This window comes from Haliotis asinina, chromosome 5, assembly GCF_037392515.1.
Source record: "Haliotis asinina isolate JCU_RB_2024 chromosome 5, JCU_Hal_asi_v2, whole genome shotgun sequence".
Taxonomy (NCBI): Eukaryota; Metazoa; Mollusca; class Gastropoda; order Lepetellida; family Haliotidae; genus Haliotis; species Haliotis asinina.
The window spans coordinates 8,244,789-8,355,137 of NC_090284.1; the positions used below are offsets into that span (position 1 = coordinate 8,244,789).

The 110,349-nt window shown below is 40.7% G+C and overlaps 1 protein-coding gene and 1 pseudogene across 1 annotated transcript; one reads left to right on the top strand and one right to left on the bottom strand.

The window, feature by feature from the left end:
• The first annotated feature begins 22,881 nt into the window (after nucleotides 1–22,881).
• On the top strand, nucleotides 22,882–27,084 carry LOC137283343 (L-amino-acid oxidase-like; annotated as a pseudogene).
• A 23,418-nt stretch (nucleotides 27,085–50,502) lies between these two features.
• Nucleotides 50,503–78,216, bottom strand: LOC137283490 (transmembrane protein 178B-like). The gene is made up of 4 exons (XM_067815015.1): nucleotides 77,869–78,216; nucleotides 56,162–56,260; nucleotides 55,413–55,568; nucleotides 50,503–53,182 (listed from the first exon to the last, which is right to left on the bottom strand). The coding sequence occupies exons 1-4, from the start codon at nucleotides 78,062–78,064 to the stop codon at nucleotides 52,947–52,949; spliced, it is 687 nt and encodes a 228-aa protein (XP_067671116.1). The 5' UTR covers nucleotides 78,065–78,216; the 3' UTR covers nucleotides 50,503–52,946.
• Between the last annotated feature and the right edge of the window lie 32,133 nt (nucleotides 78,217–110,349).

Below are 110,349 nucleotides of genomic sequence, written 5' to 3' on the forward strand. Positions count from 1 at the left end.
GTAGAAATCACTCACAAGTTTCACATACATTCCCAAATGGGATTCGAACCAGTTTTCAAACGGGCCCTGTACCCACGAGACACCAAACAATCACACAACTGGTCAACCAGATTCGATTCCCTACATGGGTACAGTGTGTGAAGCCCATTTCTGGTGTCCACCGCTATGATATTGCTGAAATAATGCTAAAAGCAGGGTATTTCTACAAAATATTTCCAACGTATCATATATATATTGTCCCTGCTGGTTCGTGAAGGATTCAGACAACATCTGACAGTGATAAGTCTAATGATGAACACACTGATTATAATGGTAAACCTACCGGAAGGTTTCTGAAGGACCCCCAGTGAAGTTTGTGCCGATCTCCTTTCACTAACTATATTTGCTTCCAGTCAGCATTTGGACAGGATTAGCTGTCTAGACGCTTTGCCATAAAACCTATCGAGTGTAAACAATTGTTCTCCCTAAGAGTTAGATTCTCTTAATAGGACCATGCTTTAAGTTGAGGTCGTGAGTCTTGAGGGATAGGACACAGAGTTTGGATCGCTTCCTTTGGGAAACCTGATGCGGAACGCTGCCCTAAGACTCGATACATTACATGTGAGAGGGCTCGCTTTTATAGCAAACACCGCTGTAAGACACGCAACCCTTCACATGTGTTTGTTGTGTTTCTGTGTTCCATTAGCGAATAAGCAAGGCGTGCTGTAGCATGGCAGACAAAGCATTGTTTCATTGTTGAAGTGGAAGTCACCACTGTTTTAGTCTTTGTGTTTATATGTTCTGGAAAGGTGTCAAATGATCTTTAAACTCCAGATTCAACGCGATATGTCTCTTTGAAACATGGTTCAACTGCTTTTGCATTACAGACAGCTCATTCTGATAACACAGTGTGCGGCAGTTTGTAGACTAGCATCTAGTCTCTGAACAGTTTGTAGACTAGCATCTAGTATATGAAGAATTTGTAGACTAGCATCTAGTCTCTGAACAGTTTGTAGACTAGCATCTAGTCTCTGAACAGTTTGCAGATTAGCATCTATAGTCTCTGAACAGTTTGTAGACTAGCATCTGGTCTCTGAACAGTTTGAAGACTAGAATCTAGTCTCTGAACAGTTTGTACATTAGGATCTGGTCTCTGAACAGTTTGCAGACTAGCATCTAGTATATGAAGAATTTGTAGATTAGCATCTAGTCTCTGAACAATTTGTAGACTAGCATCTAGTCTCTGAACAGTTTGTAGACTAGCATCTAGTTTCTAAACAGTTTGCAGATTAGCATCTAGTCTCTGAACAGTTTGCAGATTAGCATCTAGTCTCTGAACATTTTATAGACAAGCATGCAGTCTCGGAAATGAACATTTTGCAAGAGAAAGACTGTTTCGAAATAACATTAATAAATATAATAAAAAAGAGTCTCTCTACATTGTCACAAATTGTAGTAGTCTAGACTTGCAATATGGTAAAGGCTTGCACGGGCTGCATTGGGTATATTTGCTTCAGGGTCTGTATGGCTACACCGTTAGTTACTACAGTAGTACTTGTTGTGAACAGTTGTAAACAAATTAAATGTTCATTCCTGACGAGAACTGATAATCTGACGCCCAAGGTACACCACATATGCTGACAATGCATATTCTACCAAACTGAAATTATTCCAATGCGATTAGTCAGAGGCTTCAAATTACACTATCCACCTGTGACTGATAGTCAACTGGATGGTAGCGTCACTGCAAAGCATATATTTGGAAAATGTAGGTTTTAGCCATTTTTGCATTGTATCATTCCAAATAATATTTCGTACGTTCATAAATTAGTTAAATACGTTCTTTGTTTCCACGTTTGTGGCGACACATGACCTGATTTTCCTTTGATTCAACAACTGAAACTTCGAATTCACGCTTTAATTCAAAATTCATTTGGTTAGTGGTTAGACCTGCACGCAACTCGGCCCACACTGGAAACCATACTAGATGTACCTCTTTAAATGCACCTCTTTAAACACCGGACAATGGGAGCTATACTTCTTTGGTACAGAGTAGTGAACAATGCTCTAATACTCAACACTTTCCAACGCTCAATGCCGCATCACACCGCACCACACCTCATGGCACCGCACTCCGCACCGCATCGCGCTCCTACCGCACCGCACCATTTATAAGAAGGTCATCACTCTTCTATACTGCTAACACACACCATCACGAATTGTCCTCATTGTTCATTAAAATTCAACGCGGACGTTGGAGCATGAAGTCCTACTTCAAAGGGCATCAGTGAAATAACTTAACGAAAGGTCACTTTCATCGTCGAACTTCACATTTACGTACATGAATAAGTGGCCTATCCTGATACCTCGTGTCAAGAACCACCAACGTGCAAAACACCTTTATGAAAAACCACTCGCAACATGTGCGACACTAATCACAGAACCATTACATCAAGTGAGACAAATCGAAGCAGTTTCAAAAGCATAATGAATTCATGCTAACTTTCAAGTGTTGACAGCCAAACAAATGCCAGGTGCTTCACGGTACCATCAAGAAGCTATAAATTACCCATAACACTCACCTGACGTGTTGGGGACGTTCGACGGACATACGTAACTAACAACATAAATACTCCCTTCAGGTTCCCTATCGTTAAACAGACATGATGCGAGGTGTTATCCGTCACTGACGCGTGTATTTCAACACAAGTCTCTCATTCAAAGATCTGTGAATCTCTGAGATTAACCAGAGTGTTATTTGAGTGTCCTGCAAGATTTGAAGTATCAGAACTCCCTTCTATCTGTACATTATCTGTGGCAAGAACTGGGCGAGGTCACACCAACTGATGCCCTCTCGCGGGGTAATTACGTAAATCTGGTTCCTGTGTGTACGAAGATCTAACACTGCCACTTTGGTGCCATACTTTTGAGTATTTTCACCTTATTTTGAATGCTTAAACATAAGTACCACAAATTCGATTTGTTTTTGCAATGGTAATTACTTTCTCTTTATTGCAGTTGGTTAATCACTTTCCCGAAATTCGTGTTGCTTCCTCGTTATGCATGCATATTGTTTTTAAAAGAAATATATTTCTCTTATGGTGATTTTTTCTTGTAATAATTACATTTGTATTATAATTTTATTTGTTTTCCATAATTTAATCATAAATTACGGGAAAATGCGACAATAAAAATGTTAGAGGTTTCAGTTATTGGAAAATATCCTACCGATGTGGATGTTTTGCATTCTTAAATCAGATATTTTGGCTGTATGATTTTCCTAACTTAGAAGGCTTTTATTTGTTACCAAGTCATTTATCACTGTCTGTGATTGGATCACTTGTTGATGAAGGTTGTGACATTATGGCTGTGTTGCTGATCATGAGAGTGCTGATATTTTAGAAAATGCGAATTCCGCGGAGAACAAATGTTTCCGGCTGATAAAAGTTTTGTTTATTATTTCCAAGAAAATTTAGCATTTTTTAGATGTGATACCACGTTATCAGGAATGAGATAATAGACAACATTCCGGGCACCGCGTGGGAGATATGATAGGTAACGACGAGTTATTGAAAACTGCACTACGGGCAGGAATGTTAATAGTTATGTGGTTAAAAATACATTTCAAATACAAACCCTTGTTTTTTATGCTGTGTTTGATTCTTTTAATATCCATCAAATGTAGAATCTGTAATTTACGCTGCCGCTAAACATATGGCAAGAACGATAGAAAACACTACCTGACTCTACCGAGAACTTGAGACGCGCTCGTAATGGAAATATGCGCACCTCATAACGACGGCTATCAGTAACCCCAAAATACATTCCCCTTTTTTGAGCTGTGTTTTATTTCAATTTGTATTTCATTTGGTTCATTTTATTCGGGTCGCACCCCTTGAAGCTACATGGATGAACTGCAAGACCTCTGTCTTCATTGGAACTGTGATGGGTCTGGATCTATAGACTCATTTGCATTGTACTTGAAACCTCTATTGAGAAACTTTGTATCTTGCCTTTGTTTATGCTCAATACAAAAATAATTGAAAATTGTAGACTTATCAGTGCTATATGTTGCTGGTTTTGAGGGGATTTCTTACCCTTTTTGTCACGGCAAATTATCAACCGTAACAATTTTAGAAAACAAATCGCTATAGTTTATTTAGCATTTCTACTATCTATATTCCTATTTAATTTTGAAGCAACATCACCTGCTGCCCCCACTCTTTCACTGTGTCTCTAAGAGAGGACTAACGGGATCAGATGGTCAGGCTCACTGACATGGTTGACACATGTCATCCCATCCCAATTAGGCAGATCGATGGTCATGCTGTTGGTCAGTATTGTGTGGTCCAGATTCCATTATTTACAGACCGACGCCATATAGCATGGGTATTGCTGACTGCGGCCTAAAACTAAACTCGCTCACTATTTCCGTCATTTGTTCTCTCACTCGTCCATTTAGAACCATTCATTCACTGAGTCATTAATCACTAATTCAGTCACTGCCTCACTTACTATCTCACTCACCCACACATGTTGCACTCAAGCATATAGTACGTCATTCACGTCTCCATTCATTCAATGCGTCACTCACTAACTCAGGCATAACTTCACTCACTCACTGCAAAACTCACTCATTCATTCATTGCAACCTTCTTTGCATCCATCACTCAAATATTATTGTCATAGTTCGTTGCGTACAGGTCCTGAACCCACTAGGACATTGGAACTACGCATATATTTCCGTTAGCTTGTCACATTATTTCCGTTAAGGTGTCAGTTTCTTTAAGACACGAGTCTTTCTTTGAATCTTCACTCAAAATGAAATAGATAACAGAAATGACGCATACTAGAGCCATAATTCTCCTCTGATAAAAGCCAGGCCACACATGGCAACTAAATACAGACCCGTCTTGTCTCTATCGTAGTTAATTTCACTAATGATCTCTGGAACTCGTTACTTCAACTCGACCAGTCCCGCAGGACTATATCCGACAAGTACACATAGATGGCTCAGTGTATGTGGGTCACTAAGACTATGGTCAGTTCAAGGGATGGGTGTAACTAAGTCAACATTTTATTACCACAAAACTTGTTATATAAATACATCAAACGATTATGTTTAGAGTAAAAAATCGTTGACTAAAAGGATAAAAGTTCTTACCTTAATTACACATAATGTTATCAACTTGATACAGACACTGGTGAGTCACTGGTAATGGATTATGTTATCAGATCATCCTAAACTGATAAGGTCGGTGAACTCTTAATAAACTGTTATCTTCTGTCTGAAGGAAAATACTGCCTCTGTTTTCCTTCATTGTCACTTACGTTTTCACTGTTATTGATGTTATTAAAAATAATATTCTGACGAAGTAAAGAAATCGGATTTGAGCAACACATTCCCAAAGTCATCCTGGCGGTTTATTGGGGCAGAGACCACCAACATGAAACACAACCATAGTACACATGTTCATACATCATATCGATTTGCCTTGTTTTCTTTGTTTCCTTTTCCGCCTCCGTCAAACTTTAGAGCTTACTGTCTGATTAGACTAACACCTAGTCTCTGAAATGAACATATTTTACAGATGAAACAGTTCAGAATAAGAAAAATAAAATGCAATGAAAAAGAGCCCGGAGAGTGATTAATTTTCACAAGAGTGGAAATCTCGACTTGCACATAATCTAGGCTGGATGTGTTTTTTTCACGGTCTGTTAGACAGACTATTGTCTGTTGTGAAGCCGTCTTTCATATTTAGTGGTTGTCCTTGATAGATATGTCTGTGAAGTGCAATACGTTATATTTCTTTTTTCTGAAAGTTAAGGGAATTGTAGGTCAAACGAAATCAAAACCAGTCTTCTTGAAACCCAGTCTTCTTGTAAGTTAAGGGAATTGTAGGTCAAACGAAATCAAAACCAGTCTTCTTGAAAACAGCCCAAATAGACAGGTTATTTTATAAGAAACAATTCTATTTAAAAAAACGAGTTTTCATACACCATGTATGAGTATAACTCTTTCCATAGCCATAACAAATATCTGGTAAAACATTGTTTAAATAGCGGACTGTAGCAATAACATGTGGCCATGAATCATCATCAGATAGTGGTGATACCATGAAACATCATCAGATAGTGGTGATACCATGAATCATCATCAGATAGTGGTGATACCATGAATCATCATTAGATAGCGGTGATACCATGGAGTGAAAAGCTCAGATTGTCCTCGTCACAAATACATGCAGATGCTTTTAAATTATTATCGGTCGTTGAATGTGGTTGGTGGTTGTGGACGATGACGTGCGCGAGAGGATATTGCAGACACATGCTCTCCTATTGGAGGTACTCAGTAACAGCTGGTCACAGTTGTCCGACCTGTCAAAAAAAGCATGTCACCTAAGTCAATCTCTCAGTAGTTTATCCATGTTAGGAGGTTTTGTCCACAGGTCTTCATTAGGGTTTCTTGTCCTCGTGTTGTTGTTTTTGGTGAAAGAGTAAGATTTTAGCAATATTCCAGCAACATCACGGCAGGGGGCACCAGAAATGGGCTTCACACGCTGTGACTTGTATTGTGATTTGTATTGAGTAAAATACTGAACTCTGACCAACTCTTTGAAAATATATGTATTGACATTTGATGGAAATGCACATTTCCCCCATATGTGAACCTACAAATCGCGGCAATGATTGTGCATCGTCACTTGGGAGCATTTCCTAGGACATGTCACTTGTCACAATGGTGTGTGTTATTAAACCATACTAACCGTGCTATGACATTCACTGGCAGCTTTCACACGTTCGTTATCAGCTCTGTGAAGGATGGTTTGTCAGTAGTGGGTACGACCAATAAAGTAGGACACGTTTACCCATCTTGCGAACTGATGGTGTCATCATATTTGCCATTTAATTATCCATTTATATCGTTTTCATCACAGTTTTTACCTTTACGATCCGCTTAATGTAGAAATCTAAAATTTTAGGTCAGTCAAGAGACAACAGAGGTGAGTTTTACGCCACACTCAGTGATCAACAGCATGAGGATCGATCTGCGCAACTGGGAACCGATGACACGTGTCAACCAAGTCAGCGAGCTTGACCACTCGACCCCTTAGTCGCCTCTTACGACAAGTATAGTCGCCTTTTATGACAAGCATGGGTTGCTGAAGACCTACTCTACCCCGCAATCTTCATGGATCGCAACAGACAAGTGTTCAACTGAGCTGAATGAATGGTGATCCCAATGATGTTAATCAGAAAATGGGACATTAATGCGCTGTACATGTCCTTGTCTACGTGACATTGAGCCAAAGCTCAAGCTCTTAATTAGTCACGAGAATGCTTTACATTTAGTCAGCGCTGCTGACATCTTTATAGATAACAATCTATATGACACATCATAACATAGACTGTCTAACTGTAAAATCCTGGCAGTGCGATTGGCGATGGATACAGGATAGATCGAGACGCCATCTACAGTTTGGTTATTGTTATATCAGTACAAACAATGTGTACTGAAGTGTGTGCTTTCATTTACATCCACAAACACGAAGTATGCTAAGGTGGCCAATTTCATTCAATATTCACAGACTATCCACAGACACACCTTGTATGTCGGGGTGGGCTGTTGTTATATATGTGTTTATCTTACCTCATACATAAATATTCGTTTCTCATTGACTGAACGCTGTTCTATATTTTTCATGTACCCCGCTTACTAGCGAGTAAGATTTCTATGGACACCTCTGGGAATGCCGAACTTATTTGGTACTTTCGTGGTAGTAATTCTCTGTCTCGAATAACATTGAATTGCGTATGATATACAGAGGTTACCGATATTTTGCGAATGAAAATTGAAGGGAGATAACTCTAAAACTCGTGTACGTGTCCGCTGAGTATAGCAATGGCTACAAAAGCATTTGTACCTGTGCTTCAAACAATTCAAAATTAACATTGAAAAGTTCGGTAAGAAACATACGCTGTTCACAGGTCCCTCAGGGTCCATGCATTGATGTACCCTCTATGTTTGCGCATGCCCCGCGCGAACAACGTATAGTGTAAGTTGGGTGACAAGCTGATATGCACATCGACATACAATATTAGTTTCCTGTGTTCGTTACACAGGGTAGTGACATGACTGTATCATCATCCCTTCCCCGCTGTGCCTGGCAGAGTAACGGACGGGGTCTGGCTTCCTGCAGAACGCCTCGTATCGCTTCCAGGTGGAGAGTATTTTCAGCGCACGACACCTGTTTGTCTAGAGAGACGTAGCACGTGGTGAGGAAAGAAACGAGCTCATATTTAACTCCAGAGACGGTTTAGAAATGGGTGAAATTCTAACGTTGATGTTTTTATGCGAACACTTTGTCAGAGCGGAAAGTGCCGCGAGTACTTTTTCAGGGTTTTTTTTCTCTCTGTGTATAACTTCCGATGGGTTCAAGGCTTTCAGCTTTGATTTAATTTAAAGGTACAGCGGAAGCATTTGTTGGTGGATTATCGTAGTTCCCGCTGTCATTGCAAAAACACCTTCCAACCAAATGTAAATCGTTGTCTCTCTCCTCGTCCCTTTCCCATTTTTTATTTCTCGTCATTTCTCCATCGTTCCAAGTTCTTTATCCTGGACTCCCCATTGTTAGAGAAGGAAATATATGGAAGATCTGAATAGGTGCTCATTATATCGATCACTGCTTCTTCCGTCCAGACTCGGTTGTATGTCAGAGCTAGCGATGAGTAACATATACACAAAACATCTCCTTCTCCCAGCACCCTTCCACTTCTCCATCTTCCTCTGATATCAACAAAGTGCCGTCACAATATGTAACGTTATTGAACACCCGGTATGATCACTATCTGGCAATGATTCACGAAAAAACTTCTATCGACCCTGCTTTTAGCACGAACCTTTTGCGATTTTGATTCAGAGAGTTTGTCGCTTCTATTTGACCAATTTTCTTGAAAAGAATTCAGCCCGTCATCTGCCCATTTTACTCAACAATTTTAATCCTTTTTCACAAACTTGGTTTACGTTTGTTTTTACACTTCTTGAGCAATATCCCAGGAAACAATAAGAAAGACAGAAGCAGTGTATCACATAGTACACCCATGTCAGTAATAAACACAGCGCCAGACTTCCCAACCGCTCTGTACAATTCAACTGTACGATCGATCGGATTGTTAAACTCTGTACAAACCGTATATAGCAAGTGGTTGTTATGTGAGATCGGAATACAACTTGAGCAGTGCCCAGTATTAAAGGCTTTGACACCCGGATAGGCTTGCGTCCATGTTAATAAAAGTTTGAATAAAGTATTCCAACCTTAGTGGAAGTATTACTCTGGAAAACCCATAATTCGGGCGTTGCTGAATAATATCTAATTAATCCAAATGTCCCGAATACGTTTAACTCAATAAAAAGGGCAAAATAAACACATAAACAAATACGAAGTATATCAGCATTCTTTGGGGATTTACACTTCCAACCCTCTCCGTTAAGTAAATATATACAAGGCTCGTTCTTTCGCGCAAACAAGATGCTCTTATCTTCCACTGTCTGCGGATTGTTTTTATAAACCAAAGAAGCCAATTGTTTATTTGAGTAGGTGTCAAGACAAAAAGAATTTTGACAAATTTTCAACAAGTCCATTTAGTTCTACGCTAGAAGCGTGTTGTATTGTGATACATTCCCCGACTGACGTTTTCATTTAAATGTGTCCGACTGTGTGTGTCGCCGGATTACGAGTGTTTAGGAATAGTAAACATGTGGTGTTGTCAAGTTGATAAGTGCGAACCAGTTCTCTGAGTGTGGTCGAGGTTGGCTGTTCCAGATCTGCTGTCTTTCCCAACATGACAGGACAGTTGTAGGGTTCGTGTTGCAGAAACATTCTTTCGCTATTTTAGTGGAATCCATTGTTTACAAACCTTTGAAATGCTGAGATTACGCATTCCTATTTTGCGATTTCAGAGTTTTTAGAAATATTCTGTTGACTCGTAGATACATCGGCCTTTGTCGGAAATTTCCGGAAACAGACGAGAGCTAGATGTGTTCAGGACATTTAAACGAGGGATGAAATTACAAGTTGGAGCCGAAAGGTTATGTCACTTGGTACAACTCGTAAATAAGTACATGTATTTATTTATGTTTTTCTGGTTGGATTGGCTGAATCTGTTAGAGATATTAGTGTTTATTTCTAAGGTTAGAGAGATTGAAAATTGGGTAAATTGGGGCTAACATTACGGTCGCTGTACTAATACAACGACGTGTTGGCACGTGTGGCATGTATTCCACTGAAATACCACGTAGATCATGAGATATCCCACACAAACAAGCTATACTGGCTCAGAGACTGACAGTCCGTAGTTTCGCTCTTAATGTCGAGCTCCAGGTAGAGAAACAAGGCGAACAGTCTTTTAACTTCTTTGATGTGACAAGATCCAACCGCAGACCTCCTCATCCGTGACGATCCGGGTTAGACTAGGCACCCCGGAAGAGGCGATTAACAGGATCGGGTGGTCAAGCACGCTGATTTGGTTGAAAATGACGTAGATCGATCCTCACGCTTTCCATCACTGGATTGTCTGAACCAGACTCGATTATTTACAGACCACCGCCAAATAGGTGGAATGTTGCTGAGTGCGGCGTCCAACAACAAACCAACCAGCCAGTTGCTTAGCTGACTGAAGCGATCCAGTCCTTTATAGTAATCTCTATACTTTACAACTTTTTTCACAAGTATTCCACCATAATACGTATGTGTCAAACGTATTTGATTGAAAATTCAGATTGTATAAGGTGTAACAAGAGATGTGATTAAACGTTTCCTCATCGACCGCACAAAAAACCGAATAAATTATAAACATGGCTGCCTGTTCCTGAAGAAGGACTGACTCTACGATGTGATGAAGATTTATCACTTACATATGCGAGACCTGGCGATAAACTTTGTGTTTATCTGCACCACTCACAATCAAGTGTGCTGCTCAACTGCAGTCATGCAGCTGTTCAAATGTCTACACTATGCACATTTATCCACGCTAAAAACACGTTAAGTTTAGGTCTGTGTCACTGTGTAAATTTACTGACCTATTTAAAACCATTTATCTTCAGAATTGTTTAGAGACATGAAGCATTATGGTTGATGCAAACTGAACTTATCAGTTCATAATTAAATACATATAGTTTATGTGTCCAGTAGTGCCACAAGGCACCAAGGGCAATTCCGAGGAGGTAAACTGTTCCATGATTTATCGTTTTTCTTTATCAAAAGGTATGTCTGTGTTGTCTCGCGGCCTTGGGGGTAGGAAAGTAGGGTATGAGTGTTACTCTTCCAGCTGTGAGGGTGGGGATATAGAGGTAATAACGTTGGGTTGGTCGTCGGAGGTAGTGATTAAACGTATAAATACGCAAGCTGGAAGTACAGATAGGACGAAATCAGTGATTTAGGTGAAAAAGTCTGGATAGACTTCAGATCGTTTTTTTTTCATGAATCTCTGCTTTCTATAGAGGTTAATACGACATGTTAGTCAACTCTGAACTGAGTCCGGATTAGAATCTTCTTTAACATACAGTGTATATGTGTGTCGAATGAGATAATAGTACGGCTCCGTGGATTGCGTGACGTCGCATCGCGTTGAAGTGGCACGATGCTCTTAATATCAATCACTGGTTTTGCAGAACTGATTACTGATTGACCTTCGACACACAGATATAGATGTTTAAAATGAAAAAAAGACGCAAACAAATAACAAACAACAATTGCATCCAACTAAGTTACTATTGCAGTTGATGGTCGGAATGCCACACCTACGAACTTTGTCGTTGTAGTACCACCGCAATCCGATGTAGGGAAGTATTGTTGGCGCCTTCAGTGGTTATTCCGAATCCATTATCTGCAGCAAGGTGAGGGTTGCAGACACGGAAGCCAGGTAACACTCACTCACTCACTCACTCACTCACTCCCAAACGTAACGGAAAACGCAGGTGAGGAATTGGCTCAGTAGTTTCGTTCTCGTTTAAAGATCACAACACGTCTTGAAAAGTTATGGATAACCTGCGGAAATGTCCTCGGGATGCTTAAAATGTCATATATGATCAACTTTTATTGTTTTCAAAAATATTTGTTGTTGTCATTTCAAAAATGACCTACAATATACAACCCTCGATCATCATCACACGTGCCTGGAATTGAATTAAATCGGAAGACATCTCCACTGTGCCATCAGACTCGTCTGTTTTTGTCAAATAATGAAGCAATTCTTCTATTTAATATCACTTCCGAGAAGACATGTTTAAAACGTTATCCATGAGGGAATACGTTCGTCGTGGCTTTAATTAACAAGCGTACCGTGCACGTTTTGATCATGCTTAACGTCCATAAGCGAATAGGCTAGGTCTAGAAACAACCACTTATCTTAATAAATCAACACTAGCACAATACAATGCCGAAATACGCAATAACTAAGTTTGTTTGAAACATGAAATCATTAAGCATAAACTGTAGGCTGATGTCCCTCAGCGTCTAATGGAAATGTCCGTTATCATAAAACGTGATATAACTGAGAAAAGTTATTTCAATGTACTCTTGAAATCAACAAACTTCAGTCTGGTTTTATTCAGATACACTGTATAATTAGCGTGTTATATATCCACGCTGATCGAGGCATATTTCGACTACCTATGTTGATACGTTCCACATTCCTCCTGACAATTACGTGTATATTTCATGTATGTTTCACAGACACAACGTATCACGTCTTATCACACTGACCTACCTACTTTCAGAACACATAACTCCTAATTTCGTGTATCTAAGACGATACTTCGGTTTCACTTCTTCAATAATGTTTATGCTATCTCGTCGAGGGAGGAGGGTGTTAGTCCTTAATAGCAAGCCTTATCGACCTTTCTATGAGGATATACAGCGAATGTCATCCCATATCACTTTACATGATAGAGGTCATAATGCACCTTCAGGTGCACTTCTCTTGTTAACTTAGGCGTGTAAGATATGGCCTTTGCCTCGTGATTATAATAAAGTGTGTCGAAATGTATGTATTTAAGCTACACTTTCAAGCTTAACACATGATATTTATTTTAGAAATCAGTAGTGAGTGAAAGAATGAATATGGGTATGGCTTAACGACTTTTGTTAGTAATATTCGAGATATACCTCCCCTGAGGACACTAGAGATTGGCTTCATACAGTGTAACCATCTGAGGAATCGAACCGCGTTACGAGCGGGCACTCAGGAACCATTAGGATATCCAAACGCACCTGAAATTAAATAAATAAGACAAACGGTTTCACCTACTATTGAAGATCACTTATACAATGGACATCATGTACCACTTTGGGTCCAGTGCACCCTCGCCGCTCTGCTCATGAAACGAACGTTCTTTGTTCTATCCGATTAATGTCTGTTTAAATTGTTGCTTGCCTCCGCACTCTCATTACATCTATGAGACGGCGGTCTGTAATTATTAGCGTCGGAACCAAACAATCCAGCGTTCAAAACATCAGTAGCGATCTACACAACTGGGATATGATGACTTGTGTCAACCAAGTTAGCGAGCCTGACCACCCGATCCCGTTAGTCGTCTCATGCGAGTCTGACCCTGATCTTCACTGATACTTTCTCTCCGAAGACCATGTTACCGAGGACCATAACCTCCTGTACTCTCCCCCAATGAGGTGGGGTAGCACAGTGGTTTAAGCACATGCTCATCACGCAGAAGGGCCGGGTTCGGATCCCCACGCGGGTCTAATAACTGGTGTCCCAAGCCGTGATATTGCTGGAAGGTTGCTAACGGCTTACTCACTCACTCACACACTCATTCACTCAATCACTCAAACACGCGTGCACGCACTCGCTTACTCATTCACTCACTCTCACTCTCACACTCAGGGAGAGACCCAGAATACAGCACTGTTACCGTTTTGAACACAGGCCTTGCTTGCATTGTTCCAGTAAAAGTTCGTTACATTAAGAGGACAACATTTGAAATCCAGAACAAAAAGGTCCATGAAACAAGCAGTTTAAAATTTACAGGAGCCTAGATAAACATAGATAAGAATAAAACTTAAACTCACATTAAAAAACTGAGAATTGGGGAGATGAAAAAAATACTGAATAGTTATAAAATCCGTCGGAACTCGTAGCCCTTTACGTGTGCGCAGGGCTGCAAGAAAAGAAGTTAAATTATCAAAGAACAGATCTGTTTGGATTAAAACATGTGAGACAGGGTTACGAGCGCGTCATCAGACTGGCAATACACACACTGTCGGGTTGATAAAGAGGAGGATGAACACATTCTACCAAACTTCATGCTTACTGAAGTCGTTACCATGGCGATTTAAATTTACCCCGAGAGTACTTGAAATAATTCAAATGTGTAGTGGCTATTTAGTTACCAGTCTTCTGCCAACTATCAGGTAGCCCACGCCTATTCCAAGAACACGCCAAAACGTTAAGATCACGTCTCAAGCTTGGCAATGAGTAGTTTTTGGTCTTTGTTCAAGGAGAAAGAGTGTCCCTTTAATCAGGTTTAACTGTTACCCCATACCTTAAATTCAACATTGAAAGAGTTCCTGAAAATGGAACCTGTATAAATAACAGTTTCCATTACCTTAAACCGTTCGCGGTTCCATTTCTAAAACATTACGCAAATTCGAGGTATGTATCATTGACTTCGAATGTTCCGATTGCATAAACGTAATGTGGAACAACTTTAAAAGTAATCATCGACGTATCATTTTTTTCTGATCGTGTGTGGGAATAGATTAGGCTTCGTTGCCACAAAACATCAAAAGGCAAGTGGGGATAGGGTCTACCTAACTTCAAGCTTATCGATTTCAAGAACTGATCTTTAACAGCCTGCCCGGTAGAGACACCAATCGTTCGATATTTTTGGCAGCACATGTATGATAGACTTGAAGGAATTGAATAAATATACACGTTGGACGTCTCTGAATTGTTTGGTACATTTTCCCATGTCAATCCGTCCACTTGAACATTTGAGGAGAAAGGGCTTGGAGGTTGTGCCTGGAGCAAAGTGTGATGGTTTCCCAACATGGCGCTCTGTAGGAATAGAGCGCAATGTGTTCTGCAAATGATGGAACAAAAACTGAAGTGGATAATCCCCTACAAGTAATTATATGGTTGAGGAATTCTGAAACTTGGGTAAAAAGGTCTTTGAAGATTCTGCCAACAAGTTTTGAAAAGCCATCACGGCACTTGGAATATAGATCGTACTTGAGTTTTACTTCTGATTAGAAAATCACACAACAGATTGTAACAGGCATCATTCAAAAGCTACACTCCAAACGTTGATAGTTGAATTCAAGAAGACAGAAGTGAACGCAGGCGTGTTGAATGGAACAAAAAAGATGCAATCAGACAGATTAATTATAACATAAATGTCATTAAAATAATGTGATGATGATTTTTTGTCTTGAATTTACTTTATGATATATGTGATGGAGTTGGGTTTAGCTCCTCTTTCGACAGCAGTATTTCAATATATGTTAATGTTTATATGATACATTTCGTGTGTGTGTGAGGTGCTGGATGAGGAAAAGAAAGGTCTGGTACAAACATTGACGTTTACTCTATCGAAACCAACAAGGTGTAATGATGATAACCTGACGGTTATAACTATAATCAGTTCGGTCCTTGAAACACTTGGTCACGCGGATTCTTAAGCAACTAAGGGAGGCAACTATGTATGGTGAATTTGCAACTTAAACAGTGAGGCTAAAGGGACAGCCGCGTCTCTTGTTGCAAATCTGTGTTCGAATTCTTAGTTCGCCCTGATCTTAAAGTTCTTTTGTTTGGCCTTGATCAAAGTGATTTCATCAAAGTGGCAGATGCTAGGAGTCTGCATAATATCTGACCTCTCGGCTACATATTTAAGCTGAGAAGCCGCGATTTACGCCAGATGTTATATTTGGGGTTGTATTTTATCAGTAGAGCACAGATTCTAGTATGTATACTAAAGACCGTGCATATATATACTAAATATTCATGCTGTCATTCCCCCAACATAGATGTCAAAGAGTATCCAAGTTTCTCCAGAAAGACGTGTCCTTAAAACCAAACTACCCAGAAAAACTGTTTCGCATGCGCAAACACCTACACGATTTGGTACTTCAATGTATAGAAAATATGTCACACTGGTAAACTGATTCTTATCCTAGATTTAATCTTCTGATATACGAATTCAATATTACTCAAAATATATCGTATGATAATTATTGAGCTGGTTAGATCAGTGAGTTTCCATCTTAGACACAGAATCATTCGAAGTCTTTATCACCAGACAAGCACATCGAGTTAACCACAGCTTTCCCACAGCTGTTTAAATAGTCACATGTTTTAAGTGAATACGCCATTTCTTTTCTGCTGTATTACATGCCTGAAAAGAAATACATGTTTCATGTTGCCACAAAACATTAACAACATAAGCAACTTTGCCATATTTTGTGGTAACATGAAAAAGTGCAATTCACGATTTGTGTGGATATCTAATCGGAGTTACGAACATTTACGCTTACTTATTTACAGAAAGAACATGTTTGAAATAAACAGGGTTCGTTTACCGACAAATGTGTCAAAATGAAGTAACCACAAAGGAAATAATTATCATGCAGACCAAACAACGACTTTTTAAGGAAGAACGGTTTTATGGTTTAGTGCGTTGAAGCTCCGCGCAGCTTTCATGATATTTCATGACCGGATGTGGTGAGAGCATTTATGCATGAAGATTCCAATAAGAGTTTTTGGCTACTGAAGTAAAACTTACATGAATGTACACTGTAAATTGGAGATCACCGAGCGTTCCCAAAAGGAATAAACAAGCCATGTCGGAAAATCCAACAAACAGAGGTTACATTATATCACCAACTTTGTGAAAATGATCAGATAGGTGGTATTGAGAGACCCAAAAGGATCGTGGATTCAAACCCGCACTCAGTGGATCCTAACGCTAACAGAGGACTCTTCAAGTAAAACCGCAAAAGACTTTAGCACAACTGACGTGCAATGTATGTTTTGTACCAAGCGAAGTACCCACATGTTATACATATGCATTGAAATAAGATAACAAAAATAAGTCAGATAGCAAATAAATTTAATTTCGTAATCTCAAGTTTGAGTACCTGTGATAAGAAAAGCTTGTAAAGGCTATTCATTTCTTTGAGGAATTTTGCTTTCATAATATTCTACAATATGTTTTTGTGGATGTTTATTATCGTAGCTGAGCTTTGCTTACTTCACGTAAATATGTTTATCTTTGTATAATGCATATGTAATACTGATAAACCACATTTGACGGGCTCTATCAGTATACACCAAGTCTAAAGTGGAACATTATTTCATAAGCTTGAAAATATTTCATTCTGTTTATCTTATCAGTGGGAAGATTGGTGTTGTTGTACTACGAATTGTGACGTTTCTTGTGTTAAAGCTTCCTTGCTGAGATGTGTAACACCGAACCGTAGTTCCTCGCAAGGATTGAAAACGATAATCGCAAATCATTACTTTGAATCGTATTTGTGTATCATATATCGTATAATTCATCGCATACCTTAAAACATCGGAATGTATATCATGTAAATCATATACCATGTACCCTTTCAGAACCATTTTGGGGCGGTGAGAAAAACATTTTGTATCAAGTATTTGAACCAAGATATATACAGTGCAAGAACGTTCATGTTGGAAAAAGCAACAAACACCCAGTATGTTGCTCGTATCGTACGTGGTAGAACAAGACACGACCGTAAGATTCTCTTTGTGAGTATGATATCTCTAAAATTATCAATTGTATTGATTCTGATATCATAGCATACTTGTTGTGATTTCCTTGGTGTCATTTAGAATTTTAAGTATGAACTGACATGGCAGTGGGTCGGGAGTGCTCTGGTTATTGTTATGCTGGAATATGGCCTACGTGCGGTGGCCAATACCTTCAAAGTTCCATAGTTGTTTTGTCAGACAGTGGAATACGTACCGACAAAACTGAGAATGGTTAAGCTTGATCCCAAAGAGAGCGTGTTAAGTCAACGATAAGTGTAAAATATCCATTGATCCAAACCTAAGCTTTACTACATATACCTAACACACGAATCAATACGTTACTGGTTCACATCTTCATGCACATCATTGCCATGTTCGACGAGGACGTTTTTGGCTGCCCTTGAGAATGGTTTTTGTGTCAAGAGACGACGATACTCTACACACGGTCACAAAAAGGATACAGAGTACTCGGTACCAGTCATCACTGCTGGTAACACGTTACTTAATTGATAGACGATGTCGTGTCTGGCGACGTCACGATGAACATTCCGTCAATAACATGTGACAAATTTGGCTGAGGACATGCTGTGGCGCATATTGACATGATTATCACTGAACAGATACCAGTTCTCCACTGTAATTGCCAGGGTTCCTGGGAAGTTCTTTCCGAAAGACTTACTGACTACCTTTGATTGTATTCAGTTTGCAAAGCGTGCGGGTTGACGTTTTAACTTCAGAACGACAACGTCCGTGGTCAACGTGTTCACGCACCAACAGATCACAGTATACCGTGGCCATTAATGAGAGCTTACCTTTTCCACATTGGACAGATCTAGAACGAGACAAACAAACAGTTTCAAATTCAGCATTTATATCCTGTCACCACGCGTAAAACATTATATATCACCTGATAAAGTGAAGTTGGTGCAGTAAAAAGCTTACAAAGAAAATATAATATCCTAATTTTATAAACCATTTGTGAAAACATTTCTGGAAATCAACTCCAACAACCCAATTCAATTCTTTATTGGCTTTACTTTTTACAAATTGTCGAGGGTATATCAAATTTTAAACTGATACAGGTGGACGGGTTTGACAATATTGGTTGTAAATCTTCATAATTACACATATTGTAAAATTCTATACGCATAACCAAACCTACTTGTCATAATTCTATATACATAACCAAACCTACATGTCATAATTCTGTATGCATAACCAAACCTACATGTCATAATTCTATAAGCATAACCAAACCTACATGTCATAATTCTATATGCATAACCAAACCTACATGTCATAATTCTATATGCATAACCAAACCTACATGTGCCCACCCAAGATCCCCATTTCTCTACCAGTCCTTGGTCACTGCCGCATGTAGAGCATCCCACACACTATATCTCGGTAAACATAAACTAGGTATCCTCATGTTCCTAAAATAGGCAAATCAAAGTCTCACAGTTAATAGTCGGAGATGCCACTCAACCATTTGAACGGAATGAATCCTGAAGGAGCTTCATTTGGACTTCTATGAGAGCGGACACTGACGCAACGTGTAATATTCAGTGTCCAGCACGTGACCTGTATAAACCCAGGGATAATTTCACAGACAGAATAAAACATAAATCAGGGACGGCATGCCATGATCCTTAAAGTCACTTCAGGAAAACATCTGTCGCACAGAGGGATGCGTCATGAGACCCAGAATAATTTTTTCAAGATGTTATTCACCTCGTGTGAGGCTGAATATTAATGTTGTAGCTGGTAAAAGGTCAAAATTCAAATCAAACCTTGTGTTAAGTTAATTATGTCCATTGTGGGTATTGTTTAACATATTCCCGAATGGTTAACCATGTACTAACCATCATCTAGCAGCCGAATAATTATATACCTGTATACAGCTGAATATGTTGCAATAAGATACGACGTATACTCACATGAATATATAACGCTAAGACCTATGGATTCGTATTTGCTAGTGTAAAGTAATTATCAGTGTTAGGTTTTAGGACATCTTCTAGTGAATTATATCCGGTACAACATTCCAAGCATACTTGTCTAGTGTAAACAATAACAATCCCAGCGGTGAGGGTTGTTTAGTGTGAACAACAACACTACGGTAATTACAACCGGCACCCTTAGAATCACCGACACAATGAACAATATCTTGATTCACTTTGTATTTCATCATTTGTTTGCGGCGATATAAAGCTGGATTGCATTTTGTTACATACAGAGGAACACTGTCCACTAATAGCTTTTATGTGTAGATGCAGTCCAAGGGTGGTGGTGGGGGGTGGGGGGAGGGGGGTTCTAGTTCGTGTCCGTGATAGCAAATAGACAGACAAGTTAAAGTCAAAGCTCGGCTTCCTACTGCACGGACGGAAACATACCGACGACAGTTATTTTTGTCAAGGCGCTTAACAACGGACATTAAACTGCTTCTCATTGTTTTATTAACACCTTGAAAATGACACAGTGAGTGAATTATTAACCATGGAACACGAAGGTCGAGGCTGCAATACAGTGTCGTGTCTCTCCCCATAGTAATTAGTTTGCTGGGAGGCAGCACATATCTGTCATCCTATACCCGCCCATTGTCTGTCGGCATTGTTATTGTTTAGTTCTTTTGTTTTGACGTAACCCAGATATTTATAATTTAATGAAGTTTGACCTTCAGGTCCATGTTATACATTGCGTTACGTCGTTGGTACGCCAGGTGCCAGAGACATTGCATTACTGTATTTGTTTGTGAATTACTGAATTCAGATCTTGAACATTATAGCAAGAGGCCATGACGTTATCCGACGTTAGTATCGTCGCTGAAGATAAAGTCAATAAATAACTTTTCAAGGATCGACACCGGGCGAGAAAAGCATACGTAATGTTTATAAGTCAAGATTACTTACTTGAACTTAATGGATAATGTTGGTAATACATAGAGATGCTGCTTGAGAGGCGAGATAGAGATGCTCTTTGATACCGATATGCTGGACCTGTTGTAGTATACAATTTGCACTTGGAATTATACCAGTTCAGGACCTCATGAACTATAGGAAGTATACTGGAGACATCATCCTTAACCAACCACCCCCACTACCCACCATCTAACACCCACCATCCACCATCTAACGCCCACAACCCATCCAAAGCCATCATCTTCCATCCCCCTCGTCCATCTTCAATTTACACCATCCAACATTATCCATCTTCCATCCAAACCAAACACCCCATCCCACCATGCAGTCCTCCCTTCAAAACTGTTACTGAACAGTAACAGAAACAGTTGGCAGATATCTGCTACATCGTATTTGTTCAACATTCCAAATTCAACGACCAGGCTCTGTGACAGAAGGGTCTGGGCACTGAAAACATGCTGTGCTTGCAAGAATCTCTGCACCGTTGACTCATTGAACGGTGCAGTTGGAATGGTTTCTATACCAAGGACAAAACACGAGGTGCAATTGCAGACATATTTTGAAACCAAATATGTTCGTTTTGCCAAAATGCTCTTTTTAATTCCACGATTGCGTTTTAATGACATTCATGCAGTTTGAAAAAGACGACGTTTCTTACTAATACATCTACACTGTTTATTTCCCGACAAGAAACTTCTGTCAATAATGTATGCAATATGGTCTTTACTGTTTCACACACACACTTAAATATGTTAACGATGCAGCTTTGACATGATTCAGTCGCATAATCATTGATGGTGACGTTGCTGGGAATATCTGTAACATTGCCCACTCACTCTTTCACCCACTCACTCACTCATTCACTCATCCACTCATCCACTCACTCACTCACTATTGACAGGTAAACAAGCGTTTGGTTTTCAGGCGTTAATCAATGTATAAACAGAAACTCTAAGTTACCAATACCAAGTGATATGTAATATAGCAGAGTTAGCAATACAACCTTGTTGGCGAATGTCATTCAGGAAATCCAATTTACTGTATTCCGTTTGACTGAGCAGTTTAAGAGAATTTCCAATAACCCTGGTTTGGTGTGAAAAAGCACATACATATGTGCAAGACTTGAATTATTATACCAAAGATAGATTGGTATCGTTTGGTATCCAAACATTCACAATGTTATCATCACTGGTTTTAACAATGTCCATGGAGTATCTCATATCGACAATGAACCTAATATAGTCAGTTTGTTTTCATATAGCTCGATGATGGAAACGACGTCCCATTTATGGTTGTTGATATGTAACCGAGTTATTGTACCTGCGATGTTGGTATTGTGTGCGATGCAATAAAGGATCAGTTCCATTCTAATAGTACGCATAATCACATTGGACACCTCTCATTACTCTTCGATGTGACACGCTGCTGAGCCTTCCTGTTGATAGTACAGGTGAAAAAGGATGGGTACCCTTCCCTATCAATGTATCTATACCTCCTGTTGGTGCAATACTATATCCCCCACCAAAGTTCCTTCTTTTTCTGTTGACGTACGATGTGCATCATAAAGGGCCGACCTCTTCTGTCATGGTACATTCGTTTTCTGTTACCTACGATGTGCATCAGAATGCTACGACCTTTCCCGTCAGGGTACATTCGTGTTCCCTTGACGTACGATGTGCATCATAAAGGGCCGACCTCTTCTGTCATGGTACATTCGTGTTCACTGGACGTACGATGTGCATCATAAAGGGTCGACCTCCTCTGTCATGGTACATTCGTGTTCACTGGACGTACGATGTGCATCATAAAGGGTCGACTTCCTCTGTCATGGTACATTCGTGTTCACTGGACGTACGATGTGCATCATAAAGGGTCGACTTCCTCCGTCATGGTACATTCGTGTTCACTGGACGTACGATGTGCATCATAAAGGGTCGACCTCCTCTGTCATGGTACATTCGTGTTCACTGGACGTACGATGTGCATCATAAAGGGTCGACCTCCTCTGTCATGGCACATTGGTGTTCACTGGATGTACGATGTGCATCGGAAAGGACCAACCTCCTTTGACAGTAGTTACACAGGGGTAGTGGTGTTGATGGTTATGAAATTCATAATATGCTCAAATAAAATCTTTGACAACACATGTGTCACTGGATTTAAAATCATCTTTTGGCTTGCAGATATCATGGCGACAACAAACTCTACAAAGACAGAAAACGGTAGGCGCCACGGAGGCTTTTTAACAGTATTGTGATGCTAATTGAAATCAATATCCTCATAAAATTATTTCAGACAGAGTTTGAGTGAATTTGCAGCATGTTTGGATCCGGCCATGTCATTAAATTTTTCTATTGAGAACAATGAACCAAGAAGATCAATATATTGATCAATGTAAGAATTGTGTATTTTCAGAGACCACCGACTGCATTGACGTTGCCGTCATCGGTGGCGGTATCGGGGGTGCCTACACGGGGTGGAGGATGAGGGACCGAGGGCTCTCCATCTCCGTGTTCGAGTACTCGGACCGAGTAGGGGGGAGACTCTTCACTGCCGAGCTGCCTGTCGCACCGGGGACGTATCTTGATTTCGGGGGGATGAGGTTTCTGGAGAAGCATAGCATTCTTTTAGATACAGCAAGTGAGATAGGATTAAAGGTCGCCCCATTTGATGTACACGGTCAGAAGGACCATACTCACTGGTATCTGCGTGAGAGACACTTGGACCAGACTGATCTGGGAGGAAGCAAAACACCTTACAACTTAAACCCTGATGAAAGAAAACCTCCAGAAGCCCTCATACGGTAAGATGAAGGAGAATGCGTTTGCACATGTGGTTCTGATCTGTTTTCAAACGTACAACCATTAAATTGGACCACTTGCAGGAAAAAACATTAGCCAGGAGACTATGACATTGCTTTTTTCAAAAACAATTTGGCGCACCTCAGACAAATTTATATGCCATCGGTATCTTCCATTCACTTGCTGTTCTAGTCAATGCTGTTTTAGTAACTCTTGTATGTTGGCGTTTTGTTTCACCGTTACTTATTGACGAGTGCAGCAACCCGCGTGAACATCCGTCTTAGGACTGGTCTTGTCAGTAGCAGGATCGGGATGTCAGGGTCGGTGAGTTGGTTGACAGTTGTCATGCTGGCCCAGTTGCGCAGAACCATGCTCAAGGTGTTGATCACGGGATTGTGTCAACCATATAGCTGGAATTTTGCTGACTGGAGTGTTAAACAACCAACCAGCTAACGATCCATCCTGTGTGGTCATGACATTACCTGGTCAGTGAATACTTGATAAATTATGTCTTGGTGTTCTTGTCATACCTGTCATACTTGGTCATAAGATTATTTCAGGCTGCATTGTGCAACGGCGCCCTGGTCCCCACCAGTGGAGAGCACGGTAAACTAACTGTACAAAAGACGTATGACATAAAATTCGGTATCCTACTTGTGTTTGTACTTCTACAAAAATAGTGGAAACGATCTGGTATTCAACTAGTGTTGTCGTACACGTACAGGGACATCTTCACAAACAACACCAACATAACCTGCATCAAGTACCCAGACGAGAGGTACTCGTTGACGACTAATGACGGCGTTCCTGTGTACAAGATGAGGTCTGTAGTGAAAAATGTTAAATATACGTTTTGAATTATTGAACATGTTCAAGACACGCTCAGAATAAACAGTTCCCATGAGTATGAACTGTGTTTGTCGCGTGTGCTTGAGCATTTGTTGGGTAGGTTACAATTATTACTTTTTGCAATTCCTATGAACAGGCAACAAGACTGTTTACATAGCGACAAGACGTTTTGTTCACAGCAGGACGGACTATCATAAGCCAGCTTTCGTGTATCACTATCTCACAGGATTAAGCAGGTATCGATTACGTGAGAATATCCTGCACCAGGGGTTGCTCTCCTAACAAACACACGCAAAGGCAGGCAAATATATCGAGGAACATATGGTTCATACACGTCAAATAGCATCACACATCATTTTCGTCATTCAAAATAAACAAAGTGTTACTAACAATTGCTGGCGCCTTGAATGGTGCAGCCTGGATTCTGAGCAAGAGTCGCAAGACCCTCTTTGGCATATCGAAAGAACGATGACGTTCATTTGTACCCCGATCAGCCGCTCCTGACGTCCCCGTTCAGCCCGATGAGTCTCAGTCTCATTCTCCAGCTCAACACGCATGTCCTCCAACTCTGCTTGGGAGAAACGACTTGATACCGTCGATCGTCATTAATTACTGACCTCTGTCTGTCTGTGTGTGTGTGTGTGTGTGTGTCTGTGTGTGTGTCTGTGTGTCTGTGTGTCTGTGTGTCTGTGTGTGTCTGTGTGTGTGTGTGTAGCAAACAACCATATCCATATATTTTGCTGTTTTCAGTAAGCTGGACTTTTATAGCCATTACGCCACCATGGAAGCATTCCGTTATTTACGAGCTTCCATGGGCTTTTGCGTTGACGAAGAACGGACGCCGTTATTTGGACTCAGCTTCGCTAACGATCCCCCGTCATCTGTGAAAACAATACAGGGTGGAATGGGAAGACTACCCACCACACTCATGGAGAGATTCTTACAAACAAGTGAAAGCTGAAATGTATCAAAATAGAAAATTGATAATACGCTAATGGTAAGATGTATTACCAGGTTTTCATTATAAACACATTTTACGCCTGCTATATGGCATTATATTTCTTTCATTCAAAGTGAAGCACTGTTGTTTCCCAAATGGCCCCGTGTTCAATAGTGGCTAGTGGCAAGATATATTAACCTATATTAACATTTAAACTATTTATTAAAACACATTGACAGCGAATTTCACGCCTGTTTGTGATATTATATTTCTTTCATTCCAAGTTAGGCACATTTGTTCCCTAATATTCAATAACTTAACTGTAGTATCCATGACACTCTAGTCACAAGATCCGCCTGAACCACCAGCTGATGAGGATGGAGAGGAGACAGGGTGGAGGCTACACCCTCATGTTCAGGAAGACCCAGACAGTCGATGGTGTCACGACTCCTGTTACGGTATTTTTGTAGTTGTCGGTTATTATAGAACTCAAAAGCTAGATACTATCGACAACAAGATATAAAACAGGCTATAAGGTTATAACAAAGCATTACAATGACAGGAAATCTTTACAGATTGATTGCAAAGTGAGACAGAAGTTGACTCCTTAGCTCAAGAGTGAGTGAATGTAGTTTTAGGTCGTGTTAGCAATATACCAGCAATATACCAGCAATATACCAGCAATATCACATCGGCGGACACAAGAAATGCGCTTCACACATCGGCGTGACGAGTGAAGGCTTAATCACTAGACTAGCCAATCGTCCCTTTGGATTAAAAATAAAACACATGTCAAAAAAACATTAATCAGTCTCAATTAACCACAGAAATATATGCCGTTGGGAGTACAGACAAAGTATCTGCCAAAATTATTCGAAATGATCACCGAGAATCAGTCATAACGCCAGGTGTCTGTCAGGGGCTCACGCATGCGCTGTCATGTTTGTTCATATTATTTGAACCGTCCTCTTGATGGAGGGTCAGATCTTTGCGCAAAGAGGCACTTTTTCTGGGTGCAAGATATGTGTGTTAATGAAATCGTGAATAATATATTTCAAATAATCTTTTAATACCGGAAAATAGTTTAGAACGTTTAACATGGGACAATTTATTTTTTCAGGCGGAAGGCGATGAGGTGACGATTGGCGCCAGGAAGGTCATTCTGGCAATTCCGAAAAATTGCTTGGTGAAAGTGGATTTCCCCACGTTCAGAAGCAATCCTGTTATTATGGATAATATCAACTCTGTTTGTGACTACCCAGCTGGAAAGATATTCCTAGCGTACCCCTACAAGTGGTGGAAGACCGTTTATCCTGACTCTGGCAAAGCCAACACTGACCTCCCATCCAGACACACAATAGACTGGTTTACCGGAGACAACGGTGTAGCTGTCATACTTGCCTCTTACCACATTGGAGAAACGACTCGATACTGGCGAGAACTGAGTCAGTTCGGGACACCCATCCCAGGAAGTCTTCCTGGTGCCTACGCTGTTACCGACGTCGTCAAGAAAAGAGTTGAGAAGTATCTGAGCCTCATATACGACGTCAGTCAGTCTGATATTCCAGAAGCTCTTGGTGGTGGTATGATGCTGTGGGACAGCTATCCATTTGAGGCTGCTTTCCACTGCTTCAAGCCCGGCTTCAGAGATGATGAAGTTGCTGAAATGATGATGAAGCCATCGCCTTCAGATGACGTGTATGTGGTCAGCAACTCATGGGTAGAGGGGGAGCTGTGTTACTGGTCAGAAGGAACGTTACACACTGTCGATAAGGTACTGGCTAAATATTTTAGTGTATAGCACTATCGCCACATTCAGTTCCTTTTTCAAGATGGTCAGTTATTAGGTATTTGTACACTTGATAGTTTGGTAACACTTTCTCTTTGTAAGAACAGAGTCTTTTTATCCACTGAAACTCTTTCCCGGTGATGGATTTCGTCCTCTTCGTGAATTGTGTATAGTGTACTGTCGAAATAACAGCAGATATTGTGCGATGATGCTCAAACGTTGACCTTTAGGTTCTGATTCATCAACAACTGGTTGGTGTGTGAAGAAGCTAAAAATATAACTTTGATTAATGTGTCCATATACGGTACTGTCCACTGTGATTTAAACACGGCAACATTATCAATCTTTAAGCACCAAATTAACCTTTATAGAGTCTGAAGTTTCATGTTTTCCCGTGCATGGCGTATTACTGAGAGCGGTTTCTTTTGTAGAATGTTTTCATTGAGAATTGAGGCCAGATAGTGAGGACGTATATATATATATATTGTCATGTTTTTCCGACTATGTATTGTGTTTATGAGTTGAGCCCTCAAGTGGAAAAGGGCCACCATGCTTAGAATATGAACATATTACTCTTTTTATTTTGGTTCTCTATTTTACTCTTTTTTCAATTTTTCTTAGCGAGTTTTTCAGTCGAAAAACACAAAAATCTCCTTGTCTTGACTCCTGTAAAATATGTTAACAGATGAATTGAAACAAATAAAAGTATCTGAAGGCAAGTAGAGGTAATGTGTTGAAGAGCTCAGCTGTGCAGTTCTCACGACAACCATAATTCGAGTGAATGCGTACTGTTTTACGCCGTCTTTAGCAATATTCGTGCAATGTTACGGTAGGTGACACAATGCGTTTCAAAGATCGTACATATATGGAGAATCGATCATAAGGATTCGGAGAGTCGAGCGTACGGGGTGACGGCACGTGACGGAGTTACAAGTTACAAGCACTACCCAACAGTCCACCACTGACTATACAATACCACTCACCATGTGCATCTTTAAGTCCGTGATGTTTTGTTATGATCCAGGTGATCATCACCTGACTGTGATATCGACCAGTTTGAACAGTCAATCGTCATGTCACGGTGAAATACAATTTACGTACTCTCATATATCAGGATATTCTGTCTTTATTGATTGACTGTTTATTGTTAACGCCGCAGTCAGCAATATTCCAGTTGAATGGAGCGGGGTGTAAATAATCGAGTTTGGGCCACACAATCCAGTGATCAATAACATAAACATCGATCTACGCAACTGGGATGCGATATCATGTGTCAGACAGGTCAGCAAGTCTGACCACCCAATTCCGACCACCTCTTACGCAAGCATGTTTTCTGGAGACCATTGCTAACCCGACTGAAAGAGTAAACACTGTTCGGTTTACGATCGTCCATCTCTCAACGCCGTGCCAGTACGCCTGGATTTCACCAAAATGGCAATGATAAAAGAATTGCATGCCTTCGGGCGTTCCATGCCGAAACACCTTGGTTTAGCGTAATGTCCAAAACGTTTACCAAACTCAAACAGTCGCTAACTGTTCGGGGTGCCATTCCGCTGGTTTTGCTGACCTTCTGTGGCCAGTTCAGTTAAGTGGATATCGTCAGAGTACGGTGTGGATAAACGAGGCTTCCTTGTAAATATCTTTCAGTCCAATATTTGCACGTGTCAACACGTTCACACGGTCGTCACAGGTCAAGTGTCACCATACCCTCCAACGAATAATGTGAAGGACTTCATGTGACGGGTTTATCGATGTGTGCAACATTGGTGAGTTAGCCGACCTTGAAATCTAAACTTACACATGTTAGTAATGATATCGGCAAATCAAGGCCTATATCAAAACCAAAAGTGAGCTTGAAACCCATCACCAATGCACCAAAGGGTTCTATTCCCAGAACGGAATGATGATGTTTGAAGGACGCTAAGCAGATTTCTATCGTCGTGTTCCCCATGTGTACTAAGTAAATAGATTCTATTAAATGAATAGATTCAGAGCAAACTTCATCGGTATCTCCGTTTCTGACAACTTACCGCTTCTCCTTTGTTTCCTGAATCTATTTATGTCTGTTTGCAGTGTCTGTTGTCCGTAGAATTATTTATTATTACTTATAATTAAAGTAGTTTTGTTAAGCGGTACAAAAAGGGCATGATAATCTGCTTGACATCCGGCAACAAGTGACTCAAGGAATATCAAGTGTTAGGAATGGTTTCGAATGTAAAACGGCATCTTTTGATGTAAACACTCGTCAGTAAACCACCAAGTCTCGCTGAAACACTGTGAGTTTTAAGTCTTCATTTTTACTCGAGCTGATATCATATTATCAGAAATACACTCGACTAATTTATTTACAGAAAAAAGAACTAACTTTGATCCTTATCAAATTTGATGAGATTAAAACGATTACAAACACCAAGCTTGATATAAAACGTTTAATTAAAAAGTATTGACAACTAACCTTAAAAATAAGTTCATTTCATGATCATTACAGATTAGATTTAATGTATATAAAAAAAATTTCAATTTAAATTCAGTACGAGACTATACGTGATCTAAATGAGTCCTAATGAATCCCATTGGAAGTTTGATAACATGCTTATAATGAATCTTCTGGCGCCACTCTGGCGAGTTTTCAAGTTTGTATGCCTAAGTACTAAACGCTGAATCATTACAGATGAATTACAAAATCAGGCTTGAGATTACGCTACTGATTTCTCATTACGTGTACACCTTCTCGTTATGTAGTTTACATTCCGTGAGATAACCTGGGTAGAAAAAGGTGGTTTAGTAAAGAAAATACATATCTGGTCGTAGAATATTTCCTCCTCGTGTCTAGTATATTCCTGCAGTGAGTTGCAAGAGGAAGTGATAAGTAATAACATGTATAATAGACATAATGACACAAAATGATTAAAAGCACCGGAGCATGGGTCCATCGTTAAGCATGGCAGTCAGAGTTATCCCCCTTTGTTTGACTTGATTACGCGAAAAACGTCTCTATCCGTCATCGAACTACACATACTGTATATCATTTCATTTTCACCTTGGCATTTTAAAAAATGAAAAAATATAAACAGACAAGGCGCCTCTATGGTCACCTACAAGTGTGTTTATAAGATTGAGATCGCTGTTTACGGTACAACTTGGCAAGTTAGTCTGTTTACTGTTATCTGTACCTGTAATACGCTAGATGATGGAAAAGGGATACACCATCGCGGGAGGTTTAATCAAGGGAAATGTGTTTTGGTGAAATATTCACCGTGTATACGTGCGTCCTTAAACATGGATTTGTGTTTAGTTATGGTGTAGATGATCTTTCCTTTTAGACACAACCATGAGAGGCGAACTGAATTCAAACAGAAACGCAATGCTGCAGTTTTGGGGCCGGAGGTTATCACCAATGCATATCCGGACAGTCAGTGATGTGCTGATGGATCTGAATTAATGTTCTATAAACCTGTAATTGCTAATGTAATTATGATACGGCGTCAGAAAGTTTTTCAGATGTTCTCATTGGCATCTCCCTGAATCATATGACCAACGTGCATTACAGCACTGAAGATCATCTTGGTCCAGAGGATAATGTGTTTGCCAGGAGAGAGGAAGGTTGACGGTTGATTCAAACCTAAAGATCAAAAACTGTATTCGTTTCCCTACCTCACATTCGGCATTAAGTGGATGTGTGAGTTTAGTTTTACGCCACCTTTAGCGATGTTCCAGCAATACCAGGGCACCCATTTTCATAAATGCAAGTCAGAATAATCACGTCAAATGTTCATTGCCGAACGAGATTTCTGTTAAAGCAATTGTTTATGTAAGATAAAACGCTTTAAATAGATCGACGAAACGAAAATATGCAAATGTAAGTGCTTAACAACGCTTCTTGTAATGTCATGTCATTGAGGAACTTACTAAGTGGAGGTGATTGTGATATTTATCTCCAACAAATTAAAACGCTCGTAAAATCAACCACACACACCAGAAAACACACTCGTTTTTCACAACTTTAATGGGTTTGGGTTTAGCAGCCTATTCCACTCATTTCAGCTTCGGCTAGAAACACAAGAATACATTTTACATACTGAGAAACATAACATTCACGAACTGGGATTCGAATACACGATTGTAATACGCCCACTTGCTTGCTCGTGCAAGGGACGCAACTCTTCACATCAAAATGCACCCCCTAAGACGATTGTGTCCTGTTCTCACAACTACCGGTAAACGTATGTCTGTTCTGTACATATACCACGTACTAAATAAGATGTATTGTCGACCAGGATCGCTGTTTTAACGACTAATTCACATCTAGACCAGTGTAAGGTCTGAGATGCAGGGTTACAGTTCCCTTGCGACATATTCTGATCGTAAGAAACAACGACTGGATCGAATTCTCTTTATCCCAGTTGAGTAGATCGATGTTCATGCTGTTGATCTCTGGATTTTCAGGTCCAGACTCGACTAAATACAACTGGCTGCTATATAGGTAGATTAGTGTTGTGTGCGACGTGTATCATAGTGTATGTATCAGTCAGCTGGTTTGTCTCGTTCCAGAAATGACATGCGCATGTGCGCTTCCGCACGCACACACGCACGCCAACTATATAAGATGCAACGCCTGTCCTTTGTTATATAAAGATTCTTACCCGTTCTGGATATTCATTGAGCTTCCCCTTTTTTACATCAACGTATTCTTGAAACCAAGAATAAAGTTGAGAAATGATAAACTTAACACTACTGAGCAAAATTAATGCAATTTGAATTTTGGATGGATTTATTGTCCAAATGTATTTCATTTTCTTATCAAAGTCGCCCTCCATTCGCTGTGTTTATCATAATCTCAACGGCATAACTAAAGTCAAAATAATATTCATGTTTACCAAGAACGTACCAGACAATTCCCTGTGCTGCTAGAGATGTTCAGAGGTCTTCCCGTGGTCGTTTATTTTCTACTTTGTAAACACTATTCGTAAGTGTGGATATTTTTTACGTAATTACAGCGGTTAGTCGTGTTTGGGTTGCTAAAACGAGAAGAACCAGTATTTTCTGATTGAATCACGAGTATTGATTCAACTGTCGTCAGTGGGAAATCACACAACTGCCACATAATTTACAACATTTATTGCAATGATTCTAGATTACAGGCCAACAGACAGTCAATATTTGCTTGGATCACCTGACCCGGTATCCAAACATTGTCCATGGGTTATGGCATCAAATGAAGAAATCGTCCATGGTTATATTAAAATAAGTGTCGAATAAATCGCCTGCATGTGTTTACAAGCAAGCCTCGAAACAAGCAATGTAATGTGAGGGTGAACTGAGCTCATTGCTTAGACCGTGGTATTTGAAGTGATTATATGTGTACGTAACATTGTGATTGCCGCCTCAGAAGTTGGTGATTAATGAGGAAAACATACAACTTGATGAACAGCACAGTTTGGTCTGATCAACATTCTTTGCATCTTTCTTAAGCTAGGATTCCTTAAGATTCAGAGTCTGTCGCATATATAGTCATATTGCATCCACTGTCCTTCAGGGCGGTGAGGTAGCCTAGCGGTTAAGCGTTTGCTCATCGTTTGATGAACCCGATGGTTCGATTCCCACATGGGTAAAATGTCTAAAGCCTATTTCTGGTGTCCTCCGCCATGATATTGCTGGAATATTGCTGAACGTTTAAAACGGCCTAAAACCATAATCGTTCAATCCACTGCCCTCCGTGAGATTGACCATTCTGTTGTCTGGTCGGACGTGGGTGGAAATAGTTTCTTAGTACTTTCAAAGCTTGTCTTTCACCATTTCATTGAACCATATGTTTCTTATTAGGTGTAAATATCGATGACTGAACCCGACGCCGATGCGATGGATATAATGACGTCGGCATCGACAACGTTCGTCGTACAAGCATACTCTTTTTAAGACAACCATCTCAAACTTGCAAAGCTACAACAAAGATTTCTCATCCCTTAATTATTACATTTCTAGATAGGCGGGACTCATGTCATGCTACCGAGTTTCTCGCCAGACTTTGTAATTAAGTCTGCGCGTGGTATTGTGAATTAAACACTCGGTGCCTTAGGTATATTCGTACTTATATTTCCGTCAGTGGAAGAAGCTCAGACTAGGAGACATAGAACACGTGGAGCCACAATGGTTAAGCGCCCCTATGGCTATCTGATTAGTTAATATTAGATTGAACTATGTCCATAAGTTTGAGTGAGTGGACGATGTATGTACTGTCTGAATGGCACGAATACACATAAGACTTTATCAGATTCAGTGCATCTATGTCACGCCTCTAAAGCAGACACGTTTGTATCATGATGGTCCATGAGACAGAACTGTACAAATATCTAGATATGTACACTGGCCCAAAAAAGAAACGCATAGGTGAAAATCCAATGTTATGAGAGATGATTTATTAACTTAAATTGCACAAAAAGTAATGGAACTTGAGCAATGATAATTCACACGGGTGATTTCCCTTCTAGCGTCAATTGTAGGAACAACATGACGGTTCAGAATTTCATCCCGGTAGCGTACAGCATTGAGATTCCCTTGCACATGCACCAACTGTGTCCTGCCGTTCATAGATATGCCTCCCCACATCATTACACCTCCACCACGGTGTCTGTTGACCTCATGAACGCACTGTCGAGCATATCTCTCATTTCGACGTCTGTAAACACGCATCCTTCCATCATGTCTGTACAGCAGAAAACGTGACTCATCGCTGAACCAGATCCTCCTCCAATTCAAGAGGTTCCATGCCCGAACGTTCCTGCACCACTGAAGACGTGCACGACGGTGATGGGGATGCAGAACAGGTCCTGCATGAGGTCGCATAGGTCGAATTCCATGCTCTCTTACGCGATTCCTGATGGTTTGTGGAGAGACTCTACGCAGCCCAGGAACGTGATCAGCGGTATACGTAGCAGTGACGGCCCGATTACGCAGATGAAGCACCCGGATGTAGCGGTCTTGTGCTGGAGTTGTCACCCTTGGTCTCCCACTCCTTGGACGGTCTCTGGTCGAGTTGTGTTGCGTGTATCGTTGCCAGAGACGGGAAATCGTGCTCTGCCTCACATTCAGACGTCTGGCAACTGACTGACTGACTGACTTTCCCCAGCTTCCAGACGTCCAATGGCTCTATTTCTGTTTTCTTCATTTAACCTTGGCATTTTTCGCGTCGCATAGAAAGAAATTCGAAGAATGAATCGCAACAGGACCTGTCCCCTTTTATAGCCATCATAATCAAGATTGAGATCCTGCATTTGCACGTGCATAATGCTTTCAGATTTTCCCACGTGCAGATTATACAAAGCGTTTTCAAGGTGCTGTGGTGTGGCGAATAATCACCAGAGGTTGTGTTTGTTTGTCTGTTTTGGTTGTATTGACTATAAAAACACTTAATATTTACATTAAATGTCATTCCATTCCATATTTTCCGAAAAAATCTACTTTAAAAATGAGATTTCAGCTATACGTTTCTTTTTTGGGTCAGTGTATATATCTGAATATGGGTCTTGTAGTAGCTTTAATAGCTTTTATAGACAAATACATTGTCTGGTTGGAAATGAGTGAATGGCTGAGTATTCTTTTACGCCACTTTTCGCAATGTTCCAGCAATATGACAGCGCGAGATACCTTAAAAGGGCTTCACACATTTTACCGGTGTGGGGAATCGAACCATGGTCTTCGGTGTGACGAGCGAACGCTTTAACCCCTTGGCTGCCCATCGCCCCTGGCTGCAGATAACGACCTCATATTCAGGAAGACCCAGACAATCGATGGTGGCACGACGCCTGTTGCTGTATTATTTAGTTATGAAATTCAGTTGTGACAGACCTCAAACATCATCGACGGCAATGATGTAAAACTGTCTAGTATAGATTTATATCAGATCAAAGGTAATTATGATCACAGTGCAACTTTGCAGATTGATTCCAAAGTGAGGTAGAGGTTGCCCCGTTGGATCAAGAGTGAGTAAGTGAGTTAAATGTTAAAGCCTTTTTTAGCGATTTTTCAGCAAAATCGCAACTAGCGACACCTAAAATGGGGGTTCACCCAATGTACCCGTGTGGGGAATTCCAGTCTTATACTCTAGACTGGAAATGAAGGTTATCATGTTGGGACTTGAGGTTTTCGGATGGGTAAATTGTCAGATGTGGATGTTATCATATGTGACGTTATCAGGTGAGCAGGCCATCTTTTTGGGAATCGAAGTTGTTAGAGTAAGTGAGGTTGGTTTTACTCCACACTAGGCGATATTCAGGTAAGATGTCAGATGAGGAAGTTATCACACGAAGGCTGAAGTTATCAGATGGGGTTATTATTGCATGAAGATTGATGTTATCAGATGAGGAGGTTATCACACGAAGGCTGAAGTTATCAGATGGAGTTATTATTGCATGAAGATTTATGTTATCAGATGAGGAGGTTATCAGATGGGAATGATATCACAAGAGGAATTGAAGTTATTAGATGGGGAATTGATTACATGGGATTTCGAAGTAAGCAGTTGAAGTTGTCACATGTTGAGTAATCTGCAATAGCTTTTTCGCAACAATAACATTCTTCACTGTCAGTGTCGAGTTGATTGTTCACAACATCCGAGAATACGTCTGACCAGTTATGAGCGACAGAGAGTGAGTGAGAGGATTCAGTTTTACGCCACACTCAGTAATATTCCAACTTACTTAATGGCGGCGGTCTGGAAGTGATCGAGTTTGGATTAGAGCTCCAATGATCAACAGCATGAGCATCGATCTACGCAAATTGGACACGATGACACGGGCCAACCAAGTCAGCGAGCCTGACACCCCGAACCTGTTAGTCAATTCTTACGACAAGCATGGGTTACTGAGGACCAGTTCTAACCCGGATCTTCATGGGTCAATTCGGGCTTTGTGATCTGTGATCAACAACACGTTTATATGTTTATGTAGTTTCTTTGTTTACTTGTTGACGTGTTATAATGCGACTTGTCAACTGCATACGTTATTAATTCTTTAATAGATGTGTGAAATGTGAAGACTGCAGTTTCACAGTGTCTGTTAATGCTTTGATAACATGTAATTTCTGCAATAAATACATTTTATAAGAAAAAGTGGGTAAATCGTCTTCATAAAATATACAGAAAATGAGTAGGGGGAAACATATTGTTATAAGGTGAAAATTGCATTAGTATACAAGATTTGCGGTTAGTTCGGCATAGCACCGATGCTATTACTACTGGGTAATAGATTAAGGGATGGAAAAGGGAATAAATGTCAGGCAACAGAACAGAAGAGATTCCGTCGTCAAACAGCAATTAAAGCTGAGTCACTGATTAGAATTAAGGGAGATTTCCAATCACGAGGTACGACATGAGACCAGGGAATGATGTAACGTCTAACGAATCAGACAGATTGTAGAGGGCCATGTGACAAGGGTAGAGCAGGCTCGAACACCTTAAACAGATACCGTCAGCATTAAAACGTGCGATGCGGGTTGAAGAGTCAACAGAACGTTCACATCCCGATTGATCAGTAAAGAGCTTGCCCTACCCTGTCCAGACCAAGTCCGATTGTTATGAAGAGAGGGATCGAGTAAACCGATGTGAGTATACAAACTTGTGTTGAGTTATTCATTGTATGCCAGAGTGCCAGTACATGAATGCTATGTGTTAGTTAGGAATCCCGGTCGTCAGACCCCTTATTCTTAGATGCAGCAGCCCGGACGGACCATGCGAGTATGCCACCATAGCTGGCAGCACCCCCAATAAGGCAGAACGGCCATCGTAACAGGTAACTGGTAAGAGGGTTTACTAACACCCAAATCCCAGTTACGACAATATTGCGAGAACTGGTACGTGCGGCAATCATGACATACTACCTAACTGCTTTTGACCGGCATGCAGAACGGGATATTTCGTTCAGAATCTGTTAGCTGCCTAATCGTAAATACAGTTTCTGATTTGGGTTAAAACTTTAAGTGTTTCCCGTACGGAAATACACATGTGTTTGTAGTTTCACACGTCCCCAAACCATAATCTACCTTTCGCATGCAAAGTATCGTGATGTCATGGGTTGTTTCTCAGTGAGTTGATGTTTTGTATGTGATACCAAATCTCCAACCGCCTTGCCTAGCGTGTCTTTGAAACCCCCCTCTAATCTTCTGTAGAATTCTCGGCCAACCCTGCGTGACTGTAATTGTGTGAGCATGGAGAGTTAAATTTTCTTAGAGTCATCACGAACAACAATTTGTATGCAATGCCTTTGCAGACGGTGTTGAGGAAATGACATTTTAGGCTTCGTTACGTCGTTTGAATCCGCACAGTACCCGCGTCTAATTCTACTTACAACTAGATGAGTAGGGATCACCCTTAGCGAGTAAAATACTCAGGCCATGGCGCGGTTTTTGATCAGGACACGAGCTTTACATGTTCACCCCATCACAGGGCACAAAATAGACACCGTTCAATACAGCTGCGTTAGAAGAACTGTAATCTAATTTGGAGCGTTTAATCATTCAATCTGGTCAGAAGCCAATCTAATATTAGAAGCAATGTCTATTTATGGTCGTCTGACAGCCGTTCATCTATTCAGTATGACGTCAGCGCAGTCTTTTCAAGGTCATTGATCGATCAACTTCCGGTGCGCGGCACCTTGGGATCGGAGGAGAGATTCAGCGGTCTAGTAATTAGAGCCCAGTTTGGGTCAATCTCTGACCGCACAAATGACGAGACGGTTTCAAGTGACATAGTTGTTCTGGAGTCGCGTCTGTGCTTGGTACCGGCGGAGATCTAGGTTAGTCTATACTGTAAGCAGAACAAGCAGGTGGTCAGTGTCGATGAAATGGATCGGTGCTCAGACTGGTGACTTAGATGAATGTCATCGTTGCCTGATGGAAGGTGTTCATAACATCAATCACTGGTTTGTTTAGTCGAGATTCGATTAAGTATTATTTCCGTAAAAGTGTTGGATAATATAAAACAAAACAAAAACAAAAACAAAACAAAACAAACCAACGTATTCAACATACATACATGTTCCAACTAAATAATTAAACTGGAGCATATTTCAAAATGAATACACGCATCTTTTAAGTTTAGGAAACACGAAACATGAAAACACATGAGAAAACATCTGATTTTGTGACATAAGAAAATTCCGTAGTCAGATCGATTGCTTAATTATAATTAGTTAGATATAGCAGAATTTCCTGTGTGTGGTTAGCTGAATGTGATTTAACGTGATACAGGTAACTGGATGGCGGTTGGGTAGCCTCGTACTAAAGGCATTCTGTCGTCACACCAAGGGTCCTGTTCGATAGCCCACGTGAATGCGATGAGTGAAGCCCATTTCTGGAGGAAGGGGTGAGTGAGGGGTGTGTTTTTTTAATGTCGCTGCCAAAATAAATTTATTGCGAAGGGTGTGCTTTATATAAATATACTAAAGTATATATACTGTTGTAATGTTTTAAAAATGGAGGTAAAAACCAACCACGTCACGACGAATCACTATTGTTTTTTTCACCATTACACATAATCTTTAAAGGCGTTTGACATATGACAATATTGGAAATTGATCGTATTCTTCAGTGATCTAGCGACCTGAATTTTTGGGTCAGAAGTCTGTAAACCCCTGCCGTGGGACATATTCAGTGGCCTTTAGGACTATGGAGGAATCGGGAGCATCTTTGCAGATGTACAGTCTTGACAGGTGTTCGTTCTTGACAGGTGCGCTCTCGTCCAGCTATGTACATCTTATAACAAATGCGGCTGGCCTTGCCTATCTTTCTGCATGGGCGGAATAGTAATAATGATTGTACGGACGCTTCTTTCACATTAAATGTCGATTCGTTTATGTTCCGAAATCAAGTGTATGCAATGAACTACGCATTATATCATGTAGGATGCATCCCAGCGTTAATATAGTACATTAAGGGAATGGAGTATTACGTCACGGGTTGTTTTCCTAGCAACTCTTGTCTTAATACGCTTTCATGTATATTCCCCGGGAAGTTGAGAATGCACGATTTCTTGATAGGGATAATAATGTTCAACGTGTAGTATAAATGATCCTCCGCACTGGCTCTCATTAATGAAATATTTCCAAAGTTATCAAAGAAAGCCCATTGCACTTGATCATAAGATCGCCATAATTAAGTTATTAGTGTGTTGGACACTCGCAGTTTCCTAGGATAATCTCAGGGTTTTTTTTAAGCTTTGAAGAAATCAAAAGGCAACAATGTGTTTCAAAGTAACCGAAATCAGATATTATGCAGATAAATGACAGATTATGGCGGCGTGTGGTTCTGTGCATAGAGCCTAGATCAATAATCAGTTGAAGATGGTGGGTGGAGAACCCTTGGATGCGTGACCGTGACCGTGACCGTGACCGTGACCGTGTTTGGCGACTTTTTCCTATGAAAAAATGAAATCAACAGATCGAGTTGTAAGGTCAGTTGAACAGAGATTTAATGTGAAGGGGAGGTCTGAAACTTTGCAGATTGGAAGAGCGGTAAACACCGTCACAGCAAGTGCTGGATCCGAACCCGTGATTAGCGGACCTTGGAGCATAAGCTACATTTATGTAAGGAGGACAACCAAAGGAAGGATTGCATCGCAAGTGTATTCTCTGTTACGAGATATCGCTCACTTGAAGGTTATATCCCTTCAGACAGATACGTCCGCCTCGTACACAGATTCTATACACATCTAACTGACCATTCTGTATCAGACAAGGAGATGACATGATTGTTTCTAGATAGCCACCATGTAGCTTGGATATTGCTGAGTGCAATGTTAACTAAATTTACTCACTCACTCTGTACCATACTAGAGGCCGACAGTATGAGCATTCATACACACACTCGAGGTCAGTTATACTTAAACAGGTCTTAATTCTCAACGTCCAAGACCCCATATGTCTGACTATAGCATGAGGCAGTATAGGACCTTTTCTTACCCTACATGCTGGTGTTCAGCTGGTGGACTAGAACACCTCAAGAAGGGCAATACGCTCTGGGTGAGAAGAACGGCCCATTACGGGCATCGCACACTGTATTTGCCAACCCATTATTGTGAAGCCGCCACGAGGTGCTGAAGGTAATGACTATATTCATATTTCATGTTTTTATCACACCATGAAGTAGGGTGATAACTACAGGGAGGTAACTCCTGTGTGGCTAAGAGCAGTTAAACACCTGCGCGGACCATGACGAGTAAATGTTAATCCAGTTTCAGGAACGCAAAAGGAACAGGTTTCAGGAACAATTTGTTACAGTAAAAACGATAGCCCATGATAACTAATTGGAAGACATTTTCCCTGTAAATTAGAAATTTAACAGATCGATAACTGATAAATGATGATTTGGGAATTCGTTGATTGAAAGTAAATTACATTGTCACATTGTCAAACCCGTGAAAAATAGTTATGCTCCATTGGTGTATGGCGTTTACATTAAAACACTAGGTTTGGTTTTGCAGCTGTGGCGGAAAGTATCTTACCATATAATAACGGCACCTTTGAACTGCAGCTGTAGCAGGTGAACAATGTAAGTTCGTGAACTGAGTTACACCTGTTTAACGTAAGTGGCAGTGTTGATTGACTATATTGGTAGAGCTTACCGTTCATACTGGTGCTTGTAGTTTTTAGCTTTAGTGGTAGTGTTTAGGTTTGGTGGTAGTGTTTACCTTTAGTGGTAGTGTTTGACTTCGTGTTGTTGAGGTAAATTAATGTGTATGTATAAGATTGCTGATAGAAAGCTATCCGTGAGTTAATTTTGTTGTGGTGGTAGATAGCGTTCAACGTGGATAGTGAAAAAAATCACACTGTGGTCAACTTTGTTGTTGAGTGAATAGAGCTATAGTTTATGAGAAAGTGAATAGATTTTGATATCTGGATTAGATTATGATACAGTAGGGGAATAGCAGTGTATGCTGGTCTCGAGTATCACCGATTCTACCATGACTTCAAAAAATACTGGAATAGGATTAGTTAACGATATCCAGAGGTATATGGTCACGTTTTTTATCTACGATTGTCCAGTACAGTGTGTTTAAACCTTAATAACACGATTATGGTACAGTAGATCTAACCACACTGTGGTGGAAAATAGGACGTATGTCACGAAGTAATAACAGCTCGAATTGTCTTTATCTAAAACCTCAACCTTTTATAATATCGTTACATTCTACTGACCTTCAAACACAGTGTTTTATCTCCTAATTTACTCATCTTCAGCCAGTGTCGTTGTAGCGCCATTGTAATGGTTGTAGCCGTCAAACAGAGCTAAAATCATGATCTCAAGTATGTCTTGAGTTGTGGCGGATGTCGTCCTGATGAACAGAACTGCATAAATTGGAGTGGGGAGAAAGTTGGAAGTAGACATATTAGTAGTGGAGGGAGGAGGATAATGAACTCGAGTCATCGGCTACATATACCTCATCATATATAACCCAACCCAAATGTCTCCCTGTCAGATGAATGTATAACACTAATAAACGCAAGTTTCGAAAAAATGAAATCTCATACAGTAAACGTTCATATTTATATCCTGTATTTTAAAAACTTGACAAAGCTGCGTTTCTTTTTCTCTTCAGTATACATTGGTGCTTGTCAAAAGCTATGGATTCCCTACACGTGTCAGTATGAAAGCTGAGATTCTCTGTGATAAGGTGGCATAAACATTTTAAATAACTTACTCAGTGATCTCATTTTTAACCTATTTTAATTGGACTTTTTCATTAAACGATGTAAAATGTACTGTCATAAATGTATATACTAGTTGTATGTGACAAGATTAGATCTTTTCATTTTTGATGTATTGCAGTACGTGTTGGGCATACACAGAGTCTATAAATCAAATGAGTGTAGATTTCTACTACAGCTAGAACTACAACACACACAAAAGCGCTCGTTTATTTAAGTAAATCAATATTTGATCAGACGACGATGATTATGGCGATGATCAGTGCTGTTTACAGATTAAACAAGATAGATGCAACACCGAAATTTCGGTGATCCTCGCACAGGCACACTTGTTAGGGCAATGTGGGAATCGAACCTGGGTCTTCCACGTGACTAACCAACGCTTTGACCACTAGGCTGTCCTCCATGTTTGGTTCACGTAGAGCGAAACGTAAGATGCAGATAGTTAGTAAAAGGAAAGGAGAGAATTAGATTCATTACCGTAAATGGCGAGGCTATTGATAATTGGAATAGTTTGTTGGTATGGGTAATGGCGGCCGATGTTGTCGCTTTATGCTTCATTCAAAAAGAATGCAAAGGCTAAACATCTTGAATGAAATATCTATAATTAGGAATAACTGATTTTGTCATCTTATATATTTAGAGCAATTTGAGTGAGTGAGTTTAACACCACATGGAACAATATGTCAGTCAATATTATACCACGATGTGTCACAAAAGCAATGACTGATGGCAAGTTAATGGTCTGTGTTCCGAGTTGGTGGCCTTGTCGAGTAGACAGTACACTTGCTTCTGCATACATTTGTCGGAAGTTGCCGAAAGAGCAGGATACGCTTATCTTCTCACCAACTCCTATTACCATGACTAGACAATCGACCTTTTTCCTTCAAGCAAAGACTTCCCATGAATGCGGAGGTGTTGTCCCTCTTGTAGTTATTGCTCTGGTGAAACCAACAAGAATGCGTAGAAGTCTGAAAAACATGGACACATGATCAAGGCGTATAGGCAATTCGAATTGTGATCACTGGTTTCTGGCACGCCCAAGGGGCGCAACTCCAGAGACCGCTCCTCAAACAGACAGAAGCACGTACAAATTTAGCTCTACACGATATGTATTGACAATGTCTGTGCCAACAGACGCTAGCCAGGCTGTAATCAACGTTATGCAAAACTAGTATATTTGTCTTATCTTATCGCGTATGCTTACCAGGCGGTTCATATCCGTTCCTTAGATCACCTCGGACACAAACATTCAAGTACGTCAGTACTTTCGGTCACGTGACTACCGTATGACATGACGCAGTACAGTAGTGATCATGTATCCTACAGGAACATTCAATGTGCTCAGTTTAGCTTTAACAAATGATGTTTTTTGCCTGTTAATGTTCAGAGGAATTGGACCGTCTTCAAGACCAATCGTCCCCGACCGTTCTGTTGCTTGAATATGGCTCAAAACGGTGTTAAACCAAACTCACTGTTATTACACGCCAGTGTCTGTTACAAACAATAGGGTACATGACTTAATTGGTTCTGTTAAGATTCAGGGAGGGTTGGTTACTGTATCGGGAGTCAAGGTTCTGAAGCTTCTGAAACGGCCAATGTATATCGGTGCAGTCTGACCCAGCCGGGTGCTTATGAAAGACTCACGTTTGTTTCTATCATCTCACATTATGTCTGGTGCAGATAGATGAATATCAGTGTTATTATTTTTATTGTTATAATTTCTGACTTTGTATCATCTTTCCACAATGAATGTGCTGTCACAGCTCTATTTTGCGCTACAGTACTAGTTGTTACTCCCTGAAAGAAATTTGTATTGATTTGTAAACTTCCTTGATGTTTTGATACAACTGTATAATATTTCTTTGTTGTATTGTTGCTTTTACATCGAATTCTTTTGCGGGCAGATTAATTCTGATTAACTAATTGTGGAAATCTACACAAACACGATCAGTCTCAGTAACACAGTCTGACAGTGCACGGACCACAGTCATGCACAATCACAACGTCGGTACCACCACTATGCTGTATCGTCTACGTGTTTGTAATAACACAAGCTGAATGAATGAGAATTATATACTGAAGAGTATCATATTTCGAAATTTACTGTAAAAAGCAAGATTGGACTGAAAAAAAATATAAATTTACATTTTGTATAAAATCTAAAGCCCAACTTGGAATTCGTAGAGCAGTGTCACAAAGGGAGAAAGCTCATACAAGCAATAATATCCAACAACTAATTTTTAGAAGGAACTTCCGGGTGTCAAATAGAAAGCAGTTTTAGTCGCGTTAATAAATAAATTAAATAAGTAAGACATAAGGAGCATAAAAAGCACACACGGAAAAAATGTCCATTTTTCAGAACGAGAAATAAAATGTGAACAACCCCTTCCCCCAGCCCCCCCCCCCCCCCCCCCCCCCCCCCAACAAACAAAAAAAAACCTGCAAACCTTCAGTCGATTTGAGGGGAGGAGTGGGAAGGAGAGGTGGGTTTCGAAACCCTGAATCCCTTGAACCCCCTCTGGATCCACCCATGAGACTATACGCATAGGTATAAGCAACTATAATATATATACTGGGTCCAAAAAAAGGAAGAAACTGCACAGAATGTATTAGAAATAATGAATAATTTGTCTCTGGTGCATCTATGTATCCGAAATGGAATCCCTATCTTTCGACTCGAGAAAAACGTTAGCAAAAGCCGATCAAATCCATCCTTCCATTCGTCATGCAAATGACGTTAGTGCCAAATCAGGTTTTGCACGTGCCATCGTTCGCGTGATCTTCGCATCGAAGTTTTCTTCGCATCGAAGTGTGTGCACTGGCATCAAGAATTGAAAAACACTTTTAAACCACAGTTCTAACGGTACTTTAAATGCCACGATTGTCAAATGTGCAACGTGAACGTGCCGTTGACATTATGCAAGCGGGAAGATCAGTTATTGACATCGCAAGAGCAATGGGATGCAGCCGTCGTACTGTGTATGATTTGCGAGGTCGTCTACAACAAACTGGCACCACGTCTGATCGCCCAAGGTGGGGGTCTTCCACGTGTGACGTCACGAGCAGAAGACCGTCAAATCGTCCTACGTCATCTACGTGACAGATTTCTGTCGGCTACACGAACCAGGGCTGAGATGTTTAGAGGTCGACTGTCCTCGTACACCAGTCGACAGATACGGTCGCGGAAGTTGCTTGATGTGGGGTGCTTTCTGTGGGAACAATCGTTCCTGACTTCTGGTCATCCGTGAAAACCTCACAGCTGCTGCTTACCGCCACCAGGTGCTCACCTCTGAACTCGTTCCTTTCATGGCGGCTCACGGTCCAGGTCTACCGTTCCAGCATGATAATGCTCGGCCGCATACCGCGATGTTGACACGAAATTTCCTTCAAAACGCTGGAATCAACGTCATGGACTGGCCATCGAGGTCCCCTGACCTAAATCCAGTAGAGCACGTTTGGGATGCACTTGAGAGAATGCTTCGTGGTCTTCAGAACCAACCTCAGAATTTGCAGGAACTTGGCGCTGCCTTGCAATAGCAATGGCGCAGAATCCCCAACCACCAGTTCACAAGCTTCAGACAGTCGATGAGAAGACGGTGTTTGGCAGTGGTGAATGCGCGGGGTGACCATACTGAATATTGAAGTTTAATTTTATTCTTGTGACTTGACATTCTGTATACCCATTCTGTATACTCATACACGGTGTAGCCTACTGGAACTGATTGTGGCACTGCCAGGGTATCGAGTACATCACACAGATAAAATATATTATAACAATTTCACCATCTTACCATCCCTTGTTCTGTTATAATGCCCTGAAGAAGGAATGTGAAGTTTGTTTTTTCGACTCAGTATGTTATTCATATCTGAGATATGGTTAATGAAGACATGGCCGAGAGATCACCTTAAATCTTTACTGAAAAGAAGATATTGTCTTACAAATTTGTATGTTTTAGTCAATCGAGGGAAAGATTTATACATTATGCAAACTCGAAACTAAGTTTAAATTTGAACGAGTAACTGTGATGAAAATACAGACTGGGTTTCTAGAGGTAATAGTATGTATGTATTGTTTATAATCAAATGTGTCCGTCGCATACCGGGATATGATCTCCTGGCGTTGTCGAACGCCTGGTGTCGGCACAGTTCGTTAGTGGTTCTTTAACACCTGGCATAGTCGGGAGTCCTACAATGGTGTCCGCCTCATGTGCAGATATCTCTTGTTAGGGAAAGGATTTTGAAGCTCCCTAACATAACATTGTTCGACAACTGTCGACCATCGATCACTGGTCCACATAAATCTTAGATATTGATGTCACATATTCAGCACGTAAAACGCCAGAAAAGAATATTCATTGCCCCTCCATCTGCTCTTTTGTTCCTTCTTTGTTTTTTGGTTTTGTTTATTGTTTGTTTGTTTGTTTGTTTGTTTTTGGAGGGGGGTGGGGTGTTGTCGTGGTTGCTTTCTTTCACATAGAAACCTAGAAACCTAGAAACCTTAAAGCAGTGAAGAAAATGTAACCGAGAAGAAATATTCTATTCAAAAAGGAAACGCATAGGGGTGTTGTTTTATTGCCAAATGAAAGTTTTATCATTTGTATGGTAATATAGACAACATATCCATCAATATTTGTAACTGGTACAGCTAGTGCACTCTTGACATCCATAAACAGAACTAATGTTGAAGATGTTGACTTTGATGCACTGTTGTCGAAATGAGGAAAGCATCGCCACAACGCAACATGTACGTTTTTGCATGTGTATGTTGAGCATGGAAATCATGCACTAAACCGCTATAAAACGACAATGAGCTTTTGGAAATTGGTATTCGTTAACTTTGGACGAGTTTTCAACATGCCTCGTCTTGATGCTCCCTCCAGAAACATCGCCATCGGAAGGCTGCAGGCTGAAAAGACACAATCCTCTGTTGCTAGACGTCTGAACGCTAGTCAGAGCACCATTTCCAAGCTTGTCACCTGCTTTCGCCAGAGTGGTACAACCAATGGCCGTCAACGATCAGGATCGCTACACACGGGTCCTTCATTTACACGATCTTACAACTACAGGTGAGGGCACAGGAGCCAGGATACCAGGACTGGGGAGGATGTCGGGACAAATTGTGCGGAACAGGTTGAGGGAGCATGGAGCCAGAAGACCCTACGTCGGCAACGTCCTACGCGGTGTTCACCACGCCAGTCGGCTCCGTTGGTGTAACAACTATGGGAATTACGCAACCGAATTTAGTTCAGGTTCCTCCCGCAGAGACGTGACGGGAGGAACAGGGTATACAGGCGTGTCAACCGATGTTATGCGCCAAACTGCGTACGTCCAGTGGACAGATTTTTTAGGAGACAGTGTCATGATGTGGGCAAAGATATGCTTCACTGAAGGTACGCACCTGGTCCATATTCAGGGGAATTTACGGCAGTACACTACTGAGACGCCATCCTGCAGCGGCACCCCCTGCCCGCCATTGACGTCCAACGTGAAATGTTTCAGCAGGATAACGCCCACCCGCACACAGCACGTGTTACTGGGGATTTTCTGGCTGCTAGCAACGTGAATGTGCACCCCTGGCCGTCTCGTTCCCCGTATCTCAACCCTATAGAATACCTATGAAACGAATTGGAGCGACGTCTCCGTCAGCGTCAACGTCAACACCAAACGCTGCAAGCACTGGCAGCATGTCTGCAGGAGGAGTGGCAGAGGATCCCCCAGGCATTTATCGAAAGATTCATCCAATTCACGACTCGGCATGTGAGAGCTGTCAATCGTGTACACGGTGACCATAACAGATACTGACATTCCATTTAAGGCTGATGAAAAATGTAAGGGCCTAAACTCATGTTCTTGATTTCATTGTGCAGACATTAAACTCACATAAGCCAGTGTAAAATTCATTTTTGAAAGATCAGTTCTGGCTATGTTTTTTATGGTTGTATACACAACATTTTATCATAAAATAAACTGGCTTCGTTTTTTTTTAATAGTATGTTTCCTAGGCCATAGTCAACGTAATCATATTCTCTTTACAAGGTGATAGTTTATCGAGGACGATAAACACTGCTTTTAAACATGGCGTTCTATCACATCTTGTCAGTTTGTAAAACCCGGTCTCGACCAACCACCAGGTGACTGATGTCATGAGCATCGATCTACGCAATATGTACACGATGACATAGAGTGGAGAAGCATGGCTTGCTAACTATTCTAGCCCGGATCGTCCCGAGCGTTATTATTACTATTTATCCCCTAGTTCAAGCATCCTTTAGTTTGTTTAGCTGGAAAGTGAGTAGGTCAATTTAAGCTTACTTTTAGCATGTTTGAATATTAACAAAACCTGTATTAAACGATAAGAAAACAATGCATAAGTCGATCACAGCATTAATCTTGATGAGGAGTAACAACAAACAAAATGACCACCTATCAACTGCATACCACTACGATTTACTAAAAGACAAACTTGGTGTAATATTTTCAATCACATCAACAGAGAAAACGTGATGACTTTAATAAGCCCATAACGATTTGCGAAACGTTTGCAACACTTCAAATCAAATCGGACTTTTCCATAGATAGAGGTTACATTTCCAGCCATGATTATCAGCGTACAGCTGATTGCGGGGACATGGTGAGAAGTTCGATAACCTGAGGTATCCGGCCTGTATAAATGATGACTTCACAATTTCTGTGCATCGTTATCTTAATTTGGTTATAATTCTAACGTTTGTTATTCTGTCTGTGCCGATCCCGTTACCTTAGCAATGGGTCAGAATACACTGCATTCGAAAAATTGCTGTGTTTATTATTGATGAACAAAATAAGATCCATCACACTCCGAGAAAATGAAATGACACTTTCGGATAACTAAGTCTTCCTCTCCTAGCTTTCGGGTAATGAAACACCTTCAGTCCAAGATGGCGCGAGTCTAGGCTCTTATGTCCGCCATCGATTTTCACAAAAGTGGGAATGTCGAACTTTGTGATTATATAAGCGTCTGAAAGACATCTTAAAACGAAATTGGATCAGGTTGGTTGGAGAAGCAGACCAAAGGAAGTTGGTGGTGATACGGGCAGATGTGAATGGTTCCAATTCTGAAATTAATGTTGGTGTTACCGTCAAGATATATCGAAATTAATTTGTCATAATTTTGATATCTAATATAAACTTTCCAACTTGAGGTTTTAAGTCAAATTGAATTTCTGATTTGAATGACATTAAAATGATTTAACGCAGTGCTTTAAGTTCCAAGGCTCAACCTTTTTCTAGTTGGCTGAAATTTCCATGATTGAAAAGAAACTAAGAACTGTAAACATTTTTTTAAACAATGCGCAATGAAAACTATTGGGTTCCAACGATAACCATCTCGTTGCAACCTTGAGTGGCCGTTTTGGAAACTTTGTATTAGTTTACGTCGTTTCTATCGTTCATGACTACTTCCAATCGAGGCAATGTTGGCAATTGGCCTTCTGTGAAATGGAGATTTACTTTGTTTTGCACCGTTGAGAATGAATTCATATTAATAGTTCAGTTTTCCATGCCCTATAGAAGTATGTAAATACGGCTTCAACCGACAAGCACCTGTGATCCATCTTGTTGCAACCAAGTGGCGTACATAGGTGCTCATGGTGTCAGTCACTGGATTGTTTGTCCCAGATCATTTACAGGCGGCTGTCAGTGCCCCAGGAAAACAATTTGATGAATGGGAAAGCAGCTGTATAGGTGTTCTGGTGTTCCATCCTTATACACGCATACAGTGGAAGCTGTCTAAACCGGCACTCGGCGAGACTGAAGAAACAATCCGCTTTAGACAACATGCCGGATTGTAGAGCTGATAAATTTACATACCGCGGACGGGAGAGATTTTATGCTGGTGTTGACAACTTGCCGGATTGGTCAGATGCCGATTTTGGCAGCTTCCACTGTATCATGTGCTGATATATCGACCATCGGTTAGTCTACTCTAGGCATTGAACTTACGCTCACTCATACCAGTATCTTCATGTAGTAAATGTACGTGCCGTTTGTTTGGTAAGACTGGGAAACATGATGGCGCACATGGAGGTCCTTGAATCTATCACGGTCTTGGAAACGTTACCACGGCGAATCTTGGACGCTAACCCATCAAACAGGCATGTACAACAACTTGCCTTGAAGTGGACCAAGAACTGATTAAACAATGAGCGAGTTAGTGAGTTGTATTTTCAAGCCGCTTTTAGCTATATCCCAGCAGCAGCACGACGGGGAACACCAGACATGGGATTCACACATTTACCTATGTGCGAGATGAAAGAAATTGAAGCCTAGTTTTCGGTGAGACGAGAGAACACTTTAAGCACTAGACTAACCCACCGCTCCTGGTTTACAGTATCTGGATTATCCGTATTCTATACAATGGTGGTGTGCTGCTTTTTCAACTGAACTTCCGAGTCTCTGTGTATGCATATACTATTAGGGCCACAAGTGGCCAAATCGTCGGAAGCGTTGCCAAAGGTAGCACGGAGTAGCGTTCCTTCAGTGCGTCAGGAACATGATCGCATGTTGAATTTCCATACACCTAAATAGGTTTTTCACTGTGCGTGCCATCAAAGCGGTATCTTTCCAAGACAAGCGGCACTTCTTCTGGCTCACAACTTCCAAAGTTAGAGGAACATAACATGCTGCGATACAGCTGTAGAGCGGTGTAATCCCAGCGTCCTTTCAGTTGTAAATATTTACCAATACTACAGACAAACACGAAACCAATAAGGCCTTTATTGACTATACAATGTATTGCAAATGACAGGTATTATTATGCACTCGTGGTAACAAATATATCATATATAAACATTAAAAAATGTGACTGTCAAAATGGCAATGAATGGCAACACATGATTAATGCGGAGGATCAAACTTGACTTCATATAAAAACACCTTTGTACATATATCACAATAGAGTACATTAAAATTACCATTACCATTAGTGTGTTTCTTAAACCCGACAAGTGATTATTATTTCTAGTAATTTACAAACTTTGCTGCATCTCAAAACAATGTCTCTGTTATCTAATATCTTTTCCAGGAAGTCAGGGGAGACTGTTCTACTGTTGCGATGATCTGTCCTAATGTTACGTCTGTGATATCCTAATCTATGACGATAACCCAGACCGGGTATATCTGTTTGTAAAGTAGAACTGTCAACATTAATTAGTGACACTGAGACGACTGAGATCTAAGATGAACAAATGACATCCTGACAAGACAATGCGTGTAACAACAATGCTATTACAAGGTATCTAACGGCAATAACGTCATTGTAATGACGTTATATTGTACATGGCAACGACTCTTAACAGCACTGCAACGCTTGAATCGGTAATGATATTACACTGAGTGTAACGACAGTGACATTACACTGAGAGTAACGACAATGACATCCCACCGGGTGTACCGACACTGGCATTACACCGAGAGCAACGACTGTGACAATGGCAATGACATCATGGCAATGACATCACACCGAGAATGACGGCAATGACATGATGTCGCACTACAGTCACAAACGTCACGTATTCAGGGTATGTCTATTCAAACGTATGGGGTTGTCTCATAACACGCTTGACATTAGTACAGCTAAACGACAAGTACATCAACACCAAATATGAACATAAGACATCCCGACACATACAGGTCTCATTCAATGGGACGTCTTATTGAACATGTGCATATTCGATCAATACAAGCCATGTGCCAACAACTCGCCTGTCTATAAAACCCGGATATATAGCGTGCTGATATTGAGAAGTAACAGAGGAATACGTCTATTTACAAAGTTTCATTCAACCTGCATCGAAACAGTCATGGTGGATTCTCAATCCCATCTCGGTATCTGGAAACAATATTGACTCGACGAAAGGCTTCTAAAACACTGATCTGTCACAATAAAATGTTGCGTACAACATCGTTTTCGATTTTACGTGGATACAATTTGATTCGCTATCTATCGACACACAGAACACAAATCCATCGACACGAAATGTGAACTAAGAATATCTGATTTCTATGTACATATCGATATTGAGTTTGTCCTTCAATGTGACATTTTCCATCGAAACATGCATGCGTCTAGACAGTTCGCCACATGACCACAAACATTTTCCATTTTTTCACTGTGACCTCAATATTATGCTTGTATCTGTGTAATGAATTTACGCCCGTGTTCCATCCCCAGGGGTTGCCGACAGACAAAGGCAATGAAACTAGGTCGATGTTCTGAATTTAACCTTTATATGATATTGCGTTGCTATCACGCATGCTTAAAACATAATACTTAAAATACATGTATTTTTAAAAACAATAAACTGATTTTCATGATAAAATTCATAATTTGTAACAGATAGGTATTAAATAGATACATGAATTACTTTCACGATGCATTTTACTAATATGAAAGTGATAACATATATTACCAGTGCCCGAAAGGCAATTGACGTTCTTATAGATAACAGTGAGTGTGGGAGTTTCTGTAATGTACAGTAACATGACTTGATATAGATGTCGTATAGAGTAGGCAATTAGGTCTTCTTATGCCATGAAGAAAACGTCGCCTATCATAGTGGAATGCACCAAATGGAGAATTTACGGTGTAATGTATTTCACTTTGCTGGTGAAAGCGCTACCATATAACTCCTTATAACACCCATACAAGAAGATAAAAGAAAATACATTGTTGGAGAATGCCAGTTTAGGTGAACCCATTGGACTGATGGACATATAGATAATTAATGTACACTCACACATAGGTAACGGCCGCCAAAATAAAAGAAACATACATTCCTTTATCTCTTCAATCCAAAAGAAGAGTGTTTCCGTTTGTCAAGTCGAAACACGAACAAAAACGCAGAGGTTGTAACGTTTAAACAGCCTAGTGGACATTGTCACCGTCTTCACAAGACAGTTATTGAACTTACAAACGCTGTTATCGTCCTTGCATAATAAATTACGCTAATTTGTACAAGCACAAATATCCCATTCGTGGCTCTGTGGCTGGTATATAACGAGACAGCTCATCGTTATTTTGTCAACGACAGCATACAATCAAACATAGACGCGACCATCAAACAGAGTATATATTCCTTATTAATGGACCTCATATACGTATAGATATACACATGGAAAGAACATTCTGGCCTGAAACTAGTTTCCCATGTTATAGTAGTAGTATTTGTTTACTTCGTTCACGTCGTCATACGCTGTCCGTAACAAACACAGAAGGATGAAGCTGTCGACGAGATTCAGGCCGGCAGATATCCATGTGACCATGAATGACCAACCATATTGCGAGGAAACGCCATCCGGGTAGATTCCACGATCTTTCCGGTCAAGGTCGCGAAGGGCGATAAAACTGATACCGCTCACGATGCCACACATGGCTGAAAAAAGGTTTGAATTGGTTAAAATCTGAATAGATCATTTTATCGATTCACGTGTCAACCAAATCAGTGAGTCTGACAAAGGAATCTAAGGGAGGCAGTCCAATCCGGTCAAGGTACCTTTTGACAGCGAACGCTTCAACCTGTGGACTAATCTACCGACTATTACATAATAATTAATTAAGGTATGAAAATATCATAAGCAAAACAATTTATTCAAAAGGTAAAGTCGATTCAGAAGTGTAATTAAGTTGCAAGAAAAGTAATAACACGTCGAATATGAAATGACTATCTCCGTGCTTAATTTTACAGCTTTCTGAGAATATCCGTTAAATGACAACCGGTCATATTACTAAAGACTTTAGAAACTTCATTAATTTACAATAAAAATTAAGACTACTTGCGTAAGAATATCAATCCGAGAATCAATAAAAATGTCCACATTAACATGGGAATGCTTTGTGCCGTTCCTTTAAACTGATAACAAATATCCTCGAGTCGCTAAGCATCATTCGCCATTTCATAAATTGTTTCCATAACAGCACCGCTTGTTGTTCAGACTCAGGCACATATTGCCATCTAGCTATAACCTCTTAAGGTTAGGATTCTAAAGTACATTTGGTTTGAGCAAATGCAAAAGGACAGTGGCCACACTTCACATGATGTCTTGACATAGATGAATATCTATAAGCCAAAAAAGTAACTCCATTTATCGCACTTATCCGAGGTTGTGCCCCTTGCTCACGCGCTAATGGCGCACTTTACAACGTGATGTGCCGCTGTTCGGGATGAAAGCAATGTGTCATTTAAAAAGATGGATTTTCGTTTAATTGAATAACGATTGATTTTGTAGGGGTACATTGGAATGGAACCATTCCAAACGGGTTGATGAATTAAAATGCTTAATACAAAGTGACAGGACACACAAGGATAAAATACACGTTTACGGGACAACTGAGAACACAATCATTTCGAATGAGTAAGTATGGGTTTTCGCCACGTTTCGTGGTATCTTGACAGGAAAGACCCGTAACTGGCTTCACACAATGTGTCCATGTGGGCTGTCGGGCCCATGTCTTTCGCGTGACTAGCGACAAGTTTTACAATGCATCAGTGAGTGAATCACGTTCACTGCTTCTTTGAAATGAGGTTACGTTCACGTGAGAGAAAATGCTAAATTGTTGTTCGAAAAAATACATTGTCCCGGAAAACGATTGAAGAAATGAATAAAGCTTTAGAGTATTGACAAAGTGAAATTGTCTGACTAAATAATATTTTCTTGCATATGTTGTCTTTTATGTATATATTTAGACTAGATGTTTTGATTTAAAATAGATTTATGAAGAGTATGTGGTGTTCACAGCACCTGATTGATGAAACAGATGCAATAATCAAGAACTCAATGGCCAAGAACTCTGTTCCTGGAAAGATAACACATGCAACATTAACCTTTCGTTGTTGTTCAAAGAGGGTTCCAACGCATGCCACTCTTAGCCGTTTCCTTAAGCTTATGTTGAACTTACTAGCGTGATACACTGAAGCTGTACTACCCGGCAAACTACATATGTTGTGCGTACTGGGAAACAGAGTGACACACGCGTTGTACGTACTGGGAAACAGTGACACACGTACGCAATGGGAAGCAGTGACGCACATATGTTGTACGTACTGGGAAACAGTGTGACACACATATGCTGCACTTAATGAGAAACAGTAACACATACATGTATTACTGGGAAAGTGTGTGACAGACATATGTTGTATTTACCGGGAAACAGTGACACACACATGCTGCACTTAATGGGAAACAGTGACACACACATGTTGTACGTAATGGGAAACCGTGACACACATGCTGTACTTACTGAGAACAGAGTGACACCCATATGTTGTATTTACTGGGAAACAGTGACACACACATGTTGTAAGTAATGGGAAAGCGTGACACACGTTGTACTTAATGGGACACAGTGACACACATGCTGTACTTACTGGGAACAGAGTGACACCCATGTGTTGTATTTACTAGGAAACAGTGACACACGTTGTACTAAATGGGAAATAGTGACACACATGTTGTACTTACTGGGAACAGTGACACACGTTGTATTTAATGGGAAACAGTGACACACAAGAACCTGACACACATATGTTGTAATTACCGTCAAAGAATGTGACACACCTGTGTTGTACACACCGGTGAATAGCATGACGCCGAAGGCGTACTTACTTGCAAACAGCAGGATAAGGGAGGCACTGAGGTACAGTTTGCCCTTCCGAATTGTCTTACAGTTGCCCGGCCAGTTGCCACAGATGAGTGTGAAGACGGCGGCTATTTGGACTGCACCCATAGCGATGGCGAATCCCACGACAGATCGGGACAGATCTAGCGAACAGTACCATTCATCACATGTCAGTGTGAAAAATTGGGCTACACAACATGGCACTCGAATGCTTGAGATCAGAGTAAGAATGAGTTCACGTAACAGAACTAAAACATACCCAAACTAAAACAAAACCAAACAAATGAAGTATCTTAAAATATCCCACATATTTAAATAAGATTCACAAAATATTCACTTTAATTTACCTATGTTATAATTCAATAAGATGGCACGGGCGCCTGTAAATTTCAGGACAAGCCAATGTATTTTGGGATTGTATAAGTTCTGGCACCACGTTTCCTCGACATTAGCAGCGAGAACCTATATCAACCTCAGTGAAATAATGCTCCAAATTATCCCAGCTATAAGATAGTTGTCTTTTATCTTGTATGGATCAGACAAAGCAGGGGCTGATAGCATGAGCATCAATACCGCTGAGGCACGATTTTACCCAGGTCACTGATCGTGGCCACCCAATACTATTGCTTATGGGTTGTGTGTCTTTGGGAACTATGTCTTGCACGACCAACGATCCTGATCACGCTGAAGGGCTAATTTATTCATCGATAACCACATAATCTGCTGAAACACGCACGCATGTAGATCTGGTCATCTCTGTCCAAGCTGCCCTCATCCCTTTTGATGAGGTCCTGGTAGATGGTGACACAGCTTCCAATTTTGTTCTTCACGACATCTGAAAAATTCACGAAAGAAAAAGACTTACAAACTGATTACAAAACATCTGATTAATATACACAGTACAATCGTGTAATTGATACGAGATAGAGAGTTCGATAACCAATATGGTTCACTACTAGGTGAACAGTAATTAGGGACTATCTTGAAGAGCAATTTTGGCATTGCATCCCAGGACCATTTCCTAGTCGAGACTGACTGACTTTTTCGTTATAATCACATAGCTGTTCTAGACATTGTCATATTCAGAAAACGTTTAAAATGCTTGATCAAAGAAATAGTCAACAATGAACCAAAATTTAAAAATTGTAGACAATAACTGTCGTCCGCAGAAATATGGTGAACACCATGGTGCCAACTGGAATCACGCCCCTAATGTAAATATGAATACTGTCGAAGTCCATTTTGTAAACACCTTTCGACACCACGCGGTATCGTCGTAGTTTAATAGTAATCCTTATATACATGTTTATGATCTTTTCGAAATCGTACCATCGACTCTGTTCGTTCTTGTGGTTGCGAAAATGGTTTTATCGCTTTTATTGAAAATTTCATATTCGGATAATACACAGATGTAAACAACAGCTTTCTTTAGGGAAGCAGCTTAAAGGTTATATTTACCCATTTCACCAACCTCCATATAGTCTTTCCCTGTTGGCATGTCATTAGGTTAAATAAACTATACACCTATACATATAATCACCTATACAAACATACACTCACAGAAACAGACACATGGTTCTTGTGGCTATCTGAATCCATTCCTCCGTTGTCAAACATCCCAAATTCAGTATTTCAGCTTGCACATTTCACATCGATCACAGCCTTCAAATGTACTTGTTGCGTGCCACACACTTATTAGATCAAGACGCCGGTTTCCGGTATGTTTTTGGCTTTCGTATAACAAGCCATACGTTCAGGGGAAGCAACCAGTCGGAACATTCGGGACATAAAGATGTCATCATTTCAAAAATAAATTGAAATTTATGTGCCCTTGTACTTCGTTACCATTCGCCTACGTATTGTGTTTCTATATATGTTCACTTTCCGACTGTCTTCAGGGGCGATTGGGCAGCCGAGTGATCAAAGTGTTCGCCTATAACGCCAAGATCCGAGATCGACTCACAACAATATATACTAGGCACATAAAGAAACTGTGCATACAACAATGTAAAATCTAACTGTATCAAACGTACGTAGACACATAACGATTTAAATTCAGACATTCGTTACATGTATCCAACATGCATGCACGTGTCACGTTCCGTTCCTTGAGACGTGCAAACCGTTGTTGCACGTGCATTCCGGGAAAGAGAAACCAACAAATGAATGCTATGCAATACTGTCACTTTGGAAAGCTCAACCCCTGCCCTTGCGATCGTTAAACGGCTATTGGAACGCATAACATTGCCAAGTCTAACGTCTGCACAACGTCATGAGGTCATTGGGATGGTTCGTGGGGGAATATCTGAACGACAAATGGCTGCAAATTTCCACTGCTACTCTTACCCCATTTCTGCACTGGTGAGACGCTACCAGAACACAAACGACGTCATCGATCGCCCACGTTATGGACGTCCACGTGTAACAACGTCAAGACAGGACAGATGGATAATGGTGTCCCATCTCCGCATCAGGTTTCAGACTGCAGGAATGAATGCCCGGACCATCCCAGGACTTCGCCGTTTTCACCCCAACACGGTTCGACAACGTTTCCGTCATCACGTTCACGACAACGACGTCTCACCATACGACCTATCCTGACACAAAGTCATCGACAAGCCAAAATCATGTCCCTTGTTTTGGTGGAGATGAGTCCAGGTTTAACATTTCCCATAGTGATGGGTGTCACTGACGTGTGGGAGAACGTTATGCACAGGTGATGATTTGGGGTGGGATAACAGAAATCCTTTGGTGATTGTTCAGGGCAACGTAACTGGTGTGGCAATTCCTATTCTGCAACGTCATGACCCTGAGTTAACATTCCGAAAGGACAACGCCCTCACACGGCATGCGTTGCTATGGATTTATTACAACAGCACAACGTTGACTTATTGCCTTGGCCTGCAAATTCACCGGATCTCTCCCCGATAGAGTATGTTTGGGACGAGGTGGATCGACGTCTACGCCGTCTTTCTCATCCCCCAGACAAAGTCCTGGACCGTGCAACGTTAGAGAAACTGGCGTGACATCTCAAAAACGTTCCTTGTATGTTTGATGGGCTCTATGCAACGTTTATGCACTGCTGTTCTCAATGTTGATGGTGGACATACCCGTTATTGAGCTTGTGACATTGTCGTTTGACCCCCGTCTCGCTTGTGGACTTGTCACGTCATTGTGATTGGCTTTAATTAAAATTCTCCCGACTTGTTATGGTCACGTGATCCCTCCATTAAAGTTTACATGAACCTTTGACATTGTTATCGTACCTCTACGATAAAACACCTGATGGTACCATATGGCAGCCCCAAATGGATTGAAGAATGTAACATCAGACATGATATCTAATTTCGTTAGTCCGGACGGTAGAGACCTACCCCTAAAGTTATGGATTACAATTGATTTTCAGGAACCCATGCTTGTCGTAAGAGACGACTAAACGTTGTCAGGCTCGCTGACTTGGTTGACACATGGCATCCGCTTCCATTCAGTTCCCATGCTCTTTATCATTGGATTGTCTGGTCCTGGGTCCATTATTTACAGACTACCGCCAAACAACTGGAATATTGCTGAGAGTAAAACTGAAGTCACTCACTCACTCACTCACTCACTCACTCACTCACTCACTCACCCACCCACCCACCCACCCACCCACTCCAAAGATCTCCTAAAGCTACAGAAGTGAATCTATCTGATTTTGTAAAGATGCACTAAAGTCTGATCGATTCACACGTCACTCAATCAACTTCCAAACAACTTCTTAAGTTAATATTTCCCCACATAAGAAAAATCAGGATAGGTGCACAACACACGCAATGGTGACTAACCATCTGTTTTCCGTTTATTTATCACATGAATATCTGGTCTAAAACACTACACGCCATGACCCTATACGTAAAGCCCATACATCGTCACTTTACCGCTGTGATTTAATATACCAGGAATACTTTATGTGGATAATTGTCAGAATCTGGACTGACAAGATTAACTAGATCCCGGGGCAAAAATTGGATATAATAAAAGCGAGTTTGATGGGGCGCGGCAGCAAAAACATGCCAAGAAACGTCCACGAAATTGACGATTTATTCCGATTGTACAATCCCGCTCGTGTTCCGCCTTCACAGGACAGGTTTGTGTACGGCGCGTAGAGCCAGCACTATGCACAATGCTTTGCGTTCATTACGGTTGACTGAGCAATTTCATGCAATGCAATATCAAGATTTGTCTCCGAATTACCAAGTTAATCTAACGATGGGGAAGAGGTCAAAGTACAGAATCATGTTACTCCCAGTTATTTCTCTTCAAATTGTCGGTAAGGATTCTTTCGCGGGGGCGATAAAACACCCAACTTAACGCCCCATAAATCAGCCCGCAGAAACGTTACGTAAAATCGGTCGCTACCATAGCAACGGTTTTTGACAAGGACAAACGAATGACGAAATGATCCATGGAGGCAGTCGAAGATGTTGGTTACATAGACGGCGCGGAGTGAGACGAAACGGAAGGGCATTTCTGCCCACTTTGAAATCGCTAAATTATGAGACAATCTTTCCAAAGGAAGGCAGTATCTTTCTAATAACTAGCGGCGAAACGTTGATAAATTGATCTAAGATCGTTGGGAAGACATGACGCTGGATTATCAGAACAGAGGTTGCTGTTTTCCCCGCAGAAACGAATTATTTTTTGTTGGGGGCAATATTCCAAATTTTGGTCGACGGGAGACAGCTATGAGTTATTGCACTGCGCATGTCTGGGAGGCAGAAAAAGCCGTCTTGAGGCGAAAAGCGATTTCAATCACAGACATTAACATTCAATTGCAACCTGACTTATAATACGCCGATTTTGTGTTGTGGAGAGGTATTGGGTTGTTTGATAAACACTTAATCAAATATAATACAGTAGCTCATTTAGATCATCACACTACACCATCCCTCTCCCATTATCCACTATACCATCACGTCATCTACCACACCACACCACATCATCCACCACACCACACCACATCACACCACATCATCAACATCATCCACCACACATCAAGATCCACATCACATCATCCACCAAACCAAATCACGCACCACATCGCATCATCCACCACACCGCATCATGCACCACACCGCATCATCCACCACATCGCATTATCCACCGCACCACACCACCACCACATCACGTCACCCCCAGAATAAACCACATCATCTACCACTACACCATGCCTTACACCACATCACATCTTCCGCCACACCACATCACACATCACATCATCCACCGCACCACAACATATCACACCACATCATCCACCGCACTACACCACCACCACATCACGTCACCCCAAGACTAAACCGGGTCATCTATCGCACACCACATCACACCACACCAAATCATCCACCGCACCACATCACATCACATCATTCACCGCACCACACCACATCACCCCACCAAACTACTCTACATCAACCACCACTGCACCGTGTCTCACACAACATTACATCACATCTTCCCCATATACCATTATCCACCATACCACAACACACCACGTGAGCCCCTAGACTACTCCATATCATCCACCATGCACCACATCATATCTTCCACCACCGCACCACGTCAACCCAGACTACACCACATTATCCACCATGTACCACACCACATCACATCTTCCACCACACCACATCATCCATGACACCACACCCTGTCACCGCAAGACTACACCATATCATCCGCCACAACACCACGCCACTTCACACCACACCATACCATACCACACCACGTGAGCCCCTAGACTACTCCATATCATCCACCATGCACCACATCACATCTTCCACCACCGCATCACGTCAACCCAGACTACACCACATTATCCACCATGTACCACACCACACCACATCACATCTTCTACCACACCACATCATCCATAACACCACACCCTGTCACCCCAAGACTACACCATATCATCCACCACAACACCACGCCCCACGCCACTTCACACCACACCATACCACACCACACCACATAAAAAAACAACCTTATATCGGCCACCACCACCAAACCATGTCACCCAACACAGTGAACTCCCAGTTGCATCTCTGTTCATGACTGGTGCGGGTTCGAAACGACAGAGTATACAAAGTATAAACAAAGGATAGATAAACACGAGCATGCGGACTCTACATCACGTTCTATGCGACTGTCCACCCCATTTCGACCCAAAACTTTCGTATCGCTCATCATCAAAGTCTGTGGAACATGCTTCCATGATTCACGGGTTGATTTGCAGATGATTAAACTGGGTGGCTATTTTCGCTGTACATTACACGGAAGTAGTGTATCAGTGTACCGCAGATCCCATAACTAGCTCAGCGATGTCATTGTTAATGGTTAAGTTCGAGTGATTTTATTTAAAGATAAAAGCTCCCGGGGATACAAACGGTGAACTCGACGCTACTATGCCGATCTCACGTGTCGAATGCCATTACACCTCATTCTTTCATACTCATCTTTCAATTTCTTGCTTTGATCCTAACCGATCCATTACCCAGGGGTCCACGGGCAAAATGGACGCAAGATCTCGCGATATCTCGGTCACGCGCGGTCACGTTACTGAATAGGAATCTGACGAAAGTTACAGACAGAGGTAATAAACAACGGTCGTTAACCTATAGAAGGCAAAACCTTTAGAGAATTAAGCTTTTCATGTAATCATGTACTCACTGTTAGCACCGAACTTGTGAGTATTAAACTTTCACATGGACGGGGCAGTTACAAAATCGCCATGATTCGAAGCCCAAGTTGAAAAAGCTGAAAAGCCTTTTGTTTAAGAAAATGTATATGCCAATGGGAATATTGTTTTTAAAAGGACTGCAAACAATTTCGTGGTCTTTGAACTGGATACCATTTTCAAGGAAACATTTCATGTCTTTGCCTTCAGCCAAGGTTAAAAGTGTTGGGGTGTGATCATGAATCTCGTTTGCGTATTTCAAACATATCAGTTTGGTAACTTGGTGGGTCCTCTTGCACACACCCATATATGGAAGGTAAAATCTGACAAGTTTGCAGTACAAATGGTGAGGTGTGAAGTAAAACTGATTATACTCCCGTGATGACGAATTGATAACTTAAAGTGACGTCAGAGCCACATTTCAACATACATACGAAATATAATTACGCACTTCTTACTGATTATGCATAGTAACGTGCAATATTGTACATTTCAAGACAAAATGACCAATACTGATAACGGTATCGTGTATGTACTTACTGCCGAAATTATAATCGTGTCTAATACGGAAACAGAAATCGATTTCGAAATGACATATTTGGAAAGTACTCAATGCCAGAGGTGATTGGATTACCCCAATAATTGTTCCCTTAGGTTCTTTCCACTATCTTGGTAAATATCCACATCATTGTACCGAAAGTGCGAAAGACTAACAAACTGACGGCAATTTCAAAATCTGCGAAGCTGCAGAACAGGACATCGCAGAATTTCTGAACTTAAGACACAATATCATACAGTTTTCGACATTTCAACCAATATTATACACTAAATTGATAATGGGCCATATGCACTCACTATAGCTTCCTATTGATGCAATAAAAGACTTATTATCTCTTACGACTTGTCTGGAATCAATAATTTAAACTTCGAGGCGAACAGCTTCCAAACTGAAAACATTTACCAACTGTCGCACGCGGTGCTGTCAGTGTTTGCAGAACTCGTATGAAGGATATTCGTAAAGAGCGCTCCAAGGGACATAACTCTATGGGGTTCGCGTAAAATAATATTTCAAAGATTAAGTGTGATAGTCGATTTAATGCAATGTTGCATTACATTACTCCAACTTTCTAATTAAATATACATTTTATGGCAGCTTTCCTGAGGACTGAGAGGTAGTGTTATTGAGAGAAATGCATTTATTTTTAGAGGTGTGATGTGAAATGGTGCATTTAGATACAGTTGCTTCTTTCTAGGTGTGTATAAGTCTGAAAACTGTTCAAATGACAAATTAGTGAAATGCGTCTGTCTTTAAAAGAGACAGTGAAAAGGTGCGATTATAGTTTTGCTTAATGCCCCGTGGCATCGGTCTCCGTGAAGACAATAAAAGTATTTCTGGACTCATGGCTAAGAATGATGTTGTGGCAAGAAATACGAAACTGCCGATGTATTTTTATTATTATTTTATTGGACTAAGGCAGGGTGCCGTAACTGTATGATACACCCATGAAGATAAGATTTGTAAAACGGACTTTATGTGATCAGCAAAGATCCTCTGTAATTCCACAATTCCAAAATATGTCCCTTGCAAATAATTACCGTGGTAACATGCCCGTCTAGTATTGAAGGTTCAATGCATGTTTCCATACCAGCGGGATGTAATGAGATCATTCTTCAAAGCAACTGGGTCAAAAAGCATGTCATACAGTCTACATGCCCTAGAACTCTGCCGAGTGTCGGGAAGTAAAGTCAGCCCAATTATTGATTTACATACAGCCAAATCTTCATGTGAACTTTCCGCGAAGGCTTTCAAGTCGAAAGCACATGAGTGGCTCAACCCATGTGGAATAGTTGTTGTTGTCACTGGCCTAAAAAACACGAGACAGCCGTGCGTGAGTCACGAGCTGACGTGGCAGTGCGGTCAACTGATTGCAATCAACAACTATGTGCATGCAACATGGTCTTGTTCATTTCAGGTCCCGGGTGGAATAAAGCTGAGGTGCGACGTGAAAAGCAAATAGATTTCATGCATGATTTCCGAATTTCTGTCACTGACAGCAAAATGTGAGATGATTTGCCGGGTTTTGTTGGGTTCTTGGGTACATACATACTCATTTCAGCGTCACTAAAGGACACCCATTTCACACACACGTGCTCACGTGCAATGTCGACGACAGGTTCCGGTGCACCGGAAACACTTTGACACTACTACTGCACCAGTTCGGCAACAATTCGAGGCGTGAATTCTTTCATAAAACAGAAACAATTCAGCCTTCTTTTCACGAAAAGCGATATCTAACGCATATAAGGTATCCGTTGGAGGTAACCCCCAAAATATTGTCAAATTTAATGAATGATAGGTACAAAGAAAGAATCAAACAATATACATCGGCGTAAAGTTTGGATTCAAGCCATGCGTAGTTTCGGAGTTCGAATGAACGCTTCGATAAAAGCTTCCTGGGACACAAACGATGAACTCGACACTACTCCACCGATCTTAATCTGAATCCAGTGGGGGATACACGGATTATTTACAATGTCCTGGGTGAGTGAATGTGTTTTGGCAAAGTGCCACCTGCCATATGTCTCAGATATTCGCCTTAAAGGAAGGCCCGTGAAGGACCGGGGCAGAATAGGCCTTCAGCAACCCAAAAGGAGACTCAGCTTGTCGTAAGAGGCGACTAACGGGATCGGGTGGTCAGGCTCGCTGGCTTGGTTGACACATGTCATCGGTTCCCAATTGCGCAGATCGATGCTCATGCTGTTGATCACTGGATTGTCTGGTCCAGACTCGATTATTTACAGACTGCCGCCATAAAGATGGAATATTGAGTGCGGCGTAAAACTAAACTCACTTCACCTCACCTTGACATGAAACTCATTTAGCCACAGGACTAGCCAAACCTAAGTTCGTTTCTTGTATCAATGGTGATTCCATCGATGGTGAACGGACACTGTTACGACGCAAACGTGCGAATGTACTAAGCGGGTTGAGCATTTCCACAAACCATTGTTGGGGATCTCACAGGTGAGGGTATATCAAGGATAACAGGTAATTTTTGGCGAAAATCACAGTTTATGGTAACGTCATTGTTTGAGGGTGGAGGTGGTGGATATCACAGGGTGATAACAAAGGTAACTGGTAACGTCACTGTTGCGGGATATCACTGATTACAGATAACGTCACTGCTGAGGGATATCACAGATTACGTTACTGTTTGAGGTTGGGATGATAACCAAGGTTTTGCGTACTGTCATTGTTCGGGGATATCACAGGTTACTGATAGTGTCATCAAAGGTGGTGATATCAAAGGTTACGGGTAACGTCATTGTTGGGAGGTGGGGTGATAACGTCATTGGTGGGAGGTGGGGTGATATCGTCATTGTTGGGGGATGGGGTGATAACGTCATCGTTGGGAGGTGGGATGATAACGTTATTATTGAGAGGTGGGGGTGATAACGTCATTGTTGGGGCTATCGGAGGATTCCGATAACGTCATAGTTGGTGTTGGTGATATCAAAGGTTACGGGTAACGTCACTGTTGCAGGTTACAGGCAGCGTCATTGCTAGAGCAGGGTGTGTACCACTACATGTAAAACGATGATTATTTCGGATGGTTGATTCACATCACAACAGAGAAGGAGGTCGATCGAAAATTGACACGAATATGTTCCACTTCAACGGTGAGTGCGAATCACAGCGGGTTTCCACAAATCTAATAAACAGTTATTGTGGTTTCTTCATTACAGTTGGGTTAAATATTAATGTTTCTCAATATAAATACTCAATGTTTAGGTTTAAAGGGACGCGCATGTTTACATACACATCGAGCGTCGATATCCCATTATAACGATCAATACACAACCGGACTCGTTTTTCTACCTCATTATAAGACAAGCACCTGTCTGAATAATTTTAGTATTATCAGTTGCATCATAAAGTCTGTTAGCCCGGATTTCTCGCTGTCTGGTCAGGCAAGAGAATTGAATATTTGCTCTTGGAGATAAAAGCACCCACTAATAAACATTGGTTATGTGTTTGATGGCCGAGAAAATGGGTCGGTGACAACGGTGTTGTTTCCTGAACACAGAGTGCTCACTCTATCGTCAATTTCATTCTATTCATTGCCGATGACTCAGAGATGACAGACGTCTCGTGTCAATTGCAAACCAATTTCACATCACATGCTGACAGGTTGTTCAAGCTTCGTAGTAATCCTAGACGAACCACGTTTTGACATTAGTCCGTAAGTGGCAAAACACGGGTACGATTGTTCTTTCAATCTTTCAACGTTTATCTTCCGAAAATGGGCGACCTAGTAATCACGTGTGTTGGCGAATGTACAAATATCTGAAATCGACAGTTTTTGTGTAGAAATTGACATAGTTTTTTTAATCAGTTTCACTTGATGGCAAATTCGAATTAAATCAGTTGACGCATGATTGCCTCGTGTTTGATAATGCTCTTTTGATATGAAAATAGGAACCCATTGTATTAAATGTGTTACATCCCTCTGTCTGCTTGTCATCTGATTCAATAAAGGCAGGAACCTGGGACACGATTTGTGTTTGAACGACAACAGTCTTAGCCTGACAGGTGACGGACGCAACTTCAACTCATAATTTCCTTCAAGAACGTTTCATTAATTCTCAGAAGCGTAGCAAAACCATTTGCATAATTCATTTCGGCTGTAATAAGATTAGAAACGATATCAATAAGATCGGGCATGCGTGGAAGCACATTGTAGTGATGCACCGTAATCACCTGGGATTTCACATTAACCGAATTTGGCCAGGTCAGCGAAAGAATTTCCAAGAGAGTCGTTTTTTGTTCCGGAGTTTCTGATTTCAGAGGCGAGTGACAATGGTTTTGTGCAGCTATTTGCAATATTTCAGCACAGATACAAATGGTGACTGTAGAACCAGAATTATTTCCAAACACTATGTTTACATGGGGATTTGAACCTAGATTTTCTGCACGGTCAGTGAACACCTACATCACTAAGCTAATCTAACGTCTCTCATTGTAGAAGCTATAGTGTAACTAACGTTATGAACAATGTGTAAAATTTGTAGTTTATATAAAATATGTGATCAAGTTTTAATAAAGTGTGTTTCGAATAATGATGCTGATTTTTGTTTGTAATGCCATATTTGGGTCAATGTTTCCACAAAACCAACCGCAATTAAACCAACTCGATACTTATAGTAAAATGTTCCGCAGATAGAAACTTGTAACCTTTCATGAATTTGTGAGGTGTATGTATGATGTTTTAGTGCTGAGAAGATACTTTTACGATCTGATGCCATTAAGATATGTTTTTGAATTATGAATCTTTTACAGAATCGGAAGTTTGAAAAAAGCGTGCACGACTCTGGAAAACAGTTCTGTCTTACAAGTTGTGTAAACCAAGAATATACCTGCAGTTATATGATTCCGGTTACAATTACTTTCTGGCGTACTGGAGTGTTGACAAGATAAGCTGTTCCATTGTATTACAAGATATCAGATTTGGCGACCTACTTAACCAAGGGAACAAAATGTACATATAATTTCAGGAGAAACTTATTTTGATTGAAATGTGTATGCTGGACGCTGTTTGTGATGAGGAAAGCCTGATGTAACAAACGACGTTGCGAAATATAGAAATTTTAAGAGTATGGCATGTATACGAGTAACTGCTTTCTAATCTTAGTTATGTTGTATAGTGCTAGCCTACTGAAATACCATGCGCCAGTTTCACATGGATACGATCGATATGAAATACCCGACTACTCTTTCATATGTATGACCTGAATACCGAGCACAAGGCAAGAAAACAATATGTACCATGGTTTAACGTCTTTTACTATCACCGGCTCACGCGCCACGTTATAACGATCATACGATGGGTGTCGCGATTTAAAAGTGCCAATCTCCGATAAGCTGAACTTACCATTACGTCGAAGTGACAGTGTGATCCTCGTGTGTTCTTTCTTTTATCATTATGCGGTTGTCTCAAACCTCAGACAACCCACGATATACGTTGATCTAAGACAATAAAGATACATTAGAAGTTATTATCATGAGCCAAATCGGGAAGAAAATAACACCCCATAGCATCAGTTGAAAGGTTTTATCATCAAAGGGAGACAACTTTCAGGTTCAACCTGAACGACCCACGACGGAAATGGAGGAGTTGACAAGTATAGCCCACCCGTCACGGCACCACGTGTCCCGTTACAGTGTAGAATACTGCGCCATTCCAAGACCGCCAGACAAGGAATTCTCGGAACTATATGTGATACGAAGGAGTCTGTGCGAGGTCGGTCCCACTTTAAGACCGTCCACGAGATGAGACGCAAACCCCAATGGAGACAGCCCGATCCCACTGTGCTGAAATTACATTTCAGAATACATCATTTTTCGTGTAAAATCGATCATCAATGTTCTCTTGGGATGTAACGGAGGAGGTCGACGCCAAAATAAATTTGACCAGTTACTCTGCGAGTAAATTGAAGTTAGCAGTGAAATCTCCCGTGACTTGTCACATGGACGAGATTTGGCCGAAAACGAGGCTATTATGTTGGAAGAATATGCTCAGCTTATTTCTAAATTGCAGATTTTTAGATAAAGTACGCAAAAAAGACGAATTGAGATTTGGTATTGATTTTGGTTAGGGGAAATATGATTTAGAATGTGAAATTTTACATAATTTTATAAAAATATGATGAATCGACCGTTAATGACGTTAGGATACCTTTCAAATAATTTGCGCATTTTACATAACTAGGGTGGTAGTTATTTCAATCCAAGGCAAATAAAACTCGACACGTACATCGTAACATGAGTAATGTGTTATTATAGAGACAAAATAGAATCAAGAGTTATGGTAGAGTATAAAGCCATCAACGACACGCTTTCGTAACCAGAATTGAAACTGAAAAAATGTTCTGAAGTCTTTCCGATTTCAGTGACAAGATGACTGGTATGGTATTTTTTCAGGTAAATCATGAGGTTCTCAAAATATTTCAGTTTTAAGATACTGTTCAACACTGGTTGAATTACGTGTATGTATCTGTCCAGTGTCGGAGGACCAGGATTATTCAACCCGATTATTCAACCCGACCTTCAGTCTTACGGTCTCTGAAACACCAAGACATTATTCAACCCGATGCAATATTTCAGGGTGATGTCAGCTGGTAAATAAACTGTGACACTTTTTCTTCAATCCTAGCCAGTGTTTTCGGAGTACGATGACAATCCTCCATATGACATATGGGCGTCAGACGGAATCGTTCATTCTCCAACCTTCGGAACATAAGACAAAAGTCTTCAGCATGTGATTTCCCAATCACTCAGAATGAAATGTTTGTATGATGGCGCTGCCAGAAGGAAAGAGTATGGTTTTACGCCGCAGTGTTCCAGCAGTGTTTAGGTAGAAATACCAGAGCTTCACACCCTATACCATTATGAAAAACAAATGTGACCCTCTTGTGTGTCTATGATACTGTCCTTCAAATCCGGGTGTAACCCTTGAAAGCTGGGCACTAACCCCATTGAAGCTACGAATCTCCTACCATGGCAACTGACCCCAAGATCCAATGGCTCAGTGCGCAGTCAAACAGCTGCATCAAACACCTCACTGACGTATCAAACAAAAACAAATCGATCAATCTCAATTTGACTATCAACTATCAAACACGGCGATAAATGCATACACACGCATGTGTCACATTCACGCTGGCAGGATTCTTTCCTATATGAACCGTTTATTTTCATACCCTTTCTTACACACATGCACAGAGCATACCCTCACACTGTCGGGAGCGACGACCAAATATATATCGATTAGCGGCAAATCTTTGACTTTAGTAGGCTCCGCGACTCTCATCTGTCAGATTTAAAATAAATACACCGAGCCTTGACTATGAGACAAATGTAAAGACAATCGATCTTCGCCTTTTTTTATGAAGATTACAAGCCTTCAAACTTACTCCCCAGCTTTACATGTCAATTTCACTCAAACGAACGGCAGTTCACGCCAGCATATCTCATATCAAACACGCTCCTTCCTCGGGAATCTATAAGGGTGTTTATTTCAATTAGAACATAAATGCGCTCTGAATGTCGAATGTTGAAACTGACATAAATACAGAAGCTTGTCTGGAGACCCTTGCACAGCAATACCCGCAACAGCTGATGTACTAGTTGCTACAGTATGGACAATTATGTCCCTTTGGAATGCGGAAGTAAATGTGCTTTGGACAGTTGCCAAGATGCTGTTCAAGTCTTTGTTCGTTGCTCAAAACATAAGACCAACCCCGTTGTCATATTCAAAATCCATGTCTTGTTGAGGAAATTAGCTGCAGCTTCATCTTCAGTTACATCTTTATATATGCCTTAAATGCTTTTAATGTAATAATTAAAATTTATAATCATAAAACCAAGAGGCGCACTTCAGCAGTAGCGAGTGAGTATGCAGCGTTAGCAATATTTCAGCAATATCACGGCCGGGGATACCAGAGATGGGCGACACTATTGTACCCATGTGGGGAATCGAACCCAGGTCTTCTGTGTGACGAGCGGACGTTGTCACCATGGTCCTTTGCCCGTCTTCCGACATTATCAAATCGGCTCAGGTCCAAACAACCTCATGACTGATATTTTCAACGCTCCACTATGTCCACGTGACCGGATTTTATTCACGCGCCAATTACCATAATGCGTTGTTTGCTTGGGACCAATTCGAACCCGGTCAAATAAACCCACCTCGTGGTCACCAATAGGGAGCTGGGGACTAAATCTAACGCCCCCATCCCCACCCCTCCCCCGGCTCCAAAACAGGTACTGACAAATGCCCCATTGAAAAGTACAATTTGACAACCGCTCCGTGAGCGGATTTGACACGAGCCTCTACGGCAATATCCATAGACTTTTTGAGCCACGGCTATGACTCATGTGGGGACAAATACAACCTCCTTCAGACACTAGGAAGTGCTTAGTTTCCCTCAATGACTAAAAAACTATCAAATGTACACGGTCCTCTATGTTACGATCAATATTCAGTGTATAAATGATACTATGTTTGCTATAATAGCAGGATAAATATTGAAGTAAATTGTGTGATCAATTTAGCATATTGAAGTCCAACTGACACAGCTCGTGTACATAAATACACAGAAACAGGCTGAAGATTCGTTCAGTATTACGAAAAAAATGCAAAGGAAATTGCTCAGACTATGCTTGCAGTGACTACGTAAGGACATACGTGTAATCGAATAACGTTCGGGATAGAGTGCTTTCAAGAATTACAAGAGTTTGTCTATCGCAATGTCTTTCAAAAGAACGATGATGTAACAAACTATAAAAATGAAATTATATTTTTAAAAAAGTACATCAATACATATGCAAATCTAAACGATTCCAGTAGTCCTCTCACTATACACCTTTTGTATTATAACATTTCTCTGTTTCTAGTAATTTCTTGTGATGTAATAAGTGATTGTAAATATCCTTGGAGAGGGGTTTTATAAGTTGAAAGAAGTTGTCCCCGATCCTTTTCACATTGTGAATAAAATATGTTTAAACTAAACTAACGATGACGTAATAAGTTAATGAAACAAGTTGCAGTTTCTTAATGTGTGCAATGCAAATGTCAATATATATTCCATGTGCCATCCTGACAGGCAACTCCGAGATTAACCTCCTATGGTTAGATCTGCGCATTTGGGACACTATGGCATGTATGAACCAAATATGTGAGCCTCACCATCCGATCTGAATAGTCACCGTTGATAACAAGAAGTATGAGTAGAATTAGCTGAACAGCTATTCCTATGCAAACATATGTATTCTCTGCAATGAAAAGAAGCGCAAAAAGAAAACCAATTAGAAATATTTGACAGACGTGTCCTGAAATTAATTTAAAACGAACAATAAATATGAATTTACCTTTTCTGTATGCATACGAGTGATTTGGGGTAGAATAGAGTACGGCAAAGTATTTCCGAAAAAGCGTTGGGGAACCGTAATCACGTAATAGCGTGGCAGCCACACACACAGACATGAAATGAATGTGCAACATGATATCGGTGTGCTACGAAAACTATGGGTATTCATATGGGTATTCACTTGTACAGCAGGAAAAATACTGAAAACATGCTGTGACTGACAGACGTTCAACGCAACAACACCAACGGTCGACTAGTGGATGAGCATTCCGCAAGTCAAGCCCAAGGTCCATATCTTATTTTCCCCTATTGCCTGGCATTTTCTCCGGATGAGTAGCAATCGTCATCTGTGTACCATGATGAACGTCAATCAAATGTGACATGTTGATTGTTTATATAATATATAATATATAATAAATATTATAGTATATAATATATATTATATAATACATAATATATAATATATACATCATCTGAAAAACACTACCGCGTTTCTTTCTTCATTTATTTATTCATTTTTTATTTTGCTGAGTATAACTTAGATTAAATAAAATTGCATTAACGTGATACCATAAATAACATGGCAAAGAGCTACTTTCCTAACTGCTGGAGGCGTTTCTAGTGTCTGTCAACATATGTGAGAAACTATACAGCTGTACGTGTCAATTACCATGTATGTTTCTTGTATCATAAATCACCATGTTCGCTGTCCCGTCCGTGATAACGGGTGAACCTCGAGTCCGTCCAGACGCTGACAAACAAGATGTTGTTTCAGGAAAGATACCCTGTTAACCCTTTTCAACTCGCGAATCTAGTGTAATCGTTCGTATTTACATGTGTACGGTAACAAAGTCCGACGGCTCACTGTCAACAGCAATAGCATGTCTAATCATTATATCATTGTCATCAATCATTATATGGAGACAATTTAGATCATTGTATCACCAGCGGCATTATTGCTTTCACTGATTATGCAGTGACGACATAAACTTCTTCTGTCTGACGTTTAAACGGGTTGAAGATTCACCTGTGTAACAGAGGGTGTTTGCTTGCTTAAAATACATGCAGAGTTTATGCTGGTGTAGAAAAAAATGAATTCTGAAAAAGACAGTTTATGTTGATAACATAAGCGTATTGTTTTCTTCGCAGAAACGTGACCCGAGTTTCCTCAAGGTCAAACTAAGGACTTGTTACTGAAGATGCTCGAGCTATCGACCACTGATTTGTAAACACCAAATTTTCTTTCGGCCATGAGACAGATGTTATACCGCTGACAAACAGCACATACGTATGACTATTCGCACATCATGTCTTTTCCTCACTGGAGAGCATATATTTCCTTCATCCACGTCATCTGTAACGATGACTGACAACTAGTCATATCACGTACCACCCGATCACCCTATTCGGTTCCTATGACAACCATGGGCTACTGAGAACACCTAGACTGTATCAAGTTCAAGAAAAAGAATTAATTAATGAATCCCACTTGTCTGCCAAGTCTCGATTTCTGCATCTCTTGTCTGAAGTTCCAGGTTCTACTTTAATACATTTTTTCAAATAAAGCAACCCAATTTCTGGGGTGATAGTCTGAAATGTACCTTGTGCGTGTGACCTGACACCTGGAGACTCCCCAAAGAGCCAGTAATAGTACCCTCTGTTACTTGTTTCCTGTCATAGTGCTATTCATGCAAGAACGTTGTTCCCTCGGGATGCTGTGAGGCAGAGTAATTCATGGTAAAACAGTGATTTATAAGGCGAGTATGTCTTTACGCCGCTTTTAGCAATATTCCTGCAACATCACGACGGAAAACATCAGAAATGGGTTTCACATAATGTACCCATATGGGCAATCGAACCCGGATCTTCGGCGTGACGAGCGAACACTTTAACCACTAGGCTACAAACTGGTAAATCAGTGAAGTAACCTTACTATAAAGTTTCTGTTAACACTCAGAACAGGGCAGTGCTAGGTGCTGTACAAGAAGTCAAAACAATACCAGAGACTTCTAGAAACATTGGAACCATGCACCTCCATGCACGTAAGAACGTGCGTTTGAGTGCGTCTATCATCTGAAATAACCTCACGGACAGCAGTCGGTGAAGATAGTCACCGATTAAGGATTCTAACTGATTAAGGACGCTAAGGTTTTCTTTTGATGTCTATGACTGACCCTAGGACTTCTTTCATGAAGTAACCTTCACTTAGGTTAACCTTAATTCCCATTCTTTAACATAATGCACTAAGGTTACCTTAGTGATTTACTATCCCCTTAGTGGTTCGTGAAAGGAGGCCCTAGACACCAGAGATGGTGATATTTATTCTGGATAATCCAACAGCATGTGGCATCATATTATTATAAGGTGAACACTCACAGCCATTCCAAAGCTTTCATGATCTGCTATCTGTGGACTACATAAAAATCTGAGACTACTAAATGGAAAAAAAACAAACCTTTTAACATACGAACGTGTTTATCAGTACAAATATGACAATGGAAGACGGTTATTTGTGACGTCGAACCGATTCGTTGTGTTATGTCCGCTGATGCAAAGCCAAATCTGTCACCGGTCAATCAAAGGTCTCGCGCATGTCTCGCCGTGAACGCTTTATTCGCCTCAATATCACTTACATATAATGCCTGCTCATTATTCTCAGATTTTCTCACGACAAAGGAAGTTCAACTAATAACATGGAGAGAGCAGTTCATCTTGTACAGGCAACCCCCATAAATGGAGACACGTGATTAGCGTTCGCATTATCTCTGTTGAATACGACTGATGCTCGGACCAGTTCACATCACACTGAAACGAACAAAGGGAAGTCTATGCGATGCTGGCTGAAATTGACATGGCGAACTGGAATGTCTTCCTTGGGTTGTTGATTTCACACGCGACCTACATTTATGAGGAATTCAGAAAATTATGCGTAAAACACGTTCCATTCATAAGTACAAATGAGTCACACTTCATTTTTTTAAAGAAGAAATTGTCTATGATAATATGCGAGGTATGGAGCCCAAACTTCCAATACCAAATACGTAAACAATCGTTTCTACGGAAATAGGTCAAAAGGGACACAAAGATTCTATTTAGCCAAGACGGCCACATGAAAAGGTCAATTTTGCCACACATCCTATTTTGCTACTCATCATAGTTACCCGACCACATTGGACGGAGACACACTGGTCAAAACTGACAAACCAAGTGCAAAATGCCCACTTTAAACACTCAAAACGGTTACAATGAAGAGTCGTGTTAGCCTCAAACTCACATAAAAGGGAAACAAATCAACAGTGCCACACGTCCTAAGGGCCACAAACACCAAAATCTAAAACGGCTGCACCAAATATCAAAATTGCCGAAACCATAATGAAAATGGAAAATTGACAACTTTTGTCAAAGTGTTCACCAAATTGTTTTGGGTTCTATTTTTTCCGTGCCAATGGTGATCATTTTGAGGTGGGTTTTAGTACACGTCCCTCTCGATACTCAACCCGAAGTATAATTTCACGCTCAGAATAACGTCTTAACAAGACTGCAATAAAGTCCTTAAGCTAGCCCCTGGGCATAATAAACCATCCGGATTTACTGAATCACATACAGTGTCAACACATACATCCGGGTAGCTATTATTATGAAATCGACAAGCAACTTACACAACATAAGGGGGCGACGAGAGTGTAAATGAATTAGTTTACCCGCCTTTGCGGTGAGCGCTGGGTGGCTTTTAGTTTCCTTCAGTATCCCCGCCAGAAGCTAAACGCCATACCTGCTTCTTGTATTTAACAGGTGCGTGGCATTCATTGTGATATCGGTCTGCATATGTCATACGCGAATAAAACGCTTGGCCGATCCTATATAGGTATAGAAACCAGACAGATAGGATTACGCTTTGTGTCAATTTCGGTTTGAACAGGAAATTTCTTAAGAGCGTGAGGCACGTGTCTGGCATGTGGTGCATGTCTGCTGTGGAACAAAACGAAACGCGTGCTTAACCCTGTGTTCAACGTCACAATGCCGTATCAGAGGTAAATTACTGTACGCTTCATTTCACTAGTCACTTGGTACGGGTAATTATTCATGCACGAAAAATCTTCTCTGTTGACGTTGATTATTTTTTTCTCATGATTAAGTACGTAATAAAACAAATATTTTTCAGCTGAGACAAGTACCTTGATTTTACGAAAAAGACGTATTTAAGGAAAAAAATATTCACATGAGACAACGCTCAAACATGAGTGAAGTACTGACATGTTCGATGACATAAATGCAGGAACTGACTTGTTGGCCAGTTGTGTACATGTATTGTTATCGGTCCTTGTCCTCGCAGTATACTTGACAAATTGCTGTTGTTCTTTCTCATACTTACGTGTACAACATGAACGTGTGTCCAGTGAAACAGTTAACCGGAGAAGACATAGTTTTGCACATGTAGTGAACTGTTTTCTTTATTTTTTAAGCTTGTGTTTGGACCAGTAGATTTAGATGTATTGTTTAATACCATGATATATTTTGTCTAATAAACATACTGACTTGTACATAGATTTACGTGTATATTATCGCTTGACTGACGCATTGGAATGTTTCGTCTAACACATTGATATATGTGATCATTACATGCTCTGCATGTAATATCAGAACCTTTCAAGACTAAATTAGTTTGCTATCACTAAAACATTACGACATCTAACTAACAGACTACACGTCGATTTATATGTGTCATCAAAATATCGACAATATTTGTGAAATATATGGTCATGTTTGTCTAATACAACCACATGTTCGGCTGAAACGTTGCGTTTCACTCATGCATTCATGACTAAGACATCGACACATTTCAAGTGAAACATTAATATGTTTCACTACCACATTGATACAACTGGACTAACACACTGACATGTTTTCACAAGGTCAGTGACATGTTTTGCCACATTCACACTATGCATTAGCATTTTATTACCATGCTTTATAGGATATATTCACGCCCCGACTGCCACGCTCTGATTGCCATACCCTGATTGCCATACCCTGATTGCCATGCCTGATTGTCAGGTCCTAGCACATCTTCAGCATACCGTTCGTTTTTCAATCAATTGTACCGATGAATATGGATAACAGCCTTCCATTTTGTCATAAACGGATGCCAAGATAAATACTCAATTTAATGTGTGTTTGTGTATTTACATTTATCCATTTGGTCGGGACACTGTCCACACGAATAAAATCCCATGCTTATAGCACACGCACAGAGTGTCAGGCCATAAGAGAAAATTCAATACTTTATGGTCGTGTCCAAGCCAAGCCTCAGATCACGTGTGTAGAATGACAGACATGTCATGTAAACAAATCGATATATATATACTCGCACAATCACCTCCACCATTCCTAGACTATATCAACTTCGTACCTTAGTAGCTATAACACACCCTCGACCTTAAATGTCAAATATTCAATGTCAACACGCCCTGTTGATGATTCTGATATCTACCTGGTTGCCATGGCGACCACGAAATTTTCAAGGAAAGAATGCGCGACTCGGAAAACACGTGGTATTTTGTGTAGTATAACTCGTCTTATATCTGAACTAAAACTTTCACATACTAGCATTGTCATATAAACACACCATATGCTGACAAGTATTCTACGCAGGTACACAAACATGAATAACATGAAAATATGAAGGTCCGGTCTCGTAAGCTCATGAACAGCACCTGTCCTAGATTCGACATGTGACCTCATTTATTAATATTTCTAAAATAAAATGTCCATTAATGTTGACACGTTTATAAAATTCCACCTACCTCGTGGTATGTCAGCGTAACATTTTTTCCAAAGTCCGTAGTTATAATTCCAGTGTTGTTGCATAGTCTCGTTAAGGTTTGAATCGGCCTCAACATAATACCAGTAATCTGTCAACACTCCGATGAGAGTCAGTGTTAACGCCGCTAGGAGAAGGAACAGGACAAAAATAAGAAAGCTGAATTGTCGGTTGGTCATTTTGAAACTGTATCGATGAGGAAAGCCCCTGGGTTTTGTCGAATGTCGGTCAATTTTGTTCCTGTGGCAAGGACATCTGCTCGGGCAGCGCGCCGCGGTTTCAACCTGTTCACGAGTAACCGGTTTGTTGTTATTTTTAGAATTCCATTCACCTTGCCGCCTGCCTGATGACGTCACAATCGGAAAACGACAAGCCCTGGGGAAGCCCCGATCTCACTGTCAAGTTGATCTTAGATCAGCACAGTGTGCATTACTGAAGTGGTAATCTTTGCTGACTGACGGTGCTCGATAACAATTACATTCTGTACATCTTTCAGGCTGTGTTTACCTACAATAACATTCACCATGGCTAGTTGGGTACATTGCATACTGGCGTAAATGCAAAACTAACGCCTTTCAACAGGGACATAAATAGGTATATTTCAATAAAGGCTTTCTTTACGTATTTACACTATTATACATGCTTAATAATGTGTACATTATTTTATTATGCTTTGAAATGGGTCTATAATTGATTTTTAAAAGAAAATAACTAACCGTTTAGTATCATATAACATACCTTTACCATTTGTTAATAAAAGTGGTACGAATGCCTACTAAATTTAAAGCTTTCCCACCTAGGTCAGACGCAAAAACAAGTGATAACTGTTAAACACGGAATGTTTTGACAATTGTTGCCAAAACACAATAAGCTACCGATATTGATTGATAAAAAGGCAAAGAAACACGTATCTTTCACATGAGCGTGGGTCCATGCATCTTTCTTGGAGAAAGAAAATGATCAAACTGTCGCAAATATGAGAGCATTTTCCGACGTACAAATTTTAATCCTTTTTGGATTTGCATAAAACGTAAAACCTTATACATGTGGTTAAAATTCAGCATCAATATCATAACTATACAATTATCTTTTATCAGGGGCAGCGGAATAGCCTTGTGGTTAAACCGTTGCCAAAGGCCCTGATTCCCCAGGTGGGAAACATCATGTGAGACCCACTTCTTGTGTCCCTCGCAGTGGTAATGCTGCTAAATGCGGCGTAAAACCATACTCACTCTTCCACCTATTAAATAAGAAAAGTCGTAAATGTAAACGTGTGTGACTTAGCCGATTGTTCGGGTGTCTATTCATCTGCGACATTAAGAAAGCGACACGAGAACTGTTGTTTTTCTTTTTGAATGGCCATTTGCTTCAGTGGTGCTCAGCAACCCATACTTGTCGTAAGAGGCGGCTAACAGCACCGGGTGGTCAGGCTCGCTGACTTGGTTGGCATATGTCTTGGTTTCTGATGTAAATCAGTGGATTGTCTGGCCCAGACATGATTATTTACGGGCCGCCGGTATATAACTGAAATATTGCTGAGTGTGGCGTTAGATAAAACAACAAGCGACTACGACTAGAGAATTTCGAGTAATCAAGATATATGTAAGTGAATATAAATTAAAAATATAAGCCCCACAGTCGAAATCTATGTCTTACAATTACCGAATGCGAACGCGGCAATCTAGTCAGTCCATATAGATGTCAGAAAACTCGACCTCAAACATTGTACAGTCGGCAAAGATGTATGTTTCACGGAATTAAAACGTTGTACTCCATGACCTTATAACGTCTGGGTCAAACATGTCATTGATAGTAACAGATTATGTCGTTAAACCACATCAAGGAATTACTGAACACGAGTGGTTGTGAAATCGTTTTGTGTTGATGCAGAGTTTTCTATGTTGATGTGAAAAATGTTAATATTAATATTAATAGACACAGATGAACATCTGTCATCCTCTGAGGCAGGAATGTGTTATTACAAAGATCAAAGTTAGGTTTTCATCTTGGCCATTTCAAGTGGAATCGAGGCTTTGATACAGACAAATTACATCCTTTTGTAAGGGAACATGGCATATATCAGAACCGACACTTTAACCAGTTGAAAACATGGACGAGACATTTAGAAGTTTAGGAATGACTCTTTATGATGAATCTAATCCAGATTAATCAATCAATTATACATAAGTTTTAAAGTCTCCAAACTACATCAGATTGTTGGTCAATATGTTGTGTACGTCTATTGATAATGTGTCTCTTCGGGGTCGACTGCCATTTCGAGTTTTACAACAAATGTCAGAACAACCAGCATGCACATATGCATGTATCTCTATACATCAGTTGTCAAGTACACATGATCTTTATGCATTTGATTTGCGATATAAATCTCCTGGGGACTTTGCACAATGGGCGCTCCCAGACCTATGAAGTTGTTTTCATGATTAAGGCTATAGCGGTAAAGTGGGTGAAGTGCCCATTTGATAGAACCTGGATTAACGTGGTCCTCGGTAGAACCCTCCCCTTTACACAGCTTCAAAATGGTCCAGATATGAATAATATACTATGATCAACTTCTACAAACAAGCCACATCAATGATATTTGAGTAGAATCTCGTCTGGCACATTAATGGTCGATATTATGATCAAGCATGGACACTTTTTGACAGGAGGGATAGGTTTTCATATATATTTTGAAAATGAAAATCAGTTTAGTCAACTAACATCTTGTCCATGTTGTTCACAGAAATGGAACTTTCCATAGCTGAGGACGCGGGACCAGCCTCAGTCAGTCATGTCTGTATGTCACTGGGTCACAAAGACAATGATCATATTTTTTGTAATTTGTGCTGCAAACACGCCGTTACATAAATTGTTATTGATGACAATCCGTCAACACCTGTTTTGATGACATTGCACTGATTTCCCTTCTGTCAACGTATCCAGTACACAATATTGGTACTGATGTCCAAAGTCAGTTTACTTCTCAGACTTTGTGCAAGAACATCAGCCAACACGTCATCGGAGGTCATCACAACAGCACATGTGCTAGACTGTTGTCAGCCGGACCCAGACTTTTAGTGGAGAGTCTTTTCAGTTTGTTGGCCCAACTTTGTGGAACAAATCACTCGTTTCGATCAGTCGAGACAATCAGTACTTTCAAATCTAGATTAAAAACTCATTTGCTTAGCACTGCATACTGAGTTCAGCAGCGCTCTTGAGCAGTCTTCTTAAGACTGGATATTATCGCCATACAAATGCATATAAAATGAATGCAATGAAATGCAATGTAAGGAAATTCCCGAAACACTACCAAGGTCAAAACGCAACTACTATATCCATATCAAGCACACAGTCATTGATGTGTGTATTTACTTGAAGACTTCGGTATTTTTCGTACGGATATCAATCTCAATCTGGTAATATACCTGCAGGAAGAGCGTGCAAATCCTGCTCAGTCCTGAAAGAGTGTCTAACTTTACATCACATAGGATAGCGTCCACCTTCGTAGATCCAAAGCCTTTTATCGGGATTGTAGAAAATGCGTTTGATCTAACACTCTCAATCCAAAAGGACAATGAGTAGCAGTGTTTTAAACGATTGGCCACGGCCCCGTGACCCGCCGCAAAAATCAGACATGATCAGAAATCAGACACCATAAATTTATGATGATTTATTCCTAAAGTTATTGACGGGACCTACATCTTATAATATTTGTTCGTAAGTAGGAATGTATGGTATTACTTTATCGCGGTTCATGCTTTAATCGAACTGTACTACGCATTCAAATATAACTCAAACGTGAGATATGTTATTCAGCTACGCAATAACCGTAATCTTCATCCAGTGCTTTTTCTATTGTTTTGTTTTCTAAAAATACATAACCTTAACATGAAAATGGAACGGAAAACAATATCTCAAAACGCAGCAAGCAGTTCATGCAGATTATCGTTAACTTACGAAAGCAAACAAATCTCGCGTTAACACAACAACCCTCTAATAACGACGGGCTCGGGTTTATCTTCCCAAAGATTCAGGTTGTTGTACAAACCCAAATCCTACACAGCAAAAATCAATACAACTCCGCATTTCCTCTACTAGCTGTCCTCGTGACATATTCGAGCACAACCCAACCTCTCTGTTCTTTATCAACATTTGTTTGAGGACCCATGCAGAATCTATTGACATAAATCCGCCGTTCCTTTAGGAAAAGTTTGACAATGGTTGCAAAAGGTCACGTAGAAAAACAGTAAAACAGATACTATTTCCCCGAAACACTGTTTCAATAGATAGATAATAAAGAACAACTGCCCTGTAACAAGCCTGAGGTGGTACTGCCGGTAAAATAGGGTTGGCAAGCTCTCATCAGAAATTGCATTGGTCCTTCGTCTTGTGACGTATGAGGCACACCAGGCGCTGCGATGCGCACGCGGGGGCGGAGAATGTCATTGATACGTCGGGGACGTCAATCACACCCTTAAAGGTCATGCGTGGTCGATAGGTCAAAGGTCGGCTCATGGCCCCGTACCTCTGGGAGGGAAGGGTGATCGCACAAGACAAGGACGGTAGATAGACGCTGTTCGAGTGCGCTGTGGCATTGGTCTACTGTCTCTGACATCGCCGTCTGAAGCGCAGCAGGGGCTTTTGGAAAATTATTGTGTTATTTGAGACAAATTGATGCCATTATTGAGTTACCTTCAGTGTTATTTGGTCCTAATTTGTGGATGGTCGATTTGATTTTTTTCCAAGGGTAAATGCATGCTTCTTCATAGCAGCTTATTGAATCGATCTTTCATTTCCATGCAAGACAAGCCTGTAGGGAAGGTTTAAAGTGCACACTATTACACAAGAAACCGTTTGGGCAAAAGAAGCCGATCTAGATCTACAACTGGCTAGACGCTTGTCTCACTTTGCTCCAACCAGCCTTAGTTTTGTAGGTGATGGGTGCTGGACAGTCCCAAATGGGGTTGGTGGTCAGTTAAGCTCAAGCGGAATCGGCCACCAATAGACTGTGTTGTATAGAGCAATGTTGCGTTATCGTAGACAAATCACAATCAGGCTGGGAAAAAGGCATTCGCGTCAAATTTTGACTTGATTCATTTACTGAGAAAAGAAGCACGCATCGATAAATCTTAAGACTCAGTTGAACATTGACAATGAGCAGACCGATCGTCACCTCGCTTCTTACAACCGCAAATACAACATGATCATTGTTCAAAAACCAACGAATGCAGTTTGAAAGGGACGAAATTCATGAACAGATATTAGAAGACATTTTCGAAAACCCGACAATAGTGATAAAATACGAATTAATGTAATACTGGAAAGATCGAAATCTATTGAACGATATCTCCACCTCCATGACCTTGAAGAACACTTTGACCTTGATTCTAGGTGTAGCTTTTTCACTGTACGCTCTTTTGTAAATCATAACAGTCAAGTCATTATGGTAACTTTGGGATCCCATCCTAATGTAACACATTATGATATTTTATTTTTTTTAAGCACTAAATTCGGCCACTGTAAAGCTGGAATATTGCCGAGTGCCGCGTAAGACTAAGCTCATTCACTCACTCATTAAAGACAGATAACGAACTTGGGCTTCAGTTAACGTATGCAGCGTCATCGGATTGGATTGGGTCTATATGTATTTATTGGAACTTTTCCCTGTATCATTAAACCCAATTCATAGATAATCTGTAAACATGCTTGTCTGCTTCAGATTTTCAGATTTTTATCGATTCGGACCCCTAATTTTATCACAGAACATATATAATTTTGATAGGAACGGAATTTTTTTTAAATTGAAAAGGAGCCTCTGTGAGATTGGTGAATCAGCCTGAAACTGGAGAAGTCTGGATTTGGTTCATTTAGAGCTTTAGCATTACAAAAAAGGCTAGCTGGACAGGGGCTGCGAGACAAACTACCCGCGTGCCTGATTGTCTCCATATGAACTACGCTACCGAGATAACAAAAGATTGTCGCATTTTCATATATGTGAAATTTGAAATGCATGACATAGTCATATTTCTGTAAGAAATCAAGTAATTTCAAATGAGAGTCTTTTTTCGATCTGGGCTAATTTCATGTGAACATAATAGTATCTAGACTGGACGCTGTAATTCCCTGTGAGCGCAAGGTTGTTTAGACAGCTCGTTGTAAAGCCAAGATCAATTCAAATGTTTTACTTCCAAGCCAAGGTGATCATGGATAGCTATCTAGAATGCTCGTTGCGATTTTTTCGTAAACACAAGATAAACTCCAATCTCCGTTTCACTCCATGGTATATCAAGGTTTTCTGAGATTTATGTTTTCTTTCCTAGTGAACTCTACGTAATCTCAAATACACGTTCAAATTCCATGTATGTATGTATGAAGTACATTTCTGGTGCCACCGCCGTGATATAATGCTGGAATATTGCTAAAAGTGGTGGAAAATCATACTCACTCACTCCCTCCCTAACTTCCTTGAGACCTCAAGGTTAAGCTTTACTACACGTGTGTACAAGGTTTGTCGGTAAATGCACGATTAAACACTGCTGGTCATTTCTGAACAAATCAGAGTCGACACCATAAAAAAGTCCTCCCGGCTCAGTGTCGCCATTGCTGATATCATGCATAATGGGATAACAGTGAGTGAGTGAGTGAGTGAGTTTAGTTTTACGCCGCACTCAGCAATGTTTCAGCTATATGGCGGCGGTCTGTAAATAATCGAGTCTGGACCAGACAATCCAGTGATCAACAACATTAATGGGACAACAAATAATTAACGGTTTCAAATAACTAAATTACAATATTATTTCATTTTTATACTTGTACATTGATATTTACCCAGTTCATATGCTGTAGGTGTGATATGCTGGAGAACACAACGTTAGCTTCAAATTGAAAAACAACCCACTCCGGCCCACATACGGTATTATTAGCCCGGTGATGTCTTGTCGCACGGTAACTAGTCGAACATATATTAGTTTTTTATCGCGCAAATGCCATAGCAAAATACATGAAAAAACGAAATTCTCCGGAATAACAAGCCAGACTAAACCGCTTGAGGCTCGTCTGAAGCAAACATTCCTCTCAACAAGCTTACATGATAGGCCGTCAAACGAGGTGCTCTCAACGTCTGAGGTGTTATTTCCTGTAACCTGACACCTTCTCATGCGGAAAAAACAAAGTCCAGCGTGGTGCAAAAATCATATAAGAAGCACCAAATGACCTTAATTCAACAGAAATTAATTTTATGACCGACCGACCATTTGGTACGCTTTGAATTTGGATAGCGTTCTAGTTGTAGTCTTTCAACGCTTTACTGTGGCGTTGTAGCTCGTTCCAGCAAGCGTCATTTCTCACATACACACCGCTTTATCGCTGAATGCAGGAGACAAATTCAATTTTCCGAGCCTCGACTTCGATACGAATTGGACTGAAATTATTTTACTGGGAGAATTTCGTTTCGTTTCCCTGTTCCAATCGGTTTTTTTATAGGATATTAATTAAATGAACGCAGCATTAACCTTGGTGTATGAATCGGCGATCAGAGTCAGTTGATTCGGGAGTAACTGGTGATGTATCTCACGAAGAAATCTGCAGAAAAAATAGTGTTTCTTTAGCAGAAACAAGTGACTGGTTTTCTGAGCATAACGTTGTCTGAAAGCCGTAAAGGCGGTGATAGCGGGAAAGCAATAGGTTCGGGGCTTCAAAGCGATTTGTTTTCAATCACATGAAACCCTGAAATGGATCTAAGTCGAAAAGAGATTTTTTCAGAGTGGGGAGGGTTTTCGTAGCAGATTAGGTGAGCGACAGAAAGATTGATTCGAATGTCGAGGTTAAACTAAACCGACACTAATCCTGGGCAGCTCTTTTTTTGTTCGTTAGTTTTATTCACTGATGAACGGAAAGGGGTCAAGGGAGGTAATACCTGGATGTGCCGTTCACGGACTTCTGAAGTCAAACAGATTGGTGTTTTTACCACCGAGCGTGAGCTAGGTAATTTATTTGTATTTCGGAAAGAAGAGATCAGAAAGGTTTCACATTGGCTTGAACATTAATAATGAATAGTGGTTCAAACCCAATGATATATTCTGATCATTGACAATTGTTTATTTCGATATCTGACCCAGGTCACAACACAAAGCAATGACAATTGTGTGAGTGAGTTATATTTTGTGCCGCACATTCGGCCTGTAAATCATTGAAACTGGCGAATGAAAAGAACAGATTAAACGGGATTCAGGTACGATGTCAAATCGTCTCGACAGCAACCTAAATGTTTGTCAGTAATCAATATTTGAGATATTCTGTGCATATTCTAACAAGGAATGTCCGAATGAAGCGACAACCTTGGTTGCTTTTACTGACAACACGGCGTGAGATGACGTTCTACAATGTGTGTCGTAAATATGTTGTGCTGCTTTGTTTGCTTGATGGCGTTGTCACGTGACTGTTTTTCTGTAGTGCTGTGTATATCATGAAGCTCATTTATGCAAATCAAGTCAGTGACGGAAGCTGCTGATTGGTCAATACATTCTCGCCCGTCTTACGAACTTCAATTCATATTCCAGCAATATCACGGCGATGGACACCAGAAATGAACATTGTGCCAATGTAAGGAATCCAACTTGCGTCTTCGACGCTGATGAGCGAGCGAGCGCTTTAACCACTAGGTTCTTCCACCGCTCCCGAACAAACTGTATTATCACTACTTTTCAGTGACCCATTCATAGTATCAGATTGCCGTTATTCACGACAGGTTACTCTCAAGGGGAGGTTATGTTTATCGATATATGCAAACTGACAGATACATTTGATTAATGTCTCACATATCTTCACGATAGATGCGGGTTAAGGTTGACATATATGTGTTTACAATATTTGCATATCAAAGTGACTTGAACATATTTAAGGCTCTTCAGAATAAAAGTAACATCCATTTACAAGTTATTAAATGACAACAACTGCAAATGTCCAACTGAACACACCTGTGACGAAATTATTTGAGGTAGGACACAACTGCAAATTGATGATTAAAGGAGCCCCGAAGGCTAAGCGTTTGCTTCGGGGTAACCCTAAGATGGACTCGAGTTTCGACAGGTTAAAGACAACTTATTGCACGAACACCTCTCCAGCGGGCATTGAGAACATTCAACAGCGTATTGTTTGTTGATAGTGTGCAGTCGTTAAAACAAAGACCCTTTGGTGTTGAAACCATTCAGCTCCTCAAATCCCCAAAGTGACCTACTCCGAGGTTTGACTACCAGGCCCAGTAACAGGCTGATAGTATTCAGTATGAGTTGTCGCTGTTGTTTACTTAACGTAATGGTGTAGTTGGGAAGGACAGTGGTTGCAAATAGTTCGTAGAATCGGAAGTGATTCGATCCTTGACTTGTAAATCTCTCGCAATCCGCTATCGTCCCATTTCAACCCCAAATCTAAATCTTTCAATTAAGGTCGATATCCATAGCTGTCCCAAGTGGGACTTTTGTCACGGATATGACCCCGTTCTGGGACCCACAGTCATTGTCGACTTGCGCCATTTACCATTCCGTGAAAAGATTGGTAATGAAGCCTGAAATCTCATACCAACAAGGGCAACGATGAATGGTATTCATCGGGTTCTATTTTCCGTACTGGTCATTCTTACAGTACGGACGCTATGGTACTCGGAATGACAAATGTGTATAAACAACAGTTTATGCTAATCGATGATACAGTGAAACACTTCATGTTGTTATATGTTCAGCATTAAAAGGGGTCTTTGCAGCTTGTGTCATATTATCATTTCAACACAAGATTTAAATACAAAGGTGTATCGTGTCAAGAGGTAAAAACTGTATGTTATTTACAGAAAGGATAATATAACAATATAAGGAGTGTTTGTTCACTTTCGTCTCCATGTATATGACAGACTGCATGGCACATTGCCCACAACTGCCCACAATCTACGACATAGCATACACAACACTGCAAGTCAATAAAACACCTTTCAGGAAACTGAAATACATTACACGAAAAACTGCAAGAAACTAAGAAACATTACAAGAAACTTTGCAAGAAACTAAGCCATGAAATTACAAGTTGCAAGTTACCACGACACATTGCCAAACACACTGAAATATAAAGATATATTATTGGAAGTTAATAAGACACATTATAAAGAATTAAGATATGTTGCATGAAATATTCCAATGTACTACGACACATTGCAAGAAAATACGATGCATTACATGAAACACTGTCAGTTCATAAGACACAGTGCACGACAAGAAACCTAGATACATTGTTCGAAACATTGCCAATTACTAAGACGCATTGCAAGAAATTAAGATATATTATACGAAACATTGCCAAACAGATAGCAAGGAAATATGATGTATTATTCGAAACATTGCCAATACATAGGACACCTTGCAAGAAATTAAGATATAACATACGAAGCATTACAAGTTACTACGAAACAATGACAATTACTACGACACACTACTAAATACATTGCAAGAAAAAAACCAACTATTTTTCGAAGCATTGCAATTTGATGAGACACATAATACAAACCATTGTCCGACACATTACATGAAACTTAGGTATACTGTATGAAACATTGCAAGTAACTACACATTGCCCGACACATTGCAAGAAACTTACTCAAATAGACAATATACTCTAGGAAACATTGCAAATTACTACGGCACCTTGCAAAACATCTTGCACGACATCTTGTACGAGACCATGCAAGAAACGTAGATATATCGTACGAAAAGATAATACTACACATAAAACGCCATTCTAACAATGTTCGCCAAACACTTTCCATGCACTTTAAAGTTTAGTTCCAGGTTCCTTTGGAAAAAGCACCGAAGCCAGTGTTGCACAGCAAATAACGGTAATAACGAAACCCCCTTGACAGTCTGCTTAGCATTTAAAACAGAAACTCGCAGAATTACTGCATTGCACTACTAACCAGCCTAAAATAACCTCATACGACTCGGCCGTTAGGGACACGTTTTGGTAAAGTACATAAGTGGTACCGTGAAAGTATGCTGATGTATGATGGTGAGTATTCCAGTACAAAATTGGTCCCCAGACATCTATTCTGGCTGTAAAAATCAATGCGTGGTGACGTGACATTATCGATCGTAATGCCCAGAGGATTTGATGCTCATAATATCAGCCATTCGGTTGTCTCGTCTACTTTGGTTTACTCCAGAATCCCGTCGTAGAGCTTGAATATTGCTTGGTGTGGGGTTACACAAACCAACAGACAAATGTCAGTTGTCATGTGTTTCTTTCTCATCACAAAACGCTGCGTTAAAATCCAGCAGACTTCATTCTTGTGTGCCTCGTAGTCATCGGTTTCACTCCGAAACAGATACTATATTGTATATATTTTATACCAAAAGAATCAAAGAAATGGAACCTGCGTTCTGCTTCTAAGAGGCAAAACAAAGGCTCATCTTCATGGAGTATATTGTGTCTGAGCTGGATATCCCTCACAGATTTCCACAGAAGGTTGGCATTGACACGACCAGTACAAGTTGCTACACCTTTCTTATAATTATTAGAGATTTATTGCTTTTCTTACCCACGATACAAATGGAAACTTAAAATAGTTTCAGGTGAATGGGTGTTACACATTGTCATACGTCGTGACGAGCATGCACAATGTGTCTGCTCTCTGTTTGTCCACACTCAGATGGCTGTTTTTAGGCACCCCAAATTACGTACTAAACTGCAGGTCAACATGGTTAAAGTGCACTGTATAGCCTGTGCTTGATGTCCATGATAAGCTGAGTGAGAGTCAGAGCAACAACACAGGGCCTTATGCCTTTAGTGATGACGTGTCCCTGTGATTGTGACACCACGGAAACTGATGCTGTGTAAACTTGGGAAAAGCTCGAACAAATCTAAATTCGATTCAGCTTCATCTTAAAACATCCGCAACACCCCCATGACACAAACATCGTGGCTCTATTTCTTCTGGATTCCATATTTGGAAAATAGACGGATTCCAGTCTAGACGAATTATCGGTTACCTGCTTTCCAAATGGAAGATGAATCATGCCATACTGTTTGATATTGTGGCTTTTACACTGGAATCTAAACTAGCCTCATCCTCAATTCAACACAAACCACACTAACCTCACCAGCCATCCCCTCAAACCACACGAAGCTCATCAACCATCTCCTCAAACGACGCTACCCTTCCACCAACCCCTCAAACCACAATAACCTCAACAACCATCAAAAACAAGTCACACAAAGTACATCAACCATCCCCCTCAAACAAAACTAAGCATATAGCCCATACCCTCAAACCACACTACCCTCATCCCCACCACAGTTACACCACACTGACCATGCCACCTAACTTACTTAAAAAACAGTAAACCCATCACCGACCCAATTCCAACCACAGTAAACCCATCGCCTACCCAACTCCAACCACAGTAATCCCATCGCCTACCCAATTCCAGCCACAATAAACCCATCGCCTCCCCAAGTACAACCACAGTAATCCCATCGCCTACCCAAGTACAACCACAGTAATCCCATCGCCTACACAATTCCAACCACAGTTATCCCATCGCCTACCCAACTCCAACCACAGTTACCCCAACCACAGTTACCCCGTCGCCCACCTAGTTCCAACCACAGTTACCCCATCGCTTACCTAACTCCAAGCAGAGAAAGCCCATCACTCACCCAGCTCCAACCACATTAAGCCCATCACTCACCAACTCCAACCACAGTTACCCCGTCGCCTACCCAACTCCAACCACAGTTACCCCACCGTCAACCCAACTCCATGCACAGTAAGCCCATAACCCATCCAACTCCAAGCACAGTAAACCCATCGCCCACCCAACTCCAACCACAGTTACCCCATTACCTACCCAACTCCAACCACAGTAACCCCATCGCCTACCCAACTCTAATCACAGTTACCCCAACCACGGTTACCCCGTCGCCCACCTAGTTCCAACCACAGTAAACCCATCGCCCACCCAACTCCAACCACAGTTACCCCATCGCCTACCCAACTCCAACCACAGTTACCCCATCGCCTACCCAACTCTAATCACAGTTACCCCATCGCCTACCCAACTCCAACCACAGTTACCCCATCGCCTACCCAACTCCAACCACAGTTACCCCATCGCCTACCCAACTCTAATCACAGTTACCCCATCGCCTACCCAACTCCAACCACAGTTACCCCATCGCCTACCCAACTCTAATCACAGTTACCCCAACCACTGTTACCCCATCGCTTACCCAACTCTAATCACAGTTACCCCAACCACAGTTCCCCCATCGCCTACCCAACTCCAGCCACAGTTACCCCGTCGCCCACCCAACTCTAATCACAGTTACCCCAACCACGGTTACCCCGTCGCCCACCTAGTTCCAACCACAGTTACCCTATCGCCTACCCAACTCTAACCACAGAAAGCCCATCACTCACCAACTCCAACCACAGTAAACCCATCGCCCACCCAACTCCAACCACAGTTACCCCATCGCCTACCCAACTCCAACCACAGTTACCCCATCGCCTACCCAACTCCAACCACAGTTACCCCATCGCCTACCCAACTCTAATCACAGTTACCCCAACCACAGTTACCCCATCGCTTACCCAACTCTAATCACAGTTACCCCAACCACAGTTACCCCATCGCCTACCCAACTCTAACCACAGTTACCCCATCGCCTACCCAACTCTAATCACAGTTACCCCAACCACAGTTACCCCATCGCCTACCCAACTCTAACCACAGTTACCCCGTCGCCTACCCAACTCCAGCCACAGTTACCCGATCGCCCACCCAACTCCAATCACAGTTACCCTATCGCCCACCCAACTCTAATCACAGTTACCCCATCGCCTACCCAACTCCAACCACAGTTACCCTATCGCCTACCCAACTCCAATCACAGTTACCCCATCGCCTACCCAACTCCAAACACAGTTACCCCATCGCCCACCCAACTCCAAACACAGTTACCCCACCCACATTAATCACCTAACAAGGTAACTGTAAAAGTGACCGTTTCCATCTGTTTAAACTTTAGTGGCTGGATGATCGCTGCTAGACTATCTGAGAGAAGAACCATGTTGGCATAGGGCCAAAGCCCAGCGATCTGACTTGATTGAAATGGCTGTGATAGGTTGTGTGGACTTCAACGCTATGGCCCCATTCGTGACTATGTGTAATAGGTTTTATCTAGTACTTAAACAGCTGTATTATCTGTAGTTGGAACAAGATCAGGATAACAAGTAAAGCAGGATCTGGCTATACAAGGGAAACTATATAGTAAATTGGTGGCACAGTCCTGTTTTTATGTTCGAATGTGTTACCAAACCAAAACGTCCACTGTAAAATGATCAAATCCAAGTAAAAAGTTCATTTCATTCAACGGAAAACTCCAAACCTCATCAGAAACAATGCAAATGTTATTGGTGTTTCCCTGATGGTAGTTCAGTTAGTATTTCGTGATAACTGCACTTTAGATTTTTCTCAAAGACAATGTAAACAATCATTGTCAGTTTCACTACGACTGTATAGATTGTCGTCTCTCTCTCGTCAAGATGCCACTCTCCTTTACATTATATTACATTACACATTTAATTCAATTAGCATTCGACCTGAAGCAACAGGTTGAGTGATTTGCTCTATATACATGTTTCAACGTATACTTGACACAGAACGGCCAATAACCGGAGGGCCAGATTTATCAAGCGTACTTCCTTTAGAGACAAGACTTTGTTTGCATTCCAAACCTCTCGACGTATGTCGCCACCTCGTCGAGCAATGTCATAGTGAGATTGTGCTAGCCATATAACGCTTGTTTCTATATTCCCTTGAATATAATACAATCGGCATGACGAATGTTTCAGAAGATATATTATTCTGTGCTTAAGTACAATTAGACATGCAGTTTTATAAATGGCGTTAAATCCAATATACAACAATCTGCTCAAACACATCTTCAGTTTCAGATAGAAGTTCCCTTTCCTCGTATACTTTTAACCTATATAGTCACACAAAAATGACAGAGTTGTTAGAAGAAGTCGCTCCTTACAATTCTGACTGTATGATGTGTGTGTTGGACGCACTAGTCGAGGTGGTCTGTAAACAATCGAATCTGGACCAGACAATCCAGTGACTGGCACCTTGAAATATAATGTGTCGAAACTAAAGTATGGATCACAAGTATGCGTCAAAGTCTTTTGACAAAGAAATTGTTGGCACCAACAGTTTGTTACATCTCTTTGCACCCAACTAGAAAACAAACAAGCGCCACCTACGTCAATCTGGCGTCTTGGCCTTCTATTCAATAAATCAGGAAACTGACGTCTAACAAATCCTTTATCATTTGAATTTGCTTCCTATTATCTCATATAATTTATAGCTCTTGGATCACAGCTTTCTCGTTCAAAGGACTCCCTCTTCTCCTATACAATATTACCTTTTAATACAGGCGTATAATCCCTACTCAGACCACATCAGAACCCCCCTGTCCATTGGTCAATTCACATATTTAATCACTGATTGGACTTCATCAAATATCCAGCTCTGATTGGTCAGATGGACCTCCACAAAGGGTTTGTCGACATCCGCGTCTGGCTTCTGTTTGGAAAAGGGTTACTTGATGATGGGTCAATTAAGGTCCACTCGGCTTGTCACAAGAGGGACTTTCTGCGTTGCTTCTAACAAACACACAAATGGGTACACACTGTGGCATGCTTAGGCCTCTTTACACAATGTTTGGTAAAACCCTTTGAGTTATCGTATTGGGTGAACTGATAGACCAAGGTGCTGCTCTAGTCTAGAGTTCTGGGTATTGATTTGTTGGATAGCTCAATGGATACGCTTCTCGCCCTCTGTGTGCATTGGAAAATTGTTACCGACCGCCAATTGTGAACGTTATGGGAAGTCGAGATGAAGATAGTGTGTAGTATTGGACAATTTAGTGTGGAAATAGACCCTTGTCGTACTTTATTGTAGGCTTGGGAGACTTAGTTTTGAAGACTCGTTGTTATCATTTCTTTAGTGGTGTACGGTGGGATGTTATAGATCTTTCCGCAGGAATAATAATGTGAAGGTTTAATGAATTTTGTTTATATGCAAATGTTTGGATTAATTGTAATGCTGTTTTTCTTCTCAGTCGCATCTCCCACAGATAAGGGAAGTAATAAAACACCGGTTCAAAAGAACGTCAGGAAAGTCAAATCAGATCTGTTAGAAGGCGGTTAGTTCGAAGAAATCAACCTTAAAATACAAGGAAGATTTGCTTTAGTTGATGTCAGTTTAGATCTAAAAATCTTGAAACAAATATACATAACATCTGACATTAAGTGTATCTTTATATTTACAAAGGATTGGCTTTATTTTGAAGACAACGGAAAAAAATAGGAAGTGCATTCTAACACTTCTTTGTTTAATCTTTACGGATTAATCACGTCTTTTTCAGGAACTTGGTTTGGAGAGGAAGGCACGGGTGGCTCTCTCGTCCAAAGCGTCGTAATTGGCCATGCAGGGTTATGTCCCTTGGGCGTGCCAGATTCCAGTGATCTCACATTCGATATGGTAATTGCCTTTGATCTGTCAGCAATACACCCATGCTATTTAGTTTCAAATAGACTTAGACATCTCCCTTCGGATGTGTCTTTCAAACGCCACGATAGAACTGAGATACAGCACGCTCATCTCATTCAAGCACTGACGACTAGTGCACTTTCACGAAATACATTCGTCCAGAGTGTGAAGTCAGATTATTGAACGTCGCAGCACTGTTTGTCCGGAAACCCTCTTTTGCGGGCGATGATATTTTGAAAGTCTACACAGAAACGACATATTATTCTAACCCCTTATACCAAGAATGTAAATGGAATTTAGAACACCCACATTACGTGATTTCAATTTACGGATTAAATAAAACAACATTCACGAGCCAAAACACTGTCGAAACCGCATATTCACAATTGCAAAATATTACACAATTTCTGATTTAAAAATGAACAGACATTTCAAAACTCCATTTCCATCTTTACATATTATTGTAGTTGCGAAAAAATCTATTTTAACGCTTTCAGTTTTTTTTCTGTCGAGACATCGATGCATTATCTGCACATACGCACTGCAGTCTTTTCTCTTTGAAGCCATTTCGGTAGTGAAAAAAACTGCACTGCGGGGCTCTAACCTGAACTGAAATCGCGGCATCGGGAAGTTTGAGTCGAGTAGACAGAACCAGACAGTGATCAGAGTTTTGTGATCAATGAGGTCATGCACATCTTCTTGATGTCAGAGCTGGTACGAAAACCCAAGTACATGGTCAGGACTTGTGTGAAGAAGACCCGCCATACAATAACGTCCTTGAATTATGCATCCTTTCCTCCTAAAGTTCAGATGTTCCCGTCTAGGTTCATGGAATTGATCTTCTTGGACCGGAAGGAAGAACACAGGAGTTGGAGACCTTGTGTTTGATCAGAGCCGTGGCACTTTCGAGGTACATCGCTCACACCTCTCGCCAAATCCCATAATCTCATTACATGCAAAGGAACGGGATTTGATAAAACCATGCCTTCCCAGCAATTACTGATTCTAGCACCTGGGAATTGTCAGTATAAAAGCCAGCGAGAGGCAATGACGAGAGTAGTGGTATCGGTTATTGACCTGTGATTGGTAGTAATGCTGGCTCTGGGTTAACACACAGGCATGCTGTAAATGGGGAGTTATTGAATAAACGTGTTCCCGTTTTCAATAATGCTACCACAAATGAGAAATTAATCCGAGGTTTGGTGTGCTTCTGTTAAATATCTGAATAGTCTGTCGTCATTATTGCTCCAATGTATGTATCGGTGTTAAGCAGGTGATCAACTGAAATGTGGTTCAGTACATTTCAACAGACAGTAACATGTTTCATCCACAATCAATACAAACTATTTGACCGAGATGGCACTGACGATTGTTTGTGCCACAGATTTTAGATTTCTTGAAATCAATAAGACACAATAACACCAAGAGTTTCAGAAAGGTAAACTATGGCTTTTAAAATGTAAGGTTAATTGTAATGTATTAATGATAAAGCATGTGAACGATTTTGCATATTATTGAACAGGTCCAGTGGTGTGCAGAAATATACAGGCAGGATATCTATGAGTTTTATTACAAAACCTAATTGCTATTGCAAAAAAAAGTATACCATTACGTGCTGTAAGCGTAAACGTCCAGGTATGTCAGTGTTTTGGTCAATATAACGTTATTATTTTATGATTAATTAACTCTGTGGTTAAACCTGCACGCGAACACGAGTAAGGTACGGATAACACATCTCACCTTTCTGATTCTGATTTGTGGGGATGGCAGGTGCTTTTCACTCGCGTGGTTTCGAAAATCCATGCAAGCTGTTCGACGCCAAAGTCTACCACCGTGACCAGCCCATTCTGGCTGCTGAAAACTACAACGCTACACTTCCAGAGAACGAGCGAAATAGCCAGTTCGTGCCTAGTAAAAAATCCAGTCGGGCCAGTAAATATCCTCAGTCACCAGCCCGACTAGCTAATGAATAACCAATAGGTCAATTTGTAAATATATCACTCTTTAGTTCGTCTAGGTGGCAAAACTCCCGAGGTAATTTCGGATATTGCATCCATATGAACAACAGATAGAAACCACTACTTACCCAGACGCATGGGTAGCCTTGTGGTCAATATAGTCAAATGTGCGGAGCCTAATGTTTTGCCCTGATATTGCTGGAATAATGACATTATTAAATATTATTCACTCACACACCCTACAACCTCGCTTCGGTTTTCTTCCTCCGCCTACACGCCACAAACCCAACCATATGACTTACACCGTATAATGCATAAGTCCAAGGAAGTCCATTGTCTTGTCTTTCAAACTGCGTTTGTGAATAAGGTGATTGTTCAGGTATCGACCGCGATCTGTCTCTTTGAATACCTGGATTGAATCCCAAAGAGCAGCACGGATGAACAACATTGCTGGTGGCGTCCCAAACACCACCCGCCCCATCACAACGACTTACACATATCATTAAGCAACCGTATCCTCTCTATTATCCCGTGATGACTCTGCGACAGACATTATCACAGAAATAAGTCCAAATGTGTGGATAGGAAGCCATTACGCGATGATACCTCTTCTGACTTTGCGTCATGCCGTGAGATTTAAACAACCGAACATTGTCTCCTCCCAATAGTTTGAACATTAGTTTTGTAATTAACCACTATCGTGACATTCCTTTGCGCGATATCACATTATTTCGTCTTAATGCCCCTCTTAATAACTGTTTATACATAGACTGATGATTCTAATAGCATTTTATATCTTATTGCTTTGCCACACATTCAGCGTCTGAAATCGACGCCTCTATAATTATCCATCACTGGTGTTGGAAGTCACTGGAATGGACCTGTCATATCCTCTCAACCGGGAAATGACAGGAAAGTGCCCAAATACGTACTCTTCCCGCGATAAAAGCCCCAGCCACTGCGTTGATAGGCCTTACCTAGTTTATCTGAATACTGAAATTGAAAACGTACAGACTTCTGGCGGATGATGTTGCGCATTGTCACAATCCTCACAAAGGGGATTAGGTTCTGGTTCCTGCTATGATGAAGACTTGTGAATTTACTGTTAGTATTCCCATCACAACAGTCACAACAGTCACAACAGGGTAGAGTGGTTGTCAGAATATGCATAATTAGATTGATGGTAAATGCACGTTGATGGCAAATGAGCTGGAATGTTGTGTATGTGGAAACGGCATTATAAATGAAATCATTCAATACAAGATGGACGCATGGATGATTAAAAACTGTGTGGCTGTGAGTAGAGCTGAGCAACATAACCGGTTTACCAACTCAGACATAGAAACTGTACTAACTGTAAAGTCACAGTCCGACAGATAGGCAGATCCACCCCTGTGTCAGAATATACATGGGCTAGATGAGTATATAGTTATAATTTACAAACTCAAAATATATCAGCCTTACAGATGGAAGCTGTTGATTGTCACGAGGATGCAAAAAAGGTATGGGATCGTCTTATCAAATCAAGGATAGGTGAAGTAATAAATCTTAACATGTAAGTCGACAAAAAGTGCCTGTATTTGTTATTCAAAACACTAAAGGCTGAGTCATACGAGCATATTATTATTATGTGTTTAAAATAAGTGGATATATTGATAACGATGAGTGTGATTTTCATTCTGAAACCGGCAATTGAGACTTTCCAACTAAGAGTTTGAATCCAAATATCATTAAACAAGACCAGTAACCCTCGTGATGTTTTAACACACTTTTTGCAAGGTCCATCATGGCCTGCTTGGGCTTCCGCTATGATTAATTCTTTCCAACTCACAAACGATAACTTTATTCCAAAGCCAGCAGAGGCATTTTGCTCAAATAATGTTCATCCTCTATCAAATAGCGGAGGGTGTGCAGCAAAAGCTCACCACCTTAAATAAACCCCTGAAAACACTCCGGTCGGCATTTTTTTTAGAAAATGGGAATCGGTCCACGGACCGTTCTCATTATTTAAAAATTAGAACGCTACGGTCCTTAAAATTGATTTTGTCTGACTCGTGGACATCCATTCATACCGCTCAAGCGAAGGCAGAGTTCTTTTTTAGCCTTGATTTTAGCCTAAGGCAAAGTTGTTTAAGTTAACCGTGTTTAATGTGCGATCCCTGTCGTTTGGACTCGTCATTATGTTATTATTTGTTGTAAGCCCCATACACGAAAATTACTTTATGTGGCTTCAAATTGGATCCTGTGTCCGAGTAAGGATGTTTAAGATTGCCTAGCTGGAGATGGAAACTTTGATGTTGTTTGTGTGTCTAAATGGCATGAACACTCCCAGTAATGGAAGAAACAGCTACAAATATGGAGGCGTCAGCCATGGGAGATGAAGATCTTTTAGTTCATACTAGAAGGATATTATTTACACAAGTGTATTGGTTTCTGAATAATGCGTTATTAATCTAAATATTGATAATTCTCATTCCGACCACACGTGAAGAAGACACTCATTGGTTGTTATCACACATTGTGTTATTCCAGTTCGAATCAATTATGACTTGTTGGGCAGTGTAATATAGAATTTGCATTCCTTTGATGGTGTGTTGGGTACACTATTTGTTAATTATTTCTGTCCACATAAAAATGTGTATGAGCGTTCTGAACATTTGAACGCAAGCATGCACATTGTTTATTTAACATTCGTGTATTTCTTTGGGAGTAACGGAATCGTTACTACGGGTGTGGAAATGAATGTGGTAGAAATGTTATTTGAAGCAAAATCGGAAGTAGACGTCATCGCGTAACTGGAAATGATTGTGGAAGAGGCTGTGGATGTAGAATAAATTATGGTTGTCTTGGAAGTGGTCATGAAAGTGGAACTGGAAGTGGTTGTGGAACCTCTTGTGTATGTAGAATGAATTATGGTTGTCACTGGAAGTGGTCATGAAAGTGGAACTGGAAGTGGTTGTGGAACCTCTTGTGGATGTAGAATGAATTATGGTTGTCACTGGAAGTGGTCATGAAAGTGGACTGGAAGTGGTTGTGGAACCTCTTGTGGATGTAGAATGAATTATGGTTGTCACTGGAAGTGGTCATGAAAGTGGAACTGGAAGTGGTTGTGGAACCTCTTGTGGATGTAGAATGAATTATGGTTGTCACTGGAAGTGGTCATGAAAGTGGAACTGGAAGTGGTTGTGGAACCTCTTGTGGATGTAGAATGAATTATGGTTGTCACTGGAAGTGGTCATGAAAGTGGAACTGGAAGTGGTTGTGGAACCTCTTGTGGATGTAGAATGACCGTTGTCTTGGAACTGGTCAGGGATATGGAACTTTAAGTGATCATGGACGAGGCCGTTGATGAAGAATGAAAGATGGTCGTCTTGGAAGTGGTTGTGGAAGAGTCCGTGGATGTGGACTGGTAGTGGTCACGGAAGTAGAGGTGGTCATTGAAGTCGATGATGTAGCCATTACAGCTGATGTTGATGGACAAAGACGATGACAATTACAGTGGCGACAGTTAGCGTACAAGCTGTAACAGGTCAAGCGGCAAAAAGATCCGGGGTAGAGTAGGCCTTCAGCCATGAAAGGAGGCTATGCTTGTCGTAAGAGACGACTGAAGGAATTGGGTGATCAGGCTCGTTGACGTTGTTGACACATGCTCATGATGCTGATCACTGGATTGTCTGGTCCAGACTCGATTATTTACAAACCGTCGCCATATAGCTGGAATATTGCTGAGTGCGGCATAAACCTAAACTCACTCACTCTCTCAATCGGCCATAAAACGAATGTTATAGAATTACAGTTATGACGAGTTTTGATGTGGTAATGTAAATCGTTTGATGAGTGGTCACGTTGGGCGTGTTAATGGTTAGTGCACTAAAAGTGGTTGTGGGCAGCTATGATAGCTGAGAGTCAGCACCTGACTGTCTCCGTATTAGTCATTCCTTAAGTGTTTGTGGTCTTCATGATTATGAAAGCAGTGACTCTCTAACCCTGGTGGAAAAGCAGGCAAAGATTACGTTTACAGTGTGAATAAGGGATAGGAAAAGTATTCTTCCAAACAAAGCTTTTATTTGCTCATCTGATTGACATTTTGGTCGAAAACCCACAATTTCATCGCCCCTTTGTTCTCTAATAGAATTTGATAAATACTCACTCAATCATTTCCCCCACAAATCAACCGCTTCGTCCCCAGTGGAACAACCTAACTTCAAGCAATTGACCTACTGGACATAGGTTGTGGACAGTGGCCAGACTTTGGAGGAATGCCAGTGACAACTCTTTGGTCAGTATTGGGAGGGTGATTAATTTACTTTCTATCTCCTATGCAAGCGGTCAATAAACTTTGGGCGTGAACAGAAAGAGAAATCGTGCAGACAATGGCATCAAATCTATCCTGATGAAATTTGTTTACTTTCAAGAGACTTTAACCGACAGGTGGCTTTCTCTTGAGTGTTTTCTAAGTGTCACTCTTTATGCCTTCGCCTCATCTGACTTACGTTTCACAGATGGCAATTATAAAAAGGTACATCATTCCACCACCGCTATCCCGGGGGAGTTCAGACAGAGTAGGCCTTCGACCACTTCCAATTTGTCCTAAGTGGTTGAAATGAGTGGGATGAATAACGATCGAGTGGGTGATTGGACAGGTATTCCGTGTTTGGTCGTGTTGATTACAGGTGTTCTCCTGCACCAAGGTTAAGCTTGGATCCGGAAACTGACGAAATCTGGACAAACGGACGTGTATGCACCTGTTTGAAAGTAATCAACTTAACCTCTTGCAACAGAATACTTGAATAATAAAATCATTTCATGTGCATTTGTGATGGGTGTCACCAGTGAAAAAGGCTATGCTCACCTTTCGCAAACACCAGCTATTCCTGACTGATTATTCCTAATTTGCTTATGGTAAATTAAAATCAAGACATTGCGTTTTACATAGATGTCTGAGGCACACCTGCGAAATGTAGATGTAGGCGTCAGGTACATAGTAATCAGGTGAAACAAATGCGAGGAAATGTAGAAGAGTCTGGGATTGCTGCACCGTCGGTGGGATCATATAACGTGGTTGTGTTCTAAAGTGAGTGTTTCCTTAGATAATATACATGTATATGCGAGTGTGTGTACGTGCGTATAGCGTGTGCTATAACAGAGGTTCATCATATAGTCAGCTTTAACCTTCAAACGAACAATCACTCAAATTTCAAGCTTGTAGTGCTGTAACGATGCATCGAACTATCGATATATTTCAATTTTTGAGTCTCCGGTAGCAATTAATCGATGGAAGAAACGAAAAACTATTGATGCATCGATGGTATGTGTGTCGATAGTTTAGTGATTGCCGCCCGTTAATAAATGCGCAGTGCAAAATATTGGTCGCAATAGTATCACTATGGCATTGTTTCCAGTTCAATAGTCACCCCTCCTTTGCACTATTTCCCCATGTTAGTCAAGAACATTAAAAATAAAGCAGCCTAACAGAAACACGAAAGGATTATTCTCACAAATAGTTTAGGGTTTCGTTTGTAAAATCTAGCATGGCTGTTTGTTCCCAAGATCATATTTTATGACATTTACGTTTTTCAAGGCGAAACAGACAATGTATAAATACGCTAACGTAACAATCCCTCATTGAGAAGAAAAACCTTTCCCACTGTTTGCTGATTATATCGTCAAAGGAGAGAAAGAAACCTTTCGCGTCTATGCTTGGTCTGTTTTTCATTTATCTTTTACTATTAGCTAAGAGCCTTTATCTACGGAGTCGCTTCGTAATCGATAGATTCCTTTGGATCCTATGATTCGTTGCATCGTGTTATCAGTTCTGGGTTACAGTACAGAGAATTATGGTCATCTACGCCAGTTCCAAAGAAGAAAATAATAAACGAGCAATGAGGAATTAAGGATTATCTCTCTCGAACGATTCCTTCTCCTAAGTCCGGAGCCCTTGCCAAAGGGCTTACAGTCATATTTCACGAGGGACAGATACTCTGTAATTCAGAACAGGAACAGGGGGTGTTTTATTAAACCAGTCCTAGTCATTTTAGTAAGGAGATGTGGTAAAGGATTGCCAAGACTCCTTACGATATATTCTCCCATCGTTTGATAATGTGACTTCCTATCTCACGCCATCAACCATTACGTGACGTCACGTTGCCAAAATGTCTGACACGCACACACTTTGAACACTAAAATAGTAAGCGTTGCTTGACTAGTAAGCGTAGGAATATTGTTTTCGGATATAATCACCACAAAAGTTAGATAAAGTCATTGCTGTTCTGTTCAGTGATTTTCGTTGTGTCCTTATGTACTTGGTAATGTCGTTAGTGTAAATGAAGCGATGAATTTATACTACTGGATTTTGATGATCCCCTCGTCCTCAAATTGCCCCAATATTACACAAATTTCAGAATGTTTCTGCGGCCAACTCTGACTCATAACAGATGTAACAGAACTCTGTAGGACAAGCCATCGTTCGCCCCGGCCAACCCGATTGTAACAAAGCCACCTCAAACATATTGTCACAATTATATGTTTTCCTTACTCCCACTATGTCATTTTCGGTAAGTATCCTGTTTAATGTTCATGCCTGTTACGATTCCATTACAGTTGTTTCTTGTCAGGCTGCTCTTATACTAGTCAGCTATTCCAGTTGTCAAAACAATTGTCATTACTTTGAGGTCTGTTCGAAAGCATATTTCTAGCTGTTTGACGGTATCACCGTTTGAATAGACAATGGAGCTGCTGGTCAATACATTACTGGTTGCTGAACAGTACATTACTGGCTGTTGAACAGTACATTACTGGCTGCTGAACAGTACATTCCATCTGTTTGACAGGATATCGGTAGTTGCTGGACGGGACATCCAGGGCATTCCCAGCCGTTTGGGCACGACACTGAAAACTATTGGGCGGGATATAGGTCGCTGGTGGATAAAACATTTTTCGCTGATGGACTGGACATTGGTACCCGTTGGACAAGACATTGACATCTCTTGAACAAGACAGTTTCTGCTATTAATTAGCTCCTGTTGCAGAGACAGTTTAGCGGCTGTTTCACTTTTATAAATACAAAATTGTGTCACGATAATGTATGTATTGGGATGGGAGTGATTAAGACCCTTAACAGTAAACCACTGACGTCCAGTTTCCAAAAGACCAGGTATGTTAATGTATCTTGTTAGACCACTGGAGATGTCAAAATAGAAATTAACGAGAGGGTTGGTTGGAACAGTTTCGGCCTAGGTTAAAGAGTTACTCTTGTGTAAACATGTGAAAAAAAACGCACCGAATCCTTAAATATTTTACAGTTACTTGCATCATGGCAATTTGTTAACAGACGTTTCAAAAGTTTCACTCTAAATACAGAAGATGTATTCAAGCGTATTCGGATTATTTTCCAAATGGGTTTGACTAAATGTTAAGAGCTACCATGTGACCATACAAAAATATTACAGTTTGGAATTATATTGCAAAGGTTCTTTACATTTGTATCCGTGTAACAGAACTTCGCTTAACCGTTACAGTGAATCCTGAGATTTGGAGAGATTTGGACGATTTCTCGTGAATACAAATGCCCTGCACATTATATAGACTAAAGCTCTGACGTAAAGTCTCAGAGCGTTACGCTAGTGTCGTGTTTCATTATTACACTGTTTTAAATACTGGAACAGCAAAACTTGTTTAAAATGTGAATTCAGAAACGTTATCTTCACCGATTGATTCTACACAAATTGTGTCTGCATTGTATTACCCCCTACAGAAAATACATGACCATATCTTACCGGAATCAATACGGTTTTAAATTGAGTCAAATGAGTATGCACAAATAGTCATATATATTCAAACATGACGAAATAGCTTTGCGGGCGTTTATCTGTTTCGCACCAGCTTTTGAGTTGTAGACGTTTGACATATATTGGTCACACTTTCATGTAACTATACCATATGTACAGTGTGCCCTACAGTGTGAAATCTGTCAGTGCTGTGATTTAACATACTGAAGCTTTAATGAACAGCTGTTTTGTTTAACTGTTTTCTTTTGTTTATGTCATGTCTTGTTTATGCTGACGTAACCATGTCCAAGCAGTCATGTGGCATAACTCTTTCTGGACTTTAACGTACAGTAAACGCTTGACACCACCAGCATTGGTTACGACTGGACTACGACGACAGGCATCAACCAAAGTCAACACGCCTCACTACCCGGGTTCGATTCCTCACATCGATACAGTGGATAAACCTCATTTCTGCTGATATTGCGGAAATCCAAGCGGCATAAAATTCAATTAACTAACTCTTTCGCTCTTGTGGCGAAGAGATTCGTGCAAGAGGTAAGGATTTCTGTAAATACCCTGTCAAAATAATGTCGTGAAAAACACGCGAAACAAGTGTTACACTGAGTGGGTGAGCGAGTGAGTGACTTTAGTTTTACAGCACTTTTAGCACTACTTACGCTAATCTTACACTTATCATTCCCCTTGCCCGGCACTAATAAAATATTACTAAGACATACTTAGCACCCTTTGTCAAAGTTAACAAGCTGTGGACTTGTTGAGAGACGCCATGTGGCGACAAAACACCTGTTTAGTTAAATGTCCATGTATTTTCGAAAGCGTTCATATGGTTAGACTGAGGATTGATGCCCATATATGGCAATGAAACAAAATAAGATAGGTTTGGCTTGCGTTTCTCTGATTATTCCAAACGCACAGGTGCCAATCGTATCTCAAAAGGTTTCTTATCTGAAATGCTCGCAAAACATTTGAAATCGTACAGTTTCCGAATAAGTTCCATATTTCGAAAATTAATGGAAATATTACTGTAACATTTCTAACGTTTGAAATAATGACTGAAAAAACCCTTCCCATATCATTCCAAATTATGTAAACCAATGACGAACCGGGTTAGAACTGATCAGTAACCAATGCTTGTCATGAGTAGATCGATGATTGATCCCCATTGATCATATGATTGTCTGATCCAGACTCGATTATTCACAGACCGCCGCCATATAGCTGGAATATTGCTGAATGTGGAGTAAACCTAAAGTCAGTCACTCACTCACTCACCCACTCACTCCAGATAGCGTGACAAGACAATGGAGGAGTGTGGTTACTGATATAAATGAGTGCATTTCCTTAATATTTTCAAACATACATGGCGTACATATAGATGTAACCAAAACGATTTAAAATGCTCGGAAATAGTGCATTTCCATGTGTACCAATATACAGTCTTCTTTTTCATGTCATGTATCTTTTTCATGTCGTGTATCTTTTTCATGTCGTGTATCTTTAGGGGTTCTCCTTGAGTATTGTATTCTTTACTGAGTTGATATTATGATTTTTTGCGCTAACTGTTCAACTGTGAGGAATTCTTGGCTTCTTTTTGAAACTTGTTAATGTAATTTATAACACACACCCATAGAGATGCGCAACTTGTAACGTCATTTCATCAAAAGAGTTCTTTTTTTACAAATCGGATTCTTGAATTTTCGTCAAACTGAACAAACAATGATGATACAGGATAAAAATATAAAAATATTCACTCATAATGGATTTCCGTATGCAGATAAACATTTGGTGGGCTGGTCATGACGTAATTTAGACCAACGTAATTTCCACCCTGTGACATCAGAGTTATCAATTACTCCACTGTAATTTGTTGTACAGTATGACATAGATTCTCACAGGGTGGAAATTACGTTGGTGTAAATGACGTCATGACCACAGTATATGACGTCACATACTACATTGATCTAAGCCGTTCTTCACTCAGACTCTGCAGTGCTTACAAACAGCCAATAACATGTATTCTCAGAATGTAAATATAAGTATTTGCAACCTTTGTACATATGAATGGTTTGCTGTGCAGCGTTTGATTTGACTGGCAAAAGGACCCGTGAAGGTCCCGGGGTAGAATAGGCCTTCAGCAACCCATGCTTGTCATAAAAGGCGACTATGCTTGTCGTAAGAGGCGACTAACGGGATCGGGTGGTCAGGCTCCCTGACTTGGTTGACACATGTCATCGGTTCCCAATTGCGCAGATCGATGCTCATGTTGTTGGTCACTGGATTGTCTGGTCCAGACTAGATTATTTACAGACCGCCGCCATATAGCTGTAATATTGCTGAGTGCGGCGTAAAACTAAACTCACTCACTCACTCACTGGCAAAAGAATTATATACAGAACGTTTATTTCCCTTTTCATTATCGATATACGTTCATTTCTTTGAATGACATTTAGAAGTGATACAAATGATTAAGAGAGTGTTTTCTTCTTATGGATATCATTCATGTTTTATGAAGAAAACGGCATTTCGGAGTATATCCCTACTCCTTCATCAGATGAATCATGTGCTTGAAGGAGGATGTAAAACGAAACATTGTGTTTCTCATAATAAAGGTGACATCCATAAAAAACCCTCTCTTCCTTATATGTCCATTGTCATATCAAAACGTTGACATACATGGCATGTTGTGACTGTTTAATAGAATCTATACGTACTATATATATCAATGTCATACTTTTCCAGAGAGACGCCAAGACGGCTTGCAAATGCTACAGAAATGTACCGATGAATTGTACGTTTTCTGTTTGCGATATCCCGTAGGTTGTCAGTTTCAAATGATGCTTTGAATGTTCAAAGGAATAAATAAATACTTTGTATTCATTGTGAAAATCGTGTTATATTTAACACCTCCTGTTGACGAGAACGTCCGGGTGCAAATCGCCAATAACAATCGCAAATCGAAAGAAGGTTATAATATATCTCCCTATTGCATGCGGCCGTACTCTAAACCGAATCCTCAGACATTAATATGTGAACTAGCTGTCACAAAAAGCTGTCATACTATGACGTCGCCATGTTAACGTCAGGTGTTGTTTAAACAGGAAGACACATGCTTGTATGCTATCTGGCAGACGATCTCTCTCTCCCCCCCCCCCCCCCCCCCCCACACACACACACACACACACACACATCAAGCATGCTTTAAGATTATCATGAAGAATGCTTTGAAATTATTAATACAGATCCTTTTAACAGCAAAATCGATTTCCGCCACAACCGCTGTGATCCAGGAACGGTCATGCTTCTCTGTCAAGCATTTGGGTGCACGTGGCTCGTCAGGAAGCAGCCGGTTTTAAACCGATTTCTAGTACAATTAACATGGCACACAAGAGCATTCGAGACAATTCGTCGCCCGTAAATATGATGTGAATGCTCTAATGGCGTTTATTAACTTTATGCTTGACAGTTTGTCTTGGCTGAGGTACGAGCTTCCTCGCTCAACACACGTGTGTTCAATGTAAGCCGAGAGACTCGCCCAGAGAACTGAGTGCATCTCATTGGCTGACTGATGTGTCATTGAAAGGTCACAAAGGTTTAGACACCCGGTGTGCTGGCTAGGCACAGTGATAGCTATCAGCGCTGGGAAATCGTGTATAGATGAGATACATGTTTATATTTTTATGCTGGTTTGATTACAGCCAATTTACATTTCCATGTCGATATTGGATGAAGAAATCGTGACAGTCCTGGAATATCGTCACCAGTATAGCATACGTGACATACGGTCACGAGTGTACGTGATTCTTTGCAACACGAATAATTCATGTCTCGTTTCTGTATCTGCTTGTCAAGGTGACATATGTATATTTTCTCTTTTTCGAAACATAACATAACATAACGTGTCACGGTTGTGTGCCACAAATAATGTTTCAGCAATTCCTGTCTCTTTGTTCAGGTTGTGGATACTTTTCCAAATGGTACATGACCATCATGTGCAAATGTTATCAAGTTTATCGTATACATGCTATCGCTGAATAACAATTTGGTCTGTGAAATACAGTTACACTATTTTGTCCTCAGTACTTTTTTTTATTATTGTCATTGTAATTGTGAGGGGGCCCAGTGGATAATGCGTTAGTTCGTCACGCCGAGGCGGCACGAGTTCGATTCCCCACATGGTTACAATGTGTGAAGGACATTTCTGATGGTCCCTATCGTGATATTGCTGCAACATTGCTAAAAGTGCTGTAAAACTAATGTCACTCACTCGCTCACCCACTCAGTGTAACACTTGTTTCGCGTGTTTTTCACGACCTTACTTTGACAGGGTATTTACAGAAATCCTTACCTCTTGCACGAATCTCTTCGCCACAAGAGTGAGCGAGTTAGTTAATTGAATTTTATGCCGCTTGGATTTCCGCAATATCAGCAGAAATGAGGTTTATCCACTGTATCGGTGTGAGGAATCGAACCCGGGTAGTCGGTGTGACGAGCGAACACCATAACCATTTGGCCACCCCACCGGCCCTTACCCACAAGGCTTTCGCTGCTCTCCATTTTCGTACACTTTTATATTGACGTGTATGCATGTTTATGTGTAGACACTCTACTTAGACATAGAATATCCTATCCGACCTTTCTTTGTTTATCCAATTAATGCCAAGCCCCAGGCTAGGTAATAACAAGCACAGTTATTCTACGAATTATGATATGATGCGTCCATACATTAGACCATTCCGTTCCATCCTTAATATATCCGCAATGTTTAGTTCCTAAGAGGCAGGAATTGCCAAGGAATATTAAAGTACATAACAGTCAAACATGTGAATGTCAAACTTGAATTAACTGCAAAAGGAGAGACAAAGACGTGTAGTCATGTGATCAACAACTGATCACTCAACCAAAGTCAGTTTTCAAGTGTATATTGGTAATATATATTCAGATGAACCTTTACTTTTAACGATGAATAGCACATTTTACATTTTTTAAAATGAATTAGATAAAGCATTTCATCTTTTAAATATCGCAGCGAAGTAGGGCCTGGCCTTGCATGTCTGATATGGGCGCTGATCACGTGGATGTAGATCAAGTCACAATTACATACAAACCCTTTCATTCAATTTAGCGTAGCACGGAGCTTATCACGTAGCAAGACTGACGCAATTGACGATGTTGTTGCTGCCCACGTTGCGCTATCCATTGGCGTTGATAACTGTCCATGCCGACTACAATTCTAACGGTTAATTCGTGACATTCCCAAATCTCTGGCAATAACAATTTACATAATCGTGAGCTATACAGCAGAAATCAAGGATGGGGAAAATCGTAATTCAAGTTTTTCCTTCCCAGCAAACAAACCAACCATGCTGGAAACGCATTACCCACGCATATAATGCGTGCGCATTACTTTAAAGGTCGTAATGGCCCTAGAAGTAGACTCGAGAGTATTTCCTCAGTGTGCTTGTCACTTTTAGTATCACGTGCGGGGAAAGAAATGGTATCATCATATAGGCGATTGAGACATGTATTGGGAGTAGCTATTCTAGTCACAGAACACATCTACTTTCTCGCGGATTATAAATCAAATTAATATTTTCAGTTTATCTCCTGTATGACAGCATGAAACTATTGCAAACATTTTGTAAGTCTTTTATTGGGGTACCCACAATTTCAGTGATGGTGTTATTTCGTCGCGCTCATGCAATAGTGATGGTTGATAATACCTATGAAAATGATTCATGTTTACCGACATGTTTTGGGTGTTTGTTTGTTTTTTCATTTTAATATCATATCAAATCTTTTTTCTTAGATTTTGTTCTTTGAACATAACCACTTCCGAGTGACACAAAATCCAGCAAATCCTCCCACAAATTGTAATTGATAAAAGTAACAGTTTCGATTTCATGACAATGCTGTAAAATAATGAATACTTTCAGAGGTGTCAATTTCAGCATTAATCTTGTGCTTCTGATAAACCATTATTGATTGTCAGCGTCTGTAATGAAAAGTCACACCTCAACCAGCCCTGCCTCCACCAACAACACGACTGAAGCATGCGTGTTTACAATGACAATAATGTTAGATTCACCATAGAAAAGTCCCTAATGTGTTTGTCAATAAT

Coding starts and splice junctions, on each gene's coding strand:
- LOC137283490 (XM_067815015.1), bottom strand. CDS start 78,064: ATGACCAACCGACAATTCAGCTTTCTTATTTTTGTCCTGTTCCTTCTC. Junction 56,261..77,868: donor TTACGCTGACATACCACGAG/GTAGGTGGAATT, acceptor TGAATTTTTCAG/ATGTCGTGAAGAACAAAATT. Junction 55,569..56,161: donor AGATGACCAGATCTACATGC/GTGCGTGTTTCA, acceptor ACTGTTCGCTAG/ATCTGTCCCGATCTGTCGTG.